Genomic DNA, 139271 nt, shown 5'->3' with positions numbered 1-139271 from the left:
ATAAATCCAAAATTTTTGTTCTAGACTGTCTTAAAAATCTAAGAACTCGCACCTAACTCGATGGAAAAGTAGTGACAGCAACGTGATAGCAAAAAATTAAAAATCTTAGATTTTTCTTAATTTTAAGTGAAAATTAAGGGAACGTTGCGAATTCTCGTAACAACGTCGCTGGAAATCTTAAGACACTTACTTGAGCCTAGCATGCAGGAATCTTGAGGCACTTGACGAATACCTGTGAGAGTAAATAAATTCGAAGATAACTTAAAAATTAAGCAATCTGATTATATAAAGAATGATAAGAACCCTGAACAGTGGATGCCCGTTTCTTGAGACACTTGAATTTACACAGAGATATCACAGAAGGCTTGAATGGGTGGTGTGAAAGAATCAACATGTCTGAGAATGAAGCATTAAGAAAAATTGAAGAAATTTCAAAGACGTTAAGAAAACTAGTCAGCAACATTGTGGGATAATGTGAAACTTTGCGAAAATTTTAACTCGAGGCTTGCATGTTTCGCTGGTTAGTTCTTGCGAGCATTCTCGAGAGCAAGATGCGTCTGCTTTTTAAAGAGTAGCGCGACCTCGGATTAAAACGGTTCTTGCGTCTGTTTCATTTGCGTTTAATTAATTTTGGGGTTGTTTTTGGGATTGAAGCGCGAACTGCCAGAGAGCACGAGAACGACGGGGGGCGACAATGTCTGCGGTGGTTTAATCCCCATGTCCCTAGGTCGCAGTATCGCAATTTCGAGCCGACAAAACGAAACGGAAAAAAAGAAACCGAAATCAAACAATGTAGTTTGTACATTTTATTACCTTTTCCCAACAAACAGGGGCCATAAAACCGAGTATATACGAGCGGCAGTTCTGATCAACGGCTAATGGAAACCCCTTCCAATAGGCGACCGAAAATAAAAAGTTTCCATCTATGTCGGTTGCGTTATGTATCCGGGGGCTTTTTGTATTAAAACTTTTTAGCCAATTGCTGCGGTTGTTTTTAAAAGTTGTCCATCCAGTGGCATTCAACAACGCATTATGGCAAAGTTAATAACTGCGCCGCGCATAACGAGCCGAGTTTCGCCGGTGCACGCTGTATATTATATTTTCATTGGGTCATAATTAAATTCAGCCCGAGATATAGAGATGTTGAGTCTAATTACATACGTCGTTAATAGTTTAATAACGTATCTAGGCCGTATATTGTCGCTGAAACCCATTGTAATTACCACCGGCGATAAAATCTCTTAAATAAAACCCTTGTACGTATGTGGGGAGATAATTTCGCCGAGGTATAATGTTCGCGCCGGTCGGGTGTATAAGCGCCATATTTAATTTAATAACGTCATAAATATACAATGTATTCGAATTACTACACGATATACGTGTCCAAATTTTAATAGAAAATGCAAATTAGTTTCGGCCCGTTTCTAGCCCAGATTAGGAGGGATTTCCGCGAGTTATGGACGGAACAGGAATATGTTGCAAATTATATCCAGAGCGGCCGCCATATTTCAGGAAACTGCATTTTTCATAAGCCATGTTCCACACTAACGAGCGAGCACCAGGTGAAATATGTTCTCCTCAAACATACATATCTTAAAATACGATGGAGTCAATACGTAAGGTAATCCTCTCGGAAATCTTTAAAAACGCCCCAAACATTACACATTTCCTCGCAGCAACGTGACATAAACGTTTAAACGTCACATCAGGCGCGGTTCTCCAGACGTCAAGGCGTGACCTTCGGTCGCCTGGACGACTCACGAAGTGTGGCGGTGTCCCACAGACGTCTTGTCGACGTCACAACATTATATAAATTGTGTAAATTTTGCAAATCCCAAACAGGCGATTCATTAGGGCCATTATCGGCGATCCGTCATCGTAAGTAATTTGTTTTTAATTGACCGCGCAGCCGGTGCGTGCGAAAAGCGAAAGTTTTTAGCGCGCGTGCCCCTTCCCCTGCCCGCAAATTATTTACGCTTTTCGTTTGTTCCCGAATTGTTGCCTCTTTAAATTTTTACATATTTGTCGGCCTACGCAATTCACACTAGGCCCGTGGATGCATTAAAATTATCCCCGAATGGAGTGTGGGACAAACGCAACAGGTTTTTGCTTTTTTGGAGTTGGAGAGGTGACGTTGTAGCGGCATATATATGTGTTGTTGGGATATACGCATTTCCACACTCGGTTACAATGAAAATCTGGAAAGTTTGAACGGTGATGCCTGACCCTCGGGCCGGCGTTTGCCTTTTGAAAAAAATCAAAACGTCGGGAGTCAGAGAGCAACACTTCCAGGTTTGCCGACGACCGAAATTGTCTACCGAAAATTCGAGGCAGGGGACTTCGACCGACATGCCCTAAGGACCAGGCTTTGGATCACCAATTTCCTTGGGACGAAAGCACCGAAAATGATCCAAGAGTTGGAGGCTGAAATCGTGGAGTTTCTGGCAGGCATTCCTAGATCGGCGGCAAAATTATGGAACACAGGAAGATTGAAATTAAAGGCTTGCTCCTCCCCCGATCCCAAGGGCAGTCTTCCTACCTCAATGCATTTCGAAAAAAAAGTCAAAATATTGGATAGTTTGAGGACAATATGGCTCGGTTTCTACAGAAAGTTGAGACAGGAAATCTGGCCCTGGTTTCACGCGTTGTTATTTATTGAATTAGAGACCATACAACTTTATCTTATTTCGTTTAACATGTACAAAGTTACACGGATCTACAAGGAGCCTGACGCATGCAACCTGGCCCTAGGGCAAGGCTTTACATCACTATACCTTGTGATAAAGTTACGAGAACTTTGGAGTTGGGGACTAAAGTTCACGGACTCATGACAAAGTAATAGAAACTAGACAGTTTGAGACAAGTAGCTGTCTCTAAGGCTTTTTAGCTTGAAACTCCGCAACTCTGCAAACTTCAGACAACCTCCTCAAAAGGAAAACTTCAAGTTCTTGGAAGACGGTCTTCGGGAAGTTTCAAAAATGTTTTTGTTTCTGTGAATTTTTCGGGAACTTCGAAGCTCTCGAACATTGAAAGGACTTTCTTGACAAGTGCGTCAAAGCCCTTGGGAATGGTAAAAATCACCTGGGAGTGACAAATTTTTCACACAAAAACTTAACCCTGGCGCCAGGTTTCGCACCTGTTTGCCGGGCAAGAAACCTGGCCCTTCTTTGCTCTATGACAAAGTCGCCAAACCGATAGGGAGTTTGAGGTCGGAGTCTCGACTCGTGGGGTAATTTCTATAGCTCGTTGGGTTTTTGAAGTGTTTTCGAGGGAAACTATGGAATCCTGGATCTATACAGTAATCTAATTTAACTTCATATCCTGACTATCTGTGACAATTGTCACCTCGTCCCGTATCGAAAACTTATTCCAGGTCATTTCCCATTCAATGTGTCATTTTAATGGAACCGCCGCTTTAATTTCTTGTTTGCGGCATCCAGATTGCTCGTAAAGCCGCCGTTATAGTAAATTTGTAAGTTTTATCTCGCCGGTTGCACACACTGTAAGTTTATTGCTTCTAGACGGGACGAGCAACGATAATAATCCGGGAATATTACACTGTCACCTTTCAGATTTTTCCCGAACTTCTTCTAGTGGCAATTTACTTCTTTCAAGTCTAAAAGCGCTCTCTTTTGAGGACAATTAACCGCGGCATATTTTATATTGTTACATTTTTAATAGCATATATGATGTGTGCTTCTTGCACGGGAAAGCCCTCTTTGCCGGGACGATTTAAAAGCTTTCTTGCTTTGCGGTTTCACTTACAAAGGCTACATCGAGCGGGAGTAAAGCGCGTATTTCTTATATAGAGGCCCGAAAAGAAGTCCTCGTTTATGTATATCAGGTCTATTGTTGGGGAAAAAACTTAAAAAAGAAACCGAAAACAATGGCGCAATTTAAATTTTAATTAATTTCGCTTCTAATACTCCTTCTTGGAAATACTTTTGTTCCGACAATATCAAACTTTAATGTTGATTTATATTTTATTCAAGTTCTCTCTTTCTTGCGCAACTTCGCAACTTTTTTGCACATAAATTAAAAAAGTGTTTTGCAATTTACCGCTTCCTGAGGCGGGGAAATTATTCTTTGCGCCCGTTGGCCGACTGCTGATTTTTAAAGAGTTGTTGGATGATCTCTGTCGATACTTCGACGTTTGAATTTCTAAGCGAAATCCGGTTCTGGTGTTGAATGTCTGAATGAACTAATTCTTTCTCGTCCCACGTAGTCTCCGATTTTATCGCACCCGACCCGAGGGACGTGACGGCGAAGCGGCCGATTTCCTCTTCGTTGTGGGCCTCTTCAGGCGGTGGTGACGCGTGCCACGTGCCATCCGTCTCTCGTTTAACCGCTCGAAAACCGAATAAAACAGCACGGAGGAATTCCAAGTATCATCCGAGAATTAGGTCCTTTTTCGGTCTCGTTTCCACGTCGACGTAATTGGGACGTCATCGATTGTTTCTGCAAGAGAAAGACTGGTAATTTCGAATAACGGGTAATGACCAACAGCGGGCAAATTGATTTTTATGCTTTGCTTCTTTCGGTGATTGATCGGGGTAATAATCGATAAACAATCGTCCGTATTTCACGATCGGCATTTATTTTTAATCATAGAGGAGAACGATCTTGCGATTGTGTACGGGTACGAGTCTCGGGTTCCCGTAATTGTGGAGATTGATTGGTAGTCATTTTCGAGATCTTCGGCTTTTGTCTGGTTTCTCATTTTTCTCTTCCATTGGCCAAGATGCCAGATGTTTCTTCAATTATGCCAATATTGAGATATCAAAGTTGTGACGTGCCTTCTGCCTGGAAATTAAAAAAAAATGCATCGCTCACTCTTTACTTTTGTCGACCCTGGAACTCTCGTGCATAAACTATAAGAATCCTGGAAATGCAGTTCGTAGCGTCCTCCAAAATAACTGTAAAGTCGCAAATTAAATTAACAAATTATTACCTCGGAAGCTTAGAGAATATTCCCAACACGCGCCGGTTTGAGGATCTCGTCGACACGATTAATTTAAGACATTTTTATGCGCAAAATTCCAGAAATGACCGAAATATCTTCGCACAAAATTTGAAAAATTAAAAACTCAGACACCCGCTTTTGGCAATTTTGGGAAAAATTTTGGAATTTTTTTATATGAGAGGTTGTGACTTCCTCATAAACACACTCTTCCTTACACCCTTACTACCGGATATTGTTAAAAATATGTGAAGTATGAATTTTAATAAGTATTTTCTAGCAGATAGTCATTTTTTGGTAATGATAAGTCGATTTTCGAGGTTCACATAATTTTTGACATATTTAGTGGAATCTGATTTGGTTCAGCATCGTTGTTCCGCTAGATTTGGTTGTTTCTAAATTCCCTATAATATGGATAGTCTCATGTAGATTTTTTTCTAATTTCCGTAGGAGAGAAATCTTCACGTAGAAACATTTCAAGATCCCCGCTAGAAAATTGTTTCCAAATTCTACAATAGAATCTTCCGCCGTTAAAGTTGTTTTCGAAACATCAAAATTTTAAATTTCCCTCTAGAAGACCTAAAATTTGAATTCCTCTTTAGAAAACTTTCCAAATTTTCTTTACATTCTCCTCTAGAAAACTTCTTCTTGGAGTATTCTCATCTCGATTGTCGCCCAGACAGTCTGAAACTCCCCGAAAAAAGCCTCTAAGCGAGAATCGCGTAGGACAAAATCGAGTCAAACAAAGTTTTTTTAGGGAAATTACTTCTCGGATTTCCGGAATATCGACGCTCAGAACTAAAAAAATTAGGTACCTTCTCGCCTTAGGAAATTCTAAGGAAAACCCTTACATTTTTCAAGTGTTTAAATTTTAGTTTCCCAGTTCCCAGCTCGTTCAGTTGACGCAATACGCGAACCGAACGCACAAATATGCGAGTTATAATTTAAAAAGAAAACAATAACAAAATTTAAACCGAGACTCCAGAGGGGACTTTCCAACTCCAGCGTAAAATCGGGATCATTGTGTAACGAACTCTCTAAAATATTTGAGTTAATTAGGAAAAAACCCGATACAAAAGCGGATTGTTCCGCCGCTACATGGATATAAACGAAACCGTATTTTTGTTGTTTGTTGTGTGCTTTTTTTCGCAAGCAGCTAGACTTTTTAATTAACACGAAAGCGAAAAAAAAGTTTTAATACCGGAGGTTAACCTTGAAATTTGGCGCGGTTTAAGGGAGAAAGGAAGTCTTTTGGAACGGGAAATCCAGAGCATCAAAGTCGATTTTCCAGACGGAGTAATTTAGTGTGTATAGAGCCGGACGGGTCGAGTTCAAGATTTTCCCGGATCGATACCGAAGTCCTTGTTCCTGGACGACGACGACGACGTCTTTTGCGTGAAACCGCAAGATTGCCCGTTATGTGTGAGGACTGTTCAACTCCACAAGTGACAACTCACCAAGACAAACAGTCTCGCAGTTCTTCTCCTGTAGGTGGGTGCAAACCGCGTTCTCCTCTTCTTCATAAACATAATGTAAAATTTCTTCGGGCCTCATGCAACGTGCGTGACTGCAGCGATTAAATCACGACTTAAAAATCGGATTAAAGTTAAACCCGGACAGGAGAATAGTATAAATTCGCCCGTTAAATATATACAACGTTCGCAGGTTGCGCCCGCTACCAGTGGGGTATATTTCATTTCGCGCATACACACACAGTTTGTTGGCGGTATCATTAAAACTATATACGTCGGCGGCGGTGCACATGCAAAATGGAACAATCGCGTGAAATCCGCCAAAAACATCGGGCATAAACATAATTAAATTTCAGAATTTATTTTACTCTAGGAGGTTATCTGATCCGGCGAAAAAACCCTTTTTTGAGCCGCTAGTGCGATGCCTATCTGAAAGAAAAGGACTTGATAAATCGGGCCATAAAGAGAGCTGTGTATTAAAATTATAAACTACCGAGGAGGGAAAAAACAACGACGAAGAGTAAAAATTGAATTTTGTATATATTTTGTTATAAATTACGGCTTTTATTGCCGGGGCATAAAACCCTAATCCAAAATTTATTGCCGAGAATATTAAATTATTTCGTTCGTTTGCAGAGCAGAGGATCGAGAGAGACGGCAACAATAAATATAAGATATTAAAAGCTAAACAGCGAGCCTCGCTCCATCCCTCTCAGATGCTGCTGCTTCGCAGCCCTCAAAAGTTCGGCTATTAAAAATACAAGTTTATAATCTCTCCATTTTATATTTCGCCCATTTTCTTATATACAAAAGTAATATAAAGTTTTTATTGCGCAGGCAATTTCACTAATGCCCCAAAATTACCATCAGCACTGTTCCTTAGATAACGTTTCGTATATTTGAAAACGCAATAATTGCAACAAATAATGGGCGTTACAGGGCCGGACCTCACTCCCCGCATGCACCCCGTGTTAAATGGTATGGCATATGGAAACTAAAACAGTGGCGGAAATCAAACCCCGGCCAATATACTATTTCATAATCATCATTAGCAAGACCTGATTGCATTTTATCGATTGATCTAACATCCCTCAGGACCTACGAAACGATTGTGGTTTAGCTGATTTTGTAACACGCGTACAGATAGCGTATGGAAAGCGGAGTTTTTCCTCTCTGTATTAACATAAATCAAGCTAAATTAAGCACCGAAAACCCGCTCATTGTGCATTGCGCACGTATTTTTTGAGACCGAGCTAACCTGAATGAAAATTCTAGTAACCCTCTAAGAAAGTGGAATTATTTACTTCTGCGTAAATTTAAACCTAAAAGAATATTTTATCGTGTTTCCTGTTAACCTAAATTAATCATCTGAGCAAGCAAACCTCGAAAAAAAATTATATTTTGAAGCAACCAAAAACTCTCTTAGAAAGTTCATTTTTTATTCTATCCTAAATTAGGTCTAAAAGTTAACTTAAATTAGCACCCTATAAAAGCCTTTAGAAAGTCACATTTCGGCTGTATTGTTTTCCAAAATTAATCATGGTGTTAGCTTAAATTAATCTTTTAGTAAAGCTCTCCAAAAGTGGAGGCTTTAGTTTCTGCGGTAAGTTTTCGTGTTAACCTAAATTTAGCACCTGAAAGCCTTCATAAAAAGTAGCCTTTTTATTTCTATCTTAAATCAAGCCTAATTAAGGCATAGAAAGATTCTTAAGGAGATATAATTTTGAAGTTAACTAAATTAAAGCTCCAATAGAAATTCATTTTAGCTTCAGTGTTAACCTATATTAAACATCTAATAAAATATCGATAAGGTAGAATTTTTAATTTGTCCAGTAGACTTTGATGTTAACCTAAACTAAGCACCCAAAAATCCTCTTTGAGAGTTGACTTTTTTGGTCCTATTCTAACCTAAATGGGCCCTACGTTGGAACGATATGTTTAATATACTTCCTAATCACATTTGATTGTGCTCTCAACCGAACCATTTCCGAACTAAACTAATTAAGGTTTCTCCTACATTTTGACTTATGCCCATGGGTTGATTGCACCACAATAAAATTTCTGTGGAATGACCCTTGTCTTATACAGAGGCATGAAATTAAGATTCCCGAGTAGGAGGGCACGAAAATGAAGAATGCCACCGGTTTTAATTAATGGAAATCGTTCGCGAGGCTGCAGTTGGACCTGTCAATTGTTGGAATTCTTCGGCGCTCTTTTAAATTCGCTTTTGGGTCCGTTGTTGCAGCCGAAGGCGCAAACCGACGATTTACGGCCCTTTTTGGCAGTGCGACACCCAAAAGTCGTTCGGGATTTCGTGATAAATGCCCAAAATATGAATCTGCGACGAGGTGCTAAAAAACAGACCTAACGGTTCAATACTGTAACATAAAAGCGTCGCGTATACCGTATAGATAAAAATGTGTGTGTGCTCTTAAAAAAAAAGGAAAATGGGCGCTTCATTATCAGAGTGTCGAACCGTATTGAACTTGTGTGATTCATGTCGCGTCCGAAGCGAAAATATGCACTCCCGTTCTCATAAACAGGACGTATATTGCCTGAGTACGGGAAAAAATCGGAGAGCAAAGCGGAGCTTTCCCCCCCTGCTTGGGACCAGAGTGGTGTAATGAAATATTAAATATTATATTAAATAGAGAAATTTGGGTTGGAGCTCTCTCTTTCTCTCTCTCTCTCTCCCTCTCTCTCTCTCGAGAAATTAATTTCTCCGTAATCCAAGAAGGGCAGTAATTAAGTCGAAGACAGGGCTGGATTAATGGCTTTTCCGTTAATATTCAGCGTGCGTTCAGAGGGGGATTAATGCAGCATTATACAACCCCTGACTCCGGTCCTTCTGGTCATCTCCTAACTCGCGCAAACAACATTCAATGCCTTATTGAGTTCCTCCTCTTCGAATCGAACAAAGAATTATATTTATTCGAACTCTTATTTCCTATATTTCGAAATATGCGAACTATTTTAGTTTTATTGTCCGTGTACCAGAACCGAGACCAATACTTTTTGTACGTCGCGGCACAGACTCGGAACGTATATAACGTTATAAAAGTTAATATAAGTTAGTTTTCCAATAAAAATTCCCGGGAAATGTAGGAGAGTAGTTGTATCGAATATAACTTTTTATTACTTTCCATTATTTTTATTTGTGGAGTGGCTGAAAGTTTACGTGGGCGCGGCTTCCTCTTTCGTGGAGATTTCCTCCGGCCAAAACTAATATTGCGTCACGATAAAGGCACTCTTTCGGTTGCTCAAATTGATAATTAAATAATAACCGATTCGAGAATCAATTTTTAATTTCCAATACGCCGAACTCTTTCCATCGTTCTCAAGAAATAATCATTTCCGAAGTAATATCAATTATAAAGAGGAATTTATTTTTAAATTTTCTATCTCAAAGAGAGCGCCTGCCAATTAGTTTGGGTGGGAGCGAAATTTTTAAAATAAGTTCCAATTAATTGTGAATTAATTAAAAGGCTATTGCCTACGGCGCCGAGAAGATTCAAACAAAATTGTTTTTTCCTTAACGTAAACGCCTCTGGAAAATTTTAGTTGGAATTGTTGAGGGTTACTTCAGTGGGTGAGAAAAAGAAAAAAGGGAGCACCTGATTACAACACGATATATTACGGACTAACTGTTTAAAAAGAACACACATCCAAAGGAACACTAAAAACGCTGACCTCGCATATACGTTTGGCGGGCCGCCTTATCAATATTATTGCTTTTAGGCAAATTAAGGTTTTCTTTCTTCAATAGGAATTTTCTTCGATTCAACTAGGTTCAACCAGGTAAGGGCAAAAAACAAGTTAAGGTGTCAGGGCTAACCTAAATTAAGACCGAGTGGCCATTTACTGTAAAACACAGACCAAAAATTGCAATTTTGCTAAAGATCTTTTAACATTTTTCAAAGAGCTTAACTTTACTTTCTAAGGGCTCTTTTAGCTTCCAATTTAGATTAGTTGAGGTTCGGGACTCTCTGCAATTTTTTATAGGCTGAAAATTTCCCGAGGATCTGTTTTGCCCTCTTAATTGGGCTCGATTTGGGTTAATAGAGAGAAGCCAAACACACTCGACCTTCCGGATTCTTCTCTTTAAATAAGGTTAATATAGTGATCTGCGTTAGTCGACATCAGTGCTGAAGCTAAATCATAATTAAGTCGCGTTAGTTCCAGCTGGTTATTAGGTAAAGTGGTTGAAACTGCCGTGAAATTTATGAAAATCGCTGGTATTTTTTTTCTGTGTTCTTTTCAAACGTTTCGGCGACATTACGTGCCGCATCAGGGGCGAGCAGCGACCGCCCGCGTTTGCACAAGTTCCAGTTTCTAGGCGGACCTTCGCCCGATTCTCGCAAGAAACGAAAAAAAATTCCATCAAAAATTTTTTCCGTGTCTGAACCGTTTCTTGTGGAAATTCCCTGGTGCATTCCGATTAATTCCCCAAGATTTCAATTAAGAAATTAAGCGGCGAAGAAAGAGGATCAAAATACGCCGATATTGCGGCCGCGGGGGGGAGGGGGGGGAGGGGTGGCGCAAAAAATGGCCCTATTAATATCGGTTTTAAATGTAAAGGCCCCTTGAACCGCTCACGGCGTTGTAATTAAACGGTGGTCCCGGCTACCGGTCAGCTCGGCGTGCCTTTATTATATTCCGCTTGATGCGAGTCGTTTTGGGTCGCGGTGATCGTTTACCTATTAAACGTGCAATTGTATAATTGAGCCGAGAATACACTCGCGATATCAATCGTTTCGCGCGCGCACGCACACAAAAACAAAATCCTATTAAACCAATTGATAAACAAAATTAACATGTTAAATGGGACGCTTTTAAGCGTGTTTATAGCACGCGGCATGAAAGTTAACAAATTAATACGCGCCCGACGAAAGCGGCTCGTTTTATTTATATTTCAATAAAATTCCATTAGGGCGATTATTTTAAAACAATATATTTTGATTCGCCGCTCGTTCGGATATTAAATACGAGCTCATGAAATTATGATGAGCGCTGCTCAACTACCTGTCGCCGGTAAATAAATAAATAAAGTGCCTCGGTTTCGGTGATTGGCGTCCGACACCGTTAATTTACGGCTCAGCCTATAGGCGGGATGCAACCGACTGCGTCAGAAAAATACCCCCTCGGGGAACCGGATCCATCAGCATCCAAATCGCAAAACTGTCGTTTATTTACCTTGATTTCACATGTTTAAGTCGCATTTATAATTATTTCTTTTGTTTCAGGTGAGTCTATAATTTGGTCATTATCTACCACTCGAATTACGTAAGTCAGTGTTGTTGCATTTGATAAAAATTGAGCCGTGTTTTAGGACTGTACGGAGTGTCTCAGGTTCGGTGTTACAAGCCCTGTAAGTAGAGAGAAAGTGTTTTTACAAAAGTTGTAGGGTGCGCTTAACGCTGTATGAAGCATAATAATTTTGATATACGGGGTGCTTCAAAAATAAGTTACGAGTATATTTTTTGTTTCTTCAAATGGAACCCTCTCAATATTTGTCAATATTCCGATTTCCGTTTGAATTCTAGACAGTTTTCATGTAAGGTGTACATACGGTCTACAATCAACGATACACCAATTATAACAATGTTTCAACAAATTTCTGAATTTATTCATTCCTCCATTCTGCTATTAAATTCCCTTGAGTAAACGGCCTTAACCATAGCTCCATCTAGCACCTGCCCACAGGTCTGGGAGGGTCACAGAATTTTTAGTAGCGACATATGTAAATAAGTTAATAGCGACCAGAGGACCCACCAAGTGGCCAGCCCGCAGCCTAGATTTGACGCTACTTGACTTTTTCTTGTGAGACTATCTAAAGGATACTGTTTATTCTTCCCAGCCTCAAAATTTGGAAGGTCTAAAGACAAGGATAAGAACGGCTTGTGCACATATTACCTCTGCTATGGTTATAGCCGCTCGTTCAAGGGAATTTAATAGGAGAATGGAGGAATGTCTCATTCGTAACGGAGAACGTTTCGAACCATATTTGTAAATAGGTACCTACTTAATTTTGTTCAATGTTTTTCGTAATAAAGTTCTAAATAAATTCAGTAATTTGTTGAAACATTGTTATAATTAGTATAAATCGTTGATTGTAGACCATATATACCTTATGTGAAAATTGTCTAGAATTGAGACAGAAATCGGAAAGTCAAGTACACACGGAGTTCATGTGAAAAAACAAAAGATGTACCCGTAACTTATTTTCGAAACACCCCACATACAAAAATTATTAAGCATCATGTACCTCGAAATGCATCCTATACCTTTTACATGAATATTTTATTTCTATCTACAGGGATTGTTAAAATAATTGCTGTAACGTTGAATCTGGGACACCCTATGTAAAAGCTTTTCAAAATAAATATACATCGTAAGTACCTGCAAACACAGACATGCCAATGCTCGAAGAAATCTCTTCCCGGATTCATCCAACATTCATCAAACGTTTTTCTCATTAAAAACACCTACAGAGAATTTTTCAACGAATACGTTTTGTTACTTCTGGGCAGTATTATCTTTTCGCTATGCACCGTTAGCTTTTTTCTGAGAAGCATTTCCTCTCTTCTGTGCTTTGTGCTTTCCGAGGAAGGTTAGCTTTTTTTGATGTTGTCACATCTTTTTCTACGTTGTCATGAGATTTCTGATGTTTTGTTGCCTTGGAAAAAAACGTCCTCTTTCAGCAACAGCATCTTTATTGAGCAACTGTTTTTCTTTTTCAGCAAAATTTTTCTGAGTCTTTGTCCTTAATAAAAATTTTTGTCTTCTTTTCCCCTATAGAGACATTTTCACCGCAAGAAACACTTCTTACAAAGAAAGTGTCTCGTTCACGGAGTGTAACAATATTGCGGAAGGAATCTCTCTGTTCGTGCGTTGCCTGCAGTTCTCTAAGCCGCATTATCTTTGGTTTTCCGAGTCTTTTTCCTAATATGGAAAATGTCTTTTTTGTCACTAGAGAGGCTTACAAGGCAAGAGACGTTTATCACTCGCTTTATCTTCAGTTTTCTGAGCAATTTTATCCAGTGTTTTTAGAGCCGTTTCAGAACCTTTAGTTATAATTTTTCAATTTATTATAAAAATGCAAACAGAAGACGTAATAACCGGCTTGCTGCTACATGGGAAACAAAATGTAAATGGCCCACTTGAATATTCCATTCGTGACAATCCGTTTTTCCCGAAACTTAAGGGTCACGAAAATATTATACGACGCTTCAATATTTGTGTATATTAGTCGAGTCTAGAGCGAACTTGTAGCCCCCACTATAAATTGTATAAATTTAAAAGCGATTAAAATAAATTAGGTTTTCCCTTCGTAGGAAGGCACGCGAAAAATCGGGACGGAATCCCGCGTTTTCACTCCCGACCTTGAGCGGAATCATTTATACGACTTTATCCAGGGAAAGTCGGTTTATCCCGAAAGTTGTCGGGAGCTTTTACCTCCGCCCGGGGGGGCGTCGCGACGCTCTGGATGCACCGGGCAAAAACCGGCGTTTCACGAGAGATTAAGCCCGACTGCGAGGAGACTGTCAATTCCGCTTTGAAACGCGATACGAGCTTCAAATTGTTCGGGACAAATTTACGTCCTTCCCAGATTCTGGATTATGCCATTTTTCCTTCCAAACCTCACCGCCTGGTGTATCAAATTTTAACGTCACTTTAACAGTTAATTTTCGTTGCGAATTCTGACCTGTCGGCCGACGAAACAATTTAATTTAAGTTTAATTTGCTGGCGTTAATGAACATAACGTGCAAATTTATTATTGATCACCCCCTGACCCGGTGCACGCCCAGTACCAATGCGTACCAACTCAGGATTTTAATTACCATCACCCGATCAGAAACTATACACATATTAGCCCCCGCTTACCGCAGGGACGGACTCTGCCCCAATATCGTGCGAATATTAACGAGAAGGGCTCTAATTAGAACTTTTAATGGGGTTGTCAGATCAGAATTTTTGTTATGCGCACGATAGCGATAATTAAAGTCTCATATAAATGCGGCGTTTGTAGACGTGCGGCATTCAGCATTGTGCCAGCTTATGCCGTCTTATCCGAGACGGGGACAGAGCCAGAAAAGGGCCCTCCAGCAGTGCCAATAACGCTGATTTGGGCTTGTTTATAACTGGACCGAACCAGATAAGCCATTCGCATTGTAGAGCAGGCATAATGGCCGGTCCTTTTGTTTCAAATGTACACCACGGCATATTCAGGCGTATATTACGAACCTACGACCATTTATCCACAGACACAATATAATGTCGTTCACCATTATTATATTCTATAATAATAATAATAGTAATAAAAATGATAATAATAATAATAATAACCGTAGTTGTAAACGCGGCGGGGGGGCATAACCGTTACCATAACCATAACCGTTACGTAGGGCCGCTATAGTGCTGTGCGGGGGAGCTGCGATTGTCCGATGCTTGACTCCTGGAATTTTCTTACTATTGTTCTCTATTATCAGAAATTGCCTCTGATTTGCCGAGTAAACGAACGGAGAAACTTGAAAGTTCACTATAAGTGAAAATTTATCAATCAATCGCTAGTAGTCACTATGGTTACTGTATATCACGGAAATGGGTTTATGGTGATCGTTGGTATATGCACTAATCCACGCGACTACGGGGTCTCTAAATCATCAAAGTACAGTTACGTACATGTCTGATTTGTAGTGATGAGACGACTGCAATCGGAGATTAATAGTGATGTGTCAGACAACTCTCTCCTCTATGATTTCTCCCTCTTCTAATCTCCAATTTTAGAGAATTGCTAATACTTCTTCCGGTATTTCTTGAATGCTATCTATGGTCACGCACTACTTCTAAATCAGTTTTACACTAATTGCTTCTGGCTGTTTTAAATGAGGAGGAGTTAGATTAGATTAGTTCAGATTTTCATCTTCGTCTTCACTTCCTCGGCTCGCATCTCCTTCTAAATTCACGCTAAATGGTTCTTGTTATCGCCGGAAGAACTAGACACCGATGCCATCAACGAATATGTTCATCATCTTCAAATTTCTTTTCCTGTTCCGCGCCGTTGAGCCGTTGTTCTGCCACTTTAACCGACCGATTGTTTTCGTTTTCCTCTTCGAGAATCAGAAAATCCCTCGTAAAAAATTCAGCGAGCTAAATAAGGCAGCAGCACCGGTAATAAATTACGATTTAACAGATAATTTATATTAATAAGGGGAAGATAAGAGATCTTGGGTTGGAACGGGAGATAAAGGCCCCGCGGCTGCGTTGAGGTTATGTAGATTCTGCACCCAATAAGAAGCGTTTATTGTTCTTTGCAGTAATTATTTCTGCATCCATAATAACACGGTCGTGATGTTATTATTAACTTATTATAGATGGGCCTAAATGGGGATTAGGCCAGTGGTGTAGGGAGTCGGTTCGCAGCGAAAGAGATTCAGGATTGAGGGGATGGGGAGGTGCGCCTCTGCGCTGGTCTCGCGACCACGCCCACTCCGCGAAGATAAAATATGAAAAGGCGTGTGATTCTCGGACGATCAAAATCCCCAACATTTATTACAGTTAATTACCGATACAAATTATATGGAACATAATAAATTAGATATTTAAGTATTATTTAATTACACAGTTTGTAGACGATGTTCTTCTTTCGTTTCTGCCTTCGTTTCGGTCTCGGGGGGCGATTTTTTCTGACTGTTTCCCGAGAAAATTTACCGGTAATTATACTAGACTCCTCGGTGGAATTATATCCTATCATTTAAGGCATTTTTTTTAAGTTCAGATGGATGAAGGATAGGAGCGCAGTGGCGCTGCTTCGGGGGAGCAACGAAATCACGAGCAGTTACAATCGAAATTTGAGGCCGCGCCGGTAATTGTTCGATCGGATTTTAGGAAATAGAAATATTACCTGCCCTTACGAACGTGAAATTGCGAATTTCTCCCATATATACGAACGAAAAACTAATTGGGGGGTGCGTCCGGTCCGAACGCCATTCGGCAATAGGGGAAGTGACAATTAACTTTCTTTTGTTTCAAGAGCATGATTACATATTTACAATGTAAATGCCGCTAATTGACGTCATTTCAAGCACCTCACGTGACGTTTTATTGCCGCTGCCATTATTTATTAAAGCGTTTATCCGGGCAATTTAAATCAAATGATATTCGCTTTAAAATTCGATATTTTAATAATAAAGCGATAAAACGGCCACAATATGATATACGTACTGGCCGGCAGTTGTTTATTTAGCGCAATTATCCAAAAATTATTGTTTTCGCGCCGGATTGCCACTTAGGCAATTATTTTTGTTTGTTTCGTTGTTTATTAGTTGTTAATTTGCGAATTTCTATAAATCACGAGGCCAAAAGCGATTAACTTTTATTAGTGAGCGCTCTTGGAATCCGCCATCCCCTTAATGTCGAAACTTAAAAATTAATTCGACCATTAAAAATGCGAACTCTCCCTTATAATTCTCTCCCCCGGAGCCAGTGGAGATGTATCGGTATTTTGACCCTCCGCACTCGGCGCCAGTCAGATTTCATAAACAAGTTTATTTTGCGCATAAATATATACGCCTAGCGTAATTACAGTGAAATATTATTTTCGGGGAATAAATGTAAGCGAAGAAGCCATTAAATCAGCCGGATTATAATTCCAGAAACGCCGCCATTTTAAATTATAATATACAATCTCCGAGGAAATTAACGGGTCAAACTCGTAAATATGGCGCTCGCTGGTGCAGAGGATAAATCTGTGGTTTAAGAGAAATTGGTAGCAATGCCAAGTGCAGAGTTCTCAATCGAATCAAAATATTCTCTTCAAGACATCTCTCATTTTAGAGGACTCTTCCGGCCGAATTCTTGTAGCTCTTCAGTCGTCACATTCGTCACTGCAAATCAATCGGAGACAGCCCCCGATAAGGATGATTTAAAGCCAACGCTATCGCGAACTTCGCGAGATTTTGATGGGCAAAAAATGGCACTTAAAGTGACAATAAGGCGCAAGGTACTTAGCGCGAAAGGTGTGCAAAGATCACCGTTAGACGATAAATCACTTTAAATCTACTACCCTTAATGGCGATTTAAAGATATCGTGGTTATGGGCCGGCAGAAGCTTTGTTGAATCTCTAAAATAAGCAGATGAATCATCACAGGAAAAAGTGTATTCTGACTCAATCACTATAAATCGATATATGGTGACGATGCTCTGTACTTCGTTTTGTAAACGGTGAACATGCATTGGTGTGGGCGATACGGCACTAAATTCCGGGTTCTCTATAAATCTGCCGAAACATAATTATTAATTTACATTCATTAATTACGTCCACCCATTAGCAATGCTCAAAAAGGCACGTATAGTGATATTCCAAAAATGAGTGTCGAAACAGAGAAAGAAGAAAGCTTGAAAGAAACAAATAAAAATAGCTGCCAGAGCTTGGCACTATAAATCAATCGCAAGTTGATCGAGTTGATTTCAAGTCACTGTTTAAGAGCCCTATATCACAGTGATATAGAGCTTTAAAAACCGTATTGTCTTCTTACTCATCGTTTCAAATATGCTCTATTGACCATTATTGAAAGATAAATTGTTGGATCGGATAAAAGAAGCCATTTGAAAGAAGAAACTGCTCGAGTCTACATCCTGTTCTAAAGAGAATTAGTGTTCTAAATCAAATGAGTTTAGATTGAAAATTCATGTTCAACTGAGTTGAAAAATATGGTGATACCAATCACCTGTGAAGTCTCCGTTATAAATATACGAATAGTTTATGTTCAAGCTGGTGTTATTCCCTTTGTTTTACACTGGCATGTTCGAAATCTGGGATGTTCAAATCAAGATTGGAACGATTTACGATTTTTTTATGATATAGATCTAGTGTTATCATATAAATCATTATTTACTATAATATACGTATTCCGGGATATTTAGGTTAATTTTGTTGTAAATCAAAGTGTTTCAACACAACTCTTGCCACTGTTCTAACATTCATTTAAACCTCCTGTTAAATATTTAAATATCTCCCGACATGTTCTAAATCATATTTACAGAGATGATCGATTGCTCACTGAGAAAAGTTATCATTAAAAATTATCTAAGATCTATTTTAAACCAGATTGATTGATGTTTGTTGCTTTAAATCAAGACGATAAAACCATCTGCCATCGTCAATATCATCATAGTCTCTCAACACGTTCTAAATGGTAGCTTCATCGATATTTAATTGAACAATTTTTGAAGTTGAATGAATTGAACGGGACCGGCCAAAAACTGTCTCAATTTAAACTCTATAAATCGGAAGAATGAACATCGCATGTTCTAAACCAAAGTTATCTAGAAATGTCTCTTCAAAACCGCAAACAAACTTGATTGATTAATGTCTCATACTCTAAATCATGTAGTGGAAAGTTTAGGTTAGGTCATGGCCATATGAACAATGTTTTATATTAGCTTGATGTACATATGTTCAATTAAGATCGATAACATGTCAGCTAAATAACGATCGTGACTGCTGGCTCTCGATGCCATTTTAATGCAAGATCTGTTCTAAATTTGATTAGTGAGAAGTCCATGTTCTAAATCAGCTTTTAAGCGATTGTCATGGTAGTCGCACATCCTCTCCTCTTTGTCTCTTATTAAAAACATAAAGTTCTAAAGCAGAAAAAGAATTAAATTCATTAGGTTATTACGCGAGTGACATAATGAGTTTAATTATGTGTCTATGGTTTTAAATTGGGTGAAACTCAATTATGCAATTTTGCCCAAAAGTTGTCATTGGTTTTGCGTTAATCACGCAATTTCAATGACAAAAAGAAAGCACTAAACCAAATTTCTTCCCGACATTTCCGTCTGAAACATTTCAAGTTTCAACGTCAATCCGGCCCCCGTTCTCTTAGTTCGAGGGCGCGGGCCGTCGACTCCGGGTTCTTCGGGTCGGACCCAAATTTGAATAATTGAATACATGAATGGCTGATAAGCCACGATGCATACTGCATGAAGCAAATTTGATAATAAATAAAACTAAATAACGTCAATGTCGAGCGGATTCCATAAATATTTATGGCCGCCCCGGAGTAATAAACAAGACCGGCCGGAAGGAAAGCACGATGGAATCCGCGGATTGTTCCGATGATGGAGCAAGTGAAGCAACTTTTATCCAGGCAACATTTTGGTTAACTTTTACAGTTGAAAAGCCCTTTTACGATTGGGGTTTAAACGGCATTACGACCGGATATGATTGAGTACTCGTCAATTTCATTATTTTAGATTCAACAATAAGGTTTTATGGGTTTTATATGCAACATGTCAAGGATCAATAAATAAAATATCGGATGCACGGGACTGTGTTATTACGAAGTCGTCGAGGGTCTAAATAATTGAGCATCTCCGCGGTGTTTAAGTAGAAAATTCGCTGGTCTAATCACATGAATCGTCGGCAAATTGGAAATAGTTGAGCTCAAAGGGGGATTGCAATAATCAGACGCAATTTGGAGTTGCTTAAGGATGGGTGGCAAGTGGAGACCGACCCGAAATAACCCTTCTTTAAGCCGACGATGCGGAATATAAATGACCGGCTCAATAGTCGAGCTGGAATAGACGAAAATTTGAATTCAAATTATATACGTAACCAGTATTATTATTAATACCGGCGACGTATCCAATCCAGACGAAATCGTTTGCATGAATTTAAATAGTTTATACATTATTGTATTTGATAAAAAGTACGGAAAAAAGTCTGGAGGGGCTGTCATCGCCTCGAATGGGCCGGAATAACAATAATTGCAAATGACCGCCTGCTCGGTTCGTTACGGATTCGACATCCATTCAGCCCAACTCGAAATATATAAATAATGAATAAAGTACTATTAAATTTTAAGGCCTTATACATTAAAGATTAAATCGGCCGTAAATATCGGCCCTTAATAGCCGCCGATACAGATCATATCTGGGGAATTTGTGTACCGCGGCCGAACGGCAATGGCATAAAATCAATTTTACGATTGTGTACTGTTTTCTCCGCACACCTGCAACTATACTTTTAATTGCCACTTTAGCAACTAATATGGCCGACGACGACTGGAATTTAATCTTCTGCTTCGCCGTTTTTTCACCCTCCCATGACATACTACACCGTATTCGTGACGGTTTATGTCAACCCGGTCCCCGTCTACTACCGATAATGAATTTACGATATATTCGTGATTTATTGTTATGAGTATACTAAAGATTAATATCCAATACGATTCGACGTGTATAAATCCGTTTTAGAATTAACTTAAAGCCACTTTAATGTGGCGCAGCTTCTCGGCCCCGTTGATTCCCGCATCTGATTTCATGAGAAAATCGTTTTCGGTCAGCACTTCAACTCCAACTTCTTTTATTTCCATACATTTTTTGTGTAGGAAAAAACCAACAAAACTTGCAGTTTGAACAACAACAGTGTAATTTAGAACCGCACGAATTTTTTGCTTCAAATTACACCCGCCTGAACTTTCCTGTGAATACTCTTCTTGCCCTTTCCGCGCTGTTCCCCCTCTGTTCGATTGGGCATCTTTAAAACCGCGATTTAGAGCATTCTAAGAGACACTTTAATTTAGAACAGTGCTTAAATTAAGGTGGGACCCCTGCTGACAGCAACGCTGCTCGATTTGCATTTCTCCGTCTTGTCGAGTTAAGCATTTTTGAAACTGCGATTTAGAATATTTTGAAGGAACTTTCAAACGCAGAACAAGGTTCAAATTGGGGTACCTACTCCATTTACTGTTAAGAAACCACGTTCCTCTTGCTTGTAGTTTTCTAACTACCTAATTAACCATATTTGGAATTACGCTTTAAAGTACATCGACAGACATTTCCGATTTAGAACAGGGCTTAGATTAAAACAATTTCCTTCATGAATCAAAGTTATTTTTCGGCTCCGCGTTGTTTTATTCTCTTTCGGGTGCGAATCTGTACAAAACAATGCCGCTTTTCGACAGAGCGACGATAAAACAGCGGCCAAATCGGGCTGACCGTATGAAAATCATGTAAACCACTTGTAGACAAACCGGACACCGCATGCCGGCGATTTTTCGCATCGTCCGCTTGACACCTGTTATTTTCAATTTTGCGCGTTGTTCACTTGCACGCGCTGGTTTGCGGACCTCGCCGAAATCGCGCTAATGGTGTGATTAATTGGTTTGTTTATCGCCCACCCCTTTAACAACCCCCCTCCTCCCCTCGGCGACGACCCTGTGGGGTCAATAAAACTATCAAGCAAGCGAGAGCCAAGGCTGAGGGATGAAGTGCGCCCCGCGAGGACGTATAAATAAATTGAGAACGGGGTTTAAATAAATGTGGAGACCTTACTCTTAAAAGTTCTGTTTCCGTTGCACTTTTTGGTCTATTCAGTTAAGCAGCCTTGGGACTATGATTGAGAACATTTTAAGTGACATTTCTGATTTAGAACAGGGTTTCAATTAGAGTACTTCAACTGGTGCTGAGAAATTTTGTCCCAGTTGTACTTTTCTGGCTGTTGAATTAAGCATCTTTGAAACTGTAATTTAAAGTATTTTAAGAGAAATTTTAAATTTAGAACAGGGGTAAATTAACGTGGGCTCCCTGTGTTGTTCAAAATTCTGTACCTATTGAACTTTTCTGTCTGCTCAGTTAAGTATCTTTAGAACCGCGATTTAGAACACTGAAAAAACTTTCTAATTTAGAACGGTGTTTAAATTAATGTGGTGTTAAATTACAGCAGTATAAGTAGTTTTTTTAAGGGATTTTTTTAGTTTGAGCAAAATTTAGAATTGCGTCAATTCCTTGAACTTGAAAAACGCGGCGTTCGACTTGCGCTAATCGTGCGATTAATTGGTTTGTTTACCCCCCCCCCCCCCCTAGCGACGACGACCCCCGCGGGGTCAATAAAACTATCAGGCAAGCGAAAGCCAAGGCTGGGGGATGAAGTGCGCCCCGCGAGGACGTATTAAATAAATTTAAAAGCCTTTGGAGGGTTTTGAAAAAGCACGTCTTGTGAACGTGCTCGACCCAATTACGGCTCCAGAGATACGGCATATATGAAATGCCACTTGTGCCTAGATGCGAGTGCTTTCGCCTTGGTGGTAGCGGCCCTCTTAGTTTATTTTAAAGCCCGCAATTCTCAATAAAATCCAATCGAACTAAGTTTCGTAACGTTCCACTTATTTCACGCAACGATTATTCAATAGACGCTCCGTAAATGCGGAAAGCTTCCTCATTATTAGCGAAAACAAATAGGCATTTGCATAATAGTTTTACATAAGTAAAAGGGCCTTGTCATCCTGGGAGCCATTCTCCAGGGAACGCCCCGTAATCCACAAATAATAACTTTATATAAATGGCTTGTCAGTTCTTAAAGCAGCTTTGAATATAAATCTGTCCGGTGCATCGTGAATTTCGTAATTTGGTCGAGGGTAAATGCGAATCGGTTGCGTTATGGAAGGATTTGGTCATCGTTAGGCAACATGTCCTTATTTGGCGCCCGTAATACGCGCATTATTCCATCAAACCGAAGACAACTCACTCGGCCCGAACGAGATGTCTAAATCTGTCCGCGGCTATCATTACGGACAATTTAGACGTAGTACCAGTCGGTACTCGAGTTGATAAATGCCTGTGCCATTGTTGCGGTACGTGCCACCGAAACCGCTCTTCTATACTCGGTGGGTGGCGCATCAGGTTACCTTCTGCGAGGTCGAGAAACGACGGAATTTTCAGGTCGAAATATAATAACTATGAGATTACCCAATAATCACTTGTTTAATGATTAAATCCGGATTAACTATGTTTTCCAATTCTAAACCATTTTTCATTGTTATTTCCATAAATTGTTACCACGTAGTAACGTTTCATTTAAAGCGTTTGCGAACGTAGCGCTTATATGAATGTTTGCTTTATTTTTCGTCGTAATGCATGCTGTTCATTAAGAGACCTAATTCCCGGCCACCCCTGCAGTTCTTTTGGACATTCTTTACCTGTCACGAACACGTAATTTTCTTAGTAAGATCACGGCACTATTATCAATACAAAGAGGGATGGGGATGATCGCGGAAGTCCATAGATCCTGACACCGGATATGTGGACATTGTCCGGCTCTCGTCGATGGCTGTATCCTTTGGCATGGATGAGATGCGAACAGGGGGCAGCGTCGAATTAATCGCATTATTTCGGAAGACCGTGTATTGTGTCCGCTGCACGGGACAGTGACGGATGTACACGAGATGGTCGAAATGTCCTCTGTGCGGAGCCCGGCGTGGTTTACAGCCCTCAGAGCCGATGTAAATGAAGATGGATACCGATTATTCAAATTACCATTGAAGTTGAACAATGCGAGGAAAAACCCCACTCCCGGCGACAGGGGGGATTTTCGTAGTGCGACTATCGACGCCGTTATATCATTAATAATTTGTTAAAACAATTGTTTGCCTAGTAGCGGTAATAGATCTGTCCATGGCGGCGAGGGCCACGCCTTTTCTCATTTTCATTACCCGATGTATGCAAAAGATAATATTGACTTAATAATAGCAGTAATAAACTTTTCTGAACATGGCAGACAGAACTATTGATTCGATTAATTAATGAGAGGCCCCTACATGGACTGGCAGAAGCGAATATAATAATTATATAAATACCCCGACACGCTGGGATCCCTAATTAACGTCAATACCGCGTGATTAATGCGTCGACTCCACCACCATATACACATCCAGGGGAAAATCACAAGTGGGATAAAGAAATATTAATCCCAGACAGAGACAATGACGGCGAACAAAAACGAAACATTCTCATTATTTGACGTTTCGGAGCCTCAAACGGAACTGTTTAGGCGTCCGCGAGGTGGCGCGAAAAAAGTAATCACTATTAAAATCGGACGCGTATATGTTTGTCTACGGTTAAAACAATAAATGCGGCGCTCATTCAAACGCCGGGCGTAAAAGGGAACCTTCTTGGCCCGGGACTCTGTTTATGTTGTAACACTGAGATCAAAGGGACTGCGATAAAGGATTGAAAAGTCCTGCTGCTGCGGTCCAGAGGCGTACGCACAAATTCCTCCGCGTTTAAATTAGAAATAATCGAGACGAAGAAGTTTTCGCAGTTTGCCTCGTATCGAGCCACTAACTAGCCCTGACAAGAACTTGGGGAACTTACACTACACCCAAAACCTTTGATTGGCGTGTCTCAAACACTGCCGCCAACTATTGAGGAGGCAACCAAACTTTGCACCGTTAGATGGAGACGCATAAAGTAGAGGTAAAGAAGTTTCAAATGAAGTGCTTTTTCGGCCTTCTCTCGTTATCGCAGTCGTCCGCAAGTTTCCGATGTCGGCGATGAAAACGATCGGCAAGCGGAATTAGTCAAAGCCTTCTTTAATCCTTTAATTATACTGACAACTAACCGCCAATGACGCTATTCAATTAGGAAATCGTGAATTAGCTTCAATTGTCGTGCATTCGAGTTTCGGGCAAAAACTGCGCTTAGAACGTTAATTGGTCATGTATCAGCTCTAATATTTCAAAATGCGACTTGAAGTTTTAGGTCTAGAGGAAGGTATACAACCATCGAAGTTTACCTTGTTAAAGGTTGGTAAAGTTGACTGATTGACTGTTAAATTTGACAGTCTTTCGAATTTTGGGACTAAGTTGACTAACCGACAGTTGACCGACAGTCGAATTAAGTAAGAAACATTCGATGCGAAATGCTGTCGGCCAGATGTAGCTAATATTTGATCTTCAAGACAGTTGACAAAATGACTGCACAATTTCGAACTGTAGCGTCTGTGTTAGCGACCTTTTATCTTCAGCAACACAAAAAGGGCGATTAAACCCGCGTTCGCGCGAGTTAAACGCCGCTTTATCTGGCCCGAAACGAAATACTCGAGCACTTCGCCGACAACTTTATACGGAATTAATTTTATACGAGCCGCCGTTATAAAGTTTCTCTCCTCTCTCAGTTGGCGACACTTCTAATAGACAATAACAGAGCCATAACCATCACGGTAATGGGGCAAAGTTGCGCCATCTTGGTGATTGAGTGCCCGAACGACCATCCGAGGCTCTGTTAACGTCTAGACCGTCGTTGTTGAGTTTTGACTAACTTGCATAATAACGTCTTAACATCATCCTCCCCTACCTCCTCCCCCTCCCCCCTCTCACCCAAGCAAATGTATCATATGATGCTTCGAGGTGCAGAAATTTGCAAGGAAATTCGATGTAAAGAAGAAAACCAGAATGGTTATAAAACGAAAAAATTTAAAAGAACCACCGGCGCATCCAGAAAACTCGTGGCCAGAATCTTGACCAGAGTACACAATAACGTCTTGACGACTCCCCCCCCCTCCTCATCCTTAAGAAAACAGCACGTGTGTTCCCATGATGCTTAAGTTGGTAGAAATTCAAAGAATACAGGTGAGGAAAGAGACAAAAACGAACGGGTAAAACATCAATGCTGAAATTGCGGGGACGTGAAGTTAAAAAATCCGGATTGAGAAAGGGGGGTGTACAGCACAATATTAAAGAATGTAAAACGTTCGGAGCAATAATGTTCGAAACTTCTTAGAACATGATCGAAGGAGAACCCAATCAAGTCGGTCCATATATGTGTATATCTCGCCCATTTCCGTCGTTGACGGAAAACAGGCTTAGTACCCACATGTTCCGATGCTTACCAGGGTCGGTTTTCTCCATCTACAGGGCGATCGCTCACATGCATATTAAAGTTGTAAATCAGGTTTCTTCCGGGCGCGGCATAAACAATATGACATTCGGGGCGTTTATTTAAGCGGGCCAACTTTGTGAATTTATGAAGGGCCGGCGTAAAAATCCAATTTAGCCCGCGAACATGGGCAAAAGTGCACACCGACCATAATCGAGCCGGCTAGCGCCGAATCGTATGGCGATCCGCTTTATTTACTATTATTAAAACGATAAATTCGCGGCCATGTCGCATTTTGTATTTTTTATTATTCTTTTTTTGTTCCGACAAGTGATCCGCGTTACGGCCCCGGCCGCGTAATGGATCGTTTTAATTTTTCATATCGCAGGAGCGGGGCGAAAGAGAGGGGTGGAGGGAGGGTGCGGATTTATATATTATCGCTCGTCATCGGGATGTTAAAAAAGACATTCGAGAAATCTTAACACACACACAGTGTGTCGGATTCTACTAATCCAATTTTCGTTTGTTTTCCAACTTAGCGAGCACCATAGAACATTTGCTGCAAGAAAGCCTAATTCCAAAGTAAATACCGGCACGGTCTAATTTATAAAGCCAACAAAGCTGGAAATCATACGGGGCCCTGTCGAAAAGGCCGGGCAAGCACCACAAAATTCGTACTTAAGCTCTGAGGCAGAATCAAAATTCTTAGATGTGCCCCTGTAAAAACCTCCGGCGACAATTTAAAAAGACAACAGAAAGAGAATTTATTTGACGTGTTCAAAACTAATTCCTAAGAAAAATAAACAAGGCTCTATTAGGTTTATGTCTTAGTCCCCCCCAACCGCACAGCTGCCGCCAGAAACAAATATTTGTGCCCCCCGAATAGTGCTCATACACGGTGGCCGAAGCAACTACTCAATTCGGATATATCTCTATAAATAATTATTTTTGTGCCACTTTCTTTAAGTTCGAGCATCCGCGGGTCGGCGCCATATGTTCTCTCCTCTCCCCTTTGTCGGTCGGCGTATGTATAAATTAGATCCGTCCGAGTAAATCAAGATGTTTTCGCCATTAATTTAATACTCGCGCATGTATATAAAATTACATTCTTGCGATGAGTCAGCTTCCTTGGGACCACAGTCGGCGAAGAAACAGCGTTTCTTGTCAATTTGAGCCTTAATTTTAATTAGGCAGAGTGTCAAATTTGACAGTTTGTGGCACCGGACTGTCAGCATATTCTCTCCTGTCAAATAACTAGTGAAAAAATAAATAAACTCCGGACACGTTGAATGCGGAATTATTGCAAATGTCGATAGTCCATATACTTCAAACTGGAAAATTCGCAAGAAAAGACTTAAATCGGCTAAATTATAGCTCATAAATTATTCAGTGGTTAAATGACAATTGACGTGCCACTCCTCTTAGTAAATACTCAACAGATGGAGCTAATCATTCTTAGATTTGTTCTTTCCACAAAGCAATGGGGGTTTTCTACTCTCCGTATATAGGGATGCGATATCGGCATTAGACCATAAATTATGCAACCCCACTACAAACAATAAGACATTAAATCGTTTACCGAGGAGCACAACCACCGGGAGAGGAGTGCTAATGTTTGGTGAATTATGCAAGACGGTGGATTCGCGCGACTTGTGCAAACATACCGAATGCATTCGAGGCCCGAGATGCACTCCGCGAGCACTCACTCTCATATAACGGCTCGATTGATAGATTAATTAAGTTATTTTCGATTTCCAGAGGCGCAGACGTTAGTAATGTTACTTTGGAGTCAAAAAAGGGGAGTACGCCACTGGGTTGGGGTGTCTCGGAATGGGGTATTGATCTCCCTCCCTGGAAGAGATTCAAGAGCTTTCTTTCTTTTGAATATTAAATGTAGATGCGAAAAAGTCAACTTTAAAAAAGCGAAAGTATCTCACATTCGCTCTGAATCGAGCAAGAACTAGAACATTCTCGAACGTTCTAAACAAAATTAATTGATTTCAACTTCCACAACTCATATAACTGAATTGTTACCGTGCAGTGACTCTTCCTTAAACGCGCCTTCGCTCTAATCGAATGAAGACCGGAACGTTCCCATATGTTCCAAAATTCTTTTAATTTACAAATGAACAGATGACTCGAAACGTCTCCCTAAAGGGAGATGTAAGAGTTGTTTCTTACTCTTAAGAGTCCACATGAACCTCATGTTGCAAATCAAACAAATATTGTATGCGTTGTCATTCTAGAACGTTCTCGAAAACTCTCGAAAACATTTTCGAATGACCAGATACTTGCAATGTGTGCTGTTACGACCCGTAAATTTTCTGTTAACGGTTTTGTATTGGGAATTACATCAGTAATTCAGTACTCAAAACAACCGACGTTTCGCTTTATATTACAGCATCCTCAGAACGTTAAATGTAGTAAAAAAAATAAATTACGAGCGCGTGAAGTATAAGAAAAGTGAGAATTTTGAAATTAGATGTACACATATAAATGTGGAAGCTGAACTAAAATGACTGACGTGTAATTGTAACATTTTAAAGCCACAAACAAACGAAAGCTCATAAATAATTCACACTTTTATTAAATACGAATATGTATATTAAAAATTATTGTCGTTGACGACAGTGCGTGGCTTCCGGGTCGCCGATTGTTGTGTTCCCAGTAGACTTTTTAGCATTGAATAAGGCTTTTTTATACTCATATAGTATTCAAATGCGACGATTACTATTAACAAAAATCACTCCGCTAACTGGATACAAACAACTTCCCAGTTGCTTGGTAAATATTTAATTCGTATTTTATGTAAACATCTCGTGCATTAAGCCCTATCTGAAAATTTAATATTTATACGCTCAATAATTCACGGGGACTTATTCGGGCTGCAGTTTGTTAATAATTAAATTATGTTTCGTTCCTACGTCTACGTACATACATACACAACTTTCCGTTAATATTTAACGCAGAGAAAGATTAAAAATCGAACTGTGCACATATACGTATCGAAAAGGCAATTCGACGATATCTTTTGACAGCTCACTTCAAAAGGCTTTTCGGAGAGAGCTTTATCCAGCCGGCTGCGCCATCTATGAGGCCGCGCCAGCAGCTCAGTTTTTTTCATTATTTTCGTTTATTAAACTTTGTTCCCGGCCAGCCGGGGCAAATAAATAAAAAATGCCCGCGTTTTGAGCATTGATTGTTCTTTGCCCGACAACAAATCAGTTTAATTCTTTAATCTTTGTTAATTTTTTTTTGCCGTGTGTGCGACGCGACTCTCTCGCGGCACATCGGCGCAGATAAAAATTTTTAATTTAAAAAACGCCGCACTTTTTTTACGTCTTTTTGGATGAATCGATCGCGGGGGGATGATGATGGGGTCTACCCCATCCTCTCGCGTTTTGTTGGGCTCTGGTGTGTTTGTTTTCAAGGCTCGATAATGGATTTGCATTTTTCTTGTTTTCGATTTTAGGTAAATCCACAAAGGAACGCGATTTTACAACTAAAAAGCTATGTAGTAGAATGAATCTAGTTTTCATGAAAATAGATTTTTTTTTTTAAATTGCTGGATCACTATTGCACTCAAATGTTCCGATTTTAATTCAAAGTGGAAAATGACAACGCCCCATTTTACTTTTTTTGGCGATAATGGAATGTAATTTTTTTTATTTTTGAAAACAAGTTTACCGCATACTCGTAGGAAATTAACTATTTTCGGTTTTTCTGAGGATTTTCGAGCAATGTTTTTATTTTCAAACATTTTTGTATGTTTATATGGATTTTCGTTTTTTTTTTTTTTCGAAGGCTCTTGCAGGTTTTGAAGAGGTTTTTCATGATTTTTGTGTTTTTGGGAATTCTCCCAGGTTCCAAAACTTTACAATTTGAGTTTGCTGATACTTTTATTTGATTCTGGATTGCCAAGAAATTTTATTACCCATCTGCAATTTTTTTTGAAATATCAAATTTCCTAGGAAATTCGACTTCAAAATTTAAAAGCTCCCTGAGGAGTTTTTTTTTATTAGTGTAATATTTATTTATTGAGAACATGTGTCATTTTACTTACTTCATCTTTATATTTATCATGTTGTGTTGGGGTTGTACTCATTATACTTTTGAAAAAAAAGACAAATAATTTCAACGCTATATTAATAACCGGTTTACTTAAGGTGTACCGGCACCTGTCGAACCAAGAGAACGCACAAATTGCCCGCGAAATCGCGAAAATGCGTCAGTGTGTGGCAGTCACCGCCTTCTACGTCGGTACCTACCAAATTAACCAATGGGCAATTAGCACCAAAACAAGTAAGCGCGCTGGGCGAGTCATCGGTATTGACCAATGGAAAAATCGCAGCAGTTCCGCGAAATTCTAGAAATGTAATTGGAGTCGTCTCCGGCTGCAAAGCACAACGTAAAATATTCATCCCTCGAAAAGAAATACCCCGGTTATAAGGCTGTCTTATTTAAATATCACTTAGCTCAAAAGACAGTCTCGGCCATTAAATATGGATGTCCCCGTTGCATAAAACAGCCTCGACGTAGGTAAATGTAAAATTACCCGGTATTTCGTGGTTAAAGTTGCATGCACGGAGTTCCAGTTTAAGAACATAATGTATAAATTATCGAAAACAACTGAACATATAGAATATCGATTCGAGGTTGAATAATTGAGCATATTTTTAATTTCGTGTGAGTTTCCGCTGTGTTTAATTACGCTTTCTGATGGCACGATAGAGGGCGGTGATTGCCTCAATAATTTATCAATTCAAAATGACATTATAAGGAGAGACGAGCCGGACCTACCGGCAACAGCGTGCTCAGTTATATAAATTTGAGTGTATCCCGACGAGGAAAGAAAGACAATCGCATCGGACAGGACACGAAGGGCAATAAAGTATTTTTAACAAGCTGACATGTCTCCATTGTGGGCAACGGTTTTCTCTGGGCCATTTTTCTTCGATCCGCTCGCTCCGATCGATGGGCAATTCGAAAAATGTCTGCAAATGCCATTTAGACCATGCATAAATGGATGAACTCCTTTTTATTTTTGTAATGGAAAATGAAAATTCATAATTGAATGACGACATTTTTCATAAAAATCCTTGGACACTTTTCCATAAAGTACCAAAAATTTAATTAAGTATATAAAAAAAAATGTCCTCAAAATGGCCTCCTTGACCTCCGGATTTAACTTTCGTCGATGTTCTGAAAATCGTTATCAAGGACTATGATTTTTTATTAAAAAGAAAAAAAAATTAAGTCTTTTTAGAATTGCTTTTCCGAATGGCCCCCTAGACATTCAGATTTAACACTCCCGGGTCCTCCTAAAATTACCGCTCTTTTATTCGACTTTAACGGCGTGCAGACCAAAAAGCTGTCTGGATCTAAGGTCGGATCCACACGTCAGATAAATGGTCGCCGGCGGCGTAATCGGCGAGCGAGAGCGCATTAGCGCCGGGCTCAAAACTAATTGTTACAAGGTGTTTATACGAGGTTTTAATAGCGATGGACTCACGCGAGGGAGCGTTCGTGTTGCCGCCGAGACGATTTGTTACGTTTTTTATGCGTTTTGACGGCGGCCCATTTATAAAAACGCGTGCTTTCACGTCCAGATTGCATCAAGCAGCAGCAGAGAAAATGTCCCCAATATTATCCCGAAACAAAAGGTTCGGTATTATTGTGAGTGGCACCGAGGCACGTGGTTAACTTTTAATGAAATTATTGTCGGAATTAAAGCACACGAGGTCTTTCTCCCCTGGATAATGCAGTAAATGCATCATGAGCGGGAAGTTGGTAATTGTAATTTGAATAATATAAGGACAATTCTAATGAGAACGTCTCGTTTTATTTTCTGTAAAATCCGTTAATTAAACTTTGCCGTTTAAAATTCGGGTTTAAATACATGGGCGAGGTGATTTTGTCACTTCTGGTGGTGGTAGCAACGTATATGCGTATCGGTCATATCAGACTTTGAAGACTTTAGACGGTCGCGTGGGAGAGGTACTTTTCCGTTTTTCACAAAGATCTGCGTGTCCCTACTAAACGTCCACTCGTACGGAAGAAAACTTCACCCCTGGAACGTGGCGCACGAACCCCCCTTACGTGCTGCACCGATTGTACTCCCCAAACGGCCGCGGCAACGTGTGTACCCAATTACTAATTCAGACGTTGTTACTGAACAATTTTATAATTCATAAGAACAAATACAATTAAATATTAACATCCATTAAAGTTGGAGGAGGCCCGGGCCTCTCGGGGGGGGGGGGGGGGTGACGTCACTGCGACACGTAAAAAGTGACGGGGGTCGGTGGCGAAAGGGGTGCGCGCTTCTTTGAAGCCGCTACGGAGCGGCCGCTGAATTTTTAACCCCGGTGAATTGTTAAAGAAAAAGGGTTTTTCCACTTTTTTTTCGTGAATGTTTCATCCGCGAACTCGGCCCTTATTGTCCTCTTTAATATTAAAAAGTGCCAATTGCTGATGAGGTCCGGTCAAGGGTCGATAGAGAAAGGGAGATGGCGGGGGTTAATTTTTCATAAGGTTTCTTTGTGCTTAAATGGCAGCAAAAGCGATGGCCATGCAACAGCATTGTCCAGGCACTATTACATAAATTAACAATAATTAGTACAAATTATTATGCAAATTACCATTTGTAATTATATGTCCATATAGAATACAATTAATCGTAAATTATTGGGCCCACCGTTCTCTATATTATTTTAATTGCGTCAATTTTAATGCATTAACTTTTGCGGTGATAAATATGTATATACGGTAATTATTAATTATTGGACTGTTTCGGTACTCGCATATGTACATTCGAACGCTATTGGTCATTATCGCATTCCCTTGGCCGTGCAAAAAGACCACGTCATACTCCACGGTCCTTCTTAATAACAGCGCCGGCAATTCATTTCTATAACAAAGTAATTATAGGCATTGTACGGCGGTAATAATACGGGGGAACCGACACACACAAGTGACACATGCATTATAATGACATAAATATTATTCAAATACAAATAATTCGCCTTCGGAACAATGCGGAGCTCTATTATTATGACTTGGGTTAATGGCGAAACCCTGGCTGGGACGTGTCATTGAGTGCCGTTGAACTGTCCCCTTTTTTTAAAAAAATTCTATGCGTATTGGAAGAGGCAAAATACACTGAAATTCGCGCAAAGATAGACCGGTTAACACAACAAAAGAAAGTAACGGTAATAAACAATTGTTAATTTACGCTTATCAAGATGCCTGAAAACGTTAATATCCGGTGAAAATTCTGATCATTCCGGAGGATTTATAATATATGCAGGCAACGTATTGTTTCTCCTTGGTCTTTGTGTTGTTCTAGTACAAAGATAAAAAAGTCCGCATAAAATTAGTCTACTAAATGGCTTAAACGTTTTAGGCGCTTTTTAGACGGCCGCCGCCACCGCTCTCCGTACGAAATGCAAATACGCTTTATATTGTAATATGTCCGCTCTACCATGAACCGAATACTATACGTATATGTACGTGTAATTACGTAAAACCGCGGAAACAAATCTGGTTTCTTCGAATGAGCTCTCCGCTTAGGCCTTTCGATCTCACAACATGGTGGGAATCAAATTTGTTTGTTTTTATCGGGATTATCCACATCTGCAGCTTCGATAACACCACTACAATTTCACAGGTAAGGGGGAGAGACCCTTGAGCGGTAAGTAGACACTTGCCAGTTTCCCTTCGCCCCTTGTGCCCTTGCAGTGTCGTCGACACTTTTTTTTTTTTTGGTTGATTTCTTATATACTTCATCTAAATATTGGAGAAATTAGTCATCACGGTAGGCCACACAAGAAATGAGTCAGAGATAAACATGCACTGCGATTACAGTAGTTAAAAACGTTGCTGAACGATCAAAATCAAGACCACGTTAACTATACAGGGTGGTCCACTTTTTTGTTCCAGGACTTTTAACAATCGATAGAAAAACTTATTTTAAGAAGAAAATTTCATATCAACGTAGGTCCATAAACGCTCCATTTTAAAGATAACGGACGCAGGAAATTTTTTGAAAAATTCGATTATTTGTTATCATACTCCAACTTTTGGAGATATTTATACCAAAATTGGTGTACAGCTATCACATTGTGTGCTGCCATATTCAGTAATAATATCACGGCCTACGAACAACCAGTGCCGGAGTTGTGGGGTTTTACTAGCATAAAATTCAATAAATTGCTAATACGGTCCTGTCTAAAATCATATTTGATGATTTTATTACTGAATATGGCAGCATACAATGTGATGCTGTACGCCAAATTTGGCATAAATATCTCCAGAAGTTAGAATGTTAAAAAAAAAATTAGATTATTTTTTATAAGTTTTCAACGCCTGATATGTTTAAAACGCCTATGTTGATATAAATGGGCTTATGTTGATATGAAATTTTCTTCTTAAAATAAGTTTTTCTATCGACTGTTAAAGCCCTGCTACAAAAAAGTGAACCACCCTGTATATATAATGGTAGAATATACTCAAAATGCTAAAATGTCTTATTAATCGTAAATTTCAACGTGCTCTAAAGGAAGTTACGCCTTTATCGTGGCAAAATGTAATAAAACATGTGTTAACAGAAGATAAACGAATGTGGAGCATGGATAATTTTATTGATACGATAATAGAGCTCCTCATTATCTAAACTAGCAATGATAGTAGCAGCAATGATATTTCTGAATTTGTATATACATATACAGGGTTATTCACGTCATGCTACACGGAATATTACGGCTAGAACATTGAATATTTTTATTTTTTTTGCGCTATATAGAAATCAAATAGAGGTAGATCCTAAAATAATTTTCCTTTTATACGAGGGGTTGTAAATAAATGAAAAATATCAAAGTTATATTTTTTTAAAGAGGAACACTCAATATATTAATATCGTTTTAGATTCCTTGAGAAAAATAAATGTAAGTTTGATTAAGGTTTATCTACCCTAAACTTTAAGGATTTTAAAATAATTGAGAGTTTGTAAAAATGTAGCGCAAATTTAAAAACTCTGCTTTAAAATAAGATTAAACTAGAGTAAGCCGAAATTTACACTGAACCTCAGACATGAGACATAGTTCATGCTATAGTCATGAAAATTTATATATCTTATACAGTGGGTCTAAAAAATAAATTGAAAAAATATTTACTTTGAAGAGTATTAATTTGCTTAGTTTAAATGGATTACCCTATATTTTATTACTTGAAGTAACAGATAGAGATATTACCAAACGAAAACTATTATACTTTCCTATACCTAAATAAGCAAGTTTTCTTTGAAAATTAAGATTAAAAAAGTAGAAAATCCTATTACTTTTTGTATCAGTTGCCATGGTTACATCTAAAATGCCAATATAAAAAGTCATGTCTATGAGCTCTGGTTTTGAATAATTTTTTATTTATGAGATTTTCAATACTATTTGCGTAACTTACAAGACAAAGGATGGTATTTATGTTTTCGAGGTATTCTTAATACACTCAACTGACTTTTGTCAGTATTTTAGTAAATCTGAGTTTGGCTAACATGAGGATTTTCGATAACAGCGCCTAGTACATCAAATTCATTTTTTTATTCTTACCTTTAATTTTGTCAAGGACTTTAAAACAGTACTAATATATTGTATGTTCTATTAAAAAAAAAAAAACATAACTTTGATATTTTTCATTTATTTACAACCCCCCGTATAAAAGGAAAATAACTTTAGAATGTACCTCTATTTGAATTCTATTCAATACAAAAACAATCGAAATATTAAATACTCTAGCCGCGATATTCCATGTAGCACAACGTGAATAACTCTCCAATTCTCCAAATTCTCCAAAGAATTATCCATGCTCCACATTCGTTCATCTTCTGTTAACCCATGTTTTATTATATTTTGCCATGATAAAAGTGTGACTTCCTTTGAAGCACATTGAAATTTGCGATTAATAAGATATTTTAATATTTTCAGTATATTGGACCAGTGGTTTATCAGGCGTCTAAACATTTTTTTGCTGCTTTTTTTGAGTGGCTTATGGCTAAGACCAATTTCTTCAATATTTAGATGAACTATAGTAAGAAAGTTGGCTTTTTAGTGAACAGATTCAACAGGCTGAGCAACTCTGCAAGAATAGCGCAGATCGGTATGAGAGTGTAGAGTATAGGTGCTCTACAGCTTGTGTTATCATTAATTCTACAGGTTTCTCGTGTTTCAAAAAGTCCTCTGCTCTCTTTTGACTCTATTTTTCTCAAGGTCCTCCAGTTGCAACTACTCTGCTCATTCTCACTATCAAATCACCCTATTGTCCTTCAATTAGACTTTAAGAAACGTGCTTAATTACTAAATGTATCTGTACATAAATCGATTTAGAATAAGCTGAAACCTTAATTAAAAACGTGATTTATTTATTTTCTTGCACCATCGAGATTAGGCTGTTAACGCAATCGAGTTTGCTAAAGTTTATGCCATAAAAACATAGAAAGTCTCAGTTGAGCTACTATATAATAAATGCCGCTACTCGAAAATTGTGGAGGCGCAATTTGATCAGTAGAAAGTATCATGAGCCCAGATTCCGCACAAGGATGAAACTGTATAGAGATGATTTTTGCGGTGAGTAATTCTTAAAAAATGTATTTTTCGTCGAAAAATTTTCGAGGTAAGATCCGAAATTTTGGAATTTGGTACCAGGGAAGAAAAGTGCGGGAAGATGTTTGCGTTGAAATGGTGATGGCGCCAGAATAATCAACGTTGTCAAACATCTGTTATGTCGAAGTCCCTGTAGAAACAAAACTGACAATTAGCACATTGAGAAGTATCCAAGTGTAAAGAAAGTGGGAATACATAGCACTCTATTTTACATGTCAAAATCAATCTTGTTCCGTCGTCTGTCAAACAGGATTGAAATTGAGTGACAGCAACAAATGTTTGTATTAGTGCAAGTGGAATATTTAGAGTCAAGTAAAAGGTTGAAGTGACTTTGAGTTATTTATTGCCGTTTGCAAGCAATGTTTAAGTATACTTACAGTTAAGACACGCTTAAATGAAAGAAAAATATTTTCGATTTAAGGGCTACTCGACTTTAAGTACGCTTAAATAATGTTTGGAGCAAATCTCCAAGATAATTTAAAAGTTTAAGTTGTAAAATTAATTATTGCTATGCCACATTCGTTGGTGGCAAGAAAGTCGAAAAGTGGTCGAAAACATCCATCGACCGATCCGCGAAGCAGAGCCCTTTCCAATTTCGGTAATATGTGTACGTTCCCCGAAAGCATTCCGCTTAATGGCGGTAATTTTAAATTTAATATTCGAAATGGTTTTCTATTTTTGCGCGGCCCACACTACGTGTAAGGCGCTCTCGCACGAGAACACGGAAAAGTTTTTATAGGGAAATAAACGAAAAATTGCGAATTAATGTCTGCACGGAGAGATAGGGGCGTAGACTCTCACTCGCGAATGTAGTAATGCACCTCGCATTTACATAATCGAATACAACATTAGCAAACGGCAGGTCGGGTTCGATAAATTTTATCAGTTTCGCCTCGCATATACCACCCCGTACGAGCCACCCCTGAGAGGAGAGTCGATTTTCTTTTATGAGTAATGGAATGACGTCAACGAAAAATACTGTCCGCCACTGTTTATAGTGCTCAGTCTGTCGGATATCATTGGCGCATCTCGATATTTTAGGACCCAACAACTTCCATAAATTTTCGAAATTTAGTAAGATCGATTTTTACGTAAAAAAATCGATTGTATTAATTTATTATTTCTAAATAAGGATTTGTCAGCTATAATATCTGTGATAATCAATGGCGTACCGTGTCTATCCTATCTATGAATTTTACGTGTTAATCGTCGATTTTTCCTTTTAACCCCATTTGGGAGGATTTTTTATATCACATTAAAAGATTTTATTATTCATAAATACCAGTGGCGTACTTACATGAAATAAGCTACAGCATATTTCGTTTTCATTTTTTTTTTTTTTAAAGAGAGACCCCCCCAATTCTTTAATATTGCTCGAAATTACCACATCAGCTGAAACAAAATTGAATTTTTTTTTCAACTTTTTGTTTATTTCTTCATATGGTATTTTTCCTTTTTGGCACATTTATTCTATGACAATACCCACGATTAATTATGTTAAAAAAGAATCTCTTTAATTACTTTTTTCAGGGTTAAAATTCCCGATGCTAAGGGATGTTTATGACTTGTCACACAAAAGACAAGAACAAACATGCGACGGGTTCTCGCCCGTTCGAGTGGAAAGAAAATATTTACACAGTGTCCCGGTATTTATTTAAAAATCGTATTTATTAGAAATAAAAGTTTATTTCTGGTTGTTTACGTAGGGGGCGGAAGGATCGAACCGGGGCCCAGCTTTGTACTAAAACTATTTCCTTTTTATATGTTTGTGTAAGTTTATACCTATAAAATAAACAATGAATTAAAACCTCCAGTTTAACGGCGTGTTTTATTTCTCTCTGTAAATTATAAAGTTTTTATTATTTCGTGTTGTTTCGTATTGCCTCCGGAAGCCGTATCGAAGCGAAAGTGCAATAATTGTATACATTATTACCCCAAGCTTTATTTTTAGATTCACTCTGTTTTCTGCACCTTTCTTCTGTACTAATGCGGCGACACCACCGCCTGACAAAGTCGACGAAATTTATGGTCGGGCAAGATTTCAAATATGCAGAAACAACCGGAAGACAGCGAGATATATGCACCATTAAATATTATTATTATTCTCACTTTACTCACAATCTTATACATCTTCCAGGCTTTAATAAATGTGTTTACGCTGTCTCGCTTAAAATAAACGGCACGCCACTGACGCGTATTAGGCCTTAAAAAACTGCCGAGGCATTTACTTACACGTTTCTGGTTTCAAAGGGCCTCCTCCACCTCCTCCATCTTGTGTGTGTGCGTTGAAAACTCTAATTTTTTAGGCCTTCATCAGGCTAATATTTCCCCATTGTTTCCCCCCAGCGATGGGGGGGATAAACGGGAAAAATGGAACGTGTGTATGTGTGCGCTCTGTCATAAAGACGAAGATTTATTAGAATTTCTATGTGACGGAAGTCGGAGAGCTTTTAAGCTTTAATTGGCAAATTAGAAATTTCTTCTTAGATTTACAAAAAAGTCTAATTGTAATGACACAAAACAAAATGCAAAAGTACGACCTGCAGGCAATAAAGTGTTTCTTTTACTGCTTGTTGAAACTGTTTTCTAAAATGTTAAACACGCAAGAAACTCATTTACCTAAAATAAAAAAAAAATTAAATAACAAAAAGATAAACAGAAGTACTACTACAGCTAACAAAAGCATTAGCGCGTGAGTTTTATTTGTAGAGTATGAGAATATTATTTAAATATTTTTTTACTACCTACAATTTTTAAACTTCTAATAAACACTCCGTACAGGGTTGGATTTCAAAAAACAATTATGATTGGGTTCCTCGTACGCCTCTTACGACACAGGTAGCACTGCTTTTAAAAATAAAGCCATTGGCGTGCAGGGTAAACTTTACAATATTTCTTGTAATTACTGAAAATCAGAAACGTCTCCAAAAATCTTATATGTTTCTTTTTATTTTCAGGCCAAGCTGTTGGAATCCTCGCACGCTTGGCTCGGAGCCTCCACCTCCTCCATTGCCGGTAAGTGTCACTAAATTAGAGCCACTCTGTATGGCTGAGATAATACTTTATAAATGACGCCATATTTACTTTGATTTCATCCGGATTTATCGTCGCTTATGACTCGTTCTGATTAATTTTATATACATATACAGTGACACAAAGTTATAAAGCGCAGATAAAATATATTGGTTTTAGTACTTTTGTACCAAAAACTCCTTTAACTTTAAATTTATAACAATTTGAAATTCATTAATCCTTCAAAAAACTTTGAATTTATGAATTTTGAAACTTCTAGACATCTGAATATTCAAATTTTTCCTCCATGTAACTATAGCAAATTTCAAGCTCTGGAGGGTCTCGATTCAAAACAAGAGTCTCCAGCTCCGAGATGCAATAGTTTTAAATTTAAACTCACCTGACGTTTCTTTAAATATCTAGACATCAGAGTATTTATACGCTTCTACCTTGCAAAATAAAGCAGATTTTGGCTTCTTAACGTTTTGAGGGAGATGAAAAACTTTCTGTCTTCGAAATATATAAATTTTAATTTGAAGTGCCGTGGCGTAGCTTTAAATTTCTAGACATTGGGGAATTTACTTTGTCTGAAGTCTTAATTAGAAGCAAATTTTTTGAAAAGAGTATCTGGACGCTAGAGTGTTTATGTGCTTCACCTTACCCTCAAAAGATTTTTAGGATTTTAATCCCCATTACAAGAGTCTCCGTTCACAGGATATAAATTTTAAATTCGACTCTTGTTTTTTTAAGTGTCTAGACATAAGAACATTTAAGGTCTTCTACTATCCAAAACACCTCGAGTTTCATTAGATACCTAGACATTTAAGCTTTTCGGTAAGCAGATTTCAGGGTTCATCAGTTCAATATTTTGAGCCCGAAAAGCATTCGTTCCCCACATAATTTTATTAAATCAGTAGTTTCATGGTATGTTTTCCAATATTTACACATCGAAGTATGCAAACTCTGTTCTGCTCAAATTATTTATTTCTGGGCAGGTTTTTTCCATATACTTGCACTTCAACACTTCTTCAGAATAGCCTCAGTGAAGAGGGAACGTCAACTTTTTTAGAAAAATAATAGCATAACCCTCGTATCTCCCTCTCGTCGACTCCCACGAGCTCTCATACCCATACATCTCTCTCCAGCTAAAGCGAAATATATTACGTCAAGTTAAAGTACTTTTTTGCCTCGTAGTCCATAACTTGTTGTGTTCCACATAAGAAATTTATATTCCTATTTGCCAAAAGACATGGTGTTTACGGCGCATGAATAATATAGGGGCTTTGCGTTGACTAAAACTTCTTTTTGATGAAAGATATACGGGTGGCGTTGCACGCGTAATAACTTTCTCCAAGTTTCCCCCCTTATATGGGGTGGGGGCAGACCTCTGGCGCGGCCGGACTTGGCCCCAATTGATTTGTCCCAATTTGCGCAATGCAACCTCATAAACGGATCGGTAAATAAGTCGGCGCTTTGACGCAAGTTTAGCAATAATTATTATAAACGTTTATACGAGATATAGAATAAACATAATATAAATAACCGTTTATTTAGGATACATAAAATAATTTAAGGAGAAGGGAAATTACGACTTGTACGTGTCAGCAATAAAACCTGTGTAAATAATATAAAATATATTACTATTATGATTATATAGTTATTATTTATGGGTTTGTTGAAATAATAATATAATAATAACACCTTGTTCGTCAGAGCTGATGTTGCGCAACCGGTATAAATATCAGAAAAACTGGGTAGTTTTAGATCGGGTTCGCCTGCGGGCTTTGATGTTAATAAATGAGCAAAAGTACTTGTCGGAAGGGCCCAATAATGGATCGATTAAAGATTAAACCACGTTTCGAGAGCGACCGGCCATCATATCTCAATATTTCAACCAATCCCCCTGCGCTCTCCCCTCGCGGCACATAAATTATGCATTTAATTAAATTTATTTACAACAGTTACTAATATATTAATGAAACAGTTGCTATTAATGTGAAATTGTTTCATTTCATCCGAGTACGCCTCTTTATGTATAATTTATGCCAAGTTATCGATTCGGGGGCTACAGACCCGGGGGGGGAGGAGAGTCCCGGAAATGCCTGGCTTTCTGCGAGTTTAATCAAATTGGTACTCCACTATTCCCGAATTTAATTTATCATATTTCGGGCATAAGAACTCCCCTCTCACTCGCTCTCTCCCTTTCTCCACGTCTCCCCTTCCGACGGCATTTCTATTAAAATAAATTTTATCCAAAAACGAGTAAATTGCCTTTGAGGGCCGCCGAGCGCGCCAGATCTAACGCGCAGGGATTAGCAATTCCTAAGCTGAAATCAACCTTGAGAAACTGTTTACGACGTCTCTTAATGTTAATATACATAAATAATAAATAAAATACAAATATGGGTCGGTCGTGGTTTGCTCTGAGATTTGGCAATATTTACGGCTAAATCTCGACGAAGCGTTTAAACTATACAGAGTGATTGAGCAAAATTGTTTGGAAAAGGTAGAGAGTTATTACTGTCCGTCAGCGAGAGGAAGAAAGTGAGATGTTATTTCTTTTAAAAAAATGCATTTGTCAAGAATTTGGAGAGTTTAAACACCTGGTTAATATGTATATTTGTATATTTAAAATAACGCCAAGAGGTTCGAAATTGGAAAATGTAAATGCCTCTGTAAAATGTTCAAAACATGGACTGCTACACGTGTGCAAATTAATCGATGTCTAGAGATTTAACATAATGTTGAGAGACTAAAAAAAATACCTTGGGAATTTCAGTCATATTTACGCAGAGATTAATGCAAAAAATATAAGTTACAACTGTTACAGGGATTTAAATTATACGATTTCGAGAGATTTAAAATAACATCAGAAAATTTTAAACTACAAAAAAATTCCGCTTTAAATTGCCATGTTTATAGATATTAATTACCAATTTTAAAACCAAAACATTACCTATTTATTACAAGATCTATGAATTACAAGGGTAATTGTATCCACGTACAGACATTACCAACCTCAAACTTTTTTTGTTATTGCAATTGCAAGAAACCGCAAGCATAAAATTGTGTTCATTGCGGAAATGCTTAGAAAATATGTAAAATGCGATGTCTGGAAATTTAAAAATCATCAATAATCTTCAAATTGAAAATTATGAATCTCGCAACAGAGACTTTAGACCTCAAATTTCGACTTATGGAGCTGCCTAATATAAAAGCCGATCTAAATCTTGGCATAGAAGGAGATTTTTCTCAACATCAAGTTTTGGCCATATCGTCGAATAAATTCAATGAAAACAGATTTCAGAACTTCAAATACTCCGATGTCTAGAAATATCAAATTTAGATTAAGATAACTCATAGTTAAAAAAAATTGTAAATCGTAGAAATGGCGAAAATTCTTGATACCCTAATTTCCACAACATGGATATTATAACATTGCTTGAAGCCCTTAATGTCGAAAAATTTAAAAATTACTCAAGGTAGGTATTTCACATTTAAGAAATGCAAATTTAAAAAATAGGGAAAGTTATGGACAATAAAGTTCGGTATTTTGGACTCTGATATGTTGCATAAAAATGTTGAGGTCTAGAAATTTAAAAACTGGTCAAAATCTGAAATTTTAAGAAATCAGAAATAGGGACAATTCTTCACATAAAATTTTGATAATTTAGACATTGATGTGTGGCGAAATTATAGCAAAAAAAATCAAGGGTATTTATCGATCATAAATTCTGACTTTAAGGAGCATTTTGACCACAAAACTGCAAGAAATCGCCATCGAAACGATCCGTTCATTGGAGGCTAGGACGACCTGAAAGCTCCGATGTTTATAAATTTGTAAATGGGTCAAATGATTTCTGTTAAAAAAAACTATAAATCGAGAACACAGAGACCTTAAATTTGGCCCATAGGAACATTTGAGAGTTTAAAATGTCCGATGACTGTAGATCTAAAGAATTTGAAATATGTAAATATTTAGACTAATAATTCGTTTAATAGACTCTAACTAGCATCAAGGTTTAATTTGACCAAAATTTATTGAAAATGAAGTAAAGTGATGTTTTTCTGAAGTCTGTTGTTGAGGAGGGATATAAAACCACTCTCTACACTCGAAAATTGCTATTGGTTGTTTCCTCTATTTTCAGCGTCAAAACGGCCAAAGCGAAGCTGCAAACCCGTAAATATCCAGGATTTATTTTCCTGTTATTTCGAAATTTTTCCTGTACAATTTATGGGTATATTTTGATCATTTACGTTTGGTCTTAAGACTTCCCTCTCCATTTTACTTAATATTAATGACGCAATTTTTTACCGTCAAAGTCCTAGTGATATACTTAATGACGTGCATTTCGACGCGTCCCTAATATTTAATTTTCCTTAGTCCATATGGGGAAATATTACACTACCCCAGTGGCGTTACCTACTTGACATCCTTCCTTCACCTTTCGCCTTCTTCTGGGGGCTGCGCCACTGGCAAATATCCCATTACGAACAGTCAGAGAGGAATAATTACGCCCAGACCAACTGCGGCGCATATCGAGATTCGTAATTATTATAAATATAATGTTGGTTAGCTTTTATTTGTACCACCTCGGAGCTAAATTGAAATTCTTGTGGCGACTCGATAATAACGCAATCCCCTTCATAGAGTATCCCCAACTATTGAAACTGAAAACACCTACCTGGACTCAAGATCAGCTTAAAGAGGCCATAGAGGCGGTGGTGCAGCAGAGGATGCGCTTCACTCAGGCCTCTGCAAGATACGGAATCCCTAAAGGCACTCTCTATGACAACATCCTGGGCAAATCCAAGAGGATGGCCGTCCTCGAAGAGGCCGGCCTCAGCCTCGCCGAAGAGGCCGCAGTACTGGACTTTTGCTGCGATGTTTCCATATCGCCCTACAACAGAAGAACTAAAAAGTCCCTTAGGGAGGTTTTAAACTTTGTAGAGAAGCTCCGGAGGATACGAGACCCGGAATTTATGTTCACAGGGTTGGCGGGGTTTAGGTGGTGGTGGGCGTTTTGTAAGAAGCACAGCATTGTCTCGTTGTATTACGACACTAGCGCCAGTAAAACTAATGGCATGAATGTCATGCATTTTTGAGTGTCATAAGAACGGTTTGTAATAATAAGTTTCTAATGCATACATGCATAACGTTCCCACATGGCACGATGATGAGTGTATTTTATGTGTTGTGTAATTTGGATGTCTGGTAATTCGGTTTCATGCTGGTTGTAAATGGACGATCGTATCTAATTTCAACTAATTTTATCAGATGCATACATTTATACAGGGTCTACGCAATAAGGAGATCGTAGATTTGATATTATTGTAATCGAGAGCAATATTTTTCTAAGGTTTTACACGATAGTTAAATTTGTAGTTTTAGGTCTTGTTAGAGTTATTTGTTAAAGATGATAGAAAAGGATTTTTAAAGCCACTAATAGAAGAGTTCATTTAATTTTGTCCACTGTGTTAGAGACAGTATACAATGTAATTGTCATTAATTTCGTTTGCTGTGTACAAAAACCTCGTAATTCTATGTTAAAACACTTTGGGTTCTTCTCGGGAAATTTGCAATTTTTTCCTGTTACAACTGTAGATTTTACAGTGCTTCTCAACAAAATTTTTCAATATCTCATCATTGGTTAAAGTAAACGCCTTCCCCACAGCAAAATTTGGACATTGGTTCTGACGTCCAAGTAAAAATTGGCTGAACAGTACCCCTGAAACGTCCCTTTGGATAAAAACTAAACCAAGATTTTTCAGGTTCAAGTTTTAGGAATACAGGTGGCAAACGGGGTAATTTTAGATCGGAAACAAGAATGGCTCCGGTACGGAGCCCTGTGGAACACCCTTGTGGACGACAGCCAAACCCAACTGCAACCCGTCACGAGTGACTCCTTGACAATGTCCCCAATCAAATAAAACTGCTATCTTTAAAATCATAAGTAGATAGTTCAGGTATTCAATAAGGTTTTTTGATTGATCCAATCAAATGCCTTCGAAAAGTCACAGAAGACTGCCACCGCAAACGATCATTAAGTGTCATACAGGATGATTTGCAATGACACAAAACGGACGCCTGTAGTCCCTCAATATGAGTCGATTTCTCATATGGATTTTTCCCATTCCTACGGTTGCTAAGAGATTGGGCTCAGAAAATGTTTTAAAAAATTCTAAAAAACTCTGTATTTTAGCAGCGCTTTAACCCAGAGCAACCAAATTATAAAATATCTTTTTCTTTTACCACGTTTTTAGTTGATAGAAACGTGAAGTTATAGGTACAGATGAAGGAGGAGTGGTTTACCCTTAAAATTTTATTTTACAAGATTTTATAAATTAATCACGTCCTGAGCACAAGTTACTGCTGCCAAGAACTCCGCTTCCGTAGCTAACAAAGCTACACAACTCTTATTTCTTTGATTATCACATTATGAATTTGGCAGAAAAAACATTCAGTTGATGTTCCAGGGGTACTCTGTAATTGAGTTTAGCCTCTATAGGCACAAGAATCTCTCAACCACGCGACTAGGGATAGTAATGCAAATACTATACCTGTTAGAAAAAAATCTTTATTACTATTGGTTATAAGTCTGTCCGATGCACTGAATTCTGTTGCTTACACTCGACTATTTGATGTAGCAAGAAGGACACGACAAATGGCGCTAATAGGATATCTTCCTACAGACTCAACACTAGCTATTGACTTTGCAGATTTTTGCCTACGTTTCTCTGTGTTCTTTAGGTTACTAAAATTAATAAAGTTCAACGTAAGGGTTTTGAGATTTATAGAGATCTAACGTCAAATAATTCTCGCTTCAAAGCATGCGTATTCTTTATTACAAATATCAATAAAGTAAGAAGCCCATTAACTTAAGTTATTCTTTCTTTTTTTTTTGTTCTATAAAGCAACCGTTGTTTTAAGCACTTCGTTTTGAACTACAAGACAACGTATTAACAAAACTCTACCTAGAAAGTCGTACTTTATCAAAAGTATAGATACACGTTTCAGGTACAGCTAGTTAGAAGCATAAGAACAACGATACGACTCTGTTGACACACACAGTTCTTCAAACATACCCGAATGACTCTCGAAATTTCTTTAACCTTATGGAGCCCTACCTTAAAAAGGACATGACCAAAAACCCGATATCTCTAAAACAACGATTGGTCCTTACCCTATACTAACGAATGAGCATAATTTTTCTTCAAGGGAAGATTTATTTGCTTTTTATATAAGTTTCTCAGCCAAATTATTCCATGCTAGAAATTCCATTCTAGAAATTGCATGGAACAATTATATAGGAAAGACCACAGAGTGTTTTATCATAAAAGGAATATGTCAAGTATTATAGAATGTACTGGTTCTTACAATACTATCACAATCTTTTATTTATTTTTGATTGACTCGCGCGGTTGCGTGCTTGTTGTACCCACAGGGGCTTAACTCAATCAAGAGAGTATCCTTGGAATATCACTTAAATTTATTTATGTTCTAGCGCGGACAGCAAAGCGAATGACAAAGCTAAGAATTATTTTGAGGGAAAGACTTTCCTCATGATGAGTATTACACTTAGATTCTAAACATTAGGTTAATAATTTTATGAACAACGTTGAAATTTTCCAAAACTCAAAAGGGATCCACGCATGCCGGGTTCGGCGAATCCCGACTAACGCTATTTGGCGAACTATTTGCCAAACGTTATATAAAATAATGTGATTGGCAAATTAACGAGCTCAATACATGTATGCGCTTATTTGGCCAAAAGAGCTAAAAAGAGGCTAATTTAAGAATGTTGCTGAAACGTGAGTGGAAACCCGTATGAGAGATTTCAGAGAATATTATTAAATTAAAAATTATTGAGAAGATTCGTTTTTAATCATATTTTTCAATGACAGGTCAAATGACATTTGACAAAATGGCAGTAAATTAGTAAGTAAAATTTAAACTAGCCATTTATTCATGGTTGTAAAAGTGGTCCTTAGTGCTCCCCGTTAATTTAATTTAAGTAACAAAAATTGTTATTTAAATCCAACGTTTGAAATTGGCCATTTTAATGAGAAGCCGTAGTTGGATTGCACTGGAAATATCATTATCCTTATCGATTTCATGCGGTGGTTCCATCGGCCGAAGGGGGCTCGTCCGCGACAGTATTGTTAAATCTCGCAAATTTCACCACTATTGAGAGCGGAGTTCCCCCAAGGCCGTCCAGGTCCGACCGGGGAACTCCCGCAACGGTTGTAAAAATGATACTTCATTTTTATTCCTTTTGTTAAAAAGGAATTAAAAAAAGTCACTTAGCTTACTTCTCATTAAAATCGTCGATTGGAAAAGTATCAATGGAAAGAATGCCATTTTTTTTAAGTCTTATACCCTGATTAAGGGATTTCTCCAACTTTGAAATCGCCCTGTGTACGTACTGACCGATTTGAATTGGCATATTTTAAAGACTCCAAGCGGGACGGGCGAATTAATACCACGAACAACGAATATTTGCTTAAAGCGATTCATGCACACTAGTTGGCATTTGGCAAACATTCGCTATTCGAGATTCGCAAAATCCCGCATGTGTGGATCCGGTTTAATGTTGTTTATCGTTCCAATTTATGACTCGTGTATCCATTCCGTCTGACATATTAAATACTATATATTCGTTATGTTTGCGCGGAATTTCTAATAAATGTTAAGACTTGTATTACCCCACGTTAAATGGCAATAATTTTGCAAATAATTATTGTTAGAAATCAATTTTTTACGTTAAGTGTTACTGCATTAATTACGGCGCTGATAAAGCCTAACTAAATAGGCCTTTGTACCGCTGATATTAGGTTTACGATAATCGCCCTCCCATTGTATTTCCAGCAGTTATTTTTTTACGAAAAGTTATTCCAATAAAGAACTATTAAGTTTAATAAGAGTTTTATTTAATTTAGTTCAATTAGGGTGAGTCACCCGTTAATAAACGAGGAAACGGACTGATTGCTAATAAGGCCCCGTACACACTGATAATAATGCCGTTTTGTTTGAGCAGTTTCAGGTTTTGTTACAAAACTCCTTCAGGTATTTTATATTTATTTATTTTATTTCTTTTTATGCGCATAAAACATTGCTGCCTCGCCCCGGTAATTACTATTTAACAATTAAACAAGTAGGTAATTAAAACAATTGCCGCGAGAATTTTTCGAAAGACTCTATTATTAAATCATAATTATTTATTGCTTCAATTGCCGCTTATTATCTGGCTGATAAGCATCTTGCTGGGAATCAACTCACACCCTGCATCAGCAGGGTTGTGCAATTGACCACTTATTTTTTATTTTGGTACTGGACAAACCCAAAATTCCCAAGTGTTCCGATTTTTCTTAATGCGTTTGTTTCAGTTTTGCCCACTTAAAAATGAATAAATGTTATAACGAATCTCTGTCAATTCTATGCATTACCGGCCTCAATTGAAATTGAACAAATGGGGTGCGGCAACATTGTTTTATTTATATTGTTCCTCTTTACTCAAAAACTAATAAAATCTGGTCTCCCTTCTAGCAGACAGCTACCAGTACCAGCTGCAATCCATGTGGCAGAAGTGCTGGAACACCAATCAAAGCCTCGTGCACAATTTGAGGTTCCGCGAACGAGGACCACTGAAGTCTTGGAGACCGGAGACTATGGCCGAAGCCATATTCTCGGTCCTCAAAGAAGGTTTGTCGCTGTCTCAGGCGGCCCGAAAGTACGACATTCCTTACCCCACTTTCGTGCTCTACGCCAACAGGGTACACAACATGCTAGGGCCTTCGGCCGACGGGGGATCTGGTAAGTTGGCACTTGAAGGTACAAGAGGCAAAGGGAAAATATGTATTGGGGAATTTTGAGTAGATTTGAGGCCCAAGGGCAGGGGACGACCTCAAAGGATTCTGCTGGGGGTGTGGCCCGACGAACATATACGGGGCGTTATTAGGGCAGTAGTGTTCAGAGACTCCCATCAGATCAAGGAGGAGCCCCATATTCCCTATCCACGGCTGCATGTAAGTTAACGGAAACTTTAGCACCCAAAATTTCTGTTAAGATTTCTTTGGGCTAGTAAAAAAATGTCATATAAAACGAGTTTAATTGCCCTTAAGGTTAGTTTAGGACTAGAAGCTAATAAAAATAGACAATCCCTAAGACCTTTTTGGTCATTCATAACTCTCAGTTCAAATGTCGAATAACCCATTTCAATACCAAATTGATATTCTCCTAAAGCTTCTAAGGAGCTTTGTGATCTGATTGTTGATTCTAGCGAATAGAGGGCTCCTAGAAACCAACAACCGACCCTTTGAAACATCTTAGGGAGTGTTGTAGGTAACCAAACAATCCTTAGAGTAGTTTGTAAAGTAACTGTTTTAAGACTGTTTCGGTTGTTTTCCAACCTCATCCTGTCTTCAAAGAGACTTGTGAGAGATTTTTCGATCAAAGGCGCCCATTTTTAATCAATTCAATGGTGCATTTCTCTTCTCCAGGACGGGGTGACTGTACAAAGTTACCCGACCAACCCCTGTAGCAACGGCTCAGATCCGAACGTATCTCCGGGGGCGGCAGCTGCCGCCGCCGTAGCTGCCGTCGCCCAAGGTCTGCGTCAGCAAATGTGTAGTATGGTGGCGGCCGCCCACAACCAAAGTTCCACCCACGACACCAACCCGGTCGCCAGCCTGGTGAATACGTTGGCGCTAGCTGGACATTGCGGAAACGTACCCCTGCCCAGCAACGGGGTACCGCCCATGAGCATGACCCACATAGCAAGCATGCGCAGCATGGGCAGTCCCGCCGGAAGCATACAAGACCTGCGCATCAGCCCCGCAGAATCGGCCGGCATGGAAAGTCCTATTTCCTCGCCTTTGGGACTAACCGTGTCCAGTTCGATGGAGCCGGCCATTAATATGAATATCGGTAAATATATGGTTACCCCAACTTAAAACGTGAACACTCAATTGGGAGTTTCTCCCAAGGAGGGTTCTGATATCAAATACTGATCATGTTTCTGATTCAGGCAACAATTTGGACGTGGGCATTGGCGTGTCCGGCATGACGTACAAGCCTGCGCGCTCCTTTACGTCGCCGCGCCCGGAAAATCTCTTCCAGGAGGACATTGACGACCTAGTGAAGCCCATCCATACCACACCCAGGCCCAAGGACACGATGCCCTCGATCAAAATGGAACCGATGACAGAGTGTCGCGGCGAATGAGAGGGGAGCGCTTTCTACGCGCCCATATTGTGATAAATCTTGGTTTTCGCGGTTAGTTAATGGCGGCAGCAGAATGATGTTCCTCCTTTGCTTTGACATAATAATGAACACTTCACGTTGTTTCGAGATGTCGGACACCAAATAAGTGATTTGGCCAGTTTTTCAAGACTGTTCTTGTTGTTTAGTAGACGCTGTATAATGGACAAAATTCAAAATTCCAGGCAGATTTGGGCACTTGTGAACAAACACATTCCCCCTTCCTATTAACAAGTTTTTACTAGTTTATCAAGACGAGCTTGCGGACCAAGTGGTGAGGGAAATCGGGTTTTGCTTGGTCCGCAGGAACGCGAAAAGATCTGATGCTTATAACCTTAGCAACTGAGTGGTTGGCAAGCCAAAGAACTCCTCCATCTTGGAATTATATACTGATTCATACCGGGTGGCTCTGGAAACAATCCAGAAGTGTCTAGAATCTCCAGGAACATTTCAGAAAGTTCCAAAAATTTTATTCACATTCTTCTATGATAATTAATTTGAGCCATCCGATATAACCATGCATTAACCAAGGCCAACAAACACTGTAACGTCAGTGCAATAAACAAACAAAAAATAACTTATTTATACAAAAAAAATATTGAATTTCTTTTTATATATTTTGTGTAAATTATTAGTTAATTATTTTATCATTTATTAGTCAACTCGGTAGGTTTCGAGGTCAGTTATGTCCAGTATTTATTTATATTTGCAGTGCGAGGGAGAGCGAAATAGCGCGTCTCTGCGTTTTTTCCCCGCCTTTGTTTAACTTATAGACCATTGTTTGTGGATTTAACTGTTTGTAAATTGACTTACAAACTAAACTACTATACCGGGTGATTTTGTAGGTGGATTTTCTCAATGTTGTTACCGAAATTTTCAAGGAAAAAAAAGAAATTTTGGGCCACAATTTGTTACAAAGCTGTAAAGCGCAGATGTCCTGGGATATCAATCAATCAAGTGACGATTGAAAATCAGTAACAAAATGTTTAGTGTTGATCAGCTCACTTCGTCGTGGCGTCATCAAACGATTTCAAGATAAATTTGAATTAGAAAATATTCTCTGGCTGACAATGAAGTGACGTATCGCAAAACAAAGTAAGAAATGTTATTTCACAGGTTTTTCTCCTAAATAACGCCAGTGTGACGAACCAAAAAGTAATATTATATCCTGCGTCGTAAAACACTCGTTATGCTAACGTCTTTCCTAAAAATATTTTGCCTCTGAAAATCTAGATCAAATCTGAAAATAACGGTTTTAAGCTTGCAGCTAATCTGGCCTCTCTTTTTAAAAAACAAAAAAATATATCGAGAAGCACCACTGTTCTCAAACACCCTGTTTAGTGACCAATAGCAGAAATTCTTATGGCTCCCGTGTATTAAGAGATAATCTTCCTAAACATGTTTGCAGAGATCACCGGTTACCCCACACACGATTCGTATTTGTACATAAGAAGAAATAATCAAAATTTTCAGTACGTTTAAAACTACAAAATAACATATTTTGCCTGCAAATTCTTTTGAGATTGTGCTGAAGCTTCCGGCTTCAGATCAGTCGCAAATTTTAATGTAATGCCAAATGTACTATAAAGTGTTAAAAATGTAGCTATTACTAGGTTAGAGTGTCGTGTATGTACAAAACGGTGTGTTAGAGTGCCTGCTACAGGCCTCAGTAGTGCTGCTATATAAAGACTTACCAGTTTATTATAGTAATTATCATCGGGCTTCAAAATCTTGTCGTTTCAGTTCCAGTTCCACCAATGTTGACAGCGACACGCAAATTCTTTCGTTTCACCCGCCTTCGAGGTTCTGAATCGATCAGGTCCTTTTAGGCTTCAAAAATCTCACCCCTAGACGAGAACGTGAAAACCTATTTGGCTGTAATCTACAAATTCTAACTAAAAGAAATTCCTGTTTAGGCCTCTTTGTAATTATTAACTGTATAGAGTTGTCGCTAAAACATATAGTAAGGGTAAACAAAATTCGAGAAGAAACATATTTTTGTGATTTCTTTAGGTATATAGAGTACTTACTACAAAGTTGTACAAAAAGAATTTATAAGGATCTTGTAAATGTAGAGGATATTATATGAACGTTTCAAGAAGAATGCCTTCCTGCCACTCTCAGGGTGCGCCGCGGTGTGTTTTTGGGTTTAACTCCGTGTGTGTGATCGTGATAAATTATAGTTTCTCGAAAAAAGTGGCCTTTGAAATTACGCGTCTTTGTGTACTAGTCTTGGAGTTATCGGTTGACCTTGCATAGGAGATTCGTTCCCTTTTTAAACTACTAGGCTAAATGTGTTCAAAAATACAAGTAGTAAGTGCCTTCGAAAAAATTTGACCACTTTACGTCATATTTTATACAAAAAACGGACATTCGGATAAATTAATTATATGCTTAATGAAGCAACTTTGGTTCCTCTTGCGTTGATCGGTGCAACCCTGGGTGGCAAGTTCTTTTCATATCTCCCCTGTATAAAATTATTATTAACAAATCTTCATTATAACTATATTAATTATAATCTATAGTAAAGATGAGGGATGCGGCATTTCTGTAATCGACCCGAAACAAGTCCGGTAAAGCTTTATTTTGCTGTATACTACTTCGTAAAATTAAAGAATCATAAACTACTATAGATTTGATGTTAGTTCAGAACTACTTACTTATAAACATATAGCGATTATCTTTGCATAAAGACTACGGATATAGATCTTATTAGTACGCAATATTACCCCCCAAGAACTTGTGCTACTCTAGAACAATTTTATTGAGGACTCGATATTATTTGGTAATTAAGCAAACGCCCCGATTTCTTTGAAGGAACCATGGGTTTTTTGCCTTCAAGAAAATCGGTCTGAATAAGTATAATATTTAAAATAATGTTGATACGTTGAGTTTATTATTAATTATTATTATTTATATTAATAGTTTCTGTTGTAGATTGACCTTTCAAATGTGCACATATTCATTTTTTTCTCTGTATGGTATATTGAGGAGTAATTAAAACGTAAAGCTAAACTATGTGTTTCCTTCGTCGTTGTTCACCCCATTTCTGAGCCGAAAATTGCCATTAGTATTGTGATTTTTGCACTCTAAAAAAGGGTTCTATGGAATTCCTCCTACTCATTTTATAACTAACTTTTAACGTGAAAAGCACGGAAAAGTCGAAAAAATTTGAGATCGACTGTTTTCAAATTTTGACTGCTTTTCCCCTCTTTCAGAGCAGGCTAGTTACCTGAACAATAAACACTCATGTTGTGAGAGTTAATGTAAAAATCATTTCGAAACCAACCCCTCACTCACACTCAAATTATGCTGAGGCTTTAAACGTCTAAATAAGTATTTTCTATGGTCCCCACATATGATAAATGGAACGTTAGACGCTCCCAATGATGGGCAAAATAGGTAAGTTATTTACCTTTTATAGCTAGAGCGCTTCTATGATGGGGTTAAATTGAATTTTGATATATAAGTTCGTTCTGGTTAGATCGTTAAAAGTTAGTTCCTACCTTTAAATGAGCAAGTGACTACCGGCATAGATAATTTTTTACTTTATGAACCCATAATTTTATATAAAACACAAAGAATCTAAACCCTTTAGGGCTCATTTGATTTCTGTTAGTTCAGGTGCGTCAACACTGAATCCTGATAAAAACATCAATGAAAAGGGGAGCTTCCAGTCAAGTGGGAAGAAAATAGTTGAAACTGCCATCTGAAGCCATTATGGCTACCAAAAATGTTCAATTCTATATTAAAATTTTGGGAGTGGAATACCACGTATCGTAGGACTTAAAATGAGCGCAAATGCTGATAAAACAGAATATTTACCTTTAATAATATGTAAAAGAATATCAGCACTTAATTTCTAATCAAAACACTAATAATATCACGATAAAGCAATAAAAACAAATAAAGAAGCCTGTGATTACGTTAATGGTAGAAACGGAGTCTCGCGTAGGATAAAGAAACAAATGACTATCGACAACTGCTCATAGGGATTCGCGGATTAAAAAGTAGAAGTCAATAAAAGAAATTAACCTTTCTTGATACCTATAGGAAAGGTGGTAAAACGTGGATTATTATTATTCAATTAAGAGGACTATTTTTGGCTCCCGCCTTTTGGAATTCAAATTGAAACCTTGATTTAACTAGGAAATAAAAAATTTCTACCGCGCTATTGAATTTGAAGCCCGAAAGAGGGCGCCAACGTACGAAGTACCATGATTTTTGCTCTTTAATGTTCCATAGGATAGACAAAGATAAATGCACTCGTGGATGCGCTGTAAAAATTACCTTTCTAACATTTCTAACCTCAATTTTTTAACCAAATTTCTGGGGAAAATAAACCCCTTAAAAATTACCCTAAATGAACATGTCTCAGGCAATTTTAAGGTATTTCCACCCTTAAGCACTCCTCAGGCACTAAACTTGCCATTACAGAAAGCTTCCTGCACAGCCCCCTTGGGTTTCTCTGCTGATGCAAAGGTCAGTGTCTACGTCCCTACTGCGCCAAAAGACCACTAAAGACCCTGTAGATACAAGCAGCAGCAGCTCAGACAGCGATGACAATACTAATGAAGCCCCCAAAATCCAATCTGAGGCAATAACTAAGCTTAATGCTTTACTGCAGCAAATGACCTCAGACAATTACAGTAAGAGCATTCAGCTGGCCCAGCCAACAAATAAGAGGGCGCAAGGGCGAGAGGAGAAGAAATCTGTAACAAAACAGAGTGTTGGTATAGTGCTTGAAAAACTCAAAAATATTTTTTATTAATTGATATATTTAGAAAAGCAAGTAGTAAATGCTGTCAAAGGAGTGGCAGAGTCTCTTGGGGGAGACAGAAAACAAACAGAGTCAGAGCTATTAATGAAGCTGCTTAATCCTGTGGAAAGCTCAGAAAAAGGAACTAGTTTAAGGTAGATAGTCCTTGATTGTTGAATTGAAGCTTAAAAGTTTTTGGGTGTTTCAGTGAAGTTTTGAAGGGAATGAAAATAGAGAGGAAGGTAAAACCTCAACAATCTAAAGCTGAGCAGATTAGAAGTGTTTTGAAGAGATTTGGAAGGCCAATAACCAACTTGGAAAGGCCTGTGGGGCAGAGGAGACCTAAACAGCCCAGTGTCATAGTACCAAAACAAGTGTGAGTATTTTTGATAATTAGAAAGAGAATAGATCGATAGAAAAGTTCACCTCTGTGTCTAATCCCAAGTAGTAGTTCTCTTCTAGACTATGCATATTCCACATTGAACATATTAAAACCCTAATTGTAGACTAGCAATAATACACATACTTGCCACTAGGTAATTAATGCCATAATTAGTTCTGTAAAACTGCACTTGAAAAAGTTTATTTTCTAATTGTTCTTTGAGGAACGTGTATCCCTCTTAAGCAACTATTTGGTATCCACCATATTATCCAGCAATCTGTAGCTATAACCTGAAACTAACTGCAGGATATTTTAATAATGTTTGCACAGTCTGGCAACACTAATTTATCAAGTCCCCTTTCTATGTTATTTCAATAATGTTCCTTGTTTCACTATCCAACATATTCCGTCCTTTTTGAAAAGCTTATTATAAACAAGGACGAAGCTACTTTTATCCAGACTAATAGCGACACCATTGATATTTGTTTTTTGACAATTATTTCACCTAACCTAAAATTCAAATGTCAATCAAATGCTTTTATCTTTTTATTATCGCTTTTTCCCTTTCACAAAAAAAAGCACTTTAAAATAAAATAATTAAGCATTTCCCCTTTAAAAATCCCTAATATTTCACCCCAGATGAATCCTACTGAAGATATGTGTAAAAGCCTGGTCAAGTGGCTCCAAAAATTGGCCCCAAATCGAAGCAAAAACATATCAGAAATCTGTGATGGTGTAGCAATTCTGGAGGCTCTATTGCAAATTGATGCGAATTATTTTGGGAAATTAGAGCCAAAAATCAAGAAAGATGCTGGAACAAACTGGAGATTAAGAGTGAGCAACTTGAAAAAAATTGTAGAGGCTGTTACTGAGTACTACCAGGACATGCTTACTCTGCAAGTGCTGGAAAGTGGTAAACCTGACGTCACGCGCATTGGCGAGAACAATGATCAAGTACAACTAGCAAAGTTGCTGAGACTTGTATTAGGATGTGCGATAAACTGTGAGAAAAAACAAGAATATATAACACTAATGATGGAAATGGAAGAAGCTGTTCAACAGAATATTATGCAGGCAATACAGCAGCTGGAAGAAATCACTGGAGGACAAGGCAGAACTGGCTTAAGTCTCCTTATCCTAGACAGTGATGCCAGAATGGCAAAATTAGTCACTGATTTAGAGGCTGCAAATGAATCTCGAGATGCTTTAACATTACTAAACCAAACCCTGGAGCAACAAGTGCAAATCCTGCAAGACGAAAGACGAACCCTTGAGCAACAGCTTGAAGACATGCATCACAAAGAAATCAAAGGTCCTGATCAAAGAAAGCAAATGGAGCAGCTGAAAGAAGAACTTTTCAAAGCTGAAGTCATGAGGGATGACTTTAAAGCAAAGTTACTTGAACAAGAAAGGCAAATGTTGATATATCAAGATAAGATTGGAGAGTTGCAGATAGCTGCAAGTGATTCAGCAAGACTCAAAGATGAAGTTGATGCTTTAGCTGAATCTGCAGGCAAAGTAAATGACTTGGAACAAACAATAGCATCATATAAAAAACGGTTGGAAAATTACCAAGATTTGAAGAAGCAGGTCCAAAAGCTTGAAGAGAAAAACATGGAATATTTGCAGAAAAACATGGAAATGGAAGAGGAGCTAAACAAAAACAGCAGCTGGAGGAACCAATGTGAAACCTACAGACTTCAAATTGCAGAGCTTCAACAAAAGCTTGACGAAGAAGCTCAGAGGGCTGATAAATCACAGTTCACTCTGGAAAACTTGGAATCAAAACTGACAGCTTTACAGGCAGAAAGAGATCGCCTACTACTGGAAAGAGACACTTTGAGAGAGGAAAATGAGGACCTTAAATTGGGCCATGTCAAAGTACCAGAGTCAGGAGCTGCAGTCTCCCAAGAGCTGACCCCGGCTGAGCTAAAAGAGCGCCTGCGTTTCTTAGAGCGTGAAAACAAGACTCTGCACTTGACCCAACAAGAACTGGAATCTAAACAATCAGCTTTAGACCAGGCTTTAAGTCGCACTGAGAAGCTACAGCAGCAAAACCGTGTATTAAATCAAACAAATCTGAAACTTGAGGCGCAACTTGAAGAATTACGCAGTGGGGTTTCTGGGGAATCCTCAGGAGCTACAATAAAAAGACTTCAAGATGCTTTAACTGCAAAAGAACATGAGTTACAAGTAGCCCAAACAAAGTACCAAAGGAACCTAGAGAAAGCTAGGGAAGTGGCAGCTCAAATAGAAAATGCTGAGAGTGCCAGGGCACGTGGGGGCAGCATGGGAGCTTTAGAAGAGAGACTAATAACGGCTGCTTTTTATAAGCTAGGCGGATTATTGCAGCGTGATGCGGCAGATGAGAGATTGGCAGTTTTGGGGACGCAGGGACAATCATTTTTGGCGCGTCAACGACAGCCTACTCCAAGAAAACCTCAAACCAGATTTAATCCTCCTCAAAGACCCAAATAATTATTGGAGTTACAAAAGCGTTTGCCAGTATTTATTCGCCTTAAGTATTTTATGTTGTTGGTATATTTTAAGCATTTATATTGTTGTATGTTAAATTAATATACATATATTATATTTATGCACTTAAAATGACCTTGTTGGTTTGGTTATTATTGAATTTGCAGCCAACCTGAGCCTGCGGAGCTGTTTTTTGGGGAATCTTTAGGAATTTTCAATGATTCTGAAGAACTTAAAGAGAGTCCTCAATTACCCACCTGGCAAAAGCTTCATGAGAAGGAACTGAAACTTGCAGTTACCCATCCACCTTCCAATTATTTCCAGGAGATGATTCTCTGGACGGAACAAGGGAAATTCTGGCAATTCCCTATTGATAATGAATTTGGTAAATTAGTTCTTCCAGGATCAAATGCTAAATTACAAACAAATTTATAGGTCTGAAAGAGGAGAGCAAAGTTTACTTCACTGAGCATGTGTTTCTAGAGGAGCACCTGGAGCCTTGGTGTCCTCCTAGAGGACCAATAAGGCACTTTATGGAGTTGGTCTGTGTTGGCTTGTCAAAGAATAGCCATTTAACCATTCAGGCCAAAAAGGAGCATATAGAGTGGTTTAGAAATTATTTTAAGGATAAGAAGGAGCTGCTGCAGGAAGTGGGGGCTTTGACTGATGGTGACGTAAAGGCGCTGAGTACTGATGTTGAAAAATAGCAAATTGTTTATGGTTAATAAAAATAACGTACCTTGCATGTAAATTATTTTATTTTTGAATCTGAATGCAAAGTAGTGGTGTAGGTGATAAATATTGAATTTATACAGTGTTTGCTATTCTTCAAGATAAGAAGAAATTAGAAATAAATTTTAGATAAAATGAGTACTCTCATGTCGTCAGTTTGTGATTTGTTTTGACACCATTCAATATATCATGTTTTCTTAAGCAAGGCGGATATAATTGACCGCCATTTAAGTTTTATTTGAGGTTATGTATGTTTTATATTTGGCCTTTTTTCGTACTTTAAGTGGTAATTTTTATCTTTTTTAATAATTCTTTGCGTTTAAATTAATGTTCTCTCTTAAATTTCTGAGCCAGGATTTCAGTTATTTCGTCAATTCTTCAGAGCTTGCAAAAATCCCAACGATTACAACCAGACCCAGACATAATGGGTTCAAAACAAAACGGACCCCACTGCCCCACCGGCTTGGAAGAATTTACCTTCCTTGACAAAGAACAATTAGAGAAAGACCTAATTTGTAACATATGCAACCGTTACTTGAATGTGATCCCTATAATATTCAGTGAGAACCTGGGCAGCATTTGTGGTCGATGCAGCTCTAGTGTAGGTATAAAAGCTATCCAAAGGCAGCAATCCTATGAGCAACTGGTAAAACATCTCACTTTTCCTTGTGCAAACAAAGTTTTTGGCTGCACTGAAGTAGTGAAATTTGACTGTGTGGTGACACATGAAAAAGACTGCAGGTACCAATGCATGAGCTGCCCCTTGTCTTATAAACATCTATTTCCTGAGAAGAATTGCAACTGGAGAGGAAACTCAAAGCTTCTTCTTGAGCACTTAAAGGTACATCATGAAGAGTTTTTGGATCCACCTCAGTTTGAATGGCCTGAAAAAGGGAAGAATAAGATATTTTTTACCTATGTTGGTGAGTTTTTTTTGTTACAGTTTTTGGCAGTTTATTGCAATGTGCTTATTCAGCCAATATAAGTATTGACAATTTATGAGTTTATTTGGGAAGTGGTCTCTCAAATTGTTTTACATATGTAGAACCCATTTTACATAAATGATTTTGCCCTGATTAAATTCATGATGGAATTGGCCATATTATTTACGGATTAGGGTGTTTTTTGGTAAATTAAAGGATATCAGCCTATAAAACAATACCAAGTTTTGATGTCATGAGGAAAATGTGTTTATTGTTTTACTAAGTTTCAGTCACAGTTTTGGGTTTTGAATGTGTTTTTTATCTTTTATTTATAAGCAAAAAGTGATTTGAAATAAAATAGATCTTTCTCAAATAATATATGTATAATTATTTATTGATAAACAGCAGTTGATGGAACTGACAATAAACCAAAAATTTCACATCCCAGTTCATAGTCGTCTAGGTCAGCTTAAAATCAACACTTCATGATGAAATTCATAAATTAATTCACAAATTAATACATGAAGAAATTGTTAGTGTAATACTGACTTTAGGCAATCAAGTCATCACTATTGCCATCAAGCATGAGCGAAAAGGCCGCTTTTCAAGTCTTCTAATGATAAGTGGAACTGACTTGGAAAGCCAGTGCTTTAGATACCAGTTAGAGCTCTCAAATGAAGACAAAAACAGTTCAATTTTATTAAGGTGTGTTTATTTCACAAACCTAAAAAAAATGTTTACTAAAAAACAATTCTTAGGCGCAGTCGTCTGGAACCCCTGTCGGAGTTTGTAGACTTCCTCAATCGTCCAGAAAAGACGTTAGAAGTAGATATAGATCAAATGAGCGAAATGCTGCAAAATCCCCGAAAAGTTTTCGCCAAATTTGGCATAGTAAAAAAGTCCAAGAAAGAAATAATACAAATTATGGGTGTACAAGAGGCAGATAGCTTAATGGTGGGTAATTCAAACATTAAAACTGGCAAAGAAAAAAACACACACCCTGATGAAGAGATGTTGTCTGAGCTGGAGTGTCCAGTTTGCAGTGAGTTTATGGTGCCCCCTATATATATTTGTCCCACAGGTGCGTTTTAGTTTAAGCATATGATTTAATTTTACAAGTAATGTTTTAGGTCACAGCGTTTGCAGCGTGTGCAAAATCAAAGTGAACATCTGCCCTTCATGCCGCTCCATATTCGGCAACGGTCGGAATTTCACTTTAGAAAAACTTACTCTAAAGGTGAAATATCCTTGCCGCAACAGGGACATTGGCTGCGGTTTCGTCTCTACATCGGAGAATATCAAAAATCACGAGAAAATATGTGATTTAGCCGAAAACCCCTGTATTTTAAAGTGCGGCTGGAAGGGGCTCACTCCAGCTCTGCACAACCATTTCCTGGAAAAGCACAAAACGCAGCTTTTGGAGAACAACGTCCCTTTCCCAAGAGATATGAGACAAGACAGAAACACTGGATATTATTTCCTCTACGTCATGGGCGAGTTGTTTTGTTTGTCATTCAAGAGTGGCGGCAAATTTGGAGTGCGATTAAACATGCAGCAAGTGGGCTATTTGGAGTCGCAGCCCAAACACAAATACACTATTCAGTTCTTCCTCAATTCTCAAGCGTCCTGTCCTAGCATTAGTCTAACAGGTTTTTGTCAGAATTGGAATGAGAATTTGATAGATTTGGGGAGTAATAGCATCACGGTGCCGGCGGAATTATTGCTCAAATATTGTATTTATCAGGGTTCCTTCTTTTACATGAAAGTGAACATTATGAAAGTATGACTTGTTTTATTGTATTTGACGTAACACAGAAGATGAATCAAAGACAGAAAATGGGCTGTAATTGTTGGTAGGCGCGGTCTTTTTGACGTTACTTAAATGTATGTCCTGTCTATTGGTTGTCCTAAGAGCCTACGGTAAAGTGGTATTATCGCCTACATTTGCGAGCTAAAAGTATGCCCCACACGTATGCGGTAAAAAGTATGTTTCTAATTCGGGTTATGGCTATTTTAGTACACCGCTGAATGTTCATTAATGAACTACATTACCGTACTGCTGCAATGTTAAAATTACTAAATACTTTATATTTTATTATTTTTAAATTTGTATAATAATTTTTCCACCCGGATGAAGAAAATATAAAATATACGTTGAATAAGGTAATTGACATACTTGTGCTTTGCCAACTGGTCGCTTCGCGTCTCTTTTGCAATCTTTGATTTGTGCACCAATGTGCTGTCTTATGAATATTTAATCTTAATATTCTAATATCGTACGTATCTCAATACCAAGGTTTGCCATTTCATTTTACATGCGGTAAAAATTTTTGCCGTCCATGTGCGGTAAAGTGTTACTTTCAGTTCATAAGCGTTGCGATGGTCTATTTTTCGTGGGCTCGCATGAAAAGTGTATCGTTAGGTGAATGACTTAAAACTATTTGACACAAAAAACCGTGAAAGCTACGAACGTGGAAAATAGGCTTTAATTTACAGTTTCATACTCTTTTTCAAATCATTTTTTGTTCCTTAAATGTAAGTTTTCTTTAGCTGAGATTGTAAATTCACGTAACTTATTGTTATCTGTTATTTTTATGAACTTTCTTATGTTACGTGAATGTACAATTATAGCTTTATTGATATTCTTTTTAAGTATTTCTGTTGCATCACACGATGGCCAATTAATGTTATTTTATTAATGTTAATGGCTGGTTACCATCCAATTTGAAGATGAATCACCCTGTATATGTAGTTTATAGTTGCATTTTAATAAGGTAACATGAATGTAAAATAAACGAGATACAGTGCCATTCTGGTTATTTTTCCCTTTTCATAAATTATGTAGATATTTTCACAAAATACTTTGCGTATCTACTATCGTTTCAAAATACATTTTGCGTTCAATATTTTTTTGGCATCACAGTTACAACAAAACATTCAATTTCAAGAGTGATAGGCATATTTTAAAAATGTAGGAAAATATACCTGTTTGAACAGATACGTCCGAGGGAAATCTCGGGGGAACATCATAAACCGCAAGAAAAACAACTAACGCTACAAACGAATAACAATATATTTCTCAGCACAATCCTATAAAAAAACTAGAAACAGGGTCAATAAGACACTTCGGCACTCCCTTATTCTTAGTTATACTTATTTAAATTTCTATTTAAAAATACCTTTGCTTAGTACAAACAAAAATAACTTAATAAAATAACTAATAGTTTATCTCCTAAAATAGAATAAAAATAATTATAAAAAATAACCGTAATAATAATCTTGCAGCATTCAGTTAGGATGGGCATCGGGATGCCTCTCCAAAATCATGGCTACTCCTTGGCCTCCTGCTGCACAAGCGGCAACGAGGCCGAACTGACCGTCTTCTCTGACGAGCCTATTAGCCGTATGCATGGCCAGCCTCACTCCGGTGGCAGCAAAAGGATGACCAATAGACAAGGACCCTCCCCAGAGGTTAAACTTGTTGAGTGGTGGGGCCCCTACTTTGGAGCTTCTCTTCATGTACCTCTGCGCAAACCACTCGCTATCCATTGCTTTGAAATTGGCTAGAATTTGCCCGGCAAAAGCTTCATGGAACTCAAAAACGTCGATGTCTTGCATGGTCAGTCCGGCCTTGTCCAGTAGTTGTGGAGTGCCATATGCAGGGCCCAACAATAGCTGATCAATGGGGTCTTGAGAGACATACAGGAAGTTTCGCAAATAGGCTTTGGGCTTTAACCCTAAAGCTTTGGCTTTGGCTTCAGTGGTGATAATGCAAGCGGAAGCTCCATCAGTAAGAAAAGAAGCATTAGCAGCTGTTACAGTCCCATGGGGTCTGATAAAAGCAGGCTTTAGTTTGGCCAATTGTTCAGGTGTGGACACTCGAATTCCATTGTCTTTGGTAACCTCCTTATCACTACCAGGCACTTGTACTGGAATCAAATCAGTAAAATATCCCTTCTCCTGAGCCTGCTTTGCCATCGTATGCGATCTTAAAGCGAATTCATCCTGTTCCGTGCGGGAAGCGCCGAAAGCGGCAGCTAATCGATCAGCCGAATGCCCCATAGTCTCTCCCGAAGAAAACTCAGCCACAGCTGGCAAATCTGGCACGAAAAAGTTAGGCCTAATACTGGCCAGCAAACCGAGCTTTTGTTGTACTGTTTTGGCCTTGTTGGCTTTCAGCATCAGGCTACGCATCTTCCTGTTGTGTCTTATGGGAATGTCAGACATAAATTCAACTCCTCCGGCCACAATTAGGTCGTAGACTCCGCTGTTTATCAGTCCCACACCAGTGCACATCGCAATGTTCGAGGAAATGCAGGCCATGGTGACTGTGTGTGCTGGAGTTTTGTCGTTGTAACCCGCGCATAACGCTGCTTCCCTGGCGATGTTGGATGTCTTTACCTTGAGGGGATAAGTGCATTAGTAAAGTCTCAAAGGATGCTTTGGTAATGAGAAAAGTGAACACTTATTGAGACAAAAAGACCATGGTTTGAGCACTACATTGCATAAAACTTTTTTTATATCTTCTATGATAACCAAATTCTCCACTTTTACAATGAAAACTGAACAAACACCCACAGACCCTGCGGTAGATGATTTTCTCTGTCCCAATTTGAAAAAAACTGATTCTTTGCCATTATTGACCACTACAAGGTGTCCACCTGATTACTTATGAAAAATTTCATAAGTAATCATACTCTTGGGGCAGTACTGATATTTCTCTGCTTCTTAAGTTTTTGGAGGAACTTCTAAGCAACCATATGTGTTGACTATAATATACTTACCTCTTGAATAACAGTCCCATACACAACATAATCAACCATATCCTTGGGAATGCCCGTTTTCTGTAAAATCCCCCTTAGTGCCACTTTGGCCAAATCATGGGGCATTAAGTTATTATAGTCGGTACCTGACAGAAGGAAGGGTGTCCTCACTCCATCCACCAAGACAATGTTCTGTCCAATAGGCTTAAGCGTCTTCTTTTCATTGAGCTGTGTTCCCAGCGAAAAAGTCCTCAGAGAATTAAGTTGGAGGAGGTTTTTGGTTAGAGATAGAGTCATTTTTTTGTGGGGTAAGTAGGCCATGATTATATAGTGGATGGTGAGAACTACACTAAAGTGAACTGTGAATGGACTAAAACCGAAAAATAAACCGAACGAAAATAAATCTAATGGACCCTGCACTACCGTTGGACTCTGACCTGGTGGACTTTGCCCGTGTTGAGTTGAAAAACTTAGAAACCAAAAAAATTATACTTAATGACTGAAGAACGCCCTGTAGAGCCGGCAGATTGGACCAATCCTGGACGCGTTTGTGACGTAAATCAGCTGTTTCATAAAATGTAGATGTTATAAACTGTTTCGCCATCTACGTGTGAGTGTCTGTAATGAGATAATTGAGAAATGAGAGTTTAATCTGCATTTCAAGTGGGATAGTAGATTCGAAGGTTTAATCACAGATGGCACTGGCTCTGAAAGTAACTTATGGAGTTGTTTTATAAAGGCAATTCAGGTTCGATTTCCACCCGATGAGAAACATTTTTTTATAAAATCAATTTCTTTAGACACAAACTGCTTTAACGTTCAATCATCATACTTTCAAGTGTCTCAAAAGAGAAGCCCCGACTTTTTTCGGTCAGACATAACAACCAATTTAAACACATAAACATCATTATCCGACGAAACTTCTAAAAACAACATTTCGGTGTCTCAATTAAAACGTCCAATTAACGGTACATCATTGGTAAACCACCACATGGAGATTTAAAAAATCGTTAAATGCTCTTGGATGGTTAAAACCCGCACCTGCATATCTCTTATCCGAATCCCATCGTTAAAACACAAGTATTTTGGCCAAAGCATCTCTCGTAATACGATTAAGTGAAAGGCCCACCAACGGTTTACACTTGAGTTACAAAGTTTCATATGGTCATTAATATATTGAATTATTCCGCGAACGCTTTGAATGGGCAAACGCAGAAGTACCCATGACCATGACAAATCACATCCTTTACCATTCATGATTTTCACACCTATATTCAGAAATAGAAACATTGTGGACTGCTCTAGAAGGAAAAATATATTTTTTAATGACCCCAATTTGACGACAGTTACTCATCTGATCTCCTCAAATGGTTGCTAGATCATCTTATTGCCCGATTCTGTAAAAAAATCTGATGGTTACAAATCTGGAGAGCGTGCCGACCGTTAGAATTTTTTTTTGTGCGAGAAATGATCGTTGTTTTGGTTTTCTGGGTTTGTCTCCAAATGGATATAAAACGAGGTGTTACATCGTATTAAATGGCGTTATATAAATGTTTGATGTTACGGCTGTTTTATAGGACCATAATAAATGATTCGTCTAGGAAATTGGTTTACGGTAGTGCGAAATGCAGTTTTTCGTTTTCATTGTCACTACAAGGAAACCTGCGATTGTGTCCGACAATAAATAACACAGTAATTATTATACAAACACCGCGATTGCTCTCTTTAGTTTCTAATGGTCAGTTAAACGGCAATTAAACGCTATTTATCGTTGACCACGGCCAAGAACTCTCTTTGGATATTATTTATGTTTACAGCAAAACAAATTACATCCAGGTCTTAAAACAAGCAGAGGTGTCGCTGCATCTCTACGCGAGGAGCGATAACTGGGCCCATAAATAAGTTTAAACCCATGTTGGTACCACTCCGGGATCTATAGCAAGAAAGATCTGCAACTTTAGTTTAGGTATGTCGAGTGGCACTCACAGCGGTACCGAAACGGTCATTTTGAAGTAAATCCGCAAACACTACCACCACGTACGGGGTACCAAACCCATTACCTTTCCAAACACTTTCTTAATGAAGTGCAAAACATCTGTGCGCGGATTAGGGACGAGAATAGAGCTGCACAATTTGCTCTCGAAATGGAATCGCATGAATGACACTCGAGGTGGTGTATTGTTAAATTTACGGTACCCTCGCGGTGGTTCTGTGTGTGAGGCACCTGCATGTGCACAGAGCTGACATGTAACTGTGCTTAGGAGAAACGCGCTGAATATATATTATTATCATTGATATGACAGGCGAAAACGCTTAATGACATACCCGCACCTATATCAACAAGTGCTAAATACCCAAAGGAATTTTTTAGATTTCTATAGATAATCGCGGTACCACTCATAAGCCACCAACGCAACTGCGTTTTCGCCGGGGAAAACGAAAACGTTAAAACCTGCACGTGTAATGGTCGTTTTAACGATTGAATCTGAAAGGAGATCAAAAAAACATTCGGGTACCGGTACCCGATTTTTTATTGCTTCTCGTCACATAAATAAAGTGAAATGCGATAGTTTTTAAGCCCAGGTTTTAACGACTCAAATAAATTTCCCGTCATGCGTTTGAATAATTGAGACGTCCCCTGTCAAGGCATGCCAAACACCCTATATACCGGGTGGCTCTTCTTGAGCACTCTCATCCTTTTAGCCGGATACCAACCACCACATTTACCCCCTGTACAAACAATAAACTCAGAATAACGATGAACTCATTAAACCAATGACTTAAGAGCATAAAACTTTATGAATCTTATAAACAACATTTTATTGCCTCCTTTTTTTGATTTTATCTCTTCATCTTCCATTAGCGCATTGTCATCAATACGACGTCTGGTTAAGAGCTGGTGCTTAGGGGGTGGGTACCCGTAATTCATTTCCGTTAATAAAGCGGCGTTGCTTTCGCCTGAGTAAACCCACTCATTCCCGAATTAAAACGTAACGGTACCACTTCGAAATTAACGACGACGATAAAAAACGGGCGATATTTCATTAAAAGAAATTCTCTTCGAGGCCAATTCAAACCATAAAGATCGACCCCGTATGTTGGCATTTATTGCCAAATATGGGAATATATAGGTCTATATTTGTCAAAAACTGATATTCTCATGAACAGGCCAATAGCCAGCCGGCATTAGTACGGATAACGGATTGAGAATACATGTTTGCAATGTGTTAACGGCGTGTGTTCCTCGGAAAGAGCGCCGATGCAGTAAACACTCGAAGCGTGCAACCCCCTAATTCGGATGGGTAATTATTAGGTGAAAACCACCCCTCTGTGAAGGTCGCCATGGCTAATTTGACTCTTTTTGGCGTGCGCCTATATCGTTATATGAACTAGAGCAACATATGGTTCCTATATCTGAGAATAAAGGTTCAGAGGGTTGGAGCTAAAAAGCAAATTTACGTCAACAGTCAACGTCAACAGCGTCAAAAATTGTTTGACATTCAACATTCAATTTTCCGCGCTTTAATTTAACAACATTAAGGCAAATCCAGTGTTTGACTCCTAGTGGGGAAAGTATCGAAAAATTAAATGATTAGAGAAGCAGTTTCTTGACACCACGTTGACAACTTTTATAAAAAAAGAAGATTTTGCTCTCTAAACAATGGAAAAAAAAAACAAATGAATGTTATCGATCATGGAAAAACGTCCGCCATATTGAAAATGTCAAACTTTAAGCCTCCCGAAATTTTGCGCACTAAATCATACCAGCAACGACCCAAATTTAAGGAAATTTTGAACTCTAAAAGGCAAAAATGAAATCAGTTGCCACAGAAGAGGTTATTAATACCACAAAACCTAACAAAAATTAAAGTTTTTTTTAACAGCAGTGACATCAATTTTCTCATTAAAACTCCAATTATATCGTCCAATCATCAAACCTCGTTTTAAATCATTAGAAAACTGTTAAACCTACATAAAAAGTCACTTATTAAGGGAAGTCATTGAAACCACTAATTTGTTAGGGTAGGGGGGCGTTTGCGCTTTCACGTCTGAATGGCTTGTTATTGAATTTGTCAAAAATTGCAACGTTGTAATAATGATTTTGCATGTTCTCTTTTCGCGGACACAGAGATTCGGCCGTTTTAAGAAAGTGCTCCAAGTACCCATTTATTTTGGGTACCTACGTCGTTTACATCGCTCTCCTGCAGCGACTACCAGCTAACGAAGCTAAAGCTCCCATAACTTCAACCCCATTGTAAAATAGCAATCATCCTTTTGTTTTCTTTTCGACCGTTTTACGTCATCAATTACCCTGGGTGGTGACGTATTATTACCGAACACATCAAACACCATATGGCGGGGGTATCATCGGAGGCAAGGGGCTGATAAACAAAAGGAACAGTTGTTATTAGTCAGTAACAGTTAATTAGTATGGAAAACGGATCTGAAAAGCCAACTGGTGGGCGATCTAGTTTTTCAAATTACTAAATCTGATGTGGCTAAATCGGGTTAACTGGAAGGCCCTTAGCCTGATTATATGGCTCTGATGGGTGTCTCAACCCTGTAAGATTGCTCGGTGGTACCCCGCTGCTCTTGAAATGACCTGCACCATTAGAGAAACCTATAAATATTTTACTGCCAGCACAGAGCGCGCCTCTTTATCTCAAATTAGTTACTAGAGTACTGTAGGCTTTGGCATTTTAAAGGGTACTAACGCCGCGAGTCGTTTTCGGTGTTAGCGAGATAAGTTTTAATTGAGATATCCAATTAGGCGATCTTATTATGGTGCCCATTCTAAGCAGGATCATGATTTTTTCGCAAATTAAGGGACGTTGATCTCGCCGCTATTCTTGCGCGTGCTCCCTCTTACGGAATGTGCCAAAGCAATATGGGATTTGATTTCGAAATGGCAGCCAATTTGTCGGTATAATTGGCGATTAATTCCGACAAAAATCGCAAGAATTCGGATACATCAAGTTCATGGTACTGGTAATGGATTCAAATCAAAATATTTTCAAGAACAGGCTTTCTTAATGAATTCATTAGCATAACACTCGAGTTTCGGCGATCGCCGTTTATTGCCGCTGACACTTAATTCTTAGGGTTCACCAAAAAAAATGGAAGAGAAATTAATGGAAAAAGCAAAGTATCGACACGGGAGGCGTTCGAGTCCCCCATTAAAATCACCTGTTAGAGCCCGTTACTATTTTATAATCCATAAATTTTGGCTCCCATGACAAGACGCAATTAGTTACGCGATGGTACCACTTTTTACAGTCAATATAAAATCGATATCTAATGGGTAATAAATGGGCAACTTACTATATACTCGCGTAAAAAAGGCGACTTGTCGACACGCCACCTAGCGGGAGGTGGTACAAGTCGTTTTGTTTTTGTGACAGATGGGGAACCGCTTCTGTTATTTATTATTTATTGGTTAAAAATTGTTAATAAGTTTAATCAATATAGACGGACGCGTCTAGCGTGCCATATGACATCGGGTGCATTAAGAATTATCGCTGGTTTCAAGTACCATCGCCAGTAACCATCAGGAAGTGGAACTATCTCAATTATGGTACTCTCCTGGGTACAATATATTAGTTACGGGCATGACAAAGTAGATTCAGAAATGCGCGTGGTACCGGTGTCGTGTATTTCTTTCATCTTGTCCGAGGCTAAAGTGATAAATGAGAATTTCCCCAAATAATTAAAATTAACTTCTCCAAACGAAACATCCTGTATATTACCGAATTTTCCATGTTGTGACATTTCAACATTTTTTCCAACTAAATATTTCTCAGATTGTATAATTTTATATGCCCCAGTGAGGGATGTTTTTAGGGGGATGCCTCAACGAGGGGGGGCTGGGATTTTTTCATCTAAATTACCCTGTATCCTATTGAATTTTACAAGTCAATGGTGCACAACTTGGCCCTTTCGCGTTAGTTTTACGGGGTACGGGGTACCCACATTGAACTCTCCGAGACTTATCATCAAATTTTTTTTTTCGCCTATTGATAGAAAAAGTTATCTTTTAGTAACACAAAACAGCCTGTAAAATGTCACTTTTAATGCCTTGGCTGGAAAGTAAGTTTTTACTACCTAAAAGGTTTTCAATCACTGTAAATTTAATAGGTTGCCTGCGACAGGATACGTGAAAAATCCAAATGTAAGAAATACAAAAGAATCAAATGAAAAAAGCTTTTAATCGGTACCAGTCGAAAAAAAAATTCCCGTTTGACTCGCGAAAACACAAATCTGAGGCCTTAGCTTACTTTTGCCTCGTCCTTGATTCGTCAATAGCCCTACAACTAAATTTACTCCTTTTTGGCCCTGTACCATTGTTTTTTCAAATTCGATAATCGTATACCACATATGCCAATAGACCTTCATAGAAGAAATCAATACCATAAACGACTTTGTTCAACAGTTATAACGTTTTTCACTGGTTGCACTAAGGTGGTGTGCGGATACCTTCAGGACGATCCTCGACTAAGCAGGATTATTTTTTAACCCAAAGATAATTAGTTCAAGTTAGCTCAGGTTGGTTCGGGACAGTTTATGCTAGTACAGGTTTCACAGCATATCCTGCTGGTTTGTTCTCAATGGGAAGTGGAGCAGGAGAGAGTGAGAGTGAGTGCAGTGAGATTCGAGCGTGAAACAAAAGAGAGAGAAATCATGAAGTGTGAGATGAGGTGGGTGGTGTTCAAACAGATGGTGGAGGAAATTATGTGAAGGAAGGCCATAGGGGAAAAGAGAAGATAAGTGAGTGTTGTGCGTCTAAGTAATGCCGACAAAGCACTTCTGGGGTCAGGGAGAAGAGAGAGGTGGGTGGGTGGGTGGGGTTACACCAATTCTCACACTACCCAACTAGTACTACCGGTATATCTACGGAAGACACCAAACGGTTGGGTGTCTTTTGAAGATTTCCATCTTCTCCAGCAAAAAAGCGTTAGTTTAAGTTAGGCTATTCTATAGGACCCGGTGAGGATGTCACCGTAGCGGTCGCGAACCATTCTGAGCCCCAATTTCGCCACTATGCAAAGAGAAACCGTATTGGCATTTTTGCTGAATTGATTTGTCTTACATAAAAACATATCCTAGCGGGGAACCGTTATCGGGTACCCACACATATTACCGCCAAGAGGTGCATAAATACAATTAACCAAAGAAGTTCAAAGTAATACTAGAACATACATTATCATTTCCACGTAGATAAAATCAGTTTTTCGTTATGTAAATGAGGAATAGGTATTATTATTAAATAGTGGCCGTTTCCAGTTATGCGGCTTTGTAGGTGTTCGGCACAGGCCATAGAGGTACATTAAGCTGAATAAATCAAATCCGTAATCTTGATATATGCATATCATTTGCAGAAAAGAGCTGTTTCCTCGCGTGATTGGCGTTTGGTACCCATCGCAACTCTGCGGTTGTCACGCGTGCATTTACGTCCAAATCTCACTTTGAACAATTAATTATCAATTATAATGGCTCTCATAATACTCAAAATTTATGTGATACATCTACAATAAACATGAGAATGATAATAAGCCGGCTACTATTAGTAAATTCAGGAATGTCACCGTAATTTATAATATTAACTCGCCAGTGGAACTATTTGTAAGGCTGTTATCAAAGTGTTACTGAATGACTATTGCTTATTTATTTTAATATCGACTATCATTTTGAGTTATCGCTCATTATTAATGGAAGAGATCCAGCTGTTTTATGAAGTCCTGCAAAGCTTCAGTGTTCATTAAGGATTTAAGGAATACTAACTTCCTTTCAATTAAATAATTATTTATTGAGATATAAAGTTGCGCATGTTAGATGACGTCATCATTCGTCCAAAACCCCCCGGCAAGACCATCTTGACCTAACCTAATAGTTGGTTGCCCAACGATCTAGGACTTGATGTAGCATTATTCTTGACAATTTTTCTCTTATATCTTATGTGCGCCGACACATCACGTATCTCTGACGGCGAAATGGTGGCCCGAAGATGGCGGCATTCCCTTCAAAAAATATGACCAATTTTATTGGAATTGTCCGCTACGTCCACTTGTTCTACGACATTGCGCTTGTCGGCTGGCAAACTTTAGGTTATACATCATCGAGCATGCTCATGTTAACTTTTTAACTTCTTTTATTATCCAGAGGACCATTAACCACGTAGTACCAGCCTGTGGCACCATAAAACCGATTCTCCTTAGTGGCCGATGGTTCCAACACGGAAGTTCATTTTACGATTCAATCTTAATTGTTTCAAATTAATAGATCCTCAGAGGTAAAAGTAGAATTATGGCGCATCAAGCTTTAGATGGTTTTTGATCGGTTTCGAAGTCACAATAGGAAACAGACATACTTGGGAGGTAGATAAGACGCAGACGGGCATTCTCGGATAAATAAAAGAAGCGCAACTATTGTATTTACTCGGCAATTTGCAGGCGGTTAACAGGTAATTCAGCGAGCCTACATGGAGATTTCGAATAGTTTTACCTAAACCTAATGCGGAATCCGGTTTTAGATGAACGCGCGGAAAAATAAATATTTTAAGTGGAAAATTGAGGCCTTAATGGAGGCGGCATGCGCGGAATTGTACCTCACAAAGCGTGGGAAAATTCGGAAAAAATCGTAACGGCCACGGCGCTCACCCGATTTAAGCTCCAGCAAGCTTCCTCATTAAGCCCACTAATTAGACCATTTATTTATCTTTATTTATCATCTACTTAATGACCCCAATTTGTTTGTTGTCTCCATTATGAGCTTGGAAATTAAGTCGTTCCAATACTCCAGGTTCTGTAAAGTAGGTACCACACTTTGGTACCACACAGATAAATTAATTGGTACCATCACGATCGTCAACACGCGCTATTAGGCGCTAATTGTAAAAATAAACGTTTGTTCACAGATGCCGCAGAAGTGCTCATTCGTTCGGCAAACAGGCCCGTCCTTTGGCGGTACCTGAGACCGCTCTTTTGTTTTCTCTTTTTTATGACACTTGCCGATTGGTGGCGCGACGTCAGCCTAATTCAACACCGGTCAATCACGTCTATTTTTGATTCCTTTCTGGAATCGTTTCATTGTTTGAATAAAGACGCGCGCGCGCGCGCGAAGGCGTCGAGGTGATATCGCGCGAATGGGTTCCTGCACCTGTTCATGGGTCTTGTGCCACGGTGCGTTGAAAACGGTCGAATCTAATTTCATATGTGAATATAATGATCCTTTAATTATTGTTATATTGAGGCGACAGGTGGAGGTGCAAATGCACTGAGAATCATTAGTACAGTTTTATCTTAGAAACATAATTTCGAAAGGATCATTCAGGTGTCTATTATCTGATTCGAGAGAGCTTTGAGTTTCACGATATTTTGGTACCTTTCATGACGTTAGTGGCCTCAGCTTAACGATTTGTCTAAACTGTTTAATATTTGTCTTCGGTTCAAGTTACATCATGTTACTTTAGATTTTACACGAACCATTAATGAGGAAGCACTGAAGTCTTTTCGAAAGTGATGCCTCAACGTATGATTTTTATGAATTTTTTCATCATTCTATTGAATCTCTTTCTGAATTTTCCGAAAAAATTTACACAAGGACTTATCTGTTTTTTTTTAAGTTTTTCTTCTGAACCACGTAAAGAACATTCTGGCATATTTATAGGAATCAAACGGTACCATATTGTGGTGTTAAAAAATATACTTTTCATGAATGGGCTATTCTAGTCACCACTAAGCCTGTCCTCAACCGCCAACATTTCCTCGAATCCACCCCTGCGGGGTAAAATACCGCATGGCATGCGATGGCACGCGACCAAGAGGCAGGTCAGTCCCATCCCTTCCCATAGTTTTATTTCCGCATGGGTCATCGCACGATCTACTTGAACTCTTTTTGTTTCGTTTCGCCGTGGTACTGATGTGAGAGGAAAAATGCAAGTGAAGTGAAACCATGGACATTCTGCGCTCCCGCTATCACTCCGGATCAACCGGCGACAACCATCATCAAGAGGCGTTAATCTACTTCAGCGACCAATGTTCTGAAGCTTCGATCTACAACTACCAACACCAGCCAGGATTTATCAAAGTGGACGATGCGATCAGCGAATTCTACGAGAGCAACACTCATGACTCTTTCATGTCTGGGTCTTCCTTCAAGTCCAGTTATGGTGAGGGCTGCAGTGGTGATGGTGATGTGAGTAATCATTATCATGTTTCTTAGGGAATATAAACTTTTTCGCCTTGAAGAGGGAGGGAGATGAGGAGAAGAGCGACAAAAGGAGGAAGAGGAGAAAAAAGTCTAGTAAGGAGCGTCCGGCCTCGCCCTCTGTGATGAAGAGGAGGAGGCTGGCTGCCAATGCGAGAGAACGAAGGAGAATGAACGGGTAAGTGCATCTTTCAAATCTTTGGTCCACAATAGCGAAAAATCCTTTGCAGCCTCAATGAGGCCTTTGACAGGCTGCGCAAAGTGATTCCCAGTTTGGATGAGGAGCAGAAATTGAGCAAATTCGAGACTCTGCAGATGGCTCAGTCATACATTGCGGCCTTGAAAGAACTTTTAAACTTTAGATGATAGGGAAAGTGTTTTAAATTTAGATTTCTAGTCCGAATTCCAAATACAAGTAGGTTGTGTGTAAATGAGGCAGGTACAAATGCTCGTCACTGGTTTATCTCTAGCGACAGACATCAAATTGCGGCGTTATTATTTATTTATGTAAAAATGTGATTTATTATTTTTTTTTTGTAAATAAAACGAGAATTGAAACTATTTTCGTCGTTTCTCTGTCAGAGGCGCAGCTGCATGCATGACGTACTCACATGATTAACATGAGACTAATCTTGGATCGCAGTTGTTACAAATGCATTATTTATACTGTAAAAATGTAAATGCTGCCCTAATTATGCTAATCGACCCTTAATTATTACGCCCTATGAGGAAACATCTGCCACCGGTTGATTCTCTTGCTTCGGACATTCCTTTGGCACGTGCCTATAAAACATCCGTATGAAAGAGCTTTTTTTGCCCTGCATATGGTAATTTATCCGATACCGAAGCAAAACAGTGCACAAATCAATACAAAACAATAAAAAGTAGACATTCTTGAAATTATTAGAAAAAAAAGCAGGTTTAAACACGTCGCATGCAAGAATATTAGCTCCTCCACAAACAAGATCGAAACAAGCCATGAAAGATCGAAACTGGCACAAATTTAAAAAAATAATAAAAAAACACCTCAAAATACCCTTTTTGGTAACAAAAGTCGTAGTGGGGATGAAACAAGCAGTAACATGAGTAGGACGAATATGACCAAAAAGAACCTTCCCCTGTTTTATACCCTGCCAGAAAGATAACAAGCACAACAAAATTGTAAGATAAAAAGGCTAAACATGGACGAATATGCCTCACGCAGAATCCAACACCAAAAACCTGACTGAATATGTACCCGTTTGAACTGAAGTCAAATCAAAATGCGGGATAAAACATTACAAGAAATCGAAGAATACGACGAAGAGATATACGAAAACCCATTAAAAAAACAAAAATTTTTCAATGGAAAAACTCCTTAGTGGTACCCCTTCCGGGTACCCTTGTCTAGTGCTATACTTTCACATATTATTTTTGACCGTTGGTAAATGACAGATGTCCTCATATGGCGATGAAGACTGCGATTAGATTTTATTTTCCGATATTTTTTAACTGGGGTGGTACCCGGCAGAGGGGAACCATCGCTCCTTTCCGGGGTGAATACTAATCTCGAATCTGAAGAATGGCATCACTCGAGGCCTATTGAATCGCATAATTACCATGCTAATGAGCGTACTCTTGAGGTTCCTAATATGTAAATGGTGCTTCGGAAAGTACTGTTAACTAGACATTGTTAATTGCACGGTGTTATTATATTAGGCGATATATGGGGCGTATTCGCCTAGATCCGAACCTGATTTCACTCCTATCTATAAATTACACTGTTGAAATCTCCGGTACTCGAGTGGTACCCGCGCAGAGACAAGTCAATAAGGAACTGAGACAAATTTGACTGAATAGATTAAGATTCAAATCGCCTTTTCAGATAGAGCAAAGCAATAGTATCCCGTGCTCTAACATGTTTGAAAAAGCTCTTAATGGTGGTACCAGAAGTAACTTTATATGGCAATTAGACGTCGCTTAAGGTCTTGCCTCTTCATTTTTTATTTCGCTTTAATTGTCCTATGTGATTGGAATAAACCATTTCAAGTCGAGATGGCGCGTACGCTAAAGCTTTCGTCGAGTACTATCGGTACCACCGCGCATACTAAGCTAGTTTTTAAGGCTTTTAGGAAATATTTTGATAATTAGCGGAGCAATTTAACCGCTGGGTGAGGCTCTATATGGGGCACATTCCTCCAACAGCTGCCTTCACTGATAGATAATAGTGGTACCATCAAATTTATTGGTATTGGACATTAAATTATATAAGTATCATAAAAACATAGTGGATGTTCGGGTAGTAAACTCATAAAATTCAATGAAAACCTTTCGGTCGAACAGACAATGTTCTACAATGCAAATAGATTTACGGTAGTACCCATTTTTGCTCGTCGTACCCTTAAAAGAATTCAATCAAGTGCCAGATGTAAATGTATCTCAAACAACTGAGGCTCACTTGTGTGAGTACTCGAGAATGCCGGACAGTAAGTGGTTCTAATTTAACGACCAATGGAATTTGTTTAAGTCGTACCGTAGGTACTCTTCGTTTGATGGGAACTGTTCGATTCATTGCGCATATTGTTGGATTTTTGCCATTAAGAGTGGTAAATTAAGATGTCGATTATTTCGACTAAAAGTTTTCAGTTTATTGAAAGGGATACCGTTAGGTACTACCTAGATAATTGTCAATTTTTGACAAGTCATTTAGGATGGAGCCAGAGATTTGATTAATTATCTTTGTAGCTCACGTAGGGGAAATACGGCAGGTATGTAGATACAACTTTGTCTTGACTATACTACATTACCTTGACTTAACGAGGATCACATTACCTGTCTTAGCGGTTTATTAAACCTGGTATCAGCTTCATTTTCGGGTACGGTTCAACTAAAAATCTTGACTAGTACTATCGGTCAAGACATTATCTCGTTGAATAATACCATCTTGATCTTAAGCTACCACCTTCGTTTTTAAAAAAGAGTGGTATCAGACTCGTTACTAAGGAACCACATAATATACGTCATAACGTTTGAGGGATATGGTACCATCTCGTTTTGACGGTAGTTTAAACCAAAATTTAAAAAAATGAAATTTGCCATATTTCATTTTTTTTTATGAATGAAATATAAATATGTAAGTGATACCAGAATCAAAATTACGTGACCATTTGTCTAAATAAATTTAATCTACGGATACATAAAATTGCATTTTTTGAGTCTATTATAAGAACATGACACGACCTCGATATGATGACATCACTTTCATTTGGCCGCACCACCTATGGCACGATACAGTATGACAATGAAATAACATGGTTTTAAGTGATTTCACGTTTTATACGTGGTACTAGAAGTAAGAATAAAAAACCGAATATTTCTCTTGTACTTTAACGAAACTTAAACGTACTTCCTTACATATTACTTAAATGAGAGATATGGTACCACACCGGCTTGACGGAACGACTGTAGTTTAATTTGATTCTAGTAGACTAGATTTTGATTATTGTCTGGATAAATGTAGAAATTACGGTGGTACCAGAATCATAATCACACGACAAAAACACCCTTCTGAGTGCCACGTTAATTTGGAGGCGTTCAGACTTGCTTTAATGAAGCAATTGTCATAAATGGAAAACTAACTTAACATCGTGGCATCACTTTAACTTGGCAGTACCACTTGACTGTTTGGTATTACTAAAACCTAACATGATTTTAACACTTTAAAAGCAATACCAGCCTGATTAAAGAACTATCGAACTTGTGTTTAAAGTGTCATCTCTTATTGACACACGATTGCGTCTTAATGACATCACTTTGACTCGGCAGACCACCTTGATTACTTAGTACAACTCTGCTTACAAGGTACCACCCTGTTTGCTCAAACATGATTGTTGAGGTTATATTTACTGTTGCTTAAGTACTCTATGTATTTTAATTTAATTACAAAACAGCTAAGTTATTAAAAGGTGGTACCAGAAGCGTAATTAAAAAATTTCAGTATTTACCTTTAAGAACTCGTAAAAATTGTCATTTAAAGATACTACCGTAACAGACTTACTTATAGCAGATCCTTCTTGACAGATATAGCGCTATTCTAAATTTTCAAATGTGATACCATCTTGAGAAACACATTTTAACTGTCACCCGCTTGCTTATGAGATATCAACCTCATATTCTCAAAATCATGTTAAATCCGTGCCAAAATTTATTTGCCATTCACATACCTATTGGGATTAAAGAAAAGTCGCTAATTATGGAGATAGGAGAAAGTTTCTGGTTTTACTCAATCTTAACTGAAATTCAGGTACCATCTAGATCTCATAGTACCGGAAAACTTTGCCATTTAATTTTGAAATTTCGCATGAAACAAATAGATAAATTACAGCGGACCGAAGACCTGAATTGGGGACTAAATCGTTCTGTTTAAATGTGACATACGCGGCCCCACCTTTGTCTAGAGATACCTCTTTGAAGTGAACTTTTATTAATATGGTAATTACCTGGATCTGAAGGTATTACATTTGCCTGATGGTATTAGAGAGTTAGAAAATTAACGATATTAACTACAGTCGCAAAAACTTGCCATGCTGACCCACATATTCAAAGTGGTACCACCTGAACTCGAGGATGTGACCTGATATGTTTTTATTTATGGACTAAATCTTGATAAATAAGTTAGCACCTCTGGTGGTACCATCTTAACGGGTTGGTACCAGGTTGACCTGGCGAAACCACCCTGACCTAACGGTACCGTCTTATTATAACCTTGGTTTTTTTAGGCATAATTGAGTTTGACTCATTCGAGGATGGTATCATTCCGAACGCTCATTATTCTTGACAAGTGCGAGAAACATATGACCGAATTAGAGTTTTTCCCTCTTCTACCGGTGAAAACAAAGTGGTACCGTGCACGTTCATTAGACAGAGATAACTGATAGTTTACGCGGGCACAGCAGCGTCTAACAAATGGGGTTTCGTAAAAATAATAGCGCCGGGGGACGTCCCAAACGACATGATTAATTTCGTACGGGCTTCTGCGCGCTGCCTAACGGTTCCCCTTAAACTCTAATCAACCAATCATTATGCTCGGAACCATAAATTAGTACTCGTTGGGCTTCGGGATTTCTCAAATGCCATTCTTGTTAAAATAGATTTTTCCCCGGTTTGAGCGATTAGATAAGAACGAGGCACTTGAAGTTTTTTAGGCTCTCTGGCCGCAGTGCCCAACGGTACCACCGGATTTGATGAGATAACAAATAATAATATTCAACTTAAAGTCAATATACAAAAAGGTGCTACTTTTAGCTTTAGGAGCATGCTTCGCACACCAGTACCCGTCGATGGTACCGTACAATTCGCGAAATATAAACTTGTCATAACCAACAAGAAATCTGCAAGGATTATCGGTGTACTTTTAATGCCGTATCGCTTACATGTGCCACTGGAAATGCATCATGGCGTGCATGCCAGGTTAGGACTAGTTTAAGGGGGAGATTATTGTGATATTTCAAGTTTATGGAAAATCTGAATTGATGGATTTAGTAAATAAAAGTGGGGAATGTTTTCTTTCAGGAAAAGCAGTTTTGGATCTCCTTGGTATTTTCCAGAATTTATGAGAGATTTGCGGAGTGATTAAATAATTAAAATTTACGGACTATTTTGAAATTTATGGAAAAAAATTTTATTCCATAATTTTTTAGAATTTACGAGAAATATTCGAATTTTTCAATAGATTTTCGGAGTTTCCAATTACAGCTTTAAATCCCAAATATTTTCCACAATTTGCTAGAAATATACAAGGTGTCCGATTGACTTTTAAAACAATGAATTTAACGGAGATGTATGGAATATCAGTTACAATGGAGCACAAATTTAGAGAGTTAGTGGAAAATTTGTTTACCAAAGCGTTGGTACCAAAGCTCTAAAACTTTCCCTTTTTCCTTGCTGTGAAGGAGCGTGTGCGGCTGCGCTAAATCCGGTTCTGCAACCGACAAGGGCACCCCCGTGGGGCCTCCGGTTCCAGAAAAACGAGGTGCTCTGCGAAGTGTCATGTCGCCACTTCACTTTTATTGTCTTTATGACTCCTAAACTCGTTTGTACTAATAAAAAACGAGTTTGTTTTTGACGCGACTAACTTCCGTCGGTGCCATTTTACGGTTTTTATTAGCGACTATATCTGAAGATTAGTTACTTAAGAACCCGAATTGGTCGTTACAACGATAAATATAATTAAAAATTCCCTAGGAAAATCATATTTCACCGGGTTTCAAATAAGATGTTTCAAAAGCTATAACAGTAAAGCAGCATGTTTGGCGGGTAAATAATGATGGGTTCCAGTGGCGTGACCATTAATTCGGTTTTGGTGTGCCCTCGTGCATGCGAAGTTTGTATGTAAACGATTTACCTACGCACCTGGGTTCGGCTAGGCCAAATCGAAACTGAGTAGTCATGAATATGAATCAGGTCTCTTGATAACTCAAATAGTCACTTCCAAATGCCTCTTTTTAGTTTAGGAATATTAATATCGGGACCTGGAAAAAAAGATCAGATAACTTGGTAAATAATTATTTTGCTATTCAGTAATTCTGTCGTTTTCTTTGATTAAAGTTAGAATTTATTATTTTTACTCGCCGTGGTACTGGTACACCGAACGGGCCGGCCCCATCAGTTGAAAATTCCGATTTATCTTCTAATCGGAAGCAGGAAGTGGACCCAATTACTAGTATACACATACCCAACTTACGCAGACATTCCAGGGCGAAAATAACAAGACTTTAATAAATTCCTTTCAAACCGCCGGTGTATTAATCATGCCCGGATTTTTGTCCAAAACCAGCAACATCCCACTGCGCCCAAGCCTCGTTACTGCGCACATCTTATCTCCAAAACATGACGCGAATTTATTATTATTATTATTAGGGATTGTTATTGTGGGTTTGTGCGTTTTTTCCCTTCTCACCTCTTTTGCCGACCTGTTTACGGGTTCTGAGTGGTTCTTAATTAAAGCTCGAGACGCATAAGCGACTCGGATCGATAATAGTCGCGCTTATTAAATATATGCGATTTTTATTGGTTCGATATGGAATCGGTGGTTCTCGTATTGGTTTAATGGCGCTATAAGTTCGGTGGCTAATTGCCGTGACACTCTGTGTGACGTCTTCATCTTTAGTTCTTTGGAAAGGTATTTTTAGCATGAATCCTCCGAGAGAGAGAGAGAGAGAGAGAGAGAGGGAGAGAGAGAGACTGCAAAATACCGCGGAAAATTCTTCATTTCCATAAATTGCTTTAATGTCCTATATATGATCGCCGATCATTTAACATAAAAAATTATATTCAATATAATAAATTCGGGTAACGCGATATAAAATGCGGGTATAAAACGGGTATAAACACTTGCAATTCGCTTTTCTTTAAGGGTTCAAAATCGGAAATTCCAAAAGTTGCATTTCAAGTTCTGCCTGTCACTTCAGTGAATGACCAATTTAAAAAAAAATGTTATTCTTGATGTGTATACACGCAAGAGACGTGAAGATCAACCAGGTACTTACTATACGTTGTAATCTCGTAAAAAAACTAGAAATAGAGCTGTTTTTCAGCACGCGCGTCTAAGGGACGCATGACCGATCATCCGAATCGGATCGCGTTCAATGTCGCTCCCAGATGACTCCGATCTGCTCCAATGCCACTCTAATGACCCTATCGGTAACGATACCCTACTCGGGGTTAATTGAATGCTTAATACCATTAGTTTTCCTACTGCACGGCCCACCTGTTATTCTTTTATCCGGATCAACATACAGGGTGTTCGCCAGAGAAAGCAACAACTGTGAAAATTGTAAATTGCCTCTGATCCGGTTGAAACGCAAAATTCCGCGGATTTCTTCGCCTTGTTGTTTTACCTATTTAGAGATTATTTTACCGATATAATAATAATTGTTATTCCAGTTGTACATTGAAATATGTCGCGACAGACGCATGTCTGCTGCTGTGCGAGCATTAGCATTATTCGAAAGACTTTCCGAAATAAGTAAGACAATGAGGAAATAGTTGAAATACTTTCGCTTATTAGGAGAGAGACGCGCTTTTGGAATTACTCGGTAAAAGAGCGGATTTAGATATAATTTGAGGTTTTGGAATGCGCGCAGCTTCTCATTGCGATTGTTCTTCTACTATTTCCAAAAAATAAATAAATAAATAATTGTAGAGTGTCTTTTTAATTATATTATATTTAAATTTTTTATTCCTAACTTCTAGTTGAGAAAAATTTTTTTTTTTAATTAAATAAAAAAATTGTTTTTGGCCCAAATTTATTTTAGTAATACTAATACATTTTCTAAAAAAATGTTTTAAATACAAAATAAAAAAATTTATCATCCTGATGAAAAATCAGCTTAAAAAAGTTATTTGAATTTTTTTTAAGCAAAAAATAATTTTGTCACTATTTTGAGGAACTTAAAAATAAAGAAAAAAATTTGTAAAACAAAAAATAAATTAAAAAGATCTCCACCGTGACAATGTTTTCACATTGCCGTGACCAGGATTCGAACCTGGGTTACTACGGCCACAACGTAGGGTCCTAACCACTAGACGATCACGGCTATCGGAGATATATGTGGACGAGTGCTTAGGATGTACTTTTACCACATTTCGTTTACAATAAGAACGAGAAATTTTATTTTTATGTTAACCATCCCTTACAAACAAACACTTCCCCCAGTATTCCTACATTCTTAACCAGAGCTTAATTATCATACGCACCATTTTCAAATATTTTCAACAACACAAACACCGAAATTCACATACTTTTCCTGAAGAATCGTTAGTAAAACTAAAAGTACAAAGTATCAAACAAACGAATGTATGACAGGAGCACGCGCAATAGCAATTGACCTGATTTGAATTTTCAAAAGATGGCACTTGACACGTGATTCTGAGGCGGAATTAGTGCCGTGTTTGGTAGGTTGAATGGTGAAGACAAGGATAGGTAAATGCTCTGAAAGGGTTTGTGGGATAAGTAAGGGATGATGCAATGCATATTTTATGGCCATTGAGGTTAAAGTAAGAGTGCTTGAAAATATGCAAAGGCAACGAGGTTGTGCAATTTTAGTTTCAAAGTTGTTTGAAGTCCTATCGAAACCTGCCTAAAACTCTCTGAAATCCTCTAAACCGCATTATCAATGTTTGTCAAGGAATTTCAAGATTCGCCTTGAAATAATAAACCTTTGTTAGCCCTCACATTAATGGCACAGCACTAGGTTAATACCCATGCGGATTTAAACATTAGCGTTATCAAAATCCTAAAAAGTAAAAATTCGAGGATTTTTATTGCCGTAAGAGTTTCCTGCTTGTCCTCGTCAGGGCAATGTTCCTTTTCAATAAGTCAAATTTCGGAAACATAGTTGTCAAATTGCAGGCGACGTTGTCACATTTGCAAATTGTCCCAAATTCCGTTAAAACAAAATTACGAATTATTAAAGTTCCAATAATGTGAGGCTATAAATAAACAGTAGCGGCGCACGTTCTTGTTTGAAAAGACCAACTTCGCACAACGAGTAGGAAAATTACTTCAAGACTTAAGTGGCATTGAAAATTGAAAAACCACCATATAAAACCCGACAAAAAAGTACCATAAATTATTTAAGACTGTGGCGCTCTCGAGCGGAGTAATTATTTAAAGCCACAGGTACCTCACCATAAAAAGTACTCTCTGCCGACAAAACCGATGATCGCTATATAATTATCATACAACAATCGTCCGGAATAGGCCATTTAAGCAGTGACGTGATGAAATGGGATAAAGATAAGAAGCACAAATTAGTAATAATTATCTGAAACAATTATACGTTCATCATAATGGCCATTACAGTCTATATAACGAGCATCAGAGCTGTAATATGACATCTAGCCGCCGTAATTGGTGCCAGATTAATTGGCGCCAAATTTGGTGCCGTGATTGAAGCTCCGAAATCTCCAATCGATGCAAATTTGTCGAGGTGAAGGGCAAAGTAAAAGTGGCTCACACGCCACTTAAACGGTCATACATCATTTTCAATGGTCAATGGGCAAAAAGTAGTCGGCAACAGTTGGTTCAGTTCGCCTAAATGAACTGTAACGCAGAACAAAAACAAAAAAGGAATCGCGGTGTCCTTCTAGTGAATCGACGTCTAATGAGCATAGTGTGAGAAAAGATCTCCGGGAACGGTTAGAGTTATTATTGAAAACCACCGAGAATCGACAATATGAGTGTTTTAGCCTTTCTCAGGTCATTAGGTTTTTTTTGGAATGCAATTAGCATGGGTGAATTATCAAATTTAATACTAATAAATTAGTGGTGTCTGATGAGGCAACTACAAAACAAAACGGTACTATCTGGCTAATCGATTCGGCATTGCCATAGGAACTAGATTCTTCTAGTCTGTCTAGATAAATCTTCACAGAAAAGAGGATTAGTTTAACCATAATTTTGTTTAAACAAGCATTATAAACTGACACCTGATAAGTGGTAAATTATCAAATTATGGTAATTGAGTATTTGTGCTTCTCTATAGAAGAGGTTTAGGTGAATCCGGCAAATCAGCTGTCGAGGACGCGATATTTCCGTATACTCGGAAGCTAATTAAGGGTGATTATTTTCACACCTTAACAATATGGGCACATTAGTTAGTTTCAAAAGAGTATTAACCTATCCCGTCACTGGGTCTAATGGTCAAGAGCAAATCGACATCGTCAGCGGCGGCACGCAGAGGAAGGTTTTAGACGCCGACCAAAATGAGGCGCCTCCGATATTCGGAACTTCGTCTTTTAATTTAAATTACCTCGAAGGCCCAATTTTTTTCTCAGTAGAGCAAGCAAATTCAGCGGAATCAATACGTTAAGGAATTAACCCGAAAATGCAGCGAACGCTTTTCAGCCTTCAGAAATTAAATTTATGCACACCAAAGGCGTGTAGCACTTGTGCTACATGCCCCGAGTTATTTGTTAAAATTTAATTTGAAAAAAGCTTAAAAAAGCTTTTTTTGTCCGGGTGATATCAAAAGAGGTGCCTTACAGTTTAGGGCGTTTTGGAGATTTCCATAATTTTCTTAAAATTTAATTTTATGGTTGGTTAGACGCCAGCGTCGTAGCAAATTTAAACACATGAAAAGCTGCGAACCTCGTTTTTCTAAGCTGGGGATAATTGTATTAAAAATAATTGCACCGGACGCACCTGAGTTCTTAATAAGTAAAATAGACGAGTTGTTTTCCACAGATACAATGACTTTCTGATAGAGCAAGTGTCAGTGGCGTAGGAAGTGAAGGGGTACTTGTATCTAATAGGTGCACCGAAAATTATCGACAAATTTTAGTGCAATATACATGAAAGCAATCCTTTCGGGTTTATCGCGCCTCGCATATTAACAATGTTCGAAAATTACGTTATTCTACAATTAAAAACGTATAAAATGCATGAAAAATAGCAGAATTTTTCAGCCATTTTTGAGAGCTCGTATATCGGAAATGCCTTAACTGATTGTCATTAACAAAAAATATTCTGAAAACTCGCCTATTCTAAGATCATTGACGTGCACTCGTTTTCAAAAAACTGCCATACAGGGCAAAGAAAAATTCTTTCAAAAATTGTTCATCTTTAACCCCCCGCGCTTGGTAGATACGGTCATTTTGCACTTAACGGTGTTAAGTTTATATTTGTGTTAAGTTATTTTCTCCGATTAATGTACCCCAATGCTGCGCCTATGTATGCAGTAAGTTGTATCCCTGTTCTCGAACATTACCGGTTTTTTTCTACCCATTATTATGGTAATAGCTATGTTTAGGCAAGAAATTCCCAGCGTTAACGTTCACCATCCCCAGATGAGGGCTGCTTGATGTCCGGGATTTCCAGCAATATTCTTTGTCGGACCTATAACTTCGGTCCAATTTAGGTACCACTCAGCCGACATGATCAATGAAGGTTCGATCGGCTATTCATTGGGATGCTACGCGTTAACATGATGAGTACCCGGGTAGTCGACGATTGCTTCCTAAGTTAAGGGTATGCCTATGAGCGTCGACCCTTGGGTTAAAATTTAAGATCTAATTTTTTATTTTAGGAATTTAGGAAAAGCATCAAACGGTATTACGATCAACATCACGATCATGATACTGTGAGTTAATATCACCAGCCGTTTCCTTAGTTGCGCTGCGCTCCTTCTTCCAACTCTATAACAAACACTCCGAGCGTGAATTGCCAAGTTAATGTTAAGTGCATTACTTTCATATATTGTTTAGTAATACAATAAATGAACTGTAAAGCACTCACGAGTTCACTGTCCCGAAGAAAGTTACCACGTAAAACATATTCACGAGGGTGGTCTCTCGTCAAACAAAGAACGAACCCCCTATCCCGAAGAAACGGGTTTGGACGATATCTGTGTTGCGCACGTTTGGGGAACTTCCATTTTTTCGAAAACTTTCCAGAGTCCTCTGTCAATCTCATTCACGTAAATACCCAAAGGTTTTTATAAATTGCTATGAATATTCCACGCCGCTGAGCTTTGGGTAAATAAACCCTTTTCAGAAGCTTAAAGCCGGTGGCTCACACAAAGAATTTCATACCGCATCCCCTTAAATAAACTCTTGATATTAAGAAAAAAACTACATAGTCTTGCTGAAACTCTGGTGCGCGAAATAGCGCTTTACCCCAGGCTGGCGGCTACCGCAGCCGTCCGAACTAGATGGTCCTGTGCGTGCGGCAAGATGTCTTTTTCGCACGCTCTCACTAACTATAATTTATTTGCGGACCATGAATATTCTACTTTTCTTGATTTAACTCATAAGTCCACAGACGCTTCGCAGGAATAAATTAATGGCCAGTCATTCACAATTGACAATCAAAAGCATTTTTCGACCCAATCTTCGAATGAGAACTAACAGTTACCTCTTATAGATGTTATTAAACAACCAATACATGCAAAGGTTGCAGAGTCATTCTGCCTAAACTCAACTCTGGCCTAATGGCCCAAAAGCAAAGAAACATCTCGAGATGCACAGACAAAGCCGATTTTCGTGTCTGGATCGGTAGCGGTTCTAAGGCAGTTTAACATTCAAATTTTGGTGGTATTGAGACAGTAATTAATTACGGGTGATGGCGGAGCAGTTAATTAGCTTTTCGGGAACAGTTAGACGAAGAAGGTAATTAACGCTGTGTCGTAGATCCATAAATGAGAGGTGGACGCACAATGCCCGTGGTCAAGACACTGATGGTTGTCGTCCAGTTATTGACAAATAACACGTACACCGAAATTTCAGGCGGCTCATAAATGTTTTGTGCGTAGCTGAAGAAGCACCGGAGGTCCATTGTCATCTTCCCGTGTTTTCATCTACCGCGTGGTTTACGCCTTAATAATAAATTTCAGATTTTAGTTCGTTTACCTTCCATCATAATAGCAATTCAGTAGTGGCAATTTTCCTTTGATTCTTCCTCTGATTTCGAAATAATAATTCGTGATTGATGGCCGGGATTAGGTCATTAATACGGTGCGCCACTGTTTGACTCGTTATGGATAGAAATGCTTAATGAGGCAATTTTTGCGGCTACTTGAGGCCAAGTACCAGACCTGGAGTGGCACCTAAAAATCTCGAAAAAGACAGCCGATCGACGTGTCGCTTTGCTTGTCATATGGCACGTATTATGGCACTTGAAGAGTAACGGTTGGTCAACAACCCAAGTGCCTATATTTCGGTGTAATGGCAAATATCCACGAGGAGATTCAGACGAGTGTCAGTGTTTAGCTCGAGCCATTATTTTGAACAATCGTTTCATATCGCTAATGCCAGATGACGGCTAATTAGCCACCAAAACACTTCAGGAACGAACATTTTATCACAGACGCTGAAAAAATACCATACAATGTGATATTTGCTCGAATGCCTCCATAGAGGCGACAAAAACCGATAGATGCAAGTAATAAACGGTTTAAAAAAAGCGTCGGTGATTAATTCTTATAATTGTCTTTATGGCTTAATCCCATATATGAGTGGCTTTTTCCGTTTTATCGAGGTTTTACGAGCGTCCGTGTTTCTTCTCCACTGACCAAGGGAAAAATACAGACTGTCCTTGAAGGATGGCTGCCATTAAGTTGATTTAGGGCCGACGTCTTTATCAGAAATCGCGAAACACGCTTGATTTATTGGCAAATCGATATATGAAGTTCGGTTTTTGCGGTTTCGGTACCGATCGAGGCGTGACCAGCCCTTACGCTGGTCCGCGGCAGGAACGACGAACTCTCTGGCATCCAGAAAGTTCCTGCGGGATCAACCAAATCGGCCCCTCGGTCACAGCATCTCTTGCACAGGGCGGTGCGAACTTGAGACTTACAATTCTGAATTCCGGAAATTCGAGCAGTTCCCGGCTGCCTTCCGAGTGGTGCGAGCGCGATGTGATGACGTATTCCTAATCTCCCCCACCAAGGGCATCTTCGATGTGACGTTCAAATGACGTCGAATTGCACCAAACCGCCAATGGGAGCGCTTATTTTGCAGTGCACGTGCTTGACACCAGAGGGCTGGTGGATTTTCCACTGCCAATGATTTTCAGCGGTTATGCAGCCCGCTATACACTGCTTGGAAAATGGCGCAAGTTCTTTTCAAAATTAAAGTCGGTGCCATTTTGATAAGTGACAAGCGACTGTTAAACTTAACCCACTTTGATTTGTGATGTCTGCAGAGGCTTTCAAGCTTTCGTCTTCCTTGTGAAAGTCCAGGGAGCTCACTGCACTGCCACGCCATAAAACTATATTTTAATTAATCCTTTTATAGCTTTTTAAAAGTTTATTGTCGAATTTACAAGCTAATTAGTATTTAAATCTCTGGAACTTCAGCCTCATAAAGATTACCGATTAAATTTATTCATAATAATTATTACCTTTTTAGGTGCTTTTTTATATAGTAATTTTTAACAGTTTTCTAAAATTAACCTTTTTTATTATTACAGTTATTAGTTCTCTCTATCGATGTGGCTGTCGCTTTTTACGTGCCATCTAAGCACGAATACAAATGTGACGAGAAAGGCTGGAGGGTTTCCATATAAATTACAATCATGGCCAATTTGAATATTCCAGAAAATTGCTCAATAGAACCTGATGCAGAAGCATAAATCAACTGCTGTAGCAAAAGGGGGCACTACCAGGCGCAGACTCGAACAATGCGATAATTTGGTGGCAATTAAAAATACTGTTATTTGCTCACAAAAGCCCACACTTCGTAGTAAATTTTAATTATTGAAAACAGTTATCATTCGACTTCGGCGAGCCGAGGATTTTTAAGAATTATGACCACTCTCGGGGAAGCCCTGGGTGTTGCAAGCTTCGTGCCTGTCCAAAATCTTCGTCCGTTTTGCACGAAGTTCCCCTATTTATTGGAGCGAATCCCGCCACAGAAAGAACAATTTTACATGGCAAATAAAGCCAAAGATTCGATTGAGAGCGAAAATTAGGTGTTTTTAGTCACTTTTTCCTCTTTATTGCTAACTTAGTCTCAGGCCTTAGCACGCCTCTGCTTTCTGCAGGTCAAATTGATCGTTCTGGCGATCATTCAGAAACATCGGCATTTTTTCGTCATTAGTTTTTCTTCGGAAGCTCAGTAGCGCAGAAGGCTTTTTTCGTAACCATCAAATTTTCAAGTAATAAAATTCTCGAGCAGTAAAATCTGCCTTTAATTCGCTTCTCGTTTTCCTAGGACCGAGTTAATGTTTGTATTTATTAACGGCAGAGAGAATTTTCTTTCGAACTATGAAAAATTTAAATAAATAAAAATTGATTAAAAGTAAAAAGGCCCCGGTGCGTTCTTGATTTCTTAAGGCCAAAATGATTGTTTTTGGACTTGTTCTGCAGTGCCAGGACTTTCTCCGTGCGAAGACTCAGCAACGCAGAGCATTTCCCTCTAAAAATAAAGAAATAACATAGAATTTTGGTCGGTTATTCAGAAAGATCAGGATTCCATCGAGAGGTTCAGTGGCGTAGAGAAGTTTGTTTTTAAAACCAAATTTTGAAACAATAAAATCACTACCTGACTTATATGGCTTAATCGTCTTCTGTATAGCGTCGGGCTAACTTTTTTATTCCAGACTTTTCAGTCCTCTTTCCCCTCTAAATCTCCCCGTACGTTAATGCGAGGCTTAGCTGAAATCCAGCGAGTTTGGGCCCAAAATCCACACGCTTCGTTTCACACACACAAAGGGAATTTGAAATTTTCATATCTCAAATTGCCTTAATGTCGTCACGTAGCCAGCTATCCTCACCGGCACCTTTCACCATATCGGCGATATTGAGGCGCATCGCACGTCTTCAATCTCGAAATCGGACAGAAGAATAAGGAAGTTTTTTGATTTATGGCCGCTCACAACTCAATCATCTCGGGAAGAATCCCGCTGAAATTGGTGCCTAGTAACGACACACATATCTTCGCCGCTGGAATGTCCTCGCAGGATTTTGACTTCTTAATGCATTCCCCGCATCCCCAACTAGTACGAAATAAATCACCCATGCCCATGCAGGCCAGTGGTGACTCGTGCAAACACACAAAAAACGCTAATCGCGCATCAAACGAGGAGATGATGAATATGGCCTTCCGCCTAAGTACCCACTGCTGATAGCGTGCCCAACAGGCACCTGGAGAGATTAATGACGTTTCCCTGGTAATTTATTCAATTGAACTTGAAGCCCGGCTAAAGGGTCACGGCATTTTTCCGTGAAATTGCCTGGATTGAAGGGTCAGGAATTCTATAAACGAAGAAAAGATCATGTCGCCGCCGCATCATCAGCCTCGACACTGACATTAACAACATCGCAGAAACGTCAGCCTTTCTGCCGTTACTCGCTACTTCCACTTCTTTGATTTAACATCCAACCACCTTCGGGTGATCTTCAGTCGTCCGTCCGCAGCTTCGATGCGAAGAACACCGATTTCTGATCGTATCTTCGAGCGAAGATCGCGCCTCCTGGCCCGTCCGCCAACCGGATCTAGTGCGCTTCGCCCATCCACATTAACCCATCTAAGTGTGCGGCTTTAATTGAGTTTTCTTCTTTCTTCCGACGGACGGTGGGCGCGTGCCCGGCATGGGTAACTAGGGCGAGCGAATCTGCAGCGCGGAAAGTGGGCCGATTTTTCGAAGATTTCGCACAGCCGAGAGATGTATGGTCACGCAGGATGTTTAAGGGTGCTTCTTCGTCTTCAGACGGGTCAGTGTCACGAGGGTTCGTATTTATGCATTTAACCGCAAAGTAGGGCGACCTACTACCTACACGTGTTTCACTATAACAAGAAGAAATCGTTTTATCGAAGAAAGTGTGAAACAAGATTCGGTCACTAAGAAATGTATTTTCTTCTCCTTCGGGGCGCAATCTACCTCCTTCACTCTGCATCTTCTTCACCAATGTTTCAGATGTCCGTCGCCCCGGATTTCATCCCCTGAAAGCCATTACGCGCTGACCAGCCCCCTATCGACCGCATCTGATCCTGGGATGTCTTCCCAACCCTACACCCCCAATTACTACTCCAAAACGCCTCAGTCCTGGGGAAGCCACGAGTTCTACGGCGAAAACAACAACATTTACAACAAATACGACTCTTACCAGAAATATAGCTCCTCAGGATCGTCCTACAGGTCCTCGCAAAGCCACCAACATGAGGATTTTTACAAGTCCAATTACAAGAAGGAGGCCAGCGGGGGGAAGAAAGCGCCTACCGCACCTGTGGGGATGGAGGTGATGAAGAAGAGGAGGTTGGCTGCTAATGCGCGAGAGAGGAGGAGGATGAATAGTTTGAATGACGCCTTTGACAGGCTGAGGGACCACGTTCCCAGTTTAGGGAACGACCGAAAATTGAGCAAGTTTGAGACCCTGCAGATGGCGCAGCAGTACATTGCAGCCCTTCATGAGCTGCTTCAGAGGGACTGAGCCCTAAAGAACCGAAGTTTTGGCTGTTAGTGTGTTATAAATTTGTATTATTATTGCGAATTACAATTCTTGTAATTGGATCAGGTTGGGAGAAATAGATGTGCAATATTTAGCTTTAAGGAATATCAAACGAATGTGCAATAGAAATGTTGATATTTTATTTTTTAGAAATTTAAGTTTTTTTTTTATATATTTATGTTATTTATAGTAAGCCTTCCTTTATCTCAACTCTTGTGGGGCTTGTGCAATAAACAATATATTATAGAATAAGTATTATACCTCGGCCTCTGAGGCTTGACGGTTTGTTATTTATTTCAATATTTTATAATTTATTTGTGCAATATTTTATTTGTTTTATTTGTATATTGTTCCTTTTTTTAATCTGTTTTACATTTAATTTTCCTACCTTACTGTGTTTTCCTTAGACGAGGTTCCTTTTGTAATATAATTTACCAAAAATGTCCACTCATTATAAGTGCAATATTTTTTTAAAATAAAGTTCCCTATACGAATGTTAATTTCATTACTTAAAGCCCGCGGCGATTATCATCAGTTGTTACACACCGTGGAGTTAACGAGAGCTGAAAGATCCAATTATAAAAATTAACATCGATCATCTAAATTCACACCAAACTGCTCGATTGCTAGAATTATTAATGGCCATTCTATGGAAATATTGTAATTTTTTACGCCACAATCATAAAGGCTTTTACGTGAACCTGTGATTATAGTCAAAAAGTAATTGGATTCGCTTTGGATGGTTGAGTTTTCATTCCTAGAAAGCTCATTTACTTAAAAATTCAAAAAACGCGCTCATTTAATTAAGGCATTATAAACCCATCAGTACGCAACCTAACATACACCACTTCTATCTGCTATTGGCTGGTTCTTGGATTTTCCTATCTTAGAATCGAAAAACGTCTTATTAAGGTTTCTCTCTCACACCTGCATATTGACGATCATGCTAAGGAGAGAAACCAAACATACTTGAACTAGTTGGATTATAACCTAAAATTCGTTCATGACGTTTACTAGATGACATCTCATTATTTACATGTCAAAAACTATACAAAATAGATAAAAAAATTGCCACATTTCCAAGTTTATAACGCCAAAAAGTGCTGTTTTTCGCTATTTTACCCTGATTTAGGGCTCTATTTAACACTAACTAAAGTCTCCAGTACGAAATCAGCCCCTCAATCCTGTATGATATTTTAGACAACGCATCCCTCTCAGACATCATGGGTCTAACAATTTCCTCAGTTTTTACCAGGCTCTTCAGCAAAAAGCCTATGAGGATCCTCATGGTGGGGTTGGATGCGGCCGGTAAAACCACCATTCTATATAAACTAAAACTCGGAGAGATTGTCACCACAATACCTACTATTGGATTCAATGTAGAGACTGTCGAGTATAAGAACATTTCCTTTACGGTATGGGATGTGGGTGGCCAGACCAAGATTCGGAAACTTTGGCGGCATTATTTCGCCAATACTGACGGGATAATTTTTGTGGTTGACTCAAATGACCGGGATAGGATAGTGGAGTCTGAACAGGAGCTGCATAACATGCTCAGCGAAGAAGAGTTAAGAAACTCAGTTCTGTTGGTGTTTGCTAATAAACAGGACTTGCCTAATGCCATGTCAACAGCTGAACTGACTGATAAGCTTAAATTGAATACTATGAAGAATCGTAAATGGTTTATTCAGGCTACTTGTGCCACTCAAGGAACTGGGCTTTACCAGGGACTAGATTGGTTGTCAACTGAACTAGCCACAAGCTAAACTGTATTTTACATGTTTTTTAAAGTTATCTATATTTGTATGGCTTAAGTCTTTTTATTTTGTCATTTGTTGTATTTAATAAATCTAAGTAGAGTAACTATAAGGCTTTATTTTCATATTATACAATACGAGTTCAACTTAAAAGTAAGCTAAAGGCTTGAAATACCAATAAAAAATGGGTGAACACAAGAATATAAAGAATTTAACAAAGTTTGTTTGGACTCAAACAAATCAACTAAAATATGTACAGAAATCACAGAATTCACAACTAAAAAACCCTGTCCTGATATCCACTGTCCTGTACAGCAGAAGTGGTCGGTCTAGGCATAGAATGGTGTCTGTTAATCTGGGTGGCCCTACGGGCTGGAGCCAAAAACTCAAACATACTTTGAGTGTGATTGGCAAGCATTTTGCCCAATTCACAGGGCATTGGGTCAGTCCAAAAGAAGTCATGGTTCAAGGCTGCATCTGCATCTGCCCTTTTTGCAGGGTCTAGCACCAACAATTTATCCAGCAGATCAATGGCATAAGGATCCTTCAGGTAGGGCTTTAGACGCTCTTTCACTTTTCGTTTTTGCTCCTGTGGTAACTCCATCTTTTTGTAGAGCTCTAGATTCTCCACCCCTAGCCAACTCTGTGGATTAATAGATCCACAGAGCTGTGAGATCAATGTTAGCTGCTGCTGCTCACTATTGCCCTAAAAATTCTTTTTAATGTTTTGTGCTTGCAAGATTTTTAAAGACCTACCTGCATAATTGGACTTCGAGTCCACATTTCAGCCATAATGCAGCCAGCCCCCCACAGATCTACTGGGGGCCCATAGTTACGTTCTCCAAGTAGTAACTCAGGAGGGCGGTACCATAATGTTACTACTCGGTTGGTGAATCTTGTGACAAATCACAAACAATTAATACATAACTCAAGCAACTTTGATAACTACTTACCGATTGGGCAATCCATTTTTGTTGCTACTAAAAGCCCTGGCAAGACCAAAATCCGCCAATTTAAGCACTCCATTCTTGGTAATTAAAACATTAGCAGCCTTCATGTCTCTATGCAGGATTTTGTTAAAATGGATATAATACAGTCCATTCAATAGTTGCTGAAGCACTTTTTTAATTTCTCCTAAACTAAACTTTACGTTCACATTTGACAGTAGTCCTGCTAAATCATGTTCACAGAAATCGAACACTAGGTAAAAAGTTGATCTGTATCTATTGGCGGCAGTTGCCTTGGTTCTACAAATCTCTATTAAATTCACTACATTGTCATGTTTAAGGAGCTGCAAAATCCTAATTTCTCTCAAGGCCGTAATGGGAAAGCCCTCTTTTTCATTGTCCATGAGCACCTTCTTCATGGCAACGAACTTCTTAGGGTTGTTAATATCTCGGGCTTTGAAGACTTCCCCAAAAGTACCTTGGCCAATTTTAGCCACTTTCTGGTATTTAGAAGCCTCCTCGCAAAAGGGAAAGTTGAAGTTCTCGATATATTTTTCTTTTTCTCGGATATTCATGGCCATCGCACTGGGGTGACCCGAATGGTGATTGTTCTGCATTTTTTTTGATGACGCTCAAACACTGCACAGCACTAATTGTTACACATTTAATTCAGCGGGTATTTAAGGGAGGATCTAACACCATTTGAGGGGTTATTTTCAAAATTTCTTGGGAGAAATTGGCTAATTTTAATTCACGTCTAAACTACCAAACAAGTAAACAACAAGAAAGAACCTAGAAAACACGTTGTGATGTCGATTGTCAAGATGGCTGGTCTTTTTAAATCATATTGTCATAAACCGCGTGATTAAATTTAATATCACGTGGCAATTGCCTTGTTCAATCTGTAGGTATCACGTTGCCTCAAAATCGATATATATAGAAAGCCGAGATCTAAGGTCCCTTAGTTAAAGGGATAAACAAGAGAGGCCGCTATGTCCGATTCTTCAGAATCAACGTTGCCACTAAATTTAAAATGTTTAAAAATTCTTCTATTTAAAAATTATATAAATGGTTTTTGAAAATTATAAAATGCTTCATTTAGTTACTTTTTATTAAAAATACCAAAAAATGTCTTCAACTATTTCATTACAGAGATAGGAAGACTGCTACGAAATTACCAAATTTGAATACTTGACAACGTTGTATTTGTACAAACAAATATATTTCTAGGTTAAGTTTCTCTGTAATTAAGTTTCAAAAAACAGTACTAACACTATAAATCTCAATTAAAAATCCCTTTTTAGTAATCCCAAACCATGGACGATTCTTTAGAACCACCCTTCAAAAGACCAAAATTCCAATCTTTAGAGGAAACGGTCCCTAAATTTGAAGCAGCTCAAACTCCAAACGGTACTCAGAAAACCTCATTTCCTTGTCCCTCAAAACCAGTAAAAACATGAAAGTTCCAGAAAGAGCCCCACGACTCTGCCCCTACTTGGACACAATCAATCGTCAGTACTTGGACTTTGATTTTGAGAAACTGTGCTCAGTTTCCTTGACCAGAATAAACGTCTATGCCTGCCTAGTTTGTGGAAAGTATTTTCAAGGCAGAGGGACCAACACTCATGCTTACACGCATTCAGTGGCAGAAGCCCATCATGTGTATCTCAACCTACATACTTTGAAGTTTTACTGCCTTCCTGACAATTATGAAATTATTGGTATGTTTTGTTCTTTCAGTAGGATTACGATTAAACTTTTTGGTATCTAGATTCTTCTCTTGATGACATAAAATATGTTTTAAACCCTACATTCACATCGGAACATATTAAGAACTTGGACAGCAGCACTAAGCTTTCCCGAGCTATTGATGGCTCTCTTTATACTCCAGGCATCGTGGGGTTAAATAATATCAAGGCTAATGATTATTGCAATGTTGTCTTACAGGTATTTAATACAAAATATCAGGCAATTATTTTACTTAATGTTAAAATAAACTTAGGCCTTGTCTCACGTTGCCCCACTCCGGAACTATTTCTTAAGAGAAGAAAATTATTCAAAAGTGAAGCGCCCTCCTGGAGACTCTTCATACCTTCTAGTGCAGAGATTTGGGGAGTTAATGCGGAAGCTTTGGAACCCTAGAAACTTCAAGGCTCATGTTTCCCCCCATGAAATGCTTCAGGCAGTGGTTTTATGGAGCAAAAAGACTTTTCAATTCATTCAGCAAGGAGACCCTATAGATTTTCTTTCATGGTTTTTGAATGCCTTGCATAAGGCATTGAATGGCAGCAAAAAGCCCCATAGTTCTATTATATACAAGTCTTTTCTGGGAAGCATGAAAATCTTTACACGTAAGATACCTCCCATTGAAATGGATGAAAAGCAAAAGAGGTCATTGATGATGACCAGTGAATACCAGGAAGTTCAAACTGAGTCTAATTTCTTATATTTAACTTGTGATTTACCACCTCCTCCACTGTTTACTGACGAATTTAAGGAGAATATTATCCCCCAAGTATGAGTTCTGTAAGGGGGTTTAAATTGGGTGTTTTAAAAGGATTTTTGCAGGTTAATTTGTATCAGCTTCTAACAAAATTCAATGGACAATCAGAGAAAGAATATAAGACTTATAAGGAGAACTTTCTGAAGAGATTTGAAATAACCCGTTTACCACCATATTTAATCTTGTATATCAAACGATTCACTAAAAACACGTTTTTCGTCGAGAAAAACCCGACAATTGTAAATTTCCCTGTCAAGTGAGTTAACTTAGTTTGGAAATTTCATAAAATGACAATGGATTTGTAAATTTAGGAACGTCGATTTTGGGGAGTTTCTCAGTGCTGACGTCAAAAACCAGCACAAAAATACAATTTATGACCTTATAGCTAATATAGTGCATGATGGGGAACCAAGTAAAGGGACCTATAGAGTGCACATTTTACAGAAATCCACTGGTCAATGGTACGAGATGCAAGACCTTCATGTAACCGATATTCTACCACAAATGATCACCTTAACAGAGGCTTATATTCAGATTTATGAATTAAGAACCACATGAATTTTGAAATATATTTTTATTAAAAGGCAGTTATTCATTATATACAAAACTAAACCTCTCTAGAAGACTTATATACACAATATAAGCAGTCTTAAACCTAAGATCCTTCTCAGCTCACAACCTTGCTATAAAAATTGGTTAATAATTTATAATAGTTACTCACATCTGTGGCATTGAAAAACACTCGTTCCATGTCTTTAAGATCGTGAATTGCTGCTGCTTTATTCTGGGCACAATATGATGAATCAAGCAATAACTATCACATGTCTAACATATTTGCTTTACGCTTTCTGGGGTTGTCCTCTTTCTGACTGCCCTCAGACTCTGTGGAGGCACGATCCGCCTCAGAGTCACCTTCTTTGTCCTGCTCTTGATCCACCAAATCATCCTTTATGTCTTCATCATTCTAAAAACATTTCTTAACAAACTAAGCTCTGATAAAAATTGCATTATGTACCAGTTCATTATCGCTGTCCTTATCTTTTTGGTCACCAGACCCTTTGGTTGATGCCGGTTGTTTTGGGGGAAAAATGAAGTCAATTAGGCAGACCAGAAACTTCGGAAAACACATTTTATAAATAGGGATTTTACAGAAAGAAAAACTAAACTTACAAGTCCTAAAAAGGCTCCCAAAACTATAGTGCCAAAGGCAAATATTAAGTAAGATACCATGGTGGGTAGACCATATTCATTGGTGAATTTATTGTGAATTTGCTGAAAGAATATAAACATGAATAAGCCTAATTTTAAAATGAAAAAAATACCCTTAAAGTCTGGGAGAGCTTAAAGAAGGAGCTTAACACCCCCATTTGAATGGAATTTGGAGCTTTCCAACCAGGAACAGGCTCGACCTGCTCCCATTTTCTTTCTTCAATAAAAAGGCTAAAAGAATCAGTGTCTCTGCCTCCCTTATATTGCCTGAATTCTCCGTTTATTACACTAAAAATCATGCAACTATATTCGTAAGATTCTTGAGCAGATCTGCTCAGTCTTACTGAAATATTGTTGGCAAAGCTGTGACCATGAATCTGCCACTGAGGCCTGGTGAAAAAGTGACATCTACAGCCCCAATTTTGATACCTAAAGCTGGCCCTGATCTAGAAAACTCCTTCCAACGGGGCTCCAATGCTTTGCAGGCGGGACACCATGGAGCAAAACTTAATATAAATAGGTAGATGAAAGAAGAGTTGGGGCAAAAGGGCGGAGAACTTACAATTCCACCATCCATTCGCCTTTCAATATTTGCGTCCAGTTTTCCTCGTCTATTTCGATGACTTTGTGGGCCTGAACGCCCATTAGAGCGGCGAAAAACAGGAAAATGGTCAGTTTCAACGCCATTTTTAACGTGTTTTTCAGACTGATTTTGGACCGGTATTTGTTTCCTTGACGATTATTATTGGAATGTAAACAGATTTAATTGAAATGTTAGAAGGAAATCATAACGGAATTCTCTATGTGAGAGCACCACGTCAGATGTAAATTAAGAGATGAAATTCTTCGAGAGATTTTGAAAAATTCAGAGGTCAAAAAACTCGAAACATGTAAGCAATATGGCTGACTGACAAGATGCAAGATGGTTAACTGGACTTATATCTCAGTTGCTGGAATTGTTCATAGATGGATCTATTAAGAATATATATCTGTCCCTAAATTCGTTTAATATTAAAAAGAGATAGAATCTAATTGGCACTGGGAAATAGTTTTACTTCCCCCGCCGCCTAGAAGAAACCAACTAAACCGAACCTAACAAAATTCTACTAATTTGTTAGGTTATGTAATTTTAAAAAATAATAATTTTAAATGATTTTTACTTAAAAATCCAGAAAGACAACTCAGAAATGCAACTTTTACCAAACCCTCTTAAGGCGCTGAAAATTTTGCCACTTTCAAAACTCATATTCCTGCGTCCTTTATCTGGCTGCAATTTCTGGGTAAACATCAACCGAGACACCCCAAAAATGCTTTAAAAATTGTATGTTGCAGCAAGAGGAGCTCTCTGCGAAACTAAAGCATCAAATCGAGGATTTCTGGAAAGATAAAATCACGCAAAAACCCTTTGACAAGGAAGATAATTTGAAGGAAAAGTACTATGTGCTTTCAATGTTTCCTTACCCTTCAGGGCATTTACATATGGGGCATGTGAGAGTTTACACAATCAGCGATACAGTGTCGAGGTACCAGCACATGAATGGCAAGAATGTGAGTGTCCTAACAACCCAAAATACTTTAAATAAACCCCAAATAGGTGATCCATCCCATTGGATGGGATGCGTTTGGTTTGCCTGCAGAAAATGCTGCTATAGACAGGCAATTATCCCCTGAAGAATGGACTCAAAACAACATAAAACATATGAAAAAACAGCTGAAACAATTAGGGTGCAGCTTTGAGTGGAATAGAGAGCTGGCAACTTGTGACCACACTTACTATCACTGGACTCAAGACTTATTCCTCAAACTCTATGATTCTGGACTGACCTATCAAAAGGAGGCTTTAGTGAATTGGGATCCCGTAGACCAGACAGTTTTGGCTGATGAGCAGGTTGATGAGAATGGCTGTTCATGGAGGTCAGTTTAGATGAGAGTGAACTGCAGAGATTTTAGGTTGTTACAGGTCTGGTGCTAAGGCAGAAAAAAAGCTGCTACGGCAGTGGTTTATTCGTACCACGAAATTTGCAAAACAACTATATGATTGCTTAGATGACTCAATTTTGCATGATTGGAGAGACATTATAAAGATGCAAAAACATTGGATTGGGGAGTGTTCAGGGGTTAATTTTGATTTCAAAGTTTTGGGGTAGGTTGTACTTTTAACGGTTATTAATAAAATTGAAAATAATTTTCTTTTAAGAGATTCGTCTGTGTTTGTAACTGTGTGGACTGCAAATCCTGCATATATTGAAGAGGCAAAGTTCCTTTTAGTGACTGAGAATCACATTTTAGCCCGGAAAGAAGGGGTTAATGTCAGTGCATGCACTAGAAAGTTAAAAAACATGATTTTAAACCCTTTCACCAATGAACAAATCCCAGTTTTTGTTACTGATGAGTTTGAATTTTTGCCCCAAACTGATAGCTTTTTAGGTAATACTTGAGTATAGAACTTTAATAATATCAAATTTTTGATCTTTTTATAATTCCTAAAAAGGTATTCCTTCTGCATGTGAGGCTTCAGCTGAATTTGCCCAAAGGCACCAAATTGATTTCACTCCTAACACTCTCAAAGAAGGACAAATTAAGGAAAAATCTGACAGAATATGCGCGCAAGCTTCAAAATTACAAATTGGGGGCTATTGGTCCAGTGCGAAGCTTCGCGATTGGTTAATTTCCCGACAAAGGTACTGGGGCACCCCTATACCTATTATCCATTGTCCCAATTGCGGCACAGTCCCGGTACCGCGAGAGCAATTGCCAGTAAAACTGCCGAAATTGTCACAAATCTCCAGTAAAGGCCGCTCTCCTTTGGAAGAGGTTACAGACTGGGTATTTTCCCTGAAGAATATTTGAAGAACCATCTAAATATTCACCTTTAGGTCAATACAACTTGCCCAAAATGCGGTAATAGTGCCAAAAGGGAAACAGACACTATGGACACATTTGTTGATAGTTCTTGGTACTTTTTGCGCTATTTAGACCCGAATAACAATAAGGAGATGTTTGATAGAGCGCAGGCCTTTAAGATGACCCCCATTGACTTGTACATTGGGGGCAAAGAACACGGTATTTTTTATTTTCTTTATTTTGCATTTATCATGTTAATGGTAATTTGCAGCGGTTTTACACTTATATTACGCCAGATTTGTTAGTCATTTCTTGCATTCCTTGGGGCTCTTGCCTGAAAGAGAGCCGTTTAGACGGCTGTTGGTGCAGGGGATGGTTATGGGGCGCAGCTACAGGATAAAAGGGAGCGGGCAGTATTTAAGGGAGGATGAAGTGGAGATTTTAGGTGACTTCTGTTGTTGGGTGAACAGTAGTTTCTTATTCATGCGGGGCTTTTTAGATTTAAAAAAGGGTAAAGCCGTCTTCAAATCTACTGGCCAACCTGTGGTTATTTCATGGGAGAAAATGAGCAAGTCCAAACACAACGGAGTTGACCCTGAGGATATGTTCAGTGAGTACGGAATAGACACTACTAGACTACTGATTTTGGCCGATGTTTCTCCTACTTCTCATAGAAATTGGAACTCTAATAGTATGTTTTACCAGATTTATTTATTGGCACGAAAACGAGGATTTATTGCAGCCTTCCCGGGCATTGTCAACTGGCAAAAGCGCCTCTGGTTGACAATACAAGATTTCATTAAGCACCGCAATCAGCCCCCTCCCATGATCGCAGAGGACAAATTCAAAGCCCAAGAGGATTTCTTATGGGATTCCCGCAATTATTATATTAAAGGAGCTTCATTTAACTATGTAATTTCGCAGCAAATGAGTGTAGCTGTGTCAAAACAGCAAGGATTAACCAATAGTATCAGGGTCGGTTTGTTCACACAAAGATTCAATGTATTAAATGTAGATTACAGAGGGCTCCGCCTGCAGTAGTTTGCCACAGTCTTCAATTCGAAAGGGCCTTGGCCACTCAATTAATCCTCTTAGCCCCTATGGCTCCCCATTTCGCCTCAGAGCTCTGGAGTGGCTTTGTTTCTACCCCAAATCGACTGAACAGTTCCGGGGAAATCTCTTGGGAAAAAGGGGTTTTGGAGCAAAAATGGCCGGAGACTGATATGGATTATCAACTGGAGCTGGGTTGTCAGGTGAGTTTTTGGCTTTATGTGGCCATATTAGTAGCAGCAGAATTTGCGTTTTAGATTAACGGCTCCGAGAAGAGCACTGTTAAGCTTAGAAGGAAAGACCTGGACGGTTTGAGCCAGGAGAAGGCTGTGGAGTTAGCTTCGAGGCAGCCCGACATTGAGGAGAGACTGAAAAAGAGGAATGTGGTTTCAGTAGTTTTTCAGGCGCATCCAGGGTTTGATAGCGTGGTCAACTTTATTACGGATCACCCTCAGGCTAAGTTGAAAAAGGCAGAGGCCGTGGCTAAGCTATAAGTGTAATGATATAAGTGTAAATAATAAATTGTTCAAAAAGTAAATTATTGTGTATGATTTAAGCAATAGAGGGATTAAACAAAACGTGTGTTACATTCATCCATAGAGTGCCGATAATTTTTGTATTAGACCAATTTGCGGTCAACAGTTAATCAAAACAAAATTGAACAGTGTTTATATTATTTTAACAGCACATTTTCATGCGGAGAGTGTGCCTGGTTGCCTAAATTTAGGGGTTTCTATATGGCGTTCGCTTGCTTTTTGGATCCGAGGTGATGTTGCGGAAAGTTCGTGATGCACAAATGAATGTTCCAAAGAAGATTTTTGGTATAGAGTATGAAGGATTTGGTTCGGGGCAAAGAAAAACCCTCAAAAATAACATAGAAAATTCGAATTAATACATATATTTGTCTCTGCAATGGTTTTTCCTTTCGGCAAAATTGGCAAGACTTTGTCTCTAAAAAACTTAGTTTTTAATCAACGTGAGCATCTTTAACGCACTGCAATCAATGAAATTGCATTACTAAATTAAAGGATCGTGGAAATGTACCGAGTGTATCGATTATTCCTGAAAATCCCTAGTAGGAAAACAGCTGCTTTGCGCTTATTCTTTTTGTTTTCATATATTTCTACACTCGTAAAACAACATTGAACCTTTGCCAATAAAGCAATACTAATGACGACAGCATTTTCGCATGTTTCCAGGCTTTCTTATTTCAGTGTTTAGTGGCGTGAACAAACAACTTAGGTCCCACAAGATACCTGCTTTAAGTGGCGCAATCTCCTTCAGGTAGGGATTTATTCAATCGCTGGTTTATTGTTCGGATTTGTGCCTCTTCAATTAGATGTTATCGCCCATCAGTACTTTGCTATACGTCTTTATCAGCATATAACAGGTAATTGCCTAATCTTAATGACCCTTGATTAGAAGCAATAGCTTCCCGATAATGACTCCGAAGGTGGCGAAACTGCTTGGGTTGCTATACCAGCGGGAATTTTTTATTCTGGGCTCAAGGTTCAACGTTTCTGGTATTTCGCTAATGGAAATTTACATATTACATATTATACGTACAACTCAATATATCATGAAAATTAATTCTTTTTAAATCATTATGCCGTCTGCATTGAGTTTCTACAGGCTGTCTCGTTGCGTTCACAATCAAAGTGGCTGCCTCAGGTAAATTAGCCCCCAAAGAGGGTTTCACAGGCGACCCCTCGGGTGGTACTGCAGCAGCCCGAACCTCGCGAAATGCGGCGATTCATTGAGTTTTCTTTATTAAGCTGAAACAAAGACAGGCTGTATATTAATGATATTTTGTGGCGCTCGTCCTTGAGCTTATAGGTGCTTTATTTCAGGCTACAGTACTACCGGGGTCCATCGATATAGTCAGCTGTTGCTGGTACAACATGTAGGGAGTACTGCTCGGGCAGTACCGAAGACAAAAGACCGACAAAGAAGAGTCGATTAAAGTGGTTTTTACGATACAGTGATTTAGTGGGCTTTAAAGCTAAGTGGCGCTATGGAAGCTGTCAAAGTGGCAGGTGGTTCCAGGCTGCAGTATTTCGCTGCCGCCTCAGGTAAGGGGCAGGAGAGTGAGTCCTTGTGGACGTGCTCGACTGAGATCTTTTCATTTTCGCAATTTGTAGCTTTACGAACGTGGATAAATAAGCAGGGTAATCTTGCGGATGAGTGCGTAGGTATTGTAGAACGAACACGTGTGGAGGTATAAGAAGTGTTGCTTCTTACGTAATTTGCGTGCCTTATCGCTTCACTTTATAGCCGTCGAAATACGAAAAAAAGCGTGCTAAAACGCTGCAATCCAACGTTAATTCTACTAATTTCCCGGGCGTCTGCCCACAGTCAAAATTTCAAAAGCGGTTTTCGCGGACCAAAAGATCCGCGTGGAATAACCCGCATTTCACCCACAATAATTTGGGAACTTCGGCGACAGGAAAAATTACTTAGGGCCCCCCCCGAGCAACCCGAATCCAATGCGGCTTGATAATCGGGACTTTCTGGCACTTTGAAAAATCAATCCTTCGCATCAATCAATCAATCGATTGCGGACACGTCTCGGGTTGATCGAGAGTTCTTGAAGGTCGACCAATTAGCTAATTATGCCTATAATTGATAATTAGTGCAAATTAATTATGCATTAATTAACTAGAAATTTAGTGCGCACAGATTGAATTTCCATGAAAAGCAAATCGCTTAATCGTAACAGTTGAAATAAGTACAGCCGAAACGCGCTTGCGTAGATAAGCAGGGCGATAACGAAACTTTCCGCTATTTGTCCGTAAATTCCTGATTCCGTTACGTCTAAGTCACAAGTGCGCCGAAGGGCTGATTTGCGCACGATCAAAGTAACGATAAACGTAACATGATCTTTGGGGTCCCAATCTCAATCCACTCGTCAAGATTGCACATTCGGAACCTGTCTATCAGGCCGATAGTAAATCTGAGGCTTGTGAGAGCCACAGAAATAATGCCGCTTCTTAGGGACAGAGCAATTTCTCCGCAGGAATTTTTCAGATAACGTTAGCTGAATCGAGTGGGTAACTCGATGGGCGTATTGTCAATTCGAAAAATCACTTTAGGGACCCCCCTGAGCAACTCCCGCTAGGGATAGTTACAGTCACATGTACGCTCTTAAAGATTTGCGGCGTGTGCATGTTACTGTTCATTTTAGAGAACTTTAGATAAAGCGAAATTGATCGTACACGCGTTTATAAAGAAAGCTTGCACAACCCCCTAAGGAGGGCCTTAATGAGCCAGTCAAGCCATGTTTAAAGCATCGAGACGACTACGTGGAGAACTGGGGGGTAACTACGGGGAAATAAAATGAGTTACTTAGAGAACCCCTAGGGGTTATTCGCTAAATTCGGTTCTATGCAACGTCATAATTGACCAAAAAATTCTGACAGTGGCGGTGATAATGCCCCAGTGATTTTGTACGGTTCTCGAGGGCCCGTTCGCTCCGGAGGTCCGCCACTGACTGCAAGATAGGATTATCTGTAATTTGAATACAAACAATTTTTTTCAAGGACTAACAACCAGCCAAAAACCCAAAAATCCTTTAAAAAATCGACAAAGACGGTGATATGTCATTGAACTTCGGAGTTTGTTTGCTGAGCGCCGTAGAAGATTTCTATGGTGCGCAAACAGGGGCGTGCCAGGTACATTTTAACGTAAAATAAAAGAAGCTTAAGTGTATGAAATAATGCTGGAAATTTGCTGGGTCTGAAAGTATTATAAGCTACTGGTTTGTTGTACTTACATTAAACGTTAGAAGGGTTCTCTGTAGTTTGAAAAACATGCATTTGAAGCCATTAAAGCTGAGGCTTACCCAGCAACGACAAAAAAAATTATGATCATACTGAAAGAGGTGAAAAAAGTCAATACCTCTAAGTAAAATTTAATTGGAATTTAGTTTAATTTAATTGGGATTTAATTCAATTTAATCTAGGCGCACTTTAATTTAATTTAATTGCGATTTAATTGGTGGTTGCAGATTTGCTTGCAAATTTCCTGTTTTTTAATTTTACGACGCTCTTCATATTACTGTACCCAGTTCTGCGTAAAAAATAATTTTTCTATTCGGTCCAGGAAAAACTTGTCGTTTACCTCCCAAAATTGTAAAAATCCGCAGTAGCTCTAGGAAGCAAAGTACGTCACTGATTTTTATGTGTGTTGAAAGCTCATCATGTTTAATAAAGTTTTGCATGAAAATCAGTGTTGTACCGAAAGCGGAGAAAAGCGGAACAGGAACAGCTGATCGCCTATCGCTGAAAATGTCTAAATTGTAAGATATGTATTGATCTCCACTTGGAACGCAAAAAAATTGAAAATCCACGTAATAGCGTTTAATTTATCTTCAATCGAGCAAAGACTTCAATTGGAAGAACCTCGATACGCGCTTGCAAATGGTATTTGATAGTACCCGCATATAACACTTATCAAGAACCAGTTTTCTGCCCTCATTCCAAGCAGCAGAATTCCTTTACGTAACTGCAATTTCAGGCAATTTGGCAATCGTCACAGATGGCATGCACTATGGCTGGCCTTCGCCCTCCCTGCCGCAAATCCTCAACAACACCAACTCCTCCCTGTGCATCAGCAGCGATGAGGGCGCACTAATGGCCGTCATGCCACTCCTGGGAGCCGTGGTGGGCGCGCTCACCGCGGCCAACATCGTGGATTACTTAGGGAGAAAAAAGACCATTTTGCTGACCTCCGTGCCGTTCTTCCTTGCCTGGATTATGGTGGCTTTTGCTCAGACTGTGATGTATTTGTATGTTGCCAGGTAAGGCCTCTAACTACGCCTCCACGTTTACCATTAATTTTGCATTAAATTAATTTTACAGGTTTATTGCTGGGGTTGCGGATGGGGTGACTTTCACGGTGGTGCCAATGTACATTGGGGAAATCGCAGATCCCAGAGTGAGAGGACTGCTAGGCTCCAGTTGCTCTGTGAGCTGGATTTTGGGCTTTCTCCTGATAAACCTCATAGGTTCCTACCTCAGTATTAGTACGACTGCCCTACTCTCGTCCTCACTATGCGTGGTTGCAGTTGTCACTTTTATGTGGATGCCTGAAAGCCCTTACTACCTCCTTATGAAGGACAAACCGGATAAGGCTCGCGACTGTTTGAGGAAGTTCCGCAAATGCGACGATGTTGAGGATGATATTAAACGAATGAAACTGTCGATTAAGACCAGCAGCAAAGCTCGGGGGAACTTCTTGGATTTGTTCAGAATTCCCAGTAACCGCAAGGCTGTGATTATTGTAGCTGGGCTTAGAGGTTTTCAGCAGTTTAGCGGGACTACTGCTATAACTTTCTATGCTCAAAAAATCTTTGCCCAAGCTGGCAGTAATGTGTCTTCCAAAGAAGCCTCTATAATTTATTTTGCAGTGATGTTAGTGATGACTATGGTGTCTTCTAGTATAGTAGATAAAGCCGGAAGGAAGCCTTTGCTGCTCATTTCCATGAGCGGCGCTATTGTAGCCTTATTCATCGAAGGGACGTATTTTTACATCGAAAAAAAGATCTCTATAGACACCTCCAATGTCGAATACATCCCTGTTGCCAGTTTAATTCTCTTCGTCATCTTCTTCAGCATTGGAATGCAGAGCATTCCAATTTGCCTTCTTGGCGAGCTGTTCCCTACAAGCGTCAAAGCCTACGCTCTTTGCCTAGCAGATGTTTACTTTAGTTTGGTGGCTACCATATCCTCCAAATTCTTGCAAGTCATGATGGATAACTATGGTATCCACATGGCTTTTTATGGGTTCACCATATGTTCTATTATCGGGCTTCTTTTCATTATTTTCGTGGTGCCTGAGACCAAGGGTAAAAGTCTGGAGGAGATCCAGTTGTTCCTTAGAGGGGAAAGTGGGCAGAGCCACGAGGTCGAGATGGAGACTATTAAAGTGAGTGAAGAGAAGACGGGGATTGATGGTGAAGAGCGTGACGATTTGCTCGTGAAAGCGTGATTTGTGTGATGTTTGCGGTTTTAATCATTTTTTGGTGAAAATACAACGAAGTGCTTAATTTTAAATAAAATAGGAAATTTAAATTAATTGGTGTTGATGAAGGGTGCTCTGTATTTTTAGGAGCAGTGATCTCTCTAAGACTCCTAACAAAAGGTGTCGTATTTTTCCTATAATAAATCTATCGTTTTTGTAGTTTTCTTTCATTAATTATGATGCATAATAAAAAAACGAGTTTTCGAGCATACAGCTGTTGTACTCGATTTGACGCTCTTTTGATTGTACCTTAACGAACTTAGAAACCATGGAAAAATTAGCTGCTCAGCTGAATTCTAACTCCTGACTGAATGAGTACATTCGTTATCGCGTTAAGAAACCGCACGACACGCAACAAAATTTTGAAACGAATCACTCGAGAAGCAAAAAAGTTGCCAATTCTCAAAAATGATAAATTAATATTTTTAATCTACGTACGAATCCCTTAAATGTATCCTTTCTTCAAAACGGCGAACATTGAGTCATTCGGGCGCATTCGCCATCGGCTCAAGATACAACATACCATTTTTAAAATTCTTTCCATGTTAGCGTTCATTCACCATCGCATCAAGAAACTTGCCTTACACAATCCTCTAATTTATGTTTCTCACTACTACCCACCACGCAGCTGATCATATAAATTTAGCTGATAGAAATAGCTGCAATTGCCTAGTCTACGCGCAAATCTGAATTTTTTTCGAAAAAACAATGACGTCTTTCTCTGTACTATTTACCACAAATTCGTCAACAAATCATTTGGCGAAGCCAGATTTTCACGTCACCACTTAGTGAGTCAGCTCTGAGATGCTTGAATTTAACGCTTTTACGTCTCAGCAAGTTGAAGTTTCTAGATGCCTTCAAGTGTCGAGTAAATAAGGCCTGTTTATGAATACAATACGGGTAGGTATTTGCCCGACATTTTTTTAAGATCGACTGATATTTTGTATCGATAAACTCATTTTTTCTCTTGTAACAATAAGTATAGACCGCAGCATTTTCGACTAGGACAAAGTGGGCTATAAATACCTGAACCTGGAAATGGGCCAATGAGTGCTGTTCCAGGTGTATCCTTTTATTTTTGCAACACATGTGTGCGCATCTAATCCAGGAAAAGCAGCTGGGCAAACAATGAAAGGTACTGTGGATCAAGAGACAATCGCCACGGGGGGGTGCAAACAATGACTATACGATTTTTAAATCACAAATTAAACACCTTTCTTGTTGATAAGGAATTTCTGTTTGAGTTTCGCTAAGTCCCAAATACCCTGCTTATAGAGCATGGACAAATGTACATCGCTCACCCTGTATTCGAGCATTAGCACTATTAAACTGCTCAGCTGTAGGTACTAACATGTATTTAAGTAACAGCTGATGCGTATTTATACTCATTTAAGCCAGTGCTCTTTCAGCGGCCTGATCGAAAATGCCGCCAATGTGAACATTTTGCACAATTCGATTCCTTTTAAATATTTCTTTCGTTAAGTTTAATTTTTTCTTGTTTTTGTTAATGCCAAGATGACGATCATAACGGGGTCCACTCAGAAAATCCAGCAGGGCAGTGCCATGATCCAGTTTCTGGCTGCATTCACAGGTACGAAAAAGAGCCTTGAAGTCGACATAACTTCCTTAGATTCCTTCGCCTCTTTGGCATGGACCGAACGCATGTTTTAAGGATGAATAAGTATACACAGATTTATGGCAATAGAAGTATTAACGACCTTTGTACACGCTGAACAATTGATACAATTTAAGTCCAATTGAAATATAATCTGAAACATCTGTTTCGAATTAACCACCGTCGTAGTGGAAACTTTGGTTTCTTATATTCGCAGAATGAGTAAATTTAGATTCGAGCATTTATTTGTGTTTGCTGATTAATTAGGGGTCTGGCTTTCCTTCGTGACATAGCAAATTGCTTTAGGAACTATTCGAAAGCCTGAATTTAATCTCTCATAGTGTTAAAATTACCTAGGGAAAAACTACTTTGTATATAACTAAAATTTAGTACAATGCAAGGCGTTTTATTTGGAACAAATTAATATCTGGACCTGGGTTTCCCCGAGAGAACGACAATCTATATTTCTAAAATTCCATTGATAAAACCTGAAATATCTCAAAAACTAAGAGAGTTAGGCACTTTTAGGAATACCTACATCCAAAATGAGTTGCAGACACTCGATAATACACAGGATGTTCTATTAAATAAAGCGAGGTTTGGGGCTACGAATGAACCAGAATTACAGAAAACGCATTGAAACTCCATTAATAAAACATTGAAAGATTCAGAAATTAATAAAGTTCATTATAAGAGTACCAATTTCAGGTGTAAGAACCCACAGACCCAAACTATAAAACACTTTTTTCCAGGCAATCTGAATGCTATAACCAGCGGGATGCACTACGGCTGGCCTTCACCTTCCCTCCCGAAGCTCCTGCACAACTCCTCCAGCATCCCCGTGACCAACGACGAGGGCTCCTGGATGGCAGTCATGCCCCTTTTGGGGGCCCTCCTGGGCTCGCTCATCGTTGGCACCACAGTGGACATATTCGGCAGGAAAAGAACCATCCTCATCTCCTCAGTTCCCTACTTCGCTGCCTGGATGATGGTAGCTTTCGCCCCCTCAGTCACCATCATTTACATCGCCCGATTCATCGCGGGAGTTGCTGATGGCTGGGTATTCACCGCTCTTCCTATGTACATTGGGGAGATTTCCGACCCCAAAGTACGGGGACTGTTGGGAAGTAGCGTGAGCGTAAACTGGATCTTCGGAATCCTTCTGATCAACATCGTGGGATCGTATTTGAGCATCATGGTCACGGCAATTGTGAGCAGTTCCCTGCCTTTGGTGACCATGGTGAGTTTCGCCTTCATGCCAGAGTCTCCGTATTATTTGCTGATGAGGGGTAATACTGAAGAGGCCAAAAAGAGTTTGCAGCGATTTAGGGGGCTGAATGATGTTGACGGGGAGTTAGGGAGAGTGAGCTTTGCCTTGAAGGCTCAGAATAAGAATGCTGGAAAATTTCTAGATTTGTTCACTGATAAGGTGAGCAGGAAGGCTGTGATAATCATGATGATTTTGAGGGGGGCGCAGCAGCTGAGCGGGACCACTGCAGTGACCTTCTATGCTCAACCTATCTTCATTGAAGCTGGAGACCATATTTCATCCCACGTGGCTACCATCATCTACTTTGCAGTTCAACTTACTCTGTCTTGCTTCAGCTCTAGTATTGTAGATAAAGCTGGAAGGAGACCTTTGCTGATAACCTCAATAACTGGCTCAGCCTTATTTTTATTCCTAGAAGGGACATATTTCTATATAAAATCTTGTACCACTTTAGATACAACATCCTTCAGCATAATCCCAGTAGTAGGGCTTATAGGCTTTGTAGTGGTGTTTTCTTTAGGGATGCAAACCATTCCTATTTTAATGCTCGGAGAGCTCTTCCCTTCCAACGTCAAGGCATTCGCCCTTTGCTTTGCAGATATCTACTTCTCAATTATAGCAACGATAGTGTCCAAATTTTTCCAGATCATGAAAGACTCTTTCGGCATGTACACGCCCTTTTTCGCATTCTCTGTCAGTTGTATCGTAGGATTAGTGTTGATTGTGCTATTTGTTCCCGAGACCAAGGGCAAAACCTTGGAGGACATCCAAATAAGCCTCAAAGGGGAGCCTGAGAGAAGAGGCACAGAGGAAAATGCGTAATAAAAATTTAAGATGTTCTTAATAATATAAGGCTGATTTTTGTACTTTGGTATCAAGTATTAAAGTATTTTTAGCTTTATTATGATATGTATTTTTTGTATGTTTTGCAGTAATATAGTTTTTTTCATTCTGGATGTTTTATTCCCGTAGTAGGCTCAAATCTGGACGTTTTGGCGAAGAAACTTTTCATTGCAGTTTTTCTACGTTCAACAATCTTATTTTTAGCCAGATTTGAAGGTTGCAACGAATTTTATGGTTAATCAATCCCAGAAATGCTTCCAATGTATTTCGAAAATTCCCACGCCAGACGCGTTTTAGGAGGAAAATTCCCGCTCACACGAAAATATCTAGGAATGGCTAAAAATAGCTTTCAAAATATTTTGATTTGTATTTATTTTCATCTCGGTTACTGACGGATCATTGGCTTTTCCAGACATAATTAAGTCTAAGGGCACCTATTTTTTGTCGCTTATAATAATCTAATAATATTCTGATTATTGGCATGAAGTGCGTGTTCTTCTGGACACAATGGCGAAGGTTAATTTTTAGGCCAAATTCCATGTAGCTGGTGATCAATATTGTAGAAAAGACGTTGGAAACGTGAAGAAAAAACACGGCAAAACTGCTTTTTGCTGTAAAAAATATGGGAAGCCTCTTTAAGGCGAAATGCCAGGTTAAAAATAGAAATAATATATGCCACCATTGACCTCAATTATTGCCTGAAATAACGGCACCTCTTTTGAGTTTTCCTCAGTAACTATGGGAATAGTTGTCTCCTTAACAAGTGTGGAATTTTTTATCGCAAATCAGAACAGATGTCACTTTAGTTTCGAATTATCAACGATTACAAAACTGTTATCTCTGGTGAATGTGACTAATGCTTTCAACGACACTATTTCTCTCCAGGCAGCGTTGCCACTTTTAATATTATTTCCGAATAAAATCTCAAAAAATTAATAGCCAAGCAAATTAAAAAAAATTTATTTACAAAACTGAAATACGTCACTCAGTATGCGTACTGCCACTTCCCTGTCCTCAGCTCTTGTTGGATGTCTTCCAAGGTTTTGCCTTTTGTCTCAGGCACGAAAAACACAATGAACAGTAAACCGAATACGCAGCACACGCCGAACGCAAAGAAGGACACGTACATTCCGAATTCTGCATTACTCCAATGGAACAGCTTGGAAATAATGGAAACAATGACGCTGTAGTAAATGTCTGCCGTGCAAAGAGCAATCGCTTTCACATCAGTGGGAAATACCTCTCCCATGATCAGCAAAGGAATGGTTTGCATTCCTATGCTGAACACCACCACGAAGCCTATAAGGGCCACGAGGGGCAGAAAGTTAAAGGAGGAGATGTCTATGTCCGTGCAGTCTTTGACGTACAAGTAGCCCCCGTTGACGAAGAGGGCGAGAGCGGTTCCTGTGATGGAAATAATCAGCAAAGGGCGTCTTCCCGCGAAATCCACCACAATGGAGGCCACCACAGAGAAGACTAATTGGACGCTGAAGTAGATTATAGTAGCAGTGCCCGAAGACACGAAGTCTGAGGACTGTTCGAAAATTTTCTTGCAGTAGAAGATGATGGCAGTCGTACCGCTCAGCTGCTGCACCCCCCTTAAACCGAAAGCTATAACTAAGGCCCTTCTGTTGCTTGAGATTGTAAGCAAATCCGTCCATTTTCCCTTGTTTTTGTTCTGCTCGGCAACAGCTTCGACTATTCGGTTCATTTCCGAGGCCACATCCTCAGAGCCTCTCAACACCTGAAGGCTCTTCTTGGCTTCCGCAACTTTGCCCTGCATTAAATAAAAATAGGGGCTTTCGGGCATCCATACGAAGGTCAGCAAGAGCAGCAAGGGCACTATAGTGCTTAAATAGGCAGTAGTGTCTATGGGCAAGTATGCGCCTAGAATATTTATGAACAGGATTCCTAAAATGATGCATACAGGACATATTGAGGCTATTTGTCCCCTGATCTTAGGATCTGCTATCTCCCCTAAATACATGGGAACTGCGGTGAACGACAGCCCATCGGTCATGCCTGCGATAACCCTCGCGACGAACATTAAAGGGCCCGAAGAGGCCCACGCGATGAACAGCCAAGAGAACACGAAAGGCACAGAAGAGAAAATTATCAGCCGTTTCCTGCCGAATATGTCCACGATGAGACCCGTGATCAGGGCTCCCACGATTGCTCCAAAGAGAGGAGATACTACTAGCCAAGATCCCTCCTCACTGCTGATGCTGAACGAGTAGTTTCCGCTCATCAGGATCGGAAGGGAGGGTGAGGGCCAGCCATAATGCATTTCGCTGCATATTATGCCCAGATTCGCTGAAATTGCAACCCTCGTTAAGAGCTCTAAAACGGAGTGTCTTCTTACCAGTGATGGCGGCCAGATATTGCACGACATTATTGTTGTTTTGGGTAAACTTGAAGGTGCCACTCGAGAAAATCGTCATTCTCACCACCAGCGAGGTTCGATTTCCCGGACCGCATGCATCCAATTCCAACACTGAATAAAGTCGCACCAGCTAATGAGAGTGTTTTCAATAAATTTGCGTATCAACGGTTCAATCTAATTGCCACCAATTAGGGAATAATTGAGCCTCGCTCGGTCCAGAGGCGACTCAATGCAGACGCGACCATAAAGATGCGGACCCACTGTAGAAGTCAACTAAGTTAAGATTCTACTGACTCTTCTCTTAATTTTACCGAAAATTTTTGATGCGGGCTGAAAGTAGAGCTTTTGATTCAGCATATCTCCTGGCTTTAGTAGAATTTAAGCGTTGTGTTATGGCTAATGTTTTGATGACGTAGCACATCCCAAGGGTTATTAGTCACGTTTTGCCAATTGTTTCGAACCAGCGAAAGAAGAAAGGATGTTTAACATTTTTTCCTAGTGATAGACGCTATACAGACAAGTTCAGGGTTTATCGCACCATGTCAGCCCAGACTTTAACCGAATTCTTTGGCGTATTGATTGTAGAATTCTTTGGAGCTGAGCCAGTTGCCGAGATATCGACACTCGTTCGAAAAATATAAAAAAAGTTGGCGCATTTCCAATTTTTTGCGACGAAAAGAGAGGAAAAGTGTTCATTTAAAGCAATATAATCAGTATACCAATAGCTGCCTCAGATAAATGAAGCTCAAATATCTACAAAACCAGAAAAGGTGAAGGGCTAAATATCAAAATTATACCTATTGAATGGGGTATTTTTTTGTCGCCCCTGACTGTGGATCTCCGCTCGCCCTGGGCTGGCCGGGGAACCCCAGGCGACTTTGTGTAACCTGGATTCCCAGCTGTCCTGGGCCAGTCGGAAAGCCCCCGGCGTTCTGATCCGCTTTGGTCGGCGTTTAAGGCCAAAAAATTTAAAAAAATTCTACTGCAAATGGGCGTTTGTGATAAAAACTGATGAAATGGGAAATTTACAAAGCCCGTTTAGCATCGCGTGGTTTCAGTCACACATACCTATCAGATTACGATGAAACGCTCGCTCCAGTTGCGCGAGTAAGCGCTTTTAAGCATATTAGCATTAGGTATGTTAACATCTGCTAATCAATGTAAATTATAAGTTCATCAAATAGGTGTTAAAATTTGTTTTCTTTTAGTAAGATTTTAAAGGAAAAGGATTGTATGAACGTACGTGAAGGTATTAATGCGGGGGGGGGGGGGGGGGGGGGTCACCCCATAAGAGGTATAAACGCACAAAACATGCAGACACCAATTTCGTTCTATGCGATAACGAGTAGAGACCAGATCGATCTGTTTTACGTAATTGTCCATAGTCAAACAAGAAGCAGACTTGTTTACAACACCATTCCGGGTCCTCGTTTTCGGGAGCTGCGAAATAAAGTTGGACTCCTAGCCATGGAACGTCCCTCCCTAACGATCCCCCAATAAACGTTATGAGCGTTGGCTTGGTTTGGCATAACCCGGAAATTCGATCAACAAAAAGACGATGTCGGTTTTATCAAATTGCCAAAGTTTCACAGCTTTATTGCCCTATCCTTAGGACAATTCTATTTCTGATCCTCCTAGTCCAGTAAGGCACCAAGCACGGTTGCATTGGTGCATAGGGCCTCATGTAGGGACAAGTCACATTCTCAGCTGAGAACGCCACAACGGGCCAAAAATTCGTTTATAAAAAACCTCCTCATAAGCGATGTGGAATGCGGTGATTGCTGATCGTCCGCGAAATCTGAAATAATCGATGACCAGTGGAATGACCACAAAGCAGATTTGCTTGCAAATTTTCATTATGTACTTTTATTACTTCACATTCATTGCACTTCTGGGTGAGCGCTACAATTTTCAAACTTAAACAATGATTTTTGCATGAGAGAGTAATGCAAATCTGCTGGGGAAACGTGGCCATCTCTCAACATGAGAAAACAGGGGCTAAATCTATTATGAGTTTCATTCGGAGGTAAATTACAAAATATTTGGCTACGTTGATTACGTTGGAATGGATAACGTGCTCATCGCTCAACGTGAGCAAAACAGGGATTGAATGAATTACAGCCTACAATGAGAGGTAATTTATACAGGGTGTTTCAGAAAGAAAGGACCATAGATTGAGGGTGGATAGAGCATCTAAAATGTAGTTAAACGCCGCCGGAATGAGGGCCCTAGCCAGACCCTTCTTCGAGATATAGGCATTTGAGTTAATTTCGTCGAAAACCCGGGTTTTTGTATCTAAACCTGCTATTTCTCCACTTGCTACGGTTCAAATCACAAATACGACCCCATTTTTAAAATCCCCATTAAATTTCCTATAAGATAGGATAGTTTTGTTGGTAAATGTGCCTTTTTGAACGCATGGCAGCCGCCTAAAAAATGGGAAAAATAGGAGTACTGCTCAATGATAGTTCCCGCAATGAATTTCCCAGTTACCTCTTTGCTGGGATTTAATATGCTGTGTGGCCCTCAGTTGTTCCCCTCCCCCCTTTTTTAACAAATTATTTGTTTTAAAAAATTCAAAATCAGCATTAAATAGGACAAAAAATTCTATCTTTTATCGTTAGAAATGGTGCTTTGTTTTCTATTTAATACTGCTTTTGAATTTTTGAAAAATAAAAATTGGTAAAAAAGGAGGGGGGGGGGGACAACTGAGGGCTGCACGGTACTTTTGAAGAGTACGCCCACTTTTAAGCTTGTCGTTTTTAACTTTTTTGGTGTGGTATTTCTGATCAAAATATTTTAAAATCTTAAAAGTGGACATACCCTTCGAAAGTATATTAAATAGCGCACCTTTAATGAAATTCCCCAAAGAGGTAGCTGGGAAATCCATTGCGCGAATTACCATTGAGCAGTACCAAGAAATATAGAGTTTGAGATTTTCCCATTTTTTAGGCGGTCACGATGGGTTCGAATAGGCATATTTACCAGTAAAAACTATCTTATAGGAAATTTAATGTGGATTTCAAAAATGCAGTCCTATTGTATTTTGAGTGGTAGCAAGTGGACAAATAGTAGGTTTAGATACAAAAATCCGGGTTTTCGACGAAATTTACTCAAATATCTAGGAGTAGTATGAGTCTAATTAAAATGATTAGGTTTTTATATTAAAAAAATATATTTTACTAATTTTTTTATAGTTTTTAATAGTATAATTCCATATTGTATAATAGTTCGTTTACCCTATTATCTATTTAGTTTACAGAGGTTACACAATAGAAAAAGTTACTCGTCAATGTTCGCATAGAGCTCATGTGCCCAGCCTTCAAGTTTTTACACCCATCCAGTTTTTTTTCATGATTTTCTCCAAAAACCATACATTCGACATCTACGTTATCTTGAGTACAATTGCTACGCCATTTTTCACATCATCCTCTGACCACTCTCCTCTACCTTCACCTTCCGGTTTCTTTTTATTTTTTCACCTGATATCCTAAAAATATAAAAAAAGACAAATTAGTGTATGGCCCATACTATCCGATCCACGTTGATATGAAAACATGCCGGCAAGTGAAACGGATTGGAACAAATGTAATGAACCTATGAGTGTCTTACATTAATGGTATAAACTAAACAATGGCTCTGGTTTCATAAGTATATTCTTACCTGCAACGACTCAGGATGATGGTAAAAAGTATTCGAAGCAACAATTTGTAGGTGCATAAACAAAAAAAAACTTATTTACACCAAATACGACGCACTGAAGTAAACAATCTCTCTGCACATTACAGAATGATCTTGTCGGTAAAGACGGGACCCTGTTTGGTGCTGGTACCTACCGGAGAACCGTTGAAAGATCGACCGGCCCGTACTTCCTGCCGGTTCATACTACCCCGTGTTCCCCTATATCTCGAAGAGAAAATCGTGTTAGAGCCCCTGAATCTGGCTGCATTTAGCTACATTTTAGATAGTCTATCTACCCTCAACTTATGGCCCTTTGCGCTTGAAACACCCTGTAGAATATTTAACTGCGTTAATTTCGGTGCAATTGGTGCCAGCGATAGCTGAACTTTAGCGAAAAATATTATAAAAGCGTGCAAGAGAAACTCAGTTCTCAGGCGATACTTTTGTATCCCATGAGAAGTGGTTTGTGTGTTTTATGGATTCTCTGTATTTACAGGTAATTTACAGAATATTTTACTACGTTTGCTCCATTCGAAAAGATTCCTGCTATGCCTAAACAATAATTCAAACTATAAGAAAAGTTGTGAAACAATCGCGAGAGAAACATCCTCATGGGGCGCTTTTGTATTCGGCCTGATCTTCCTAACAATGGGCTCCTCGGTAATGGCAGGAGATCCGATAATCGCGGAAATACGTACCAAATTACCAATTTTATTACGATTTTTAAATTGAATTTTGAAATGCAACGCTACTGCTTGTTGCGAGTCTTTTCGGTCTGAGATTTATGGGAAAAAATAGGTCAATTGATATCTCAAAAACTAGAGGCGCTTCTGCAGGGTATAAGTACATATTTCGATGTTGAGTTATCTTCTTGTTCTTCAGGCATTCCTACCCAGTGACAAATTGAAAAATGTTATTACTGGGCGGTACTATTGGTGCCTATTAGTCGCTCATTACTGCTTAATAGCAATTAGCTTATGCAATTCAGTATTGTTTCCATACCGAGTCAGCGTTGGTTCATTTATTGCAAATGAGAAAAAATATTCAACTTCCTCAAAACCTTTAGAAAGATTTTCCAATATTTGGCTGCAATCACTGGTAGGTAATTTTACCCCTTACTATTTCCAATATTTGATCCAATATTAGATCTTTTTGCCTCTGAGGCTCCATGCGGATTCTGAGCTCCGAAATTCACTTTGGCTGGCCCTCCTCGGTTCTTCCAATCCTCACCAATGGTTCGTACTATTTCCATATATCCGGCGAAAAGGCCTCCTGGCTGGCAGTTGCCATTTTTCCAGCTATAGTATGCGGACCCCTTTCGTCCAGTCTTTTGGGGACATTTTCGGCCAGAAAAGGATAATTTCAGTCACCGCTTTCCCTTTGTTCTTTAGTTAGCTCATAATAGCTTTAGCCAGGAATGATTCACTCATGTTTGCAGCCTGGCTTCTAGGTATGAAATTGTTTGAACATTTCCGCAATTTTCAACGAGAAATTTAGGGGGTGTTGGTGATGGTCTAAGCTTAGTTACAGTCCCCATGTATCTGGAGGAGATTTCGGAGCCTCAAATCCAAGGCCTCCTCTTTTCCCCCTACGCGGTTTCTGTAGTGATGGACATATACTTCCTAATTGACGTTTCAGTCCTAGTGGCCTGCTCTGTCCCTCTAGTGATGCTTTGCGTTTTTGCGGTAATGCCTGAAAGTCCAGTGCTACTGCTCTCTAAGGACCGCAAAGAGAAGGCGCAAAACAGCTTTATAACTTTGAGAGGGAGTGAGGAGGGGAAAAAAGAGTTTTTGAAGTGAAATTGTCTGGCTAGGCCACAATAAAATTGACGAATTTCTTTACGTTTAGACTGTGTTTGCAGCATTCAATCCCTGAGGCCAAAGAGAAGTTTTTGGATTTGTTCCGAGTTTCTGCGAACAGAAGGGTCTTGCTAATAGCTTTTGGTCTGCGCAGCATCTCTCTGGATCTACAGCGATAATTTTCTACTGCAAAACCATCTTCCAAGACAACGAATCTTACTTATCTTCAAGCAGTGCCACAATCACCTATTTCTCCCTACAAACCCTTTTGTCCTTGATTAGCTCCCTTGTAGTAGACATTTTCGGTCGTAAACCGATGTTCATTTTCTGCCACGCAGGCACTACCATCACTCTGTTCATATTTAAAGCCTTTCTCCTACTCAAAAAGCACTTCTCCTCACATTTCTATCTATTAATGCTGAGTCTGTTCTTGAATGTATCTTGTTTCGCCTTAGGGGTGCGTAATGTGCCCCTGCTGGTCATGTCTGAGGTGTTTCACCACAAGATCAAATCCACAGCTCTGTGTTTTGTTACAATTTACTACGCAATTTTGGCCATATTTATGACTAAGTTTTACCACTTTGCGGCGGAGATGATGAACATGGCCTGTCAAGTGTTCACTTTCGGGGTTCTGAGTTTAGTGTGTCTTCTGATGTATTGTGTGTACGTGCCAGAGACTAAGGGCAGGACTTTAGAGGACATTCAGAAGATGTTGGAAGGAAAGAGAGACTGATTAAATAATGTATGATTATGGGATGTTTAGGGGTTTTGTTAGTAAAAATCTTGTCTATTCTTGACTGTTTTAGTTATAGGTGTTTGAATCCTATACATTTCGAGATCAATCGACCTCCGTTTGATTTTCTCAGGAACATAAAACGTTCCTTCTTCTTATTTTGATTCCCAAAATTGTGATGATCTTCCCTCGCAGCCCATTAAAGTCGGTTGGTACACATAAATAATAATCAAATGGAGAAAGCTCTGGTGGGCGTATCGGCCATCGTATGTCTTCATTGTTAGAAACGGCTCTACCGGGAAATATTTTATATTTGGGTGATGTGAGTTTTAACATGCGATATTTATGTTCTGTCAAGACTCTCCACACTGCCTGTCGAGATACATTAATGTTATTTAAGGCGTTCGTGTCAGAAACACGGCAGCGTTGCGCATAGCATTTGTTTGAATGACACGATGTCTGATATTGACAGAAATGCGTTGCCTATTGGGCGGGCGTGATTGGCGAATCAAGAAAAATAGTGAATGTATATAAGCGACGTTGCCAAATATTATGAAAAATCTGCTGCTACGAAACACACATCCCCTTCCTTTGGCCTATGTGAGAATTGAGATATTGACATCTCAACGGCAGCGATCTCACAGTTAACAAATTGTGCGTCATATTTCAGCAAGTTATGTTAGCACGCCCCTGGCTCAAGGTCCGTTGAAGCAAAACTGTGTCATTCCATTAACATATCAAACTACCGCAAAAGGAGGAGGTTCAATTAGCTACGAGTGCCCGTCTCAGCATTAAAAGAAAGAGGCATCGTTGTGCAGGTATCACGTCACTCTTTCTAACGAGCTGCACAAGAGATGCTCACTCGCAACTACACAACGCGACAATAGCTCCCTGAATATATAATGAGGGACGTTTTGTCTGCAAATGTGCAGTTTTATGATAGCTCCAGATGCGTATGCATCACTTTTAAAGGGGAGATAAAGGGGGCTCGTTAAGGGCGTTTTTTACGTTTACCTGTTTCAACGTAAACAGAGGAGACAGAGTCCGCCTGCACGAGAGGAAATCCCGTCCCCGGTCGTTTTCCATTAGGCAAAAGTGGAAATTTTATTATTTCATAAATGAAATTTTGACGAGCGCTAGGGCTCGTTCTCCTTGCGTTCGGGTGAATTTAATTTTGGGGCCAGCGAATTTAAAACAATAAGGCCTTTGTTAAGCTCGCCGGAGCCAATTGTGTATGGCGGGCTGTACCCTGTAACCGGTCTTTATTCTAATTTTATTGCGACAAGATGTTTCCTTAATTTAGCCCATTCATCTTACACTCTTGCCTGCTGATTTATCACTTTCCTTCAGTACTTCTTATCGTTGCCTATGCCGCCCTTTATGGGAAAATTTTTAGTAAAAGTACTGAAAAAGAAACCTCTTCAATGGTGTTTCTCCCTGCTTGGAGATGCCTCTAATTTATTTCTCCGGTAAGCATTTTATAAACACCTGGTGTCTTTCTTTTCGGATGCTTCGCCCCCGTCGCGGTCCCATTATTGGTCCATTGTCTTGTCCCTGGCTGTTTCCTTTTTTTTTCGCGGGTGAACTAAGGAGCTTCGCTTTCGGTGATGGGGCCCAACATGACCCATTTCGCATTGATTTTTAAACTCGGACGCAATCAATAAAAAAGCACTTATCAGGTTTACACGGGAGCAAAAGTGCTTTGTGTTGCATGAACGGTGGGTAAAGAAAAGAAACGCTTTGTGCATATTTCACTTTTCGCTGCTGCTGCTGCTGCTGTTACCCAGCATTATTCGAGTTCAGCTGAATATATAACGAGGATATTTGCTGCACAAATAAAAGCCCTCGCACTATTTTCGAATAGATAAACCCGGTTGCCTGGGATTCGCTGATTGTTTATTAAATTTTCGCTTTGAGGGCCGGAAATTTGCTCTTTCACAAATCGCGTTAAATTCGAGTTTGTCGTCTAAAACGAAACGACCATGGAGGAATACACATATTACTGACTAAATATCTGAATTTGTAATACTCGTATTAGAGTTAATAGGTGTGAGAGAAATAGATTTTGTGATGAAACATTACGATTTTCTGCTTTGTGGTTATGGCTCATAAAGACTAATGAGACCTGGTTAAAAAGCTGTTTAACGCTTTGTTAAAAACTAAATTTTGGAATGTCTAAATAGATCCTTGACACAATGGTGAAGGTTATCCATAAAATTATAACGATTTGAGGAACTGCAGCTTCATCTAGAGAGCCCCAATTAAAGTAAGCTTTTCCGAATTCATGTTCACAAAATGTATCGAATTCCTCATCGGAGCCAGTTAAATTTTATTACAAGGAAACAGAGTTCAAAGAAAGAAAATTCAAGAGTGATGTATTTGAAGGCTGCGAAAAAATGTAAATCCCAGTAGAGGGTCTCATCGTGAAAGGGCTTGAGCCAAATCCCGTTCATATTTCACCAAGAGCTGAATACGGTTAAATACAAGACCTACATCTCTTGAATTTAACTGTAAATTGAGCTAAATTGAGCTTTCTGTGATTCCAATTTGGGGCACAAGAGGTTTGAATTTCTGAAATTTGCAGCAGAATTTGAAACCCAATGCAAACACAATTTTAGGATTGAGATGTGGGTGCAAAATGTCAAAAAATGTACCATTTTTGAGGTGGAATTACAAATTTTGAGGCGTACTTTTGTGTTCTACAACGCTAAAAATTCCCGGTGGAAAACCTAATTTTACGGATTCAACTTGGAGCAAAAACGTCAGTATTCCCTCAAAAGTATCAAGTTAAAGGTAGAATTTCAAAATGTGTGGTCTTAACTCGTGGTCTGAAGGGCCAAGAATTCTGGCCGAAAATCACGGAAAATTATCCTGGAAGTTGAATCGTTGGTTTAAAATTCCTAAAGTTGAATCGAAATCGAAACCTTCCAGGCGGTAATTTCGTTTTGGACTTGAAAACCTTCACCAACCTGGAAAAACTTATGTTCTGTGTTTTTCCGTCGTGGCCTGAAGGATGAAAAATTTTCAGAACCAAATTTGGGGATTTGGGCAAATGAATTTTTGAAAATCTTTAGATTTGTCGGATATGCGTGAATGAACCACTGGGATTGAGAAAACCGTTGTACGCTGTTCGCAATAAAATTCCTAATGCACGTCACTAATTACCCAGAATGCAATGCACGATGCTGCAAACGTGACAGGATAAAATTTAGGCTAAAAATGTTGAAATTTGGCCTGCTAATAAAAATGCTACGAAGTTTTCCATCTTACTTTATAACTAACACAAATACAGCAAGTAATTAGTCCAATTAAACTTGTAAATTGGTCAAGCTTGAATTTTATTATTGTCAGGTTGGCGATACCACATCTTAATTTACGACGTTGCCGTCACGACTTTATGATTTGTTGCAAGCTTTCTGAGTGATGGTATATTTTCGGCAATTTGATGGAAGCAGTGATTATAGTGATTTCGATGGTTCGGATGACTGAAAATGTTTAAATTTCGCGTATGCCTATAACGTGTTCTTATTTGAAAAATTTCACCGTTAACTCCCTTCCCAATTCCGGCGTTCATGCCTGCTTTTCTTCCCAATGTGGCAACGTTGCCGCCACCGAAGGCTGCGACGGGCGTCGGAAATTTTATTGCAAATAGCACACGCATCTGTCATGGCCTGAATTTGGACCACCTTGTAACGTTCGTCCTCGCCAAGCAGTCCGTGTTTGCGAAGTGTTTAAGGCGGCTGCCTTTATTTACATCCAGCTTATATTTTGGCAAACAGGGGGTTGCGTCCGGAAGCAGAGGGGAAAATAAAAAAGGGCAACGGCACGTGAAAAAGTTATTCGGAATGGGCGTCCGCGTACGCCACGTCACCCTTTCCCATTGTCACGATACCTATATTAGATTTTGCCGGCACTCAATAAACACGGACGTGAACTGAATGCCAGACGCATTTTTCCCTGGAAATTCCAGTTCCCTGCTTTGCGGGCCGAGTGTCAGGCCTCGCCTCGAAGTATCAATATTTTCCGACATTCTCCAAGACACTTATTAGTCCCTGAACAATGTAACACAAACTAAACACGCTGCGAAACTATTCACTTTATAATACCTCATAAATGGTGAGCGCAGGGGTGGAACTATAAGTTATAGCTCCCCGGATTTCGCCGAAAATTTCCTGCTCTCTCTAAATGTTTGAATAGATAATAGGTTGGCCCTCAGTCTGTATTGTCTGAGCGTTATGGAATTTGCGTGTAGCGCCCTTGTAGCACCCGTGTCGGCAGATTTTCAATTTGCGCAAAAAATTGCGAAAAATCTCGGTAACAAAGGGCCTCGATCCCTCTAATAACATAAAGGAAACGACTGCCCTAATAATCCAGTCGTTTTGTGTCCTCGCACAAGGATAACACGAAGGGCGTTTTTCATGATAAGCTCGTTTCCGACAAAATGCCCAATTGACTGAGGAAAGTCCAACAGTTTAGAGACTAAAACTGCGTTTCTAGCTTTGAGCAGATGTTATAACTGAAGCGATTGAGGAATTTAATCTCGCTTAAAACTGCTGAAAGGGACTGCAAAATGCTTTATATTTAATATTTCCTTTTGCGTCTGTTTCGGAATCGATACGATTGAATTTCTCGCGTTTATTGTAACCGGAAAATTATTATATTCCCAACTTTACGACACCTCTAAATGCTTCTCTAAGTAGACTTTCATGTAACTTTTACTCGAGCAGTATTTTAAGCAGGTTGGCCCACAAACAGCTCTGCCAATCTGCCGTTTAAAACAGATCCTCGAGAGCCGAATAACGCAGAGACATTTCCGGAAAAAAGTGTAATTCGAATGCCGCAAATTACCCCTGGGACTAATCACTAAAAGTAATTTAACTACGAGGTGTGTAAATGACTGTCCGCAGGGGGAGTTACGTACACAATACTCTGCTTGTAATTATGCTAAATTGAATTTTGGGGTGGTTTTGAGGCGATGTTGCCTTGATGCCGCAATAAAAAGTTTATGCCGAGAAAACTCAAAATTAAAATTTTCGTTTCACCTTAAAAACTTTTTCAAGTACCCTGCACATAAACCTATAAATCGGGTTATTTCCATCGTTAACTCTGTAGATCTCTTCAGTTAGCATTGCTGTAGCTCGTGGAACGCTGTTCGCCCAACAACGTAATATTTCTTATTTGAGCGTACTTTCGTCCACATTCTCATAGTCGCAATTGTTTAATTTCAGCTTCTACCGATTTTTAAATGAACAATGTCCATTTTGTCCACATCAAGATTTATGAGTCGGCATTAGCGCATCTATAACTTATGACGCATCATCTGCGCATCAACATAGAGTTTCTTATCTGAAAGAGCGCACATTTGTTCACGTTCTCAGGAATTGTTCTATCGCTCGTTTCGGTCGGATATTTCTGGATCTATCGCGACTTTCTTTAGTAAACAATTCCGCAACTATGCCACACGCGGCTTCAGTGGTCAGGCTCGAATTTAGACCACTCCACACATCGCTACTTTCTTTGAATGCAGCACGAATTTTTCCGAAACCAATTCTCGCCTTTCGCGACGGTACTCAAACCCTTAAATTCGCCCTTTTATCCCAATCTTGTTTCGGCAAACAAAACGCAATTTGCCCTAATTTCGCAATTGCCTGTTGCGCACGTACACCCTGTCCACAATCCAGAAGGTCCTTGCGAAGGGAAACGAGTTCAGTGTGACGCGAGCGGCGCGTGAGAGACGTCAACATGAGCGTCACATCGGCGTCCTCGTAACGACGCCATCGTCATGACAACGCGCGGACGCCGTCCGAGTGCCCCTCTCCTCCCGGTACTCTTTCTCTGCCTCCTCTACCAGGTACCCGCACTGGAACTCGGTACGTAAATTTTGTTGATTAATCGTTACTCTGGAATCTGGATAGTTAACTGGTCGCGGTTATTACAGTCAAACAAACCAGTCGGCATCGCAAACATCAATAATTAAACTCTGTGCAACGTAATTCGATAACTTGTCTCTAATTAATGCGACTTTGAGTTAGATTGTTTGATGCCCTCGGTTTGCAGATGCAATTAACGGTTGCAGTGAATGCGCTGCAGTACTGGCATGGGGTCGCAAACCGAGGGAACCGCCAAAAATGTCAAGATTTGTTCGTAGTAAATTCAAGTAATTTATCTTGCTAAAATGGTGGAGGAACTTAATAAAAATATGCGCTTTTTCCTGTTTAAAGAGTAATTTTTGACTGGTTGATATATAAAGCAATGCACTCAACGTCAACGTTACGTCTCGCTTAACTTTAGATGATGAAGATAGACGAAGACATTTTTCTTTTTGTGCGTCTAAAACTCAGTATTTTGTAATAGAACGCCGGATATATTTTTGAGATTTAGACTTGTTCCTAACCACTTTTCCGTTATTTATTGGCGCAGAACGCTTGTTTTATTGAACATTATTTTGTTTGAGCTACGAAAACTTGACTTTTTGCAGTAGATCATCCTATTAATACGTTTCGTAAATGTTCTATTCACTACGAACGTTTTGGTGTACTATGTGTTCAAGATAGGATGTCCAGCTATAGGAATTTATCCAAAGACTCCTATGGTTCTTTCATAAAAGTAAAAAAAAGTAATTAGAGTCCAAGGCGTTGCGTAATTCATAAGTATGATACATAAATGGATTTGTAATAAGAAGTAATAAATATAATTAAATAATAAAATGAATTGAAAAATATGAAAGTTGAGGATGGCGCTCATAAGAAAAAGCGAAGTTGGTGATGGCTGCCAAAAACCGAAACGTTGGATTTGTTTCGATTACCTGAAATTCATTGAAATTTTTCAAATTCGAAAGTGGCGCCCTCTTGAACTCCAAATTGCAGAACTTTGCCTCAATTTGGCCGATCTAGTACCTTTTCTCGGACACTCTGTAGAGAAAGATTTTCTTGTTTCTCTCTCTCTGAGTGCACCAATTGTTTCCTGACACTAATCCCGGAAATTCCCAATAAAACACTTCCCTTTTCCGGGCCCTCCAGAGCCGCAATCATAAACCAGCATTTACAACACTGCCTCAAATATTGACTCATATTATGTCCGTCTTGTGCAATAATAAAGTGCAACTTCAGGCCTATATTCCAGTCTCGCTGCTGCTGCAAAAGGTGCCTTTGCAGGAGTTTGCTGAGCCTTCAATATGCAATAAAGTGGTCGGTTTTATAGGGCCGTCTTTGTACCGCCGGCATAAAAATATTTATTCCCTTCAGGGGTTGTTGACGATGGCAGCAGAGGGTTGATTTCGATTCCAAGTTGCGTTTGTTTGCTCTATAAAATATGAGTTCGTCCAGAGGCGGTGGAAAGGTGAGAATTTACCTAGGTAGGTAACCGAAACCGAGCCTGAATAAAACAGCATTCCTGGAAATTGCCTGCGAGACGTACAGGAATTTCCAGGGAGCTGATCGTTGTTTTCGCGCTGAATTATTTAACTCCGGTTTTCGATGGTTTTCGAATTGATAGAATATCTCAGGGCGAAATGGCGTTAGACCGAAATTGAATGCAGACTATCCGAGGGCAGGCAAAGATTTCTCTCCTGCCAAAAAGAGACTATAACACTATTTCACCTTGGCATTTCAATAAGGCCCTCGGCACTAAAGCAAACGAACTACGTCAGAGTCTGTCATAATACGAACAAATTGGCCATAATACACCTTCGACTAATAATTCCTTTGTGCCAAGTCGAAAGCCAACTAACAATTCGGCATTATTGCGAAACCCTGTCTGCGAATAGAGCCCTGCTGTCACTTCGGGATTAGAGTTCTGTTGCAGCTTCTAAATGCCATAATACAACAACATCCCGAGATTCGGGAGAGACGTTATTAAATTAATTTCGGGCATTCCTTCAGGAGACGTGGTGCAGCGATGCTGCGCAATTAGTATCCGGGAATTAGAGCGGGATTGAGGAGAGATGAATGTGTGACTTATCGGGGCCCTTTGTTCCAGCTCTATTGCCGATTCCTGCATATTGGAAATGTGTTTGCTAAAGATTCAAGTCGCAGTATCTTCAGGCGTTGGTATACGGGGTCGTCTGTCAGGAAAGCTGGGCCTTGATGTCTTTCAGCTCGCCTTTCAACAGTCTGGACAGGGGTCAATCCAAGATGAACTCTTAAACAGTACGCCTAGTATAACTATCTGCCAATACCAGACTTGAAATTCCATCAGAGACGCTGGTGGGTACTCTTGCAAATTGTGTCCGCCATTTTGTCAAAATTTCTCCATAAGGCTGAGTATTTTTGTGTGAGAGGTATTTGATGTTCCTCTTTCAACAATAAAAAATCTAACTATAAAACCTACAACATAGGGTCGCTTTTATAAAGATTTTTTCTCATAATCTGGGCACTCAAAAACCTCAAAACACGCGCTGAAAACAGACTCAAGTTACTTTTGCGACCGGATCATACAAGGAAGGTCGAGTAGTTAGGGATAATGATGTCAGCAGAGCCAAGTAACCCCATAAGAGGGGCTTTTGTCCTTTAGATTGGCCCCCGGTTGGTGTAAATTACGTGTCGAGCTCAAAGGCTGCTCCTTTTTTGCCCCTGAATTAGACGGAAAGTGGATGTGTGGGTCGTTATTTCTGTGTACGCTTTGAAAACAAACCGGGGGGAGGGGGAAATAAAGAGTACAGTGTATATTCAAAGATATATTATTATGTCCCCTCCCCCGAAATCCCCAACTCGTTACGTCTGTGCGTGCCTCCTACACTTTGCGTGATCCCTTAATGCACCCGCCGAAGGAAAGGGCCAAGGGAAATATTGCCTTATAAGCTCACAGACAAATTTTCCCACCTGAAAAACGACACTTGAAAGCAACGGCAATATGGAGAACTTTATGAAAACATTGCCATAGTTTTAAAGTCCCCATTACGCCCTTAAATTTCAGTCGAAAGCATTTAGTAGAGCTCCTTTTACAGCATGATCCACGGGGAACTAGGTTGTTTGCTCTATTTAGTTGCTCTGAGAGCTCCATCGATATTGCGCTCAAAATTTTTTATTGATCCTCATTCCGGTGCTTATTAGCCTCAAACACGCCATTCGAAAATTTGCCAAGTACAACTTTAACAACCCTCCAGACGGTATCGATCATCTCAATAGGTAAACATTCTTTAGCCCTTAAGACGGGCCCCAAGGGGACGTTGTCTTGTGTTTCAAACTGATTGCAGTCGCGCCAGGCTTGACATTTAAATTTTTTCCAGAAGACGCCTGTTTCGGGCCCTTGGGCCTCGAATCCGGCAAGATCCAGGACTCGGCCCTTTCCGCCAGCACCAGCTATGACTCTGGCAGCGTCGGCCCTCATCACGGCAGGTAAACTTTCTCTTTAATTTTTCTTATTGAGGGAAAGTCCCTCCCTAGGGAGCCAGGGAGTCGGGGAGGCAGAGGAGGAAAACACACGCTCCAATAGCGATTTCCAATCCGGAATTTTCTTTCAATTTTCCTTGGCGTCGCGACGAATTAAGAAAACAGCGATTGTTTGCTTTTTCGCTTCAATTCGGTTTGTATAGACTGATTGAAAATATTTCTATATGTAGATTGAGGAACAACAAACAGGGTGGCGCTTGGTGTCCGCGCCACATGGTCTCCAGGAATTCCAGGGAGTTTCTGGAAATCAACATGGGACAGCTGCACGTACTGACAGGTCAGTTTTGGGCAATCGATTTTTGTTCGTGTTTTAACGCATTGGAAAATGAGTTTCTCCGCGCCTCTGTCTTTTTGTAGACTACTTTTTTTGCCATGATCCATTGGCGTGTCAGTAATTCTGGAGAAATTTGCAAGACAATTATTTTCTTGCAGGAGTCAAAACCCAGGGCCGCTATGGCAACGGGCAAGGGCAGGAATACGCCGAACAATACATGATCGAGTACTGGAGGTCCGGTGTCGGGAAATGGGTCAGATGGAAGGATCGCACTGGCAAAGAGGTGAGTGACCAGTCAAATCAATTTATCCAAACTTAATTATCGAGCCCTCAGTTCTAATAAACTCCCAATCACCGAAAAACCACCCCTGCCCAGAAATGCATATTTAATGGAGCGGCGGCTGAAAAAGGGCGCAAATCCAGCCTGGCACAGCTGACGAATATCCGTCCCATTTCCACTTTTATTGCGGATACTGACCTACATACAGCGTTCCGGAAAGATAGCTGTGATGGATGGCCGCACGACGAACGCGTTATATGCCACAGATCTCCGATGACACCAGATAAAAATGCCAGTTTCGGAATATCCCTTACAATGATGCATTTCGCAGCTGCAGCGAAACTTAGAATTTGAATTGTTTCAGCTGCTGTCGGGTAACGCGGACACCTCCACCATTGTGGAGCAGACCCTGGACCCACCGCCCATTTGCTCCAAAATTCGGATCCTGCCCTACAGTGACCACGTGCGCACCGTCTGTATGAGAGTGGAGCTCACCGGATGCTTTTGGAAAGGTCAAGATTCAGCTAATTATTACTTGAAAAGTGCCCTTAAGTGGGCCCTTAAATAGGGCCAATTTCATTACACAAACAAGTGTTAAAACGGCAGTTAATTGATCTCGATTTCAGGCAGCAAATTAATTTGAGCCCTATTGATTTAAAGTCCGTTTACACATTATGCCCTTTGGTCGTCCATAAATCTCTCTGCACCGTATCGCCCTTGGCCCTGTCTGCGTTTATTACCATAATATTATGTGTTATCTCTTCATTCGTATATGTAAATAGAAGGGTTGATGCTGAAGGGCTTCTAATTTATATCATAAGGGCTGCGCTTATGACTTATATCTTTGCTGTAGTTCTGGGCTCTTGAAACCTTGAGCAATTTCGGTGTGGGTTTGGTTAATGCGGGAAAGATGAGGCCCGTATGCGTTTGAGTTTGGAAGAAAACGGGAAATTTGTTACTGTTTGTTGAAAGGGGGATTCAAGGTCGGCCCTTTGTCGGTTTAACTAGCAGAATTCCGTTAAGGCTTAAGGGAGAGCGGGTAGGTACTCCACAGGCTCGTACTAGTTAGACCAACCTCTCCTATTCTCGGTAAATTTCTGGAGAAATTTTGCAACTTTTAAGTATTCTCACGCACGTCCTTGGAGGCTTTTGCCGTGGCCCTAAAGGCCCGATATGTTGATCCTTTCTGACACAGAATTTTCGGCAAAAATCCCGTTTTTTTCTAGATGGCTTGCAGGCTTACAGCATGCCTCAAGGGGTGAAAAGAGGAGATCTGGACCTTACCGACAAATCTTACGACGGCTCCGAAGAGAACGGCCACCTTTCGCAGGGCTTAGGGCAGCTAACCGACGGGACGCTCGGAAATGACAATTTCAAGCTGGACTTGAAGGGCTTAGGCAAAGGTCTGTACAGACGAATAGGGCTTTTTATTATATTATGGCATTGCTCTCGTACTATAACTTTATTAGTCCGAGGGTACGGATTTTTTACGACTTTCCGCAGCATTCAAATGCGAGATTAGATTTTATTTTCCTGCTCTTCGGTCGGTCAAGCGCGCCCCGGAAGACTTGAGGCGGAACACTCCACTTTTCTGAAAAGCAATATATATGCAAATCGTGAAAATTGCAACCGGTGTTTCGCCCCATATCCAGATGTTTATATTAATCCGGTTATGTAACGGAACAGGTTACGAGTGGATCGGCTGGCGGAACGACTCAGTGGGATGGGCGGGGATGCCCCTCGAACTGCTCTTCCAGTTTGATGCGGTGCGCAACTTCTCTGCCGCTCATTTGTACACCAACAACATGTTCACCAAAGACGTGCAGGTATTCCCTAGTTCCTAAGAAATCCTCAAAAACCATAAAAGGGAATTTACAGGTGTTCTCTCATGCCAGAGCTTTCTTCAGTCTCAACGCCCTCAAGTTCAGCCCTGAACCTGTGCACTTTTCCTACATGCCCGACTTGGTGATGGAGCACTCCAGAAATGTCACCATCAAGCTGCACCAGAGAATCGGGAAGTTCCTGAAGCTGCAGCTCTACTTCGCCAGCAAATGGATTTTACTGAGCGAAGTTTCCTTTGATTCGTCCTTGGTCAGGAAGAACTTCAGCGAAGACCTGGATTTGGAGGCTTCTCCTGAATTTCCTTTGCAGAGAGACGAGGACAAAAGAGAACCTGCCAGGTATGTGACTCTCCATCACCTTTTACCCTCGCTGATCTGAAGACCAACTAAGGAACTTGATCTACATCGAAGAGTCCTCTTCCTCAACCTCCCATCAGCAAGATCAGCCTCCTCACCCCAACGGCTACATAGGAATCATCATAGGCATTCTCACGGTGGTAATCCTGGTCCTTGTGGCTGCGATTACGCTCATAGTTTTCAAATCCCGCAGGAACAAGATTCTTGCAGGGAGCGAAAAGGTGAGTTCAGGCCTTGAAATATGCCCTTTTTAAATACAACAATACACGTATTTCGACCTTATCGCCTCCCCGGAGTTGAACGTGTTAATTTCCGGCTGCGGAAGCGTAGTCACAGGTCCCCGGGACTATTTAGATAGCGAAATGGCCAGGTTAAATCGTCTATTGCCTTAATAGTCGTATCTTTGGATGCGTTAAGAAGCCCTCACCGCGAAAATTTGCGTTTTGCGGTCAATTTCTGTATAGTTAAGTGTCGGGGTTTAAAATGGGGGAGATTAGCTAAGCCTCCCTTATGTTCGTCGGCAAAAATGAGCGTATTTAAACGGGCTAATGTTTGCCTTTGTGCGCTTAGGGGTTGTGTTTTCTTTGCAGGAGACCATCGGGGATGAAAGAAAGGCCGTTTGCGAGAAGGGCGATGTCTTGATGTACAGCCAACACAGCTCGTCCATATTTTCTAATTATGAGGGTAAGTTCCCTTTCAACCTGTAGACTTAAAGATAAATCACTTTGAAGGAAGAGGTTGGAAAACAGTTTTTTAGGGAGGGTTATTCGATCGGCAGTTTACTCTAACCAGCAGATGGTTTATTCCAGGCTGCATCTTCTAGGTTCCTCTTCATTCGAAAGAAGAATTTTGTCTGGAAAAATTTCACTTCAAGCTTTACGTCTCTTCACAGGCTTCTTCTAAAGTTAGGAAATCCTCCGGATTTCCTCATAACGCTGCCACCAGTCACATCTCAAAGCTTTTCTTTGCTCTCCCTCTCGAGTCGAATCTCTCAGATTTCTCTGGTTAAATTAAAATTTACCGAGGGCCCTCATAAACAACTTGTAGGGTAATAACTCTCTTTCCCCACAAGAGCACGCCAACCCCTGAGCATTTTGGCATCCCGAGGCTGCCGCCATTCCAAACGTTAACAAAGCAATTAAACAGTTTTATAAACCAGGCCAAATCCGCCACATAAAGCGGAATAAAGCGGGACGCATAAGTTTAATCTTTAAATTAACTAACAGCTAAGTTAACCGGATGATATATGCACCCGGGGGATAATTAATTTCTTGTTTGCGCGGACCTAATGCCCTCTTTCGTGGTGGAGGCTAATCCGAATTTAAGGCCTCTGATTAGTTAGTTTTTCGCTGCAGATTTGGTGCCCGAGAGCTACCTGCCCGAACCACCCCCGGTGCCTCCACCCCCAAGAAACTATCTCTCTCCCTCGTTCAGGTAACTTGCCTCCAAGATAATCAACACGTTCAGGGTTAATTTTTCCCTGAAGTCCGCAGGAGGACAAGTGTCCGATTAAGGAAGTCTCGAGTGAAAAATTGCGGGTGATCGAAAAAATCGGAAAAGGGCAGTTTGGGGAGCTGCATTTGTGCCACTTGAACGATTTGGGGCTCTGTGTGCTCTATAGCCTGGAGGATCAGGAGCGTTTGAACGAATTTAGGGGGTAAGCTCTATAAGCTAAAAGAGACTCTAGTCGATATAGGAACATTACCCTAAAATTTCACTCCTGCATGATAAAATTTAACTGCTTATGGCCGCTTTCCAACTGTGCACAGAGAAATTGGCTCAATATCCCGTCTGCAACACCCCAATGTGGCCCTCCTGCTCGGAGCCTCCCTGCAACAGCCCCCTTTCTTCGCTCTAAGGGAATACGCACAATTCGGGGACTTGTGCCAGTTTTTGCAGGATCACGTAGCAGAATCCGCAACTGCCATTAATGCCAGCATATTGAGGTAAATTCCTGCATTTTGTCCGCTCAAATGAGGACTGTGTAATGTTACAGCTATGGATGTCTGATTTACATGGCCACCCAAATTGCTTCTGGCATGGAGCACTTGGAGCTCCGCGGATTCGTGCACAAAGACCTGGCAGCCAGGTGAGCAGAAACTTTCTTAAATTGAGTTATCCAGCTGCGTAAACGAGTGTATATTACACCTAAATGAAAAGGGGTAATTATTTCCGGGGAGCGTACGTTGGACGTCGAGACGTCTAGAGAATTGAGGCCTCGATAAGTGCCAGAAGGAGCGTGGGCTCAATTAGAACTCCGTGTAATTCAATCTACGTACGTCAGCCCATTATTTCCATGAACTTTAATTAGTTTGCCGAGATTTTCCGGGGCAAATCACTCGATTTAATAGCCCGTTGTTAGTAATCTAATTAAATTTTGAAACTGAGTTGTAAAATTCGGGAGTTCCTAATTTGCTGGCCCATAAGGCTGAGGCAAAGTTGCCTTAAATTGCTGAAAATCTAGTGAAAATCTAGCTTGGTTATTGAAAATATGACACCACAAGTTGTATTATAAAAACCCTTAAATCAAGTTAAAAACTGGCTTCAATGGTTCTCGTTCGTTAAGAGAACCAGAGGCTGAAATGGAGAATGCACCGGAGTAGTCTCGATATCGAAACGATTAATTTCAGACATTTTTTTAAGGCATTTGCTCCATGTGTTCCCGAAATACCGGCCTTCGAAATTTGCAAAGTGGAGAAAAAACATACATGCTTCACCGAATTTTCCTCCAGAAGCGCTCGGCCAAAAAACTGAAAATTTATTTTATACAGGATGAATCATGAGGAACTGTGCTACATACTTCTTCCATGGAATAAGATTATTAAGAGAAATATCGAATGAGCGTTAAAAAGTTGCTCGCATTTTTTATTGTTATTGTACAGGGAGTGTTACACACTTTGTCGAAAAATAGTTTTCGTTATAACTTTGTAATGCCAGTTTGTTTTTTTTTTCATTTTCAGGTCAAAGAATGCACTGTTGTGTATGAGTAAAATCATGTGTTCAGAGTTCAAAAAATTTAGTAGGTTTTTCCAGACCAAAAAAAATCACCCGGTATATGGATTTTCGAAAAAGCACTATGCGCATTTTTCGTATGCATGGTGATTTTTTTGGTCTGGAAAAAATTTACTAATTTTTTTGAAGACGGTCCTGGATTTTTAAACTCTGAATACATGGTTTTACTCCTACACAACAGTGTACTTTTCCACCAGAAAGTGGAAAAAAAGCAAGTTGGCATCACAAACTTATAGCAAAAACCATTTTCCGACAAAGCGTGTAAAACTCCCTGTATAATCACAATAAAAAATACGAGCAACTTTTTAATACTCATTCGATATTCCTCTTACTAATCTTGTTTCATGGTAGAAGTATGTGTGGTTCCTCATTTCTCACCCTATATGAGGAACCAGGAGCGGAGTTAGCAAAATTGAAACCAATAAATCGAATTTAAAAAATTTTTTTAGGCTGTTTTTTTTCCAAAAATTCGAATTGAGCCACCTGAGTGCCAAATTAAGCCCTTCAGCTGTCAAATTTCGCAACTTTGAGGCAAAACCCGACTATATTTCACGGTTAACGCCACTCTGCATGGCGCATTGTCGTGCTTTGGCAACAATGACGCATCTAATCAAACAACAGCGGCAAAGGGCAATCGACTGGCCACATCTGAGATTAACTGACACGTCGATGCCCTAACTCCCTGCGAAGTTTATTAATGAACTTCGACGGCCATTTGCATAATAAAGCCGTGGGATTTTCACAGGAACTGCCTGGTCGGAAAGAACTACGAAGTGAAAATATCGGATTTAGGCCGACACAGAGAGGTGTACTCGCAAGACTACTGCCTAGAGGGGGTGCCCTTGAGGTGGATGGCATGGGAGAGCGCTCTTTTGGTACGTTCCAGCAACTCTCACGGCCCGGTGCTTTAAATCTGCGTTTCAGGGCAATTTCACTAGTAAAAGCGACGTGTGGTCCTTCGCAGTGCTGATGTGGGAGATCCTGACTTTTGCCAGAGAGCAGCCCTTTGAATGCTTGTCCGATGATAAGGTGTTGGAGAACCTGGCTCATTTCTATCAGAATGATGGAGAGCATGTAAGTCTCTTTAATCTCAGTGTGAATTCCCACTCAAAAGCTCAACACAAGGAGTTTTTGAATGTGCCCCACAACTGCCCCAAAGAGATCTACGACCTGATGGTGGAATGTTGGAACCGAAACGAGTCGGACAGGCCCGCATTCAGGGAAATTCACTTGTTTTTGCAGCGCAAGAACTTGGGTTTCAAGCCTACTGAGGAGGCGCACTGACAGAGGCTTCAACTGAGGCTTCTGAACTGCTACGACAATAATTATAAACTCGTCAGTGATATGTTGAGAATGCTCGGAGGGGCGAAGTGAAGGACTTGGTGCCTTTTTGTTCGGAGATACTCCATTAGTGTGTTCGAAAAGAAAGAACAATAACAGAGTTATGAGCTAGTTATAGAGGGAGCCATTTTGTTGGAGAGCCGCGAGGCTTGTAATGATTATTTAATGTTGCGTTTTATCCGCTCTCCATGCGAAAGTTTCCATTGTGGCACGGCCATATCGATTACGTAAATTTGATTTCAGTCAACGGGGAGTTTTAGCCTTTTTACTGTACATACTTTTTATACGCTTGAATTGTATGAGAATCGTTTGTTTTATAGTAGTGAACAGTTCAGAAAAGGAATTCATTCATATCATAGTGCCGTAGAGTCAAAGCCATAATATTTGTATAGAAATTTTGCCCTTTCTTCCCTTAAAATGAGACGCGTTTTTACCATTAAAATGGGCTTCGATGCAGTTGTTAACGTTAACCATCAGCGCTATTGTAGTTGGATAGTGACCTTTAGACGATTCGGACCAATGCAAATAAACATCCAATAAGTGATTAGTGTTTTTGTTCATTTCCCTTACCCATTTCTTCGTTAAACTTAAAAATGGAAATGGGGTCCCATCCAGCAGGCAGCGTTTGAGCGATTGAAGACTCTGCTGGTGACAACTCCCATATCTGATGCGCCCTGATGCGGTTGGTTACTCTGTTGGAAAATGTATGCTCCAGGGGATGAAAAACCCATGGAATATGCTTCCAGATTGTCAACTCTGGTCACGCAATGCATGCTTCCTGACCTTAAAGGGCTTTATTGGAAGTCTTGCAAGCAAAGCACTTTTGAGACTTTAAATGCACATGAATGCTTTAAATTAATTTAAAGAAATCGATTTTAATAAAAAAATATTCACTTTGCACGGCTGGAGGTTGGGATGAAGATAACTAATAAATT

At 39.4% G+C, this 139271-nt stretch overlaps 16 protein-coding genes, 1 non-coding gene and 1 pseudogene across 28 annotated transcripts in view; 13 read left to right on the top strand and 5 right to left on the bottom strand.

The window, feature by feature from the left end:
* LOC136411390 (protein bric-a-brac 1-like) overlaps positions 1 to 54035 on the top strand; it is a 122930-nt gene extending 68895 nt beyond the window's left edge. For 3 of the 5 annotated variants that reach the window (XM_066393935.1, XM_066393934.1, XM_066393936.1), the window contains exons 4-8: positions 39706 to 39763; positions 49308 to 49574; positions 49635 to 49786; positions 50261 to 50687; positions 50788 to 54035. In XM_066393935.1, coding sequence (XP_066250032.1) covers positions 39706 to 39763; positions 49308 to 49574; positions 49635 to 49786; positions 50261 to 50687; positions 50788 to 50984 — 1101 coding nt within the window. In that variant the 3' untranslated portion in view covers positions 50985 to 54035. The remainder of the gene's footprint in view (positions 1 to 39705; positions 39764 to 49307; positions 49575 to 49634; positions 49787 to 50260; positions 50688 to 50787) is intronic. The other 2 variants (XM_066393938.1, XM_066393937.1) reach the window with 2 other exon arrangements.
* Positions 54036 to 55282: 1247 nt separating this feature from the next.
* On the top strand, positions 55283 to 59385 carry mRpS31 (mitochondrial ribosomal protein S31). The gene is made up of 6 exons (XM_066393945.1): positions 55283 to 55409; positions 55458 to 55753; positions 55805 to 55934; positions 55988 to 56155; positions 58804 to 59021; positions 59072 to 59385. The coding sequence occupies exons 1-6, from the start codon at positions 55384 to 55386 to the stop codon at positions 59341 to 59343; spliced, it is 1110 nt and encodes a 369-aa protein (XP_066250042.1). The 5' UTR covers positions 55283 to 55383; the 3' UTR covers positions 59344 to 59385.
* On the top strand, positions 56731 to 58699 carry hook (hook microtubule tethering protein). Its single transcript, XM_066393939.1, has one exon. The coding sequence runs from the start codon at positions 56801 to 56803 to the stop codon at positions 58637 to 58639; it is 1839 nt and encodes a 612-aa protein (XP_066250036.1). The 5' UTR covers positions 56731 to 56800; the 3' UTR covers positions 58640 to 58699.
* A 255-nt stretch (positions 59386 to 59640) lies between the features above and the next one.
* On the top strand, positions 59641 to 63101 carry LOC136411392 (uncharacterized). The gene is made up of 4 exons (XM_066393940.1): positions 59641 to 60291; positions 60846 to 60996; positions 61050 to 61372; positions 61422 to 63101. Exons 1-4 carry the CDS (start codon positions 59793 to 59795, stop codon positions 62075 to 62077), a joined length of 1629 nt encoding a protein of 542 aa, XP_066250037.1. The 5' UTR covers positions 59641 to 59792; the 3' UTR covers positions 62078 to 63101.
* A 245-nt stretch (positions 63102 to 63346) lies between these two features.
* On the bottom strand, positions 63347 to 65550 carry Mtpbeta (mitochondrial trifunctional protein beta subunit). Its single transcript, XM_066393952.1, has 2 exons — positions 65076 to 65550; positions 63347 to 64692 (listed from the first exon to the last, which is right to left on the bottom strand). Exons 1-2 carry the CDS (start codon positions 65373 to 65375, stop codon positions 63580 to 63582), a joined length of 1413 nt encoding a protein of 470 aa, XP_066250049.1. The 5' UTR covers positions 65376 to 65550; the 3' UTR covers positions 63347 to 63579.
* A 9228-nt stretch (positions 65551 to 74778) lies between these two features.
* On the top strand, positions 74779 to 75815 carry LOC136411534 (protein lin-32-like). 2 transcript variants are annotated; one of them, XM_066394140.1, is made up of 3 exons: positions 74779 to 75219; positions 75273 to 75435; positions 75488 to 75815. In XM_066394140.1, the coding sequence occupies exons 1-3, from the start codon at positions 75003 to 75005 to the stop codon at positions 75621 to 75623; spliced, it is 516 nt and encodes a 171-aa protein (XP_066250237.1). In that variant the 5' UTR covers positions 74779 to 75002; the 3' UTR covers positions 75624 to 75815. The 2 variants fall into 2 exon arrangements, with proteins under 2 accessions (XP_066250237.1, XP_066250235.1); XM_066394138.1 differs by having other exon boundaries at positions 74779 to 75245; positions 75299 to 75435.
* Positions 75816 to 83761: 7946 nt separating this feature from the next.
* TRNAH-GUG (transfer RNA histidin (anticodon GUG)) lies at positions 83762 to 83833 on the bottom strand. Its single transcript has one exon. It is a non-coding gene; the product is annotated as a tRNA-His (tRNA).
* Positions 83834 to 92110: 8277 nt separating this feature from the next.
* LOC136411458 (basic helix-loop-helix transcription factor amos-like) lies at positions 92111 to 93442 on the top strand. Of its 2 annotated transcripts, none has more exons than XM_066394033.1 (2): positions 92111 to 92467; positions 92656 to 93442. In XM_066394033.1, exons 1-2 carry the CDS (start codon positions 92421 to 92423, stop codon positions 93167 to 93169), a joined length of 561 nt encoding a protein of 186 aa, XP_066250130.1. In that variant the 5' UTR covers positions 92111 to 92420; the 3' UTR covers positions 93170 to 93442. The 2 variants fall into 2 exon arrangements, with proteins under 2 accessions (XP_066250130.1, XP_066250132.1); XM_066394035.1 differs by having other exon boundaries at positions 92112 to 92452.
* A 772-nt stretch (positions 93443 to 94214) lies between these two features.
* On the top strand, positions 94215 to 95050 carry Arf102F (ADP-ribosylation factor 2). Its single transcript, XM_066394018.1, has one exon. The coding sequence runs from the start codon at positions 94411 to 94413 to the stop codon at positions 94951 to 94953; it is 543 nt and encodes a 180-aa protein (XP_066250115.1). The 5' UTR covers positions 94215 to 94410; the 3' UTR covers positions 94954 to 95050.
* Cdk9 (Cyclin-dependent kinase 9) lies at positions 95043 to 96764 on the bottom strand. Its single transcript, XM_066394017.1, has 3 exons — positions 95898 to 96764; positions 95701 to 95839; positions 95043 to 95650 (listed from the first exon to the last, which is right to left on the bottom strand). Exons 1-3 carry the CDS (start codon positions 96506 to 96508, stop codon positions 95222 to 95224), a joined length of 1179 nt encoding a protein of 392 aa, XP_066250114.1. The 5' UTR covers positions 96509 to 96764; the 3' UTR covers positions 95043 to 95221.
* A 385-nt stretch (positions 96765 to 97149) lies between these two features.
* Usp39 (ubiquitin specific protease 39) lies at positions 97150 to 99053 on the top strand. Of its 2 annotated transcripts, none has more exons than XM_066394598.1 (6): positions 97150 to 97301; positions 97361 to 97612; positions 97663 to 97838; positions 97894 to 98406; positions 98460 to 98650; positions 98706 to 99053. In XM_066394598.1, exons 1-6 carry the CDS (start codon positions 97208 to 97210, stop codon positions 98950 to 98952), a joined length of 1473 nt encoding a protein of 490 aa, XP_066250695.1. In that variant the 5' UTR covers positions 97150 to 97207; the 3' UTR covers positions 98953 to 99053. The 2 variants fall into 2 exon arrangements, with proteins under 2 accessions (XP_066250695.1, XP_066250694.1); XM_066394597.1 differs by having other exon boundaries at positions 97168 to 97301; positions 97355 to 97612.
* LOC136411844 (thioredoxin-related transmembrane protein 1) lies at positions 98959 to 100525 on the bottom strand. Its single transcript, XM_066394604.1, has 6 exons — positions 100166 to 100525; positions 99948 to 100109; positions 99717 to 99891; positions 99565 to 99666; positions 99410 to 99508; positions 98959 to 99358 (listed from the first exon to the last, which is right to left on the bottom strand). Exons 1-6 carry the CDS (start codon positions 100288 to 100290, stop codon positions 99212 to 99214), a joined length of 810 nt encoding a protein of 269 aa, XP_066250701.1. The 5' UTR covers positions 100291 to 100525; the 3' UTR covers positions 98959 to 99211.
* Positions 100526 to 100728: 203 nt separating this feature from the next.
* LeuRS-m (Leucyl-tRNA synthetase, mitochondrial) lies at positions 100729 to 104021 on the top strand. The gene is made up of 12 exons (XM_066394596.1): positions 100729 to 100883; positions 100936 to 101151; positions 101198 to 101517; positions 101564 to 101746; positions 101801 to 102030; positions 102095 to 102429; positions 102480 to 102666; positions 102719 to 102892; positions 102947 to 103138; positions 103190 to 103422; positions 103470 to 103700; positions 103755 to 104021. The coding sequence occupies exons 1-12, from the start codon at positions 100791 to 100793 to the stop codon at positions 103989 to 103991; spliced, it is 2631 nt and encodes an 876-aa protein (XP_066250693.1). The 5' UTR covers positions 100729 to 100790; the 3' UTR covers positions 103992 to 104021.
* A 497-nt stretch (positions 104022 to 104518) lies between these two features.
* On the top strand, positions 104519 to 109689 carry LOC136411843 (facilitated trehalose transporter Tret1-like). Of its 4 annotated transcripts, none has more exons than XM_066394601.1 (4): positions 104520 to 104781; positions 105348 to 105569; positions 108013 to 108295; positions 108357 to 109689. In XM_066394601.1, the coding sequence occupies exons 2-4, from the start codon at positions 105512 to 105514 to the stop codon at positions 109483 to 109485; spliced, it is 1470 nt and encodes a 489-aa protein (XP_066250698.1). In that variant the 5' UTR covers positions 104520 to 104781; positions 105348 to 105511; the 3' UTR covers positions 109486 to 109689. The 4 variants fall into 4 exon arrangements, with proteins under 4 accessions (XP_066250700.1, XP_066250698.1, XP_066250697.1 ...); XM_066394600.1 differs by having other exon boundaries at positions 104520 to 104887; XM_066394602.1 differs by lacking the exon at positions 104520 to 104781 and adding an exon at positions 104975 to 105290.
* A 1197-nt stretch (positions 109690 to 110886) lies between these two features.
* LOC136411481 (facilitated trehalose transporter Tret1-like) lies at positions 110887 to 113354 on the top strand. Its single transcript, XM_066394064.1, has 2 exons — positions 110887 to 111109; positions 111886 to 113354. The coding sequence occupies exons 1-2, from the start codon at positions 111034 to 111036 to the stop codon at positions 113223 to 113225; spliced, it is 1416 nt and encodes a 471-aa protein (XP_066250161.1). The 5' UTR covers positions 110887 to 111033; the 3' UTR covers positions 113226 to 113354.
* An 826-nt stretch (positions 113355 to 114180) lies between these two features.
* LOC136411687 (facilitated trehalose transporter Tret1-like) lies at positions 114181 to 115911 on the bottom strand. Its single transcript, XM_066394345.1, has 2 exons — positions 115609 to 115911; positions 114181 to 115559 (listed from the first exon to the last, which is right to left on the bottom strand). The coding sequence occupies exons 1-2, from the start codon at positions 115685 to 115687 to the stop codon at positions 114232 to 114234; spliced, it is 1407 nt and encodes a 468-aa protein (XP_066250442.1). The 5' UTR covers positions 115688 to 115911; the 3' UTR covers positions 114181 to 114231.
* A 3507-nt stretch (positions 115912 to 119418) lies between these two features.
* On the top strand, positions 119419 to 121842 carry LOC136411607 (facilitated trehalose transporter Tret1-like; annotated as a pseudogene).
* Positions 121843 to 127428: 5586 nt separating this feature from the next.
* Ddr (discoidin domain-containing receptor 2) lies at positions 127429 to 138880 on the top strand. 2 transcript variants are annotated; one of them, XM_066394274.1, is made up of 17 exons: positions 127429 to 127712; positions 131072 to 131177; positions 131402 to 131508; positions 131664 to 131788; positions 132150 to 132297; positions 133012 to 133188; positions 133472 to 133611; positions 133664 to 133965; positions 134018 to 134204; positions 134574 to 134667; positions 135339 to 135417; positions 135470 to 135640; positions 135753 to 135929; positions 135980 to 136072; positions 137741 to 137870; positions 137920 to 138069; positions 138121 to 138880. In XM_066394274.1, exons 1-17 carry the CDS (start codon positions 127625 to 127627, stop codon positions 138277 to 138279), a joined length of 2433 nt encoding a protein of 810 aa, XP_066250371.1. In that variant the 5' UTR covers positions 127429 to 127624; the 3' UTR covers positions 138280 to 138880. The 2 variants fall into 2 exon arrangements, with proteins under 2 accessions (XP_066250371.1, XP_066250370.1); XM_066394273.1 differs by having other exon boundaries at positions 127430 to 127712; positions 131069 to 131177.
* The last annotated feature ends 391 nt before the right edge of the window (positions 138881 to 139271 follow it).

The sequence above is a fragment of the Euwallacea similis genome, chromosome 10 (genome assembly GCF_039881205.1).
Source record: "Euwallacea similis isolate ESF13 chromosome 10, ESF131.1, whole genome shotgun sequence".
Lineage (NCBI taxonomy): Eukaryota > Metazoa > Arthropoda > Insecta > Coleoptera > Curculionidae > Euwallacea > Euwallacea similis.
The sequence above is the reverse complement of the archived record's forward strand: the minus strand, read 5'-3'. Positions and strand labels throughout refer to the sequence as shown.

Excerpts from the sequence above, each read along its gene's own strand:
- Usp39 (XM_066394597.1), top strand. The coding sequence starts at position 97,208 with ATGGACGATTCTTTAGAACCACCCTTCAAAAGACCAAAATTCCAATCT. Across the intron at positions 97,302-97,354 it reads AGCAGCTCAAACTCCAAACG|TTCCAGAAAGAGCCCCACGA; the intron begins GTACTCAGAAAA and ends AAAACATGAAAG. Across the intron at positions 97,839-97,893 it reads ATTGCAATGTTGTCTTACAG|GCCTTGTCTCACGTTGCCCC; the intron begins GTATTTAATACA and ends AAATAAACTTAG.
- Arf102F (XM_066394018.1), top strand. The coding sequence starts at position 94,411 with ATGGGTCTAACAATTTCCTCAGTTTTTACCAGGCTCTTCAGCAAAAAG.
- Ddr (XM_066394273.1), top strand. The coding sequence starts at position 127,625 with ATGACAACGCGCGGACGCCGTCCGAGTGCCCCTCTCCTCCCGGTACTC. Across the intron at positions 133,189-133,471 it reads CTTGAAGGGCTTAGGCAAAG|GTTACGAGTGGATCGGCTGG; the intron begins GTCTGTACAGAC and ends GTAACGGAACAG. Across the intron at positions 137,871-137,919 it reads CATGGGAGAGCGCTCTTTTG|GGCAATTTCACTAGTAAAAG; the intron begins GTACGTTCCAGC and ends TCTGCGTTTCAG.
- Mtpbeta (XM_066393952.1), bottom strand. The coding sequence starts at position 65,375 with ATGGCCTACTTACCCCACAAAAAAATGACTCTATCTCTAACCAAAAAC. Across the intron at positions 64,693-65,075 it reads ATGGGACTGTTATTCAAGAG|GTAAAGACATCCAACATCGC; the intron begins GTAAGTATATTA and ends TATCCCCTCAAG.
- hook (XM_066393939.1), top strand. The coding sequence starts at position 56,801 with ATGAATCCTACTGAAGATATGTGTAAAAGCCTGGTCAAGTGGCTCCAA.
- LOC136411458 (XM_066394033.1), top strand. The coding sequence starts at position 92,421 with ATGTTTAAGGGTGCTTCTTCGTCTTCAGACGGGTCAGTGTCACGAGG. Across the intron at positions 92,468-92,655 it reads GACGGGTCAGTGTCACGAGG|ATGTCCGTCGCCCCGGATTT; the intron begins GTTCGTATTTAT and ends CCAATGTTTCAG.
- LOC136411481 (XM_066394064.1), top strand. The coding sequence starts at position 111,034 with ATGACGATCATAACGGGGTCCACTCAGAAAATCCAGCAGGGCAGTGCC. Across the intron at positions 111,110-111,885 it reads GTTTCTGGCTGCATTCACAG|GCAATCTGAATGCTATAACC; the intron begins GTACGAAAAAGA and ends ACTTTTTTCCAG.
- LOC136411843 (XM_066394601.1), top strand. The coding sequence starts at position 105,512 with ATGGAAGCTGTCAAAGTGGCAGGTGGTTCCAGGCTGCAGTATTTCGCT. Across the intron at positions 105,570-108,012 it reads GTATTTCGCTGCCGCCTCAG|GCAATTTGGCAATCGTCACA; the intron begins GTAAGGGGCAGG and ends CTGCAATTTCAG. Across the intron at positions 108,296-108,356 it reads ATGTATTTGTATGTTGCCAG|GTTTATTGCTGGGGTTGCGG; the intron begins GTAAGGCCTCTA and ends TTAATTTTACAG.
- Cdk9 (XM_066394017.1), bottom strand. The coding sequence starts at position 96,508 with ATGCAGAACAATCACCATTCGGGTCACCCCAGTGCGATGGCCATGAAT. Across the intron at positions 95,840-95,897 it reads AAAAATGGATTGCCCAATCG|ATTCACCAACCGAGTAGTAA; the intron begins GTAAGTAGTTAT and ends ATTTGTCACAAG. Across the intron at positions 95,651-95,700 it reads CTCGAAGTCCAATTATGCAG|GGCAATAGTGAGCAGCAGCA; the intron begins GTAGGTCTTTAA and ends AAGAATTTTTAG.
- LOC136411687 (XM_066394345.1), bottom strand. The coding sequence starts at position 115,687 with ATGACGATTTTCTCGAGTGGCACCTTCAAGTTTACCCAAAACAACAAT. Across the intron at positions 115,560-115,608 it reads ATATCTGGCCGCCATCACTG|CGAATCTGGGCATAATATGC; the intron begins GTAAGAAGACAC and ends TTGCAATTTCAG.
- mRpS31 (XM_066393945.1), top strand. The coding sequence starts at position 55,384 with ATGAACATGTCTCAGGCAATTTTAAG. Across the intron at positions 55,410-55,457 it reads ATGTCTCAGGCAATTTTAAG|AAAGCTTCCTGCACAGCCCC; the intron begins GTATTTCCACCC and ends TTGCCATTACAG. Across the intron at positions 55,754-55,804 it reads TGTAACAAAACAGAGTGTTG|AAAAGCAAGTAGTAAATGCT; the intron begins GTATAGTGCTTG and ends TGATATATTTAG.
- LOC136411392 (XM_066393940.1), top strand. The coding sequence starts at position 59,793 with ATGGGTTCAAAACAAAACGGACCCCACTGCCCCACCGGCTTGGAAGAA. Across the intron at positions 60,292-60,845 it reads GATATTTTTTACCTATGTTG|GCAATCAAGTCATCACTATT; the intron begins GTGAGTTTTTTT and ends TACTGACTTTAG. Across the intron at positions 60,997-61,049 it reads AACAGTTCAATTTTATTAAG|GCGCAGTCGTCTGGAACCCC; the intron begins GTGTGTTTATTT and ends AACAATTCTTAG.
- LOC136411534 (XM_066394140.1), top strand. The coding sequence starts at position 75,003 with ATGGACATTCTGCGCTCCCGCTATCACTCCGGATCAACCGGCGACAAC. Across the intron at positions 75,220-75,272 it reads TTCCTTCAAGTCCAGTTATG|GGAATATAAACTTTTTCGCC; the intron begins GTGAGGGCTGCA and ends CATGTTTCTTAG. Across the intron at positions 75,436-75,487 it reads GAACGAAGGAGAATGAACGG|CCTCAATGAGGCCTTTGACA; the intron begins GTAAGTGCATCT and ends AATCCTTTGCAG.
- LeuRS-m (XM_066394596.1), top strand. The coding sequence starts at position 100,791 with ATGCAACTTTTACCAAACCCTCTTAAGGCGCTGAAAATTTTGCCACTT. Across the intron at positions 102,893-102,946 it reads GGATGAAGTGGAGATTTTAG|ATTTAAAAAAGGGTAAAGCC; the intron begins GTGACTTCTGTT and ends GGGGCTTTTTAG. Across the intron at positions 103,701-103,754 it reads AACTGGAGCTGGGTTGTCAG|ATTAACGGCTCCGAGAAGAG; the intron begins GTGAGTTTTTGG and ends TTTGCGTTTTAG.
- LOC136411844 (XM_066394604.1), bottom strand. The coding sequence starts at position 100,290 with ATGGCGTTGAAACTGACCATTTTCCTGTTTTTCGCCGCTCTAATGGGC. Across the intron at positions 100,110-100,165 it reads GGCGAATGGATGGTGGAATT|TTTTGCTCCATGGTGTCCCG; the intron begins GTAAGTTCTCCG and ends ATTTATATTAAG. Across the intron at positions 99,892-99,947 it reads GCTTTGCCAACAATATTTCA|TGTAATAAACGGAGAATTCA; the intron begins GTAAGACTGAGC and ends CATGATTTTTAG.